The following is a 140,827-nucleotide window of genomic DNA, read 5'->3' as shown; positions in this document are numbered from 1 at the left end:
TCCTGAGATAATGAGACAAATGTGGTCCTTGGCTCCGGAGAGACAGAACCTGAATCTTGCCTCTGAGGGTCAAAAATAAAAAAATAGAGAGACTTTGGGCAAATTACTTAACCTCGCTGATCCTCAGGTTCTGCAAACCCAGGTCACAGAATGAACGTAAAGGTGAAACGGTCCGCGTGAGTCTCCAGCCGGTCACGAGTGGTCAATGAATATCAGCTTTCCTCCCGATAAGTTCCTTGTTTTCCTAAAGATGGCAACAGGTAAGGCTGAACAGAGTCTGGATCTGCATTTGCCCAAAGTCTGAGTCGGTGGGCCTGGGCCGATGAGGATTTACTTGGAAGACACGGCGGCAGTGAGGCGGTTTTGGAACAGGCAGCTCACACGTGCAGGTGTGCCTTCTTTAGAGGACCCAGGCACCTCGCTGAGCTGAGATGTGCTTTCCCAAGGTCAGAGACTGAAGAAGCAGAGCGTGGGCTGGAGGAGCCGAAACCCCCATGGTCTCCATCCGCGGCCACGGTTACTTACACACCCTCCCCTGCTTGAGCGAAACCTCTAACGACAGGAGCTTCAGCGAGCGTCAGGGAACTTGAACGTGCCAGGCGTAGGGCTTGGGAGGAGGGTGAGTTGCAGGCATCTTGTGATGGCGCTAGGACTCTGCCGGTCAGGTCAGCACCCCAGAACTGAGAGAACACAAGTAATTCTAGAAGGCAGGTCTTCAAGGTCGCAGAGACTGCCAGCCAGCCGCGCGGAGAACCCGGAGCCCGCTTTCCCTTCCTGGAGAGGGTCCTCGCCACTCACCTCAAGTCACGCCCACTCCTCCTGGTCTGATCCCTGTTGGTTCCTCACTGCTGCCTATTCCCACCTCCCCCCCCACCAGCCCCTGCTATCCTCCTTCACCTCTAAGAGGCTTTTCTCTGTGCCGCGGTGGGGTGGGGTGGGGTGGGGGGTGCAGGGACATCACCTGAGTTTCCTTGCTGTTTGGTTCAAGTTGTGAAGCGCCAGCGGGAACCCTCTAGGTGCGATGGGGGGGCATGTCCCCCCCCCCCCCCCGGCCCTTTCCCCAGCACCTGTCCCCTTCCATCCCTACAGCTCTCCCTGTGCTCCCCCTGGCCCTGGTACCCACTGGTTCTAGTCATCACCTCTCCTCCAGCTATCTGGGTGCTAATGGCCTCCCTGTCTAGTAATCTCTGGTACCCCACCACCCCCCAGTCAGTTCCCTCAGCCCCATCCACACTGCCCTGAGGGGCTCTGACCCTCCGATCTTCTTCTAAATGGCCTGAGCTGAATTGTGATTTCCACCAGGACTCTGATGGATATACCATCCCTTCCAAAAGCTGTATTTACTTATGTATTATTTGAGAAAGGAGCTTATCAGGATATATAAGATATGAAATCACCAAAGTTAAAGGTGGCATTAAACAACGTGGGCAAAGGAACATGCATTGGAACCAAAGATAAAACTGCCCACCCCATAACCTCTCGCCTTGATCACTGACTGGCAGGCCACACCTGCAGCCTCTTGCTTTCCAAATGCCCACAAAGGATCACATCTATTAAGGTCCGAGTCTGTAAAACACAAAGAAGGCAATTACCCTGCACAAACCCAAATGCGTGGAGATGGGGGTTTTAGCAGGTTCTCTCGGCTGTGATGAAAAGATTGCTGTGCAAGACTCCACGGGAAAGAGAAGGAGTGGGGGAGGGTGTCACCATGAGGATGGCCTCGGTGGCGAGGGAGGGGAGGCGATCCTGGGAATCTAAGGGCAGGAACCAGAGTGTGGCCAGGCCACCTAGTCGCAGCCTGGATGCAGACCCTCCGTGGAGGGGCTGGCTGGATCTCCGTTCTCTGCTCTGCAGCTCGCACAGTTGAGCTGTGTTTAAGGACTGGCTTCCCTCTGCTTCTCTTTCTGCCAACAACTGGCTCCTCCCTTATCTTCGGTCTTCCTTGGAGCTTCTGTTTATTCTGGTTTCCGCACCATCATGACTTTTGTTCCCACATCACGTCAGTTTATTCAGGGTCTCTGCTCTACCCAGTAGCCCTTCTCTGGGCAGCCAACCAGACCTGGTTTCTGCAACTCATACTGGATTCTTCTTACATCTTTCTTTCTCTTTTTTTTTTTTCTTTCTTTTTTAGGGCTTCACCTGTGGCATATGGAAATTCCCAGGCTAGGGGTCGAATCAGAGCCACATCTGTGACCTATGCTGCAGCAACAGCAATACCGGATCCTTAACCCACTGAGCGAAGCCAGGCATCCAACACACATCCTCATGGATACTGATCAGGTTGTAACCCACTGAACCACAACGAGATCTCTTCAATTCAGTTTCCCTAGGGTAAAAATCTGATGGGCTAGCTGGCCTCTCTCTGGGTGGAGCTTTCCATGTTTGGCTACATCACAGCCAGCCTTAGGTCAGGCGTCCACTCTTGGGGTACTCACATGCTCCCAGGGGGTCACATGCCGAACATGGCAGCTCAGGGGCTATAGTGTGGGTGATGGACAAGGGCAAGACTGTAAATCATTGTTGGTCTTTGTAAAGAGACTGGAGGAATTGTAAGCATCTGTTGATTCTGGCCCTTGAGGCTCCTGGAGTCTCTGCTATGGCCCCATCCTCTGTGAGAGGTTCTTCTGCTGATCTACTTCAGCCTAGAGAGCAGGGTCCAGGCATCAGAGGGAATAGAGCGTGGTCCCAACAGCAGGCACTGGGGTTTGGTGAGATCAATGGTCCCCAAGTTAGAGGCTGCAAGACCAGTCCTGGACACCATCTGCTGGTGAGGACAGAGCAGGAATCTGTCCTGCTCCAGACTGAACAGGACATAGAGAAGATGAGCTGTGAATAGAGACCCTGAGGGACCCTGGCTGAGCCCAGGGAAGGCAAAACAAGCACTGTCACTTAACCAGTCTGGACTGCAAATTCCTCTTTAGTGTGGACAGTGGTCTGAGGAGGACTTTCCCCAGAGAGTTTAGCAATGTCAGCAATGGCAGAATGACAAGACATGGAAGCAACCTAAATGTCCACTGACAGATGAATGGATAAGAAAGATGTGGTACATATATACAATGGAATATTATTCAGCCATAAAAAAGAATGAATGAAATCACGCCATTTGCAGCAACATGGACCAACCTAGAGATTATCATACTAAGCGAAGTAAGTCAGACAGAGGAAGACAAATACCATATGATTTTGCTTATATTCAGAACCTTCAAAAAATGACACAAATGAATGTAGTTACAAAATAGAAATAGACCCACAGATATAGAAAACAAACTTACAGTTACAAAAGGGGAAGGGGTGGATGAAGGATAAATTATGAGTTTGGGATGCACATACACTACTATATATAAAATAAATAACCAACAAGAACCTACTGTATAACATAGGGAACTATATCCAATTTTTATAATCAACCTATAAGGGAAAAGAATCTGAAAAAGAATATACGTGTGTGTGTGAATATATATATACATGCATAGTGTGTATGCATGTGTGTGTGTGTGTAATTTAATCTCTGTGCTGGTCACCTGAAACCAACACAACATTGTAAATCAACTATACTTCAATTAAAAAGAAAGAATTTTTTTTAAATGATGGCAGAATGGAAATCCTAACTCTGCACATAATAGCTGTGTGACCTTGAACAAATGACTTGATTATTGAACCTCTTTCTGCATATATGAAATGCAGACAATAAGACTTACCTTTTGGAGCGGAAGCAAGAAATCCATGATAGAGTGGTTATTAGGTCCTTGGAGACCAAGCAGAAATGGAGAGTAATTTTTATTATTATGCATATTGGTGGAGCTGCTGACCTGTTTTCTAATATTTGCCCTCAAATATTAGATTGGACTTGGGCTCCCAAAGACGTGGGAGGGAAATCATCTTTCCAACCAGCACAGGGAGCTATGCCATCGATGACCTGGCGGGCACAGCCTCTTGAGTTACACAAGGTTAGTCGTGGACTTCACGCAGCCCAGCTGGCTGTGGGCTGTATAATCTATTGGTGAGGCTGAGATTTGGAAATAAATTTTTTAAAAAGGCAGTCCAAGAAAAGATAACAGTTCTCCCCAGAGGCACAGCAGGCTAGAAAGCATATTCTTGCCTGGGGTCACAACGGTGGCTGGGTCCATCAGAGCATCTCCGTGCCTCTGAAATCCAGGAGGTTGTGAGGGAAAGCGCAGGCAACCTTGACCTCATATTCTAGACACCATCTCTCAAGACAGCCCTCCCCACTAGTGTCAGAGATCCTTTGTTCAAGTGAGAATGTGAGCCATGAGTCCCTGAATTCCACCTGTGCTGTCTGGGGAGGGCTGCAGGAGGCAGGCGGCTCACAGAGAAAGGGAAGGGACTGTTCCCCTGCAGCCCAGGGGGCCATTTCTCTAGTGAGAAGGGAAGGAGCCCCTCAATCCAGCTGCTGGCATGGGGTGGGGGTCGGGGGTGGGATGCAGCTGAATTATCTCACAAGAGCAATTGGAATCTCTACCTTGGCTGAAGTCAGCGAGGTTGTAAAATCACTTCCCCGAGGCACTCCAGCACCCAATTTGGAGATGAGTGGGGATTTACATGATTCAACGGAATGTGTCTTTCCGGTATCAGGGCTCAGTCAGTCGTGAAGGAGGAATTTGTGAGCAAAGCTCACTGGCTGTGGCTTATGCTTCCTTCTTGTCCAGAGGGGCTGCAGGAGTGCAGGCATAAAGGGCTCAGTCTTTGAGGGTAAAATAAATGATGCTCAGGGTTGGGCTGCATCTCTTTCATTGTGACCCTGGAGAGTCTGTCTCTGGGGTCAGGAGTTATACGTAAAGAAAACGCTTCTGACTTTAAGACCTCAAGGTCAGAGACACTCGATGTGTTAAATACTTATTTGGGGCCAGGTACTATGTGAAGTCATTTACCTAGTATGTCCTCATTAGACTCTGATAACAACTCTATGTTCTTCTCTTAAGGATGAGGAAACTGAGGCTCAGAGAAGGTAAGTGATGAGCCCAAGGTGAAACAGCCAGAAAGTTGCTCAGCAGACCCCTGATCCCTGGAGTTGTGCCTGGAATTCAAACCCAAAGAAACACCATGCAGTCTAAAAGCAGTGAGCTGATCCATTTGTCTCACATCAACAATCCATACAGGACCGTGCTAGAAAAAAGTTAACCAGTAGCACGGAGCTGTAGAGTCTCGGTCTCTGTTTCACTGCCTTGCAGTTTAGTGGATTGGAGATCTCACTTGGATTGAATCCAAATCCATGCTGGTACACTTACCAGGTCTGGCATCCCAAGCAAGTCATCCATCCTTTCTGAGCCTCAGTTTCTTCATCTGTTTAGGTGGATGTCTGTAAGAATTCAAAATGGTCATCAATGTCATGGCCTTGACATATAGTACAGGCTCCACAGGCGTCAGGTTCGCCTCGCTTTCCAATTACCTCTTGCTTTGTAACTATCCTCCCCCTCCACCCCCCAAAAAAAACCCCACAAAACACCATGGCGTAAAACTGCTCATCCTCTCTGTTGCTCATGAATCTGCAATGTGGCCGCGGCTCTGCAGAGACACCTCATCCCTGCTCCATGCAGCACTGGCTGGGGATGGTCACCCACGTGGCTGGCAGAGCTGCTGTCTGGTGCCTCCCTGCATGGGTCTCTCTGCCACATGGCTTATGTCTCCTCACAGTATGATGGCTGGGATTGAAGAGTAGGTGTCCCAAGAGATAGGAAGCGAAAGCTGTTGATTTATGAAGTCCTGGACTTGGAACTGGCACAGTGCCACCTCTGTCACATTTTGTTGTCAAAGCCATCCCAGAGTCCAGATTCAAGGGGAAGGGACATAGGATCCCCCCTTTTCATTTTTTAAGTTATAGTTGATTTACAGTGTTGTGCCAATTTCTGCTGTACAGCAAAGTGACCCAGTCATACAGTTATACATTCTTTTTCTCATACTATCTTCCATCATAGTCTATCTCAAGAGATTGGATATAGTTCCCTTGCTGTACAGTACGACCTCATTGCTTAGCTGTAGACTCCCCTCTTAATGAGAAGAGCATCAGTGACTTTCAGGATGTTGTAAAATGTTGTGTCCTCTGGCCACAAATTATTTACATTTATCCGAAGTACTAACTGCACTCAGCACCTCCCAGTAGGGCCCCGAAAGTCAGTCTCCTCTCCTTATGGTGTTAGGTTAAGGCTTGAGGGTCTGGCTTTTCTCATCTAATCAAGTTGGGGGATCAGTTAGGCTCCTTGGATGCAGATGCTGAGACAGAGCGCCTTCTTGATCAGAAGTCCTGTCAGCTGAAGGGACAAGACAACTACTTCCTCTTACAACACTGAGACAGACTGTCGTGAGCCATCAGAGCAGCAGTGCTCAGCAGAGGCCAGGCTGCTGTCAGTGTAGCAGGGAGGTTTCTTGTAGCTATGATGACAGGTGCCCTGGGTTCAAATCTAGACTCTAGCACTGGTTTGATGGGTGGTATTGAATTTGTCACTTCATTGCTCATGACCTTCATTCCCATTTCATAGAGACTTTGTGAGATGTCAATGAGGTGTTGTCCTGGAAACCACCCAGAAAAGTTCCTGACTTATACTCAGACTTCAATAAAGCAGGGCTGAATTTGAAACCTGAGATGTGCAAATAAACGGGGCATAATGATATTTATTTTGGAGAGTGAATGCACAACTCAAAATATATGAAAGGGATCTGTGAGCTGTAACGTTTTGTGACGGAATAATGTTTGTTTCTTTTGTTAATGCCCTCTGGCTTCTCCCCAGCATCTGCAGGGTGGGGTCCTCTCTGCCCTGGGGCTGGCGACCTTGATCTCTGGGGCAGAGGCTAGGAAAGGGAGATGCTAGTTGGATGTTAGCTAAAAGTCACTGGACTTTTCCTTTCCTTTTGGGCTTGCCTTACCCCTGAAGTCACCAGATTTCATCTACGCAGGATTACACTCAAATCTCATAATTTAGTATTTTTGGTACTGGGGAGAATTTTTGGAGCAAATGAGCACAGCAATCTAGATGGAGGCCGAGAGGTCAGAGTAGCAGAGTAGGTAACATGGTCTCTGTTTCTGAAAGAGAATCAGGGAGCAGATTGAGATCATCATGGAACAGGGAGACCAGGGTTCAACTCCTGGCACTGCCTCTTCTTGACTGTACACTGTGGGCGAGTCTTCACCCTGGGGATTTTTTAGCTTTCCCATCTGACAAATGGGGACATAATCGTGCCAGTTGACAGGGTTGTGTGAGAAAACAGTGAGGCAACTCAGGCAAAGGGCTCACCTCAATGCCGGGTGCAGAGGCAGCAGTGCCAAACAGATGTTGCTTTATTATTATTATTATTATTAGAATGCCATAATAATATCCATCAAATCAACTGGTGGGAAAATGGAATAAATTGCGTGCGAAACACCTGGGCATGTAAAAAGCGCTCAGGAAATGGGAGTCGCTGCTACTGCTGCTATTAATAATTTTAATTTTAGCAACAGCCGTGTTGATCACACTTGACTAAATTCCTAATATTCCTTGAAAACTTCTAGAAGCTTGGAGACAAGGCTTAGATTATGTACACATTCAAATGCCATTTGAAAGATTTCTCCTGCAAAAGCCAGACACAGAAGTAATATATTGGCACAAAGTGAGAAAATGAAATACAAAGATAAATAAAAAGGGGGCTATGTTGAAAGCAGTGCCCACAAGTTCACCGATGGCCCGGGTGAAGGCGTGCATGGTGAGATTTCCACGTTGAAGGGGACACTGTATTTTTAGGCAGGGAGAAGTACTAAGTGGAGCAGATTTATTGAATAATCACATGGAGAGGTATAAACCAGATAGAGTTTCACTTCTTTTCCAGTCGTGGCCTTTAGCTAAGCTCTGTTTAAATCCACTTTCTCATATTTCTTTCTTTCTTTCTTTCTTTTTTGGTCTCTTTTAGGGCCACACCCATGGCATATGGAGGTTCCTGGGCTAGGGGTCGAATTGGAACTATAGCTGCTGGCCTACACCACAGTCACAGCAACAAGAGATCCAAGCCATGTTTGCAACCTACACCACAGCTCACGGCAACACTGGATCCTTAACCCAGTGAGCAAGGCCAGGGATCCAACCCACAACCTCATGGTTCCTAGTTGGATTCATTTCCACTGTGCCATGATGGGAACTCTGACATGTTCTCATGTTTCATTTGCAAATACATAGCGTTTTGGTTGTTCTCTGCAATTAGGATAGACTCAACCCAGTATTTTAACTTGCTTGTCCCAACCATTCTATCCCTTGGTCCTTACTTAACCTTGCTTGTGTGGGCTACATCAGCAAGTCTAGGGGCCTTCTAAAAGTTGGAGAGAAGGAGGCACCCATCTCTATGTTTTTCTAAACTCCAAAGGCATCTCTCTCAAGAACCTTCTTACTCTACTCCCCCCATTTCAGGATGGTACTGCACTGAGACCTTGGGTTCTGCAGCCTAGTTGACAGTAGCCTGGGGAATAAGGTGCTATACGGGCTAGCTACGGTCACATAATGCCACATACCAACTAGCCCCAAACTCAGTGGCTTAAATCATATTTTTTTTTTTCACAGATCTATCTATCTATGGCCAGCTAAGCAGCTCTGCCTCAGGCTGTGGCAGCTAGATTGAGTTAGATCTGGGTGAGCCACTCTCAGGTTGAAGGCCTACAGGCTTGCTGAGTTGTTCTGTTTCCTGTGTCTTTTCCCTCTTGGACCAGAGGACTGCCCAGAGCATATTCTTCTCATGGTGATAAAAAAGGCCATCTCTAATTATCATACCCTCATACAACTATGTCCAAAAGCAGCAAGGAAAAGAAGGGTTCTTCTTGTACACCTTTTTCTTTGCATCAGGGTAGACGGTCTTCCTCAGAAATTCCTCAACAGATATCTCTCTGCATCTGGTCTGCTAGATCTGCATCCCCTGTCCCTCTCCGAATAAAGCTCCAGAAAAGGCGAAGACACACCATGATGCCCTTAGACGAATGCTTGGTGAGTGAATGGGTTCTTACAGAAGTGAGTAATCCTCCTGTAGGTTCCAACATCACTTCCAGGAATAGGCAAAAAGCATACCCAGATTCAGGGAAACCATGTAAAAAGAAATGAGTAGGCGGAGAGGGGAAAGAAGGATTCTACTTCACAATTTTTTTGCTGATACAGATACTCAAACACACTTGTGTCATTTCAATAATACGGAGGGATATTATGCTCAGATTTTGAAGGATATACCAGAGTGTCCCTAGCATGGGGGGCTCTTATTTCATAGTCAGTAAAAATAAAAGCAATTGCAGTGATTACCTTACTTATAGTACACTATTATAATACACTCTAATTAGCTGTCAATAATAATTAGCTATTACTAATACTGAAGTAGTATAAACGAAGCGCCAGACACAGTTCTGACCACTGACATGTATAAATTCATTATAACGTGCTGCTCGTGAAGACTGATGGGATAAATGGGCCTCACTGACCCAGACATCCTGATATTCCCACCTTTGGGATCCCTCCACAGGGATCCCAGGCTTGGCCACGTGACTTGCTTTGCCAGTGGGACATTAGGCTACGTGACGTTCTTTGCCTGATATGCACAGAGCATTCTCTCTTGGACGTCAGCTGCTCTGCTGGAAAGAAGCCTAGGCTAGACTACAGCATGATAAGAGGCCTTGCAGAGAAAAATCCTGAAGGCAGAGAGGCCATGATGCACGTTCCAGCTCCGAGTGAGCTCTCAGTGGAATGCGGCCCCATGAGTAGCCTTCCTCGCAATCTAAAGACGTAATAAATCAACGTTGTTTCCCGCTGCTGCATTTTGGGGTGATTTGCTCTACGGCAATAGAAACTGAAACAACTGGAACAACGAAGCTGTGTAAATTCCTTGGACCATTTATGTGAAGGACTTTCTTTTCCTTTCTATTTGTGATCAGCCAGAAGAAGCTAAGAGGGTGACTATGAGCCCATGGAGTTGGTTTATTCATTCAGCCAATATTTAGCCTCCTCTGTCCTAGGCGGTGTTCTGTGTCCTGGGGATATGGCAATGAATGCAGCCCCTGCCCTCATGACACTTACAGTTTATGACATGAATTCATCCTCCCTGCTGCTCTGGGGAAAGGGAGTAGTTCTCCACCAAATACATCCTTTGTTTCTTTCATAACCTATTACGATCTGTCCCCCCTCTAAACCTGACTTTCGTCTGCTTTTAATTCCAAAGACAGGGAGCAGAGACAGACTTTAAATTCGGATAACCCGGCCCTAAATCCGCTCTCCCTCCCACCTCCTTCTTCTGGTCTCAGTTTCCCCATCTCTGGATTGGGTGTAAGCATTCTCATCTAGGAGTTCCTGTGGTGGCACAATGGAAATGAATCCAACTAGTACCCATGAGGACGTGGGTCCCCTGGTGAGTCGAGGACCTGGCATTGCCATGAGCTGTGGCTGGCAGCTGCAGCTCCAGTTTGATCCCTAGCCTGGCAACTTCCATGTGCTGCAGATGTGGCCCTAACCTAAAAAAAAAAAAAAAAAAAAAAAAGAATTCTCATCTAAAGCTACTTACTGTAAAGATTATAAGAAGAACACATTCATTAAGCATTAGTACTTTTCTCTTGTAGATTAAAAACCTACATCCAATTCAGTCAGAGGGCAGTTCATGGGACATGTGGTCTGTGCCCCTTCTGTTTTCTAGGCCCCTGGTGCTGATGAGAATTTTGAGCCTAGCTCTCCTGCGGGCTCTGCCCCTGCCCCAACTCCCCAATCCTTTGAACAGGGAAGCTGAGCCAGTGATCCCTGACGCTGGCCTCTCGCCCACAAAGCTTTACCAAAGGCTCTCACGTCCATTACCTCAATTACCGTTTCCAGCAGGTCTGCCAGGCAGGTGTTCTCAGCCTCATTTTACAGTTGAGATACCTGAGGCTCAGGGAGCTGAAGTGACTTTTGCAAGTTTACAAAGAAAATGAGTAGCTGAGCTTGCCTTGAAACCCAGGTGCCCTATGTCCTCCTTAGGCTCTTTCTAGCTTCTCTGCCCTGTCTCCCTGCCCGCCCCTCTCCCTCCACCCCCCACCCCGTGCTGTGTCACAGAGATGCTGAAGAAGCCATACCCACAGTATCTCAAGCAAAGAAGGCACACGTGATTATTTTCTTGCAACCGTGTATGTAGGAGGCATTAACATTCACCCAGGAGCTGCTGAAATCCGCTCGACTGGAACCGAGGCTGGCGAGGAGGGGACTGACCAAATTTGTTTACAGTGGGTTAATCCAGCTTCAGCTCCGGCTCCTGGGCTGCACAGCCTGGCTGTGCGAGAGGGAGAGAGTCTAATTACAGACTGACAGCCCCGAGCGTCTCCTGGGAAGACAGGTCCTGAATAAAAGCATTAAGAGACACTCGAGGGTTTGTAATAGATATAGATTTGTTTCCTAGTCCTGCAGCTCTGAGGGGAAGGTCTCAGATCAGGATCATAGATGCCTAAGATTTCAGACTGGAGACTTTAGAGAGGAACCAGCCCGCAGGTGTGGACACTGAGGTGACTGTCCCAAGGTCACTCAATGCCATCCTGCAGAGATGGGCACATGCATCCTGAGGCCTGGCTCCTGAGCTTCTGAGCTCCCCATCCCTTCTCACCCCCAGGCATCTCCCTTGCGTGTCAGGTGTGCAGAGCTCCAGCCCCTGCGGGTCCGTCTCTAAAGTGGCTTCTCTGCCTGGTCTCAGTCCTCCCCAGTGCATCTTCCTGGTGTCCCCAGAGCACAAAGGACAAGTCTGATCACAGAGCTCTGCTGCTTCAGTTTATTCAGTAGCCCCTCCATGTCCTTAGGGGCGAAATCTAGGTCTTAGCCCTGCCAATAAATAAATAAATAAATAAATAAATAAATAAAAGGCCAGTGCTTCTGCCTATCCCACCAGGTAGCTCTTAATCCCCAACCTGGTCAGGTCCCTTTGCATCTTCATGGTTCTGCTCGTGCTGCTTCCTCCATCTGGAGCACCCTTTCTTCCCCTATCTGTCTAAAGAAACTTCTACCTTCCTGCCCCCACTGCCTCCTTCAAAGCCCAAATCGCACAGAAGCAGCCATTCCTGATGCTCCCAGCTTGGCCCCTGCAGGTCCCCATGGCACACTTGGTGGAGGCAAGGCACGGTGATGGCCGGGGCTGCCTTCTCTTCCCCCACCCCTGAGTATTTAGTGCCCCCACAGTACCCCACCCCGACCCTTCCAGAATGAACCTAGTAACTGACTGGTTATGACATGGAGCTACTTCGTGGTACAGTGCTGATCAAAACATGCTTGGGCAGCCTTCCCAGAGCCTGTGGTCTGACTGAGCAATCCACTGGGTCACTGTTGGCTTGAGGCTTAAAGGCGCTAATTTTTTTTTTTTTTTTTGTCATATGTCTTTTTTAGGGCCTCACCCACAGCATATGGAGGTTTCCAGGCTAGGAGTCAAATTAGAGCTACAGCTGCTGGCCTATACCACAGCCACAGCAGTGCGGGATCTGAGCTAATATCTTTAAGAAGCCCTGCTTAAGTAGTAAATACCTATGGCTAAGAATATAGGGATGCCTAACATACAGAAAAACGGCACACGTACAGGTCTACTGCATCCGTTTCTCAGTGACCCTACCTCCACTACTGATCCCACAGATGGCATGTGACACCAGCTGAGAGCAAGCCCCACCCCACCCCTGAGTGGTCTCAGGAAGGCGTTTGGAGCAGAGGGTCATGACAGAGTAGGAAGTGAGAAGATTACAAAGAATAACATTCTCCATCATGATTTTGCCTTGGAACACCTGCTGATTTAGGTCAATTCAACAAATATTTATGAGGTATTCTATGTGTGCCATATATATACATATGTGTGTGTCTATATAAATACATACGTGTGTGTGTGTGTGTGTGTGTGTGTGTGTGTGTGTATGCCATCAAACCCATCATGCCGGAGGGGCAGTTAAGGCATAGCTTGTCCAAAGTTGCACGGATGGTTCATGATGGTGCTGGGATTTCAATCCAGGTATGTTGGACTTGAAAACTGCAATCTTCCTACTGTGCTACATAAAACATACCTACTACATGCCAGCACTGGGGACATAAAGGTGATTTAAACATGGCCCCTGCCCTCGAGACGCTCCCAGTGGACTGGGGAGGGGGAGATAGAAAGGAACCAGCTCTCTCAAAATCCTACAAAAAGCTGAGCAACTTCCAGTGAGCTTTGGCATTGTTTTAGTATCTGTGGTCCCTTTTTGCCTACCCCTGAAGCTCAGCAAGTCAGCCTGGCTATGGAAGGCTAGTTGCAGGGAGACTCTGGGCCAGCATGGGCCTTGTCTTCCAAGAGCCACAGAATCACAAGTGGGCAGTCTTTCAGAAAAGGGGTGTGACCAGGGTGCTGTGGGAGCAGCGGAGAGGGTGCCAGTGCATCATGCTGTGAGTGAAGGCATCACAGACACAGAGACAACTGATCAACCCATGACACCCAGAGAACTTGCTCAGATGTCAGATGGACTCTGATTTTTATGGCAGCCAAAGTCTGAGAGGAATTTCCCAAAGGACCACCCGGATTTGGCCAGAGCTGCTTACACTACTCCTTGCCTTCTTTAGTCTTTCATTTCTACACTTATGAGCCAGACACTGACTCCCTCCCATCCCACCCCTTAAATGCAAATGCAGAGCTTCGCCAGGAAGTGAGAGCAGTAGGCATGCTCTAGCCCACCCATTGTAAAGCCTCTGCTTGAGCCCAATTACTCAAACCAGCCCCACTTCATTTGCAGCCCAACACCTACCACTGACACCTGTTGGCCACAGCCTGGAACCGATGAAGCACTCAGGAGGAAAAGCCTATCTCAGAGATGCGCAGCCTTACAAAAGGTCGAGAAAGGAGGGTAGGGAAGGCAAGGCAGTGGCCATGGACCAGGGCAGCTCATTTACTGGCTGCAGACTTTATACTAGGTCTTGTATTGAATATTTTGCCAGTTTCTTCAGGAAACAGAAAGGCATCACCCAGCCCTAAGACACACACACACACACACACACACACACACACACACACACACACACACACAAGCACACACACCCTGGAGAGATACCTCAAACAAACTACAAAAACTGCTGTGGCATCCACATGGCCTGGCAGCCAGGAAACTGCCTCGAGTGAAACTGGGCACAGCCCTGAGGGGCTCCTGGGTACAAGAACTTTTCTGTGTCCCCCATTTCTTGTTCTTAGGAAATGGGCCTCATTCAGCCACCATGACCTTCTCTGGGTTCCTAAGGACAGGTTCAGGCAGTTGCTGATCTGGGAAGGTAGGAACAGTTAAGCAACAATAGTACAGCCTTAGGGCAGGATCCTGGGTCCCTCTCAAGGAATCCACATAATAACATGGGCATCTTATACACTTACGAGAAAAGCTATATTTGTTATGCTTCTTTTAGAAACGAATACTTTAAAACTGAACAGCTTAGAGTCCTTCCTTGTCCTTCTCCCTGGCTTAATTGCACCCTTTAGCTTAATTGTAAGCTAAAGATTAGGCACCCCACGCATAATTGCCTGTGGGTTAAAATTATTAGCACATGATGTTTTTCAGGAACTTTCCCAGTTCGTTCTAATCTCTGATCAACATGCCCTTTTCGCAAGCACTCTTGTTCTAGGCAATAACCCAGAAGATTACCGTCATGATCATACTGAGACTCCCTGACTCCAGCTTTGGTGGCTAAGAGTCCACCAAAGAAAAAGGAACGCATGTTTATTCCAATCCTGATTCCTATCTGAAAACCTGCTTTTCTCCTTTGTACTGTAAAACTCCTTGCAATTCTTTCCAACATTGGTGCGGGGGGCGGGGGGGAGGCACAGTTTTTAAGGCATTCACCTGCTGTGGCCCCCCTTTGCCTGGCAAAGCAATAAAGCTATTTTTTCTCCTTTACCCAAAACTCTGTCTCTGCATTTCAATTTGGCACCTGCAGACAGAGGCCAAATTCTGGCAACAGCAGAAACTTCATTTGCTTCTGGCTATGGCCATGGGGATTGGCCATGCCCTAGCTGACTTGACTACTTTGAGTTGCTCTCCAAGTTTTCAACACTTGCCAGGCTAGAAGGGTCCTGGGCAGAGATAGAGAAGCAGGCCCTCTGCCATTTTGTCACCTGGGCCCCAAGGCTAAAGGCATCCTATCAGCTTCTGCTGGTAGCATCCACCTTCCAGGTGGCCTTAAAATCAGCCCAGGACACCTGGACATGAACCTTCTGCACTTCATCCTCCTTCATGATTCTCTTTGCCAGGCTTTGCCTTTCTTCCACTCTCCCCTTCATTGGTACTTAGATGCAAGCATCCATGCTTATGAAAGAGACAAACAGGTAGGGAAGGAGGTACAGAGAGAAGAGTAAGGATTGTCTCAAAAAACAAGCAACTGCTGTTCAGAATTCCTAGTTGAGGATATATTTCCTAGTTTCCTCTACAGTTCTCTAATCCTATCCTGACAGGTATTATTTCATCAATTTTACAGACGAAGAAACTGAGGCTAGGAAAAATGACTGGTCAATGGTGTTCTTTCCATTCTAGCAAAATGCCTCCATTTGCCTTGGATGTGCAGAATTTTTATCTGTCTGCACTGAGCAACCTGCAGGCCCAGCATAGGGGGAATGTGGTCTAGAGCTTCTGAAGCTTTTCAGAGAGCACAGATAGGGCTGTCACAGTCTGGGCCAACACAGGCTATTTTCCACTCTGAGGCCATAACTCACAGGCTGATTTAGATAGTGGAAAGTGTTTCCCAGAGACAAGCTATGTGTTTGCAAAATGAATTGCCCTCTCACTCTCTATTCTACATGGTATTTTATGACTATCTATCTTTGATAACAGAATGCTACAATTAAGGTGAAATCCGCATATGCAAACTTAACAATTTTTTGGCGTTTCCCATTCATCTTAGAACATTTTGGCTGAAAGCAGATGAGTGCCCTGCCCCCATCTCTCTCTCTCTCTCTCTCTCTCTCACACACACACACACACACACACACAAACACACATGCACACATTCCCTCCCTGTCTCTCATGTGCTCACTCACTTAGTCATAGAGGCAGGGAATGATCCCATTTGACTTGCCTTCTCTATTGATTCTATGCTGTTACTCTCTCTCCATTCATTTTATTTTGCTATCTTTGTCCCCCAGAAGTGATAGTCATTCTCTGAGCTAAGGTGTAATAAACAGAGAACCAAACTTGGAGCTAGAAGACTCAGGCATTAGTCCTGATAACACTGCTTAATAGTTGTTTGACAAACCAAAAACAATCTCAGGGAGTTTCCGTCATGGCTCAGTGCAAACTAATCTGACTAGCATCCATGAGGATGCAGGTTTGATCCTTGGCCTCAGTCAGTGTGTTAAGGATCTGGCATTGCCATGAGCTATGGTGTAGGTTGCAGATGTGGCTTGGATCCTGTGTTGCTGTGGCTATAGCTATAGCCTCAACTGTAGCTCTGATTTGACCCCTGGCCTGGGAACTTCCATATGCTGCAGGTGTGGCCCTAAAAAAAAGAAAAGAAAAGAAAAAAAAACAAGGAAATCTAGAAACAAACTTACACATTTAAAAATAAATAAAGCTATGACTCTGAAATTCACCAGCTGTGTAACTGCAAACAAATTACTCAACTACTCTGAAACTCAATATCCTCATTTTCAAAACAGCACTATTATTTCTGGTCTTGTAGGATCACCATGATGATTAAATATATTAAAAAAATATTTTTTAAAAACATGAAAAGTGGCAGGCGTAGGGCCTGGTACTCTCTATATATTCTTCCATTTTCGATCTTAATCAGTCTCTCTGACCCTCAGGATTCCCTTCAGAACAATGATATTTATCTCACAAGGTTATTTTGAGAATTAAATGAGAAATAAACCTGAAACTATTATGACATTGTAAAGTATTTTTAGTCCTTTGCTCATTCACTCTATCAACCAATATTTCATAGTGAAGTCAGGGTCAAGGGATAGAAGTGAGCATAAAGAAGAAGCAGACATTGAATTTACCCTCAAGAAACTTTCATTCTGAAAACCTGCCTACTCCGTTGGAAGAATATAACATGAAGCAAAAATGAAAATTGCTGGGGATGTGCTCATAAGGTTCAAAGATAAAAAAGAGACATCTCCCCAATGGGGCCATCAAGCCAAGGCTCCAAGATGGACCTGCTCTTTGAGAGGAGGGTAGCAGCTCGTGGATAAAAGTAGTTCATGTTCAGCATGAACAAGATCCCAGCAGTGAGAAAGTGTGAGCAAGGTAAGTGGAATCTAGCCTATAAGGTGGGGAATAATTAGAGGAGTGTGGCTGATAAGCTTGCAAAGATGGGGCGGGACCCATTTCTGGTGGAATTTGGACTTCTAATCTTACAGGAAATGGGGGAACTGAGGAAGGTTTCTGCACTGGAGAGTGATGTTTTCATAGCCAGCTTTCCTGAAGACAAATCTCCAGAGAGGTTTGGAGTGGGGATAAATAGAAGCCCCCTAGGAGTCTGTTATAAAAGTTTCAGAGAGAGAGTTGAGGCCCTGAAAGTGATCCAAGGGTGAGAATGAAGGAGAGAAGCTTGAAGAAAAAACATTACAGAAGAAAAATGATAGCATTTAAATGACCAAGTTGGGGAGAGGTGAGTGAGAGAGGTGAGCAGAGGTTAAGGAGGAGTCCTGCCTGCCACTGACATCTTGGATGAGAAGAGGCACCTCAAGAAGAGATGGTCTCAGAGTTCCCATCGTGGCTCAGTGGTTAACGAATCCGACTAGGAACCATGAGGTTGCAGGTTTGATCCCTGGCCTCGCTCAGTGGGTTAAGGATCCAGCATTGACATGAGCTGTGGTGTAGGTCGCAGATGCGGCTTGGACCCACATTGCTGTGGCTGTGGCGTAGGCTGGTGACTACAGCTCCAATTAGACCCCGTAGCCTGGGAACCTCCATATGCCACAGGTGCCATCCTAGAAAAGACAAAAAGACAAGAGAAAAAAAGAAGAGATGGTCTAAGGAAGGCTGCCTATACATAAAAAGAAGAAGAAAAATAATTCACCAGAATTCCAGGGGGCAGGGAAGACAGACCAGTCTTTCTGTGATCTTTCCCAGTCTTGGCACTACTACACTTGGGGCCAGGTAAGTCTTTGTTGGGAGAGCTGTCCTATGCATTTCAGGTTGTTTAGCATCCACTGGATGCCAGCAACCCAACCTCCCAAGTTGTCTCTGGACATTTCCAAATGTCCCCTGAGGGGCAAAGTCATCCCCCGTTGAGACCCCTGTTGTAGGGAGAGGCCTGGTCCCCATAAGAAGAACCACGGAAATGCCAAAGGAAAATCTGAGCTATACTCCCTTTGCAGGAGGCGGGGGGCAATGGACCTGTGTCGGAAACTTGGACTTTGGATGAAACAAGGAGGGAGCTGGCTAAGGAGCTTGTGGAAAGAAGTGGGTTCCAGTTGTGCCACCCTGAGCTTCCTCAAAGGTGTCCCGATATCACCCCCATCACATCCGTATCTTCAGTAAAAGCATTAGGAGGGATCAGTCATGACTGGATTACTTGTGGCGAAAGGAAAAAAGAGAGTTTTTCAAATGGGTCAGACAGAATGTAAAACTGCAGCCACGAGAGAACCCAGACATCAAAAGCCAAAGCAAAAGGGAGGAAGAGAGACTCAGCAATCCGGGGCTGAAGGGGCTTTCCAGGACCTGGAATGGGTATTGACTTCTGTCGACTCTCCCCTCACTCTAGAAGAAATGAAGACCACAATGACTGGCTGCCACGTTTGCATTTGTACACATTTCTAGCGTGCACAAGTTATCCAGTACCTTTTTTTCATAACTTTGAGATTGATAAGGCCAATCCTGCTAATGAGAGAATCTAACTACTGACAAAGGCATCAAGATGGCTCCATTCTCGGGCAAGTTAGCTGACCTCTCTGGATCTTCATTTCTTCAACTGCAAAATGAAACGAATCCTTTCCATTTCATAGACTTGTTGTGAGGAGTAAATAAAACAAGACATGTGAAACGTCTGCCACATGTGCAGTGATTGTCTAGCCACCTCTCCTTATTTAATTAATTTGTGGCCATGTCCGGAACAGTAAGAGAATGGATGTAGATATGGTTTCATTGGTCCCATGATTGGTTGTTATTAAAGCTCTAGAGAATGCTTCTGGAGGTGTTCATTTAAGGCATCTGGTTTCCTGAAGACACAAATATTCTAGATGGTAATGATACTGCAAGTCTGGATGAGAAGTAGAAAGTCCATTTCAATTACCCACACTTCTCAGGCTCCAGGTGTTTGGCAATAAATTGCAGAACTTCTCCATTTGATGGTTAGTGTTTTCGATATTTTGCTGGAAGTTTATGGTTGAGTCAGTATTAGCTTTGTTTCAGCCAAGCAAAACAAACTCATCTGAGCTCAGAAGTCCCACGAGCCTGTAAAAAGGGCCACAAACTCTGGAGATATATGTTGGTTTGTCTTTTGCCTCATTCTGAAAATAAGATCCCTTTGCTTAGCTGAAATAAGTTAAATATCCTCCTCTCCTCAACCCTATGGATATTGCTTTTCAAAAGGTCTGAAGGACAGTGGCCTTTGGTGTCTAGAATTTTAGGGTGTTTGGCTAATCAATATCCTAGTAAGTAATTAACCACATCTGAATGAGAATCAAACAAGTTCTGTTAGTTTCAAACATTAGATAGATCTTCTAGGTCCTGGTCTGTAGACACCTCTTACTTCAACTCCCTAAGTAGTTTTAGTCCTTCTTTGTAATATAGGGTAGTGGCTTCTGGATGAGATGTTGGCTGTTGCTTTTTTCATCTTGTCTTTGATGACTTGTCAGCCTGGGGTAACCATACAGGAGAAGGTGAACCGGTGAGTTGGCCAAAAGACTCTGAAAAATGTGCACTTAGGGATTACCTGGTGGGGAACTAAGATACTCTCATGTTTGATACAGGCTATTTTAGGATGGAATGTGGCCTCTTTCCGTGTTATTACTAGTCCAGGGAAGCAGTCCAGACCAGTGAAAAGAGCATCCACTTAGAGTCAGATGGGCCTGTGTGCAAATCATAGCTCTAATACTTAGGAGCTGGGTCATCTGGAGGAAATTGGTCTCTTGGAGCCTTAGTGTCTCAATATGTAAAATGAGAATAAAAATGCCTCTTCCATAAGAGTTAATGAACCTGAAAAAAGACCCTAGGTATAAAATATACTCAAAAAATAATAGTTCTCTTGAATGATATTAGACAATTAACCTCTGCTTATTTATTTGTGAATTATAAGAATACTCATCTCATGTTTTGGGAAGATACAATTAGATAATACATGTAAAATCATCTTGGGAAAGGCAAGATGCTGGGTCATTTCCTTCTAGAAATGAATTTTACCTTTTGTTATGGAGTAATGAATGAAAGTTATATTTTCATATGTACAGTGCATTTTACCCATTCCGTTTCCTTGAATATCCCAAACTGCCTTCATGCTTTTTTTTGTTTTTTTTTTTAATCTTAACATCAAGTATTTTGTGGTACTTATATAGCCCCTTATTTTGCCTTAGGGATAGTTTTAAAGTACTCCTTCTCTCCCAAACATTGCCAATTTTAAGTAGAGTTATTTCATTCAAATTCCTGTTGGATGATTCAATTTTGAATCATTATTGCCTTTTTTTTTTTTTTTTGACTTTTTAGGGCTACACCAGCAGCATGTGGAGGTTTCTAGGCTAGGGTCAAATTGGAGCCACAGCTGCAAGCCTATGCCATAGCAATGCAGGATCTGAGCCGTGTCTGTAACCTACATCATAGCTCACAGCAACGCCAGATCCTTAACCCACTGATTGAGGCCAGGGATGGAACCTGCAACCTCATGGTTCCTAGTCAGATTCGTTTCCGCTGTGCCACGAAGGGAACTCCCATTATTGCTTTTGAATGCTGGAGCAAGAGATGTTTCCTCTAAGCAACAGTTCAGAAGGGGGGAAAGGCATTTTTACAAGCAGTTAATTTTCAACTTGTATTTAAAGCAAATACAATTTTGAAAAATCAGAAAAGTCATCTCTAATAATTAGAACTGTGGTAAAGGAAATCTCTGCTGAGATACTCTTAATTATAAAAGCTTATCATTGTAATCCTTTTTGAAAATGAACAAAGAGTCTTGATGTTTGATGAACTTATCAAATAAGACAGACCAGTGAAGAGGCAAATTTGAAGTCAAGGCAAAAGAGAACCAATTAAATAGGTTACAAAGTGCTGAAGTAGGCAATCACGAGATCTTTGTGTCTAATGCCTGTGTGTCTGACCCTGGCTTTGCAAATGCAACGCTACATGGTGAAGTAATATTACTGGGCTCAAGTTCTGGCACTAGCATTTATTATTTGTGTGATCTTAGGCATGTTAGGTTTTCTGAGCTGTAAAACAGGAGGCAAGTAAGAGGAAGAATTAAATGCACAAAAAAGTGTGTAGAACAATGCCTGATACTTAGTAAGCATTCACTGAAAGCTGTTGCCAGTGGTGTCATGTGAGTGTTGTCATTTTTGGATACTCGTGTTTTCTCTGATGGTTGACAAAAATTAGAATAAACTTGCAATGCGCCAAATAGTTTGGATCTTTTGGATTAGTCTTTAATTTCAAACTTTAAAAAATTTAACAATGGTACTTATTTTTCCCAAATAAAACCTTGTATAAACTCTAACAGATGAAAACAGATGATATACATTTACATTTTAATGGTATACATTTAGTTTTATAAGCTTATGTTTACTATTATGATAAAGTATATTGTCGGCGTGTTATTATACCATTAGTATAAAATCTTAGAAAAACGGGGTTGTTTGAGAAAAATATTTTAAAACAATGTTGAAGAGGAGAAGTTATATTATTCAGCCTCCAAAGTCAATGGATCTCTCTTATGTGCCTTATAGAAATAATACATTTTAGTATGTGCGTTGCTTTAAAAAGTTTAAAACATTTTCCCAACCTTCACATTTACTGAGATTGGTTTTATGGCAAAGACTATGATGTGTCTTAGTGAATAGTTCACATGCACTTCAAGGTGGGTATTCATCTGTTGTTGGGTGTAGCTCTAAAACATTAAGTCAAGTTGGTTGTCAGTGTGGCACAAGTTTTCACCTCCTTGTTCTATCAGTTATGGAGGGAGGGATGTTGCAATCCCCAACTATATTTGTGGATTTGTCTATTTCTCCTATTAGTCCGATCAGTTTTTGCTCCATGTATTTTGAAGCTCTGTTATTATCTATCCATCTATCTATCAATCTATCCACCTATCTATCATCTATCTATCAATCTATCCACTTATCTATCTATCTACCTCTATTATAGAGGTTTGTTGCCCCTCTATGAAAGGCTTTCATTATCCCTGGTATGTGCATGGTGAGTTTTTTTTCCAAGATTTTATTTTGGAAATAAAATCTGACTCCATATTTTAAACATGCTTCATGTAGATGGCATATAGATGAGTCTTACTTCATTATCTAGTCTAAAAATCTCTGTCTTTCAATCACAGAATTTATACTACTTATATAAGGTATTATTACCGATACATGTGGGTTTGGATCTATTTGTTTACTACTTGTCTAGTATTCATTTTTCTATTTGTTTACTATTTATCCCATTTATTCTTTGTTTCCGTTTTTCTTTTTTGTCATCTTTTGGGTTTCATGTTCTTTTCTAATTCTAAATAATGTGTTAGCAATTTTACTTTGTTTACTCATTTATTTTGGTTGTCACCCTAAGATTTGCAACATTCATAATTAATTCATCATAGCCTACTTTCACATAATATCATAATGCTTCTGATATCATTTAGATTCTTCTTGAATAAATATGGTGCAGAATGAATTTTGGTGAGGGAATTATCCATTTTTGTTAGTCTGAAAAATTCTTTATTTTACCTTTATTTTGAAGGATAGCTTTGAAAAATACAAAATTCTAAGTGAATAGTTTTCTCTTTTTTTCCCACATCACTTTGAAGATGCCCTTCCATTATCCTCAGCCTGCACAATCTTTGAGGATAAATCTATTTTGTTATTCTCTGTGTGTTATATTTTTAAAAAATCGACTGCCTTTAATTTCCAGCCGTTTGATTATGATGCGCCTTGGTGTGGTTGGTTCTATGGATTTATAGTCCTCATCAAATTTGGTTAAAATTTTTGCCATTATTAATTCAAATATGCTTTCTGCCCCTATTCTCTCCTTTCCTTCTGATAGTCCAGTTGCAGAGACATTAGATCACTGATGTTATCCCCACAGATCATTGCAGCTCTGGTTTTTGTTTGTTTACTTGTTTTTGGCAGAATTTTTCTGTTTCATTTGCTAAAGCTTCTATCACTATACCTTCAAGTTTACTATTTTTTTCTTCTGCAATGTTTAATCTGTTTTTTAGCCCAGCCAATGAATCTTTCATTTTGGTTCTTATAATTTTTCAGCTTCAAAATTTCATTTGGTGCTTTTTATATCTTTCACTTCTCATCATGGTCACAGTTTCTCTTATTTTAATATACTTTAAAAAACTCTTTTAAAATCCTTGTTTGCTACTTCTGCTACTTTTATTTCCTAGGTCTTTAGAATTACAAAGGATTCTGGTATCTACTTTAATCCACTCATGTTACAGATAAGGAAACTGAGTCCCAGAAAGACAAGGGAGTATTAAATAGCAAACAGGCCACTCCTCTAGGTATTTTATGAATATTGATCAATTTAATCTTCATTCTATCCCTCTAAGATTATTGCAATTATTATCCTTCCAGTTGAGGACCTGAGAGGAAGCAAAGCATTTTGATACGTAAATCACTCAGCGACCTAGAGGCACAGTCAGGTCTTCTAATTCCCACATCTGTATTATTACCACCATGACTGCTACTCACACATACCAGAAAAACCATCTTCCAAACAGAGCACCCATTTGAGTAAGCAAAACAAATATTTAACTTGGAATTAGGATACCTACACATTTTTCAAATAACGTTTCCAACCAAACATTTCCACTGATGAAGGACAAACAAAACTCAGGGGAATTAAAGAAATATGAGTGAAGACCTCAAATGTAGAGGAAAACCACAGGGTCTGTTTGTTTGTTTCTTTAAATAGGCCATATAGGCAGTGGCTCCTAATGAAATTTAAATCACAATCCTTTTTTTATTTTCTTGTTTTCATGGGCATCAGAGTGTATCCTGGGCCAAGGCCATGTGAATATTTTCTATAGTTGTCTACATGACTGTAAATCAATATGCATTCAGGCCACATGAAATTTTAGCTAATATAAACAACTGAATTAGTGGATGTGACTCAAAGTGAATCCTGTAAATACAGGCACTTATATTTGGGGTAATTAATCTTTAGCTATACTTCAGGCAATTCTGGGTGTGGACTTTGGTGTGAGATCAACCAGGGCTTAAGTCCTGGCTTCACCACTTGTGCCTGTGGAACTTGGGTAAGTTACTTAAAATCTCCAAGACTCAACTTTCTCATTTATAAAACAGAAATAATTCATATTTCATAGAGTTCCTGTCAGGAGTTAAAAGAGTTATTATATAGCACTGAGCACAGAACCTGGCACATAATAAGCTTTTTAGAAAATTATAGATTCAGTGCAATTCCTATCAAATTACCAATGACATTCTTCACAGAGCTAGATCAAAATATTTTAAAATTTGTGTGGAAACACAAAAGATTCTGAATAGCCAAAGCAATATTGCAAAATAAAAATGGAACTGGCAGAATCAGGCTCTTGGACTTCAGCCTATACTACAAAGCTACAATCATCAAAACAGTATGGTACTGACACAAAAACAGAAATATAGATAAATGGAAAAGGATACAAAGCCCATAAGTAAACCCAAGCACCTATGGTCAATTAATCTATGACAGAGGAGGCAAGAACATACAGTGGAAGAAAGACAGTCTCTTCAATAAGCAGTGCTGGGAAAACTGGACAGCTACATGTAAAAGAATGAAATTATAACATTCTGTAACACCATGTACAAAAATAAACTCAAAAGGAATTAAAAACCAAATGTAAGGCCTGATACTATAAAACTCCTAGAAGAAAACATAGGCAGAATGGTCTTTGACATAAATCACAGCAACACAGCAACATCTTGTTTGATCCACCTCTTAGGATAATGACAATAAAAACAAACTAATGGGAGCTAATTAAACTCAAAGTTTTTTGTGCAGAAAAGGAAACATTAAAAAAACGAAAAGACAACACACAGAGTGGGAGAAAATCTTTGCAAACAATGCAACTGATAAGGGCCTAGTCTCCAAAATATACACACAACTCTTACAACTTAACAACCAAAAAACCAAACAACCCAATCAAAAAATGGGCCAAAGACCTAAACAGACATTTCTCCAAAGAAGATACAGAGATTGCCAGTAGGCACAGGAAAAAAATGTTCAACATCACTAATTATTAGGGAAACTCAAGTCAAAACCACCTCACACCAGTCAGAATGGCCATCATTAACTTGTCTACAAGTAACAAATGCTGGAGAGGATGTGGAGAAAAGGAAACTTTCCCACAATGTTGGTGGGAATGTAATTGGTACAAGTACTGTGGAAAACACAGTATGGAGGTTCCTCAGAAAAGTAAATATAGAACTACCACATGATACAGCAATCCCACTCCTGGGCATATATCTGGACAAAACTTTCATTCAAAAAGTTCATAGAAGCACTATTCACACTATCCAAGGCATGGAAACAACCTAAATGTCCATCAACAGATGAGTGGATTAAGAAGATGTGGTATATATATACAATGGAATACTACTCAGTCATAAAAAAGAACAAAATAATGCCATTTGCAGCAACATGGATGCAACTAGAAATTCTCATGCTGTGTGAAGTAAGTCAGAAAGAGGAAGACAAATACCATATAATATCCATATAATATGTGGAATATAAAATATGGGACAGATGAACCTATCTACAAAACAAAAATATACTTGCAGTCATAGAGAACAGACTTATGGTTGCCAAGGATGGGGGAGGAAGTGGGATGGATGGGGCACTTGGGGATAGTAGATGCAAACTATTACATTTAGAATGGATAAGCAATGAGGTCCTGCTGTACAGCACAGGGAACTATATCCATGATGGAAGATATTATAAGAAAAAGAATCTATATGTATGTATTGCTGGATCACTATGCTGTACAGCAGAAGTGCCACAACACTGTAAAATCAAGTATAATCTAATAAAAATAAAATTAATGAAAACAAATAAAAGGGTGGAAAAAATTACTTTTATTACTCTATTTCCCTTCTGTCTGATATCCTTTATAGTATATCGTGGAATGCTTTTAAAAATGCATAGATTTTGGACTCAAAAGAGCTGTGGTTTGAATTCTTGCTTTACTACTAACTAACTATGTAACTTTAAGTGCATTATTTTACCTTCCTATGAATATATTTTACCAATCCATAAAATAGGTATAACAATTTCTACCTCACAGGGGTCTAGTGAAATTTAAATTATATAACATAAGATTAAACGAGATAATATATTCATGCAAAAGTTTTTTTTTGGGGGGGGGTTCCCACTCTATGCCAGGTACTGTGCGTAGCACTAGGGGACCATGGTAATAAATATAGTTATGACTTCTGCCCTGAAGAACTTGCAGTCTAGGAGTGGAAATAAAGTGGGAGAGGCTCTACAGATGTGGGGTTATATTAATACAGGGCAGGTAGGTCAAGGAAATCCCTTTGGAGGAAATGACACTTAACTGAACTGAGAAGGTTTGGCCAGATGAATGAGATGTGATTACTCGGTGTGGAGGAGACAGCACTATGCATACACTTCAGGAGAGCCTGGCACATGTTCAAAACTAGAATTTCAGTGTGGAATTCTATGTGTACTTGGAACAGAGCAAATAATTCTTTTCATTCATTCCTTCATTCATTCCTCTTCATTCATTCATTCAATGCATATTTCATGTATGATAGATGCTAGGTGGTGAACAAAACAGATAATGTCGCGACTCTCATGGAACTTACCATGTAGTGATGGAATAGTCAAGAAACATGTGAACCAAATGTTTCACTCAAAATTGTGATAATAGTATGAATGAAACAAATTGGGTCCTCGGATAAAGAATATCAGAGCAATCTAAAGATACATAGTTTGGAAGAAGGTTCTCTGTGGAGGTGAATTTAAGCTGAAATACGAAGGATAGTGAGGAGAAACCCTAGGAAGAGCAAAGGCCTGGACAGGATCATACTAAGTAAGCCAGACAGAGAAAGACAAATATTATATGCTATCACCCGTATGTGGAATCTAAAAAAAAAAAAAAAAAAAAAGTGATACCAATTATTTTATTTACAAAACAGAAATAGACCCACAGACATGGAAAGCAAACTCAAGGTCACCAAAGTGAAAGGTGGAGGGGAGGGATAAATTAGGAGTTTGAACGTGCACCCGCATGTTCATTGCAGCACTATTCACAATAGCCAGGACATGGAAACAATCCAAATGTCCATCGACAGATGATTGGATTCGGAAGATGTGGTATATATACGCAATGGAATACTACTCAGCCATAAAAAAGAATGACATAATGCCATTTGCAGCAACATGGATGGAACTAGAGAATCTCATACTGAGTGAAATGAGCCAGAAAGACAAAGACAAATACCATATGATATCACTTATAACTGGAATCTAATATCCAGCACAAATGAACATCTCCTCAGAAAAGAAAATCATGGACTTGGAGAAGAGACTTGTGGCTGCCTGACGGGAGGGGGAGGGAGTGGGAGGGATCGGGAGCTTGGGCTTATCAGACACAACTTAGAATAGATTTACAAGGAGATCCTGCTGAATAGCATTGAGAACTTTGTCTAGATACTCATGTTGCAACAGAACAAAGGGTGGGGGAAAAACTGTAATTGTAATGTATACATGTAAGGATAACCTGACCCCCTTGCTGTACAGTGGGAAAAAAAAAAATTAGAAGTTTGAGATTGACAGATACCCACTACTATATATAAAATAGATAACCAATAAGGACCTACTGTATAGCACAGGAACTACACTCAATATTTTATAATAACCTATAATGGAAAGTAATCTAAAAAAGATACATATATATAAAGTATGCTACTATGTACAAAAATATATATCATATATATATATGATATATATATACACAAGCATATAACTGAATCACTGCGCTGTACGCCTGAAAAAACACAACATTGTAAATCAACTATACTTCAATAATAATTTCTTTTTTAAAGCAAGGGGGAGTTCCCATTGTGGCTCAGTGGTAATGAACCTGACTAGCATTCATGAGGACATGGGTTTGATTCCTGGCCTTGCTCAGTGGGTTAAGGATCTGATGTTTCTGTGAGCTGTGGTGTAGGTTGCAGATGCAGCACAGATCCCACATCGTCGCTGTGGCTCTGGTAGGCCAGGAGCTGTAGCTCCAATTCAACTCCTGGCCTGGGAATTTCCATAAGCTATGGGTGTGGCCCTAAAAAGCAAAAAAAAAAAAAAAAAAAAAAAAAAAAGCAAGGAAAGTGGAGAGGTGAGCACCTGATAGGACCCTCTTGTGGGAAATGGCTCATCCTATTCATGGACCTGCAGGATGGGAGCAGTATGAGAACAAGGGATTGTGTCCTGAGAAGTCATCAGAAAGGAGGCCAGAGGCCAGATCACAGAGTACCTCAGGTGCCATGATGAGGAGTTTGGATTTTAGCCTATGTGCAGTGAAAAATAATAACAACAACAACAAAATCACTGGAGGGTCTTATAAAGAGGGGTATGATCGGTTTTCTGATTTTAAAAAATCATCCTGGCATTCCCGTCGTGGTGCAGCAGAAATGAATCTGACTAGGAACCATGAGGTTGCAGGTTTGATCCCTGGCCTCACTCAGTGGGTTAAGGATCCGGCGTTGCTGTGAGCTGTGGTGTAGGCTGCAGACGTGGCTCGGTCTGGCGTTGCTGTGGTTGTGGTGTAGGCCAGCAGCCGTAGCTCTGATTAGACCCTTAGACTGGGAACCTCCATAGGCCATGGGTGTGCCCCCCCCAAAAAAAAGAAAAAAAAAACATCCTGGTGTATTTGCTGAGAAGGGGTTGGAAGAAGATGTAGTGGAACATCTTGGGCAATAGGAGCCATAGCAATTATCTGCGTGAGAGATAATGGTGCCTAAAATTGGATGGGGGCAGTTGAGACAGGTAGAAGGGAAGATATTTGAGGTATATCTTGAAAGCAAAATTGAGAGGGATTTCTAAAGGACTGGATATGGAGGCAAGTGGAAAGGAATGAAAGACCACTCTTAGGTATTTGGTTCGATCAACTGTGTTAGGTTGGTTTCACTTGCTGCTGTGGGTAAAATTGAGAGAGGAACAGGTTGAAAGGAGAAAATCAAGAGTTTAGATTTGGAGCCATTAAGTTGCTCATGCCTGAGAGGCACTTAGTGAAGATATCAAATGGGGCAGGTGCATAAACAAGGCAGGATTTCTGGGGAGCGGTCCCAGTTGAAGATCTGGATCTGGGAGGTATGAGCATAGGTGGTATGTGAAGACCAAGAAATGGATCTCACCTCTTAAGAGTGAGAAAAGCAGAAAGACAGAGAGGCAAGACTGTATCCTGAAGAGTTCTAGTTTTCAAAGACGTCAGGAGTTCCCGTCGTGGCGCAGTGGTTAATGAATCCGACTAAGAACCATGAGGTTGCGGGTTCGGTCCCTGCCCTTGCTCAGTGGGTTAACGATCCGGCGTTGCCATGAGCTGTGGTGTAGGTTGCAGACGTGGCTCGGATCCCGTGTTGCTGTGGCTCTGGCGTAGGCTGGTGGCTACCACTCCGATTGGACCCCTAGCCTGGGAACCTCTGTATGCCGCGGGAGCGGCCCAAGAAATAGCAACAACAACAACAATAACAACAACAACAAAAAAGACAAAAAAAAAAAAAAAAAAAAAAAAAGATGTCAAAGAAAACTGGCCATGGAGGTCGGAAGGAAGCAAGAATGTGTGTTGCAGAAGTGTGAGAGAAGGAAGATTTCAAGAAGGAAATAGTGGTTAACAGAGGGCAATTAAGACCAAGCCGGAAAACTTCCTATTGGATTTAGCGACATGGAGGGTCCTTGGAGACTCAGTGCTTTCAAAGTCAAATTTTAAATACCTCCGTTTCATGATATAAAGTCCATGTAACTGAATGGGAGTGGCTCGAGGTTGTGTAATGATGACAATCAGCCTTGAAAATAAGCTGGGCCAATTTATTAGGATCACCCACTTGAAACAGTCAGGGTTGGGCCTTCTGACTCTCTAGTCCAGAATGGGTAGCTAATTAATAAATTGCTGAAGTGGGAGTTCCTGTCGTGGCTCAGAGGTTAATGAATCTGGCTGGCATCCAGGAGGACACAGGTTTGATCCCTGGCCTTGCTCAGTGGGTTAAGGATCGGCGTTGCTGTGAGCTGTGGTGTAGGTCACAGACGCAGCTGGGATCCTGCGTCACTGTGGCTGTGGCTGTGGCTGTGGCTGTAGCCAGCAGCTACAGCTCTGATTTGATGCCCTAGCCTGGGAACCTCCATATGCTGTGGGTGAGGCCCTAAAAAGCATAAATACATGACAGCTAGCTAGCTGAAGTGGCCACATTCTGGGTTCAAGCATTTGATTCACAGATTACATGTTCAACTCCAGGTCCTTTGTCTAAGACGCCACCCTATCTAAACAGGCAGATGGGCAGTGCCTCCCTAGATTGCAGCCCTTTGTGGCACAGGCATTCAACACATTCTTGATGCAGATGGAGAGGTCTGATGCGCATGTCTGGGGTTGAGAAGCCTGGAGGGAAGAAACTGACATGTATGTGAGGCCGTTGCCTGGGGCTTTACATACATAATCTCACTCCATATTCAAAACGGTCTCACAACGTATTATTCTCCTTGTTGTTTGGCTCTACGAAAATGGAAATTCAGTAAGTAGCAGAAACTGGATTTAAATGCATGCTTGGCGGACTCCAGACCCTTTTTCTGTTACATCGGTGTTTCCTCAGCTGTGTTACATAGTCTTACAGATATTATGTGAAAAAAGAAATGTCATGGCTCAGTAGTAATGAACCCGACTAGTATCCATGAGGATGTGGGTTCGATCCCTGGCCTCGCTTCGTGGGTTAAGGATCTAGTGTTGCCATGAGCTGTGGTGTAGGTCGCAGATGTGGCTTGGATTCTGTTTTGCTATAGGCCAGTGATTTGACCCCTAGACTGGGAAATTCCATATGCTACGGGTGTGGCCATTTAAACAAAAAAAAAGAAAAAAATGACCTGTGGTCAAAAAATTGGGTAAATGCTGGGCTAAGTAAATTAAAATGCAAAACTTCTCAGAGCCTCCAATGTGTCGAGCATTTTAAATCTCCAAGAGCAGTATGTTGTATGCAATTTTGTCCAAAAGTATTCAACCAGGTAACTTTACTTCTTTTCCTCCTCCACCTCTGGTGCATATCTCAGGAACTAGTAATCCACAGAGCACATTTTGAGAACCCTGCCCACAGCATGGTATTCCCTTATGGTGATTCTACAGATGAAAAACTTAAAAGCCAGGGAGTTAAAAGAAACTTGCTCAGTGACATAGTGAGGTGGCCACAAACTAAAGACTAGACTCAAAAGAATCCTGAATCCTAACGCTCTACATGAAAGGTCTTACTGCTTGAGTAAATTTTCAGTAGCTGGGAGATGCTTTAAAACTATTTGCTAAGATTTCTGAGGCCAGAGATTTATTACAGGTTCCTTAAGTAACTGAAAAATTGATACAGTTCTTTAGGAAAGCCACTTGGCCATATGTGTCATAAACTTTAAAATCATTTGTATCTTTCAACTTGGACATCCTATTCTACAAGATACATCTTCAGAAAGTAACTTAGAATCGAGAAACCCTGGGCACCCAACATTCTAGCTGTGTGATGTTAGGGGAATGGAACAATGCACAGTCATCACAGATAGTTTACATTTCTGCTCTAGTATTGAATGGAAACATAAGAATATAAAATGCACTATGGGTATGATCTCAATGATGCTGTGAAAATAAAGAGTGAAAGGAAATACAACAAAGTATTAATGGTGGTAGAATTGGGGGCACCTGTTTTCTTTTATAATCTTTCCTGTGTTCTCTTTAGGAGAACGCATGACTTTGACAATCAGCCCAAATCAAACTACATTTAAAAATTCATTGGAATGATAAGAGAAAATGCTGCCCATATTGATATTGGCTAATAGGTTGGAGCCCTGTAATGACTTAATGAATGGGCCCTGTGTACCTTCTGTACTTCTGCTTCAGTGATACCATTACTGTGTGTGCTTCTGTCTAGACATCATGTCACAAAGCTTTTAAAACTACAGCAACACAGAGCTGTTCTGTCGAAGCTTTGCTTCCCTCCATTAATACTGTTTCCTTCCATTTTGACATCATAATGCAGTCTCTGTGGGCTTACAATGACATTATCTTGACAATTCGACAGTGAGATGCAAAGCTAACACTAGAGTCATTTTCTGCTCCCACACTTCGCCCCGTACCTTCTCCCCCACCTTTTGATGATCAGAATCCTTGTTTTTTTCCATGTCCCTGTGCTTCAAACTTTTATTATTAGGACAGTCTATCAGCAGAGTGACACATGGACCAAATCTTGAGCCATTTGAATGTCTAGACACCAGGATTATTTAATAAGATGCTAACTGGAAATTAGGTTCAAATAGATTTCTAAACAATGTCATTCTATTTTGCATAAATTGGTTTCATTCTTTCCATCCCCTTCTGATCCTTCCTTATTCCTTTCTTCATTCCTCCCCCCCCCCACTGTCTTTTCCTCCTTCCTTTCCTTCCCTTATTGTTTTCTTCTTTTCCTAAATATTTACTGCACATCTTCCTTGGGTCTGGCACCAGGATAAATGCTGAGAGTCTAGCAGCAAACATATGAACAGTACGAGTACCTGCCTTTATACAGCTTATGATCTGGTGGACAAGGCAGAAATTATACAAATATTACAAGTGTGATAATTGTTCAGAAATACGTGCCGAGATTGACCAAATCATATGAAAGATGGTATCTAAGTCTGGGTATTAAGGAATATTTCTCTAAGGAAGTGATGTTTATGATGGGACTAAAAGATACCTAGGAGTTAACCAGGTGAAGAGAAAGATAGTGGGATTTTTTCAGGATTGGGTCTTATAGGTAGGAGTGATCAAGAGATCAGTGGGTTCCAAGAATTCAGGATGATGGATCATGAAATCAAAACTGATGATAACAGAAAATGAAGGTAGGAAAGAGGGTTCTTATAGCTAGAGAGAAAGTTCAGGTGTCAGTGGGGGCCCCATAGAGGTCCAACAAACATGCATGGGAATCCTTGAGCTTGTAGAAATAGAAGAGGCTTTGGGGCCCCAAAGAATGATTTGCAGGTGATTCATGAATTAGTGATTTGGAGGAAAAACTCTCTCATAGAGTGAGAAAGTTCAGGATATAACCACAGAAGATAATAGAGTCAAGAAAAAGGTCATTCGAGAGGAGGAAAAGGAGCAAATAACACAGAACATTGGATGGTCCATTCATAGGGATGCTGAAGTCTCCTAGGGTGATGAGAGGAACTGGAGTAGAAGGGAAGATGGTGAGCCGAGCGCTGAAGTTTTCTTTGAAGGGATAACAGGGCTGGTGCTCCATACTAGCATCATTTTATAGATCAGAGTTTTCTAAGGTGTGGAGTGCAGATTCCAAGGAGTCCCAAGATATTTTCAAGGTAGTCTGAAGTTCAGAACAATTTTGTAGTAATACTTAGACATTACCTGCTCTTTTCACAGTGTTTATGTTTGCACTGATAGGATAAAAGAAATGAGGAAGAAAACTACTGTTTTACTTAGCAAAGTCCTTCTCAAAAGAGTAAAAAGTGTTAATTTTATTAAACTTCAATCTTTGCATATATGTTATTTAAATACTATTTGTGGGGAAATGGGAAGAATGCATAAAGAACTTTTACTGTCCCTAGGTATGACTGTTATCTTGAGAAGAAGCAATTGTTTGAACTGCGAGTCAATATTGATGCTTTTTTCCTGGAACATCGTTTTTACTTGACAGAATAACTGCCAGAGAGACTCTGGTTATTCAGGCTAAGATACTTGGCAGACATTGTCGCAAAAAATGAGCAGAGGGCCTGTTACTTCAAGGAAACAAATAGAATTATTTGTTACCAATGACAAAATCTGAGCTTTCAAATGAAAATTAAAATTTTGGAAAACATATTCATTACTGAGAGCTTGAGATCACTGTTAATATTAATGTATTTGACTTTTAAATATTTTATAGTGAAATGTGTGAATATTTTTAAGCTATGCACACTCAGTGAACCATTATTTCCTGAATTACCAATTTCTGATGTTATAAAAGTTATTTATGGGTTCCAAATCCATGGATTTTAATGTAACAATATAAAAAATTTCATTTATAGGCCTTCAGATTGCAATTGCAACTAACTTAAATCACCATTTGTCAAGTTTTGGTAGAGGATGAAAGAATACCCACAGTTATCTCAGAAGACTGCTAAAACACTCCTTAACCAAATATTTTTTCATTTACATAACTGCATGAGGCTGGAGTTTCTTCATAGATTTCAACCAAAGCAACATAAAGCAACACATTGAATAAAGAGGCAGAAACGGCAATCTATCTGCTTTCTACAAAACCAACACCAAAGTGATTTGCAAAAAAATGTAAAACAACAGCACTCTTTTCTATCATTATTTATCTTAGAAATACATTTTTAAATAAACTTATATATGGTAACATGTAATGGTCTTATTGTAATTGTAATCACATAAAATAAGTATTTTTTTCATTTCTCAATTTTGATTTTGGATTCAGTGAATATTAGTAGACCTAGTCCCCTTAAATAAAACTCTTTGGAGTCCTCCATAGTATGTTAAAGTACAAAAGGTTTGCAGGACCAAAGTTTGAGAACCAGGTTAAAGGTAAACAGTCCTTTCCTCCCAATCCCAGGGGGCATCATTCATCTTGAGTAGTAGCTGATGGCATAATTAGCACGAGATCTGAAGCACTCCAGCAGCAGCATCCCTGCCATTCTTGCATATGGTAGAGGCACAATACATGTTTATTCTTCATTTTTAAAACTGTGGTTGAATGTGTGTGTGTGTGTGTATATATATATATATATATATATATAGAGAGAGAGAGAGAGAGAGAGAGAGAGACAAAGAGAGAGAGAGAATAATTAAACATTTATAATTTAAAAACCTATGTGACTGAAGGAGAACATGCACAGATTTTTTTTTTTTTTGCTTAAATTTTATCACTCGAAATTGATGCAGGGAAAGGAAAAGAGTTATGAAAACCAGTGATGGTGGCACAACAATATCAAGGTATTTAATGCCACTGAACTTAAAAATGGTTAAGGTAAAATGTAAATTACATTGTTATGTATATTTTACCACAATAAAATATTGGGAGAAAAGAAAGACCAATAGGGCATATATCTTTTATTTTAAAAATAACTCGTGAAATTCTTAAGGTGAAAAACAGAATCATTCACATATTGAAAGTACTTGTACAGTCAGACATTCCAAGTAAAAGTAACTGTGCATTTAAGAATGTTCCTTTCCTTTCCTGCTCCATCCCCACTCCCCCCTCCAAATAAACTGAAGGTTAAAGGAATTTATATTGTGGTACTGCTTCATATTCTGCAGCCACATGGACCCAGATATCCAAGTCAATGGGGAACCCTTTACAAATTAAAAAATTAAGCACCTATTCAGCCATACAACAGAAGAAAATCCTACCATTTATGACAACAGGAATGCCCCAGAACACTGTGCTAAGTGAAGTAAGCTAGATGAAGACAATACTGCATGGTCTCACTTTGATATGGAATATTAAAAAGTCAAACTAGCAGAACCAGAGTAGAATGATGGTTCCAAGGGGCTGTGGGTGGGAGACAGGGAGAAGGTTGGTCACAGGATGCAAACTTTCAATTGTAAGATGAAAAAGTTCTGAGGTTCTAATGCATGGCATGGTGACTGCAGTTAGGAACTGTGCATTGTACACCTGGAATGTGCTAGAAGCATAAATCTTAGGTGCTGTTAACACACACACACAAAAGGTAACTATGGGAGGCAATGGATATGTTCAGCTCTTGATTGTGATAATCATGTCACACTATGCATATTAAACCATCATGCTGTGCATCTTAAATATACTGTACAATTAATTGTTGGTCAATTAGGGCTCCATAAAACTGGGGAAAATTCAGCATCTGTTTTCATATTACTAAGATACTTTCACGTTAAAAGACCTTTTTGAAGTTATAATTACAAAAATGAAAATGATCACAATAAAAATGTTAAAAATCGAAGCAGGAGTCTTTTCTTTTTTTAGGAGAGTCAGTCGGGCTGTTCTGAGCTCCACCCCCACAGCCGTTTCCTGCCAGCTAAGCAACTGGGCAGAGTGGACAGAATGCTTCCCATGCCAGGACAAAAAGGTGAGACATTTATGACCAGTTCTGGAGCACTGAACATTTGAATTGGGCATGCAGCATTCAACTGGAGATAAGAAATTGGGTCTATAAATCTAGAGTTCTGGGGAGAAAGTGAGTTCAGATATAGGTATTCAGAAGCCAGGTGCTCATGGGCAGCGGAACTTATTTCTGCCTCTTCTGATTTTGTTTATAAGGCATTTAGATGAGGCTGCAAAAGATGTGTATGTCACCATTGAGATGCGGAAAAGTTGCCCACCAGACATGGATGAACCGACCCCCACTGGCCTCTGCAGGTCCTGGCTAATCTATTATCCTCTAGTGAGGGCCATTTGGAGGGAATAATGGCTTTGGAACAAAATGCCAAGCTTTCTGTGATCTATAGGGAGCTGAGATAAACCAAAGCATGCTACCCAGGTTGTTCCTGAGGATTTCACGTCCATGCATAGAGAAGGTGGACACACCCAATGAACAGATATGTGTCTCTCTCACCCATCCAAGTAGTTTTCATCGGTCCAAAATGATCGCTAAACTCAGAGGCATAAGAAGGTTGGGAGCTCTCTGCTCTGGCAGGGAGGAGTATTAAAATTCTCCATGTTCAGAATCACTGGCTCATGGTGAGAACAAAAAGAAGGCTAACTTCTATTCTGCCTTATTATTTTATTTATTTTTTATTTTTTTGTCTTTTTTTTTTTTGCTATTTCTTGGGCCGCCCCTGTGGCATATGGAGGTTCCCAGGCTAGGGGTCAAATCGGAGCTGTAGCCACCAGCCTACGCCAGAGCCACAGCAACACGGGATCCGAGCCGCGTCTGCAACCTACACCACAGCTCACGGCAACGCCGGATCGTTAACCCACTGAGCAAGGGCAGGGACCGAACCCGCAACCTCATGGTTCCTAGTCGGATTCGTTAACCACTGCGCCACGACGGGAACTCCCCTGCCTTACTATTTTAAAATCTCCTCAGACAACACATGCCTTCGCTGGATGCACCCAGGGTGGGATGTCTTGAGGCTCCCGCCTTCCCTACGTGGTCCACCACTGCCTGAACCTTGTCTACAAGCCCATTGCTGTCAAGTCGGTGTTTCGGCTTTGACTCTGCAGTTTAGATTCTGGCTTTGCACCTTCTTTGCTGTATTACTTTGGATATATCTTTTATCCTCTCAGTGCCTCTGATTCCTAATCTCTAAGTGGGAGTAGAAACAGCACTTACATCACAGTTTCTGAGAGCATTAAATGCATAATGCCTGCAAAACGTTTTTCAGGGCATCTGGCACATAGTCAGTATATATTAGCTGTTTCTGTACTTCCTTTTTGTGCCCTGCTCTCCAACTGCACTCCCATTTTCTTGAATCAAGCCCTGTTCTTGTCTCACTGGAGCTGTCGCAGAGTCTGCTGCTGTTCCTTCTGCCTCTAGACCCCTTCCTCAGGGAGACAAGAAAAAGCGCCTTGTGAGAACCACACAGCTTGGACCTAGGTTAGTCAGCTTCCAAGGCAGAAATTCATGATTTTGCCTCTCCCATCTTTGGGATATGCCAAAGAATCTTAGATGTCCTGGTTTAAAAATATCTGGCCCCCCAATTCTCATTCTGCTTTGACATCGTGGATTAGTGTCCTGAATCTGCTGTAACAAATGGCCACACACTGGGTGGCTTAGAGCAGCAGAAATGCATGGAGGCCAGAGGTCTGAAATCAAGGTGTTGGTAGGTTCAGGTGCTCTCTGGAAGCTCTAGGGGAGAATCTTCCAGCTTCTGGTGGCTGCCTTTCCCTAGTCTCTGCTTCTGCACCTGCAAAGCCCCTTCCCCTCTGTGTGACTCCTTGCTGCCTCTATGTGAAGCCTCCCTCTGCTTCCTCCTGCAAGGACATAGTAATGGCATTTAGTGCCCACTGGGGTCATCCAGAGTAATTTCTCAAAATGAATGATGTCTGCAAAGATCCTTTTTCCAAAGAAGGTAACATTTAACAACGTTCTAGGACAAGGACTTTATTTCTTTGCATGGCCCTTATTCCACCTATTATACATTTAAGGTACATCCTAAAGCTACATTTTTTTTTCTCTTGGGTTGCAGTTTAGATAGCAGACACCACAGGTGAATGATTTACAGTTTAAAACAACATCGATGACCTCCTTAGTGACTCGAAAAGACATGTGTCTTTAAAGTAATCTTTAAAATGATTAAATTCTGTTAATTATATAATTGAAAGACCATCTGAGTTTTTTATTAATTTGTTTCTTCCTCTCGAAATTACCCAAACAAAGATGTGCATTTCTGGGAAAGAAACATTATCTACTAGCTAGAAAAGAAAATTATGTCTTAATGATACCAACCACAGGCAATGGCACGGAGAAGTAAGTCCCTAGGGGAGTATCCTTACCAACCTTTCTACAACACAATGTCTTCATTATTTGATAACGACCTAGAAAATAGGGAGCCGGTGGGAATGAACCCCATGTCTGACCTATCATGCCAAGTATAGAAACCGCAGGAAGGATGATAATGGCAATAGCAGTCCCCATTTATTAAATGATTTCTATATACCAAGGACTGTGCTAATGCTTTAAGTAAATCATCTTCTTATTTGATTTCTGTGGCCAGGAGTAAGTGATAGATTCTATGCCTAGGTTTCCCATTAAGAATGTGACTGAGGCTCAGTTTGAAATTCCGTCAGTCTGATTCCAACATGCCCATGAGCCTGACCACTTCACTCTACCGCCTCTCCCTGAACTTTATGGAGAGTAGTAAATGATATGAGCAGTCCTAATCCAATTCCCACCCAGTCATAATCCTTCTAGAGTAGCCCAACAGCTGGCTGCAAGAAGGATGACGATGTTGACAACTGTTATTACTACATGCATGCTGGGACCACGCTGAGTGCGGATGTCTTTATACACATGTTACCACTAACCTTCAGAACACTCTCAGACCTCACTCATCTTAGAGCTGAGAAAGCTGTGGGTCAGAGACGTTAAGTAACTTACCCAGGGACACAAATACCAAAAGGGGCAGAACTGGAACTCTAACCCAGCTTAAAATGGGGTGGTTAACAGTACTTAACGCCCTAGACTTGTAAGGATTCAATGAGATGAAGAGTGTAAGGTGTTTAGCCAATAGTAAGCCCTCAATAGTTGGTAGCTATCATCACCATCACGCTGGTGATAGCAAGTCTTATAACTGATGTAATTTATTAAGGGTGAGAAAGAGAATTGGCTCTACCTTGGCATGAGGAGCTCGCCTTTATTTACTGCATTGTGAGGTGAGAGTGTGGATAGGAAATTAAAATATGCCAGATACTCTCATATTCTCAAATTGATCATTAATTATAATCTCTTCTCACTAAGGTTACAAACCTCTTACTGCCATTATTACCTGAGAGGCAGGGAAGGCAGATGGACAAATTTGATCCTCACCTCTTTTTGCTACCTCTTTGCTAATGAGCAGTTAAGTAATGAGCAGTGAAGTGGGTAGAAGTAGGCAAGAGGAAAGAGAGGGGGCACAACACTGCTCCATGGTTACCCACTGGAAGCATCTGGAAAAGGCCGCATTAATAATGATAATGATGTGGAAACCATTTCTGTTTTTGAAGCACCAACGATAGGCCAGGCACAGGGCTATGTGTGTCCTCATACCTTCTCTCACTTAGTTCTCACAAAACCCTCTCGAGGTAAGGTGTTATCACACCCACTTTACATGTTAGACAACAGATACTCAGAAAAGATAAGTGACTTGCTCATGGGCAGTTGGTACATGAATCTAGGGTTTGGACCCCAGTGGGTCTAATTTTCATGATTGTGCTTGTCCCACTCTAGGACACAGGTGGAGGACTCATTCATAATTGTGATTGAGGAGGTCTATCTGGCCAACCACTTCATTTTACAGGTTTGGAAACCGAGGCACAACCAGGCACTGATACTTTATACAGCAAATATGAGATAGATTCAGGTCAGGAGCTCGATTCTTTGGCTTCTCAAATCATTGCTTTTCTACTTACTTATTAACAGTCTTGAAGGAAGGGCCTGTCAGCTGAGCCAAAGTAAGAGGCAGCCGAAAACATGGCACTGATTGACTCCCTGCATGCAGCTCTTTGCACAGCATGTCCTATTGTCATATATACATATATTTTTATCTCCTCAACTACACTCTAAGCTTTTTGAAGACAGGGATGGAAACTCAATTTCTTGGAATATCTTAGTGTTCAGCTTCCTCCTTATACACTAGGGCCTAACACTGTACGCCCTATAGAAAACAGCATCATAAACATATTGAAACCAAGAATGGGAGGCATTTTTACTCTTTCTTCCTTCAACAAGTATTTATTCATCTGCAGTCAAAGCTGAGCTCAGGGCCTTAGCTGAGGCCTTCAGAGCTCTCTTTGTCTTTCTATCTTTTGGATGGGCTTTTTCTACATAGTAGGAAAATGATCACTTGCTACCTGCAATTTCCTATAACTTCAGCTAAAAAGAAAATATTTTTCCAATAGTTCTGAGAGAAGATTCCCAGCGAAGACTACCGTTGCCCCAGGGTTGAGTCCTGAACCAATCATAGTAACTTGGCAGATGCAGTCTCTGGTTGCCCCGCTTGCTTCATACCCACACATCCCTGTGACTTAAGGGGGGACATCACCCCGCCTAAACTACATGAGATATGTCACAGGGGAAGAGGGGAAGTCATAACCAGAAGAAATTCTGCAAAGGAGAAGCAACAAACATCTAAAACTGCCTTCCATGTATCTGATCACAGATGAAGTGCCAAGTGTAGGAAGCATAATAAGACATGGTCCTCCCCTTGGCAACTCTAACCCCTAGGCAAACTGTTTATAGTGAGAAAGGCAAACAAGTAGACAATCAATCACAACCTTATGTGACAAGTGCTAGGAGAGAAGGTACAGAGGGAATTGGGAATATATTATGTAGGGAAGCTTTTTCCCAAGGAGGTAAACCATGAGTCTTGAAAGATGAATAGGTACTTACTGGTTTCAGAAAAGGGAGATAGATGTCCTTGATAGAAAGTAGGAAGACCCTAGAAATATCTTGTCCAAACCTCTCATTTGATTTTAGAGGCCCTATTCAATATTCCAGCTGGTGATGGTGCCACCTCTGTTTGAGCACTACCATTTATAACACGCATCCCCTCAAAAGACAGCTTTGCAGGCAGCTCTCAATCATCAGACAGTGATTCCTTATGTTGAGCAGAGACCTGATTGCACACATCTTGGTTGATTGATAGACAATGAATGTGTCTGGTTCCAAATCTGATTTAGTACAGATACCGGAGCCTCCTGCAGCCAAACAAGTTTGGGGGAGCCATCTGCAGTGGGAACGTCTGGGACCAAGCCAGCTGTCACAGCCCCACAGAGTGTCTGAGGCAAGCACAGTGTGGACAGGATTTCCAGTGTAAGGAGACAGGTGAGTAGCATTTCAGCAGGATAACAGCTGGGCCTGTCAAACTTAATGTGCAAGACGGTTATCTAGGAATTTAAAATGCAGACTCCTGAGCCCTTTTTCTAGACGCTCTCATTCTGGAGGTTTGAGATGGGGTCCAAGAATCTGAATTTTAAGCCAAGCCAGCAGCCCAAGTAATCCTGACACAAGTTTGTAGAAACATCTGTTGATTTAGAAAAGGTACAATTGACTCATCCATCCATTTGTGGAATAAATACTGAAATAAAAATAAATACATGTTATGACCAGGCAATGTAGTACCTGCTGGTGATGTAGAGATGAAAAACTCATGTGCCTGATCTCAGAGTACTCCTAGCGTCTTTGGGAGACAGATCTACAAGGAATCGGTGACAACATCCTGTGATAGCAAATGTAATGGGTATACGTACAGTGTCCAATGTACAGGCTCTCTGGCAGGGGTGTTCATATCTGCTATGGGGTGTCAGGGCAGGATGCAAAATGGTACTTGAGCTAAGACTTAGAAACTGAAAGAGTCTGCTAGGAGACAGAATGTGCAAAAGCACAGGGATTAAGGGACTTGTAATCAGTCCAGAATAAGTGCTTTGGGAAGAGAGGCAGGGGATGGGCCAAGCAGATGACCAGCGGCCAGACGGTGACATCTGGAAGCAGAGGAATGGGAGGCTCTGAAAGATGCAGAGTGGGGGATGACACAGCCAGGTCAGTATTTTAGAAAGACCCCAAGGGCTGTGATGTGGAAACTGAATTAGAGAGAGGGAACCTGGGGCAGGGTGCAAGTGCAAGCTGTGGAGGTGGGATGGAGACAGCGAGGCTGGGAGGAGGGTGGAGGCAGTGCGGATGGAACAGGATGGAGAGGACCGAGGGGCTGTTTCAGAGGTGGAAGGACTTGGTGACCACAGACGCAGGCCCTAGGGGAGAGGGAGGGGTCTTGAAGGCTCCAGAAACACCTACCACACTTCCTCCCTCAGGGCGCTGCCTGAAACGCCACCTCGTGTGTAACGGAGACAGGGACTGCCTGGATGGCTCTGACGAGGATGACTGTGAAGATGTCAGGATCTTCGAAGATGACTGCAGCCAGTATGACCCGATTCCAGGATCGGAGAGGGCGACCTTGGGGTGAGTCCCTGCCTGCTGGCCGTTTGGGGGCACAGGATGATTTCAATCATGAGTATTAGTTTCAGGGGAAGAAAAGGGTCTTTGGGGGAGCATTCTCTGGAGGGCATCCATCCTGCGAGGCAGCCTTCACCATCCCCCTAAGTGCCACAGTTTGTTTGAGCTACTCTAACAAAATACCATACGCTGGTGGCTTATAAACAACAGAAATTCCTTTCTCACAGTTCTGAGGCTGGATGTCTGACACTAGGGTGCCTACCTGTTCAGGGGAGGATGTTCTTTCAGGTTTCAGACTTCTCGTGTCATCATATGGTAGATGGAGCTAAGGAGCTCTGTGGGGTCTCCTTTATAAGGGCACTAATCCTGTTCCTGAGGGGTCCACCCTCATGACTTAAGCACCTCCCAAAGTTCTCCCTCTAAATACCACTACATCAGGGGTTTCAACATGTGAATTATGGGGGGATATATTCAGCCCATAACAGGTGCCTTGTCCGGTCCTATCTACATGGCATAGCTCACGTTTTCCCCTCTATGCCTCTGCCCAAGTGTCCTTTCACCCCTTCCCTCTCTACTGCTCATTCCTCTTGTCCCAATTCAATTTCCAAATCCCACTGAAGAAGCTACATCTTCCTTGAAGGCTTCCCTGATAGCCCCAAAGACAGCTCTTCTCTGACCCAAGTGCCCCAGTAGCCCTATTCATATTCTGCTTTGCACTGGAGTTGCTGACATAACCAAGGCTGACACTGCGACTCAAGCAAAGAAAATGGCTTGAGCATGAACAGGGTGGGGCTTGACGGTCCACTCTGCCATGGTTGACATACCCTCTCAGGCCACAGTTTCTTTATCTGTTGAGACTCAATTAACCTTGATTGTAACGTTAGCTCATTGTGTACCTTATGTTCAGGTGCAGTCCCTTGTACACAGAACACTCTTTTCTTCTGATCCCTAATAAAGTTAGTTCCGTCTTTCTGGAATATTCTTCCCCATATTCTTAACTAACTTTTTACCTAGTGTTACGTGCTGAATCATATCCCCCCAAAACTTGTATGTTGAAGCTCTAACCCCAAAAGTGACTATATTTGGAGATGGGGCCTTTAGAGGGATAACTAAAGTCAAATGAGGTCATACAGGTGGGGCCCTAATCCAATAGGACTGGCTTCTTCTAAGAAGAGGAAGAGACACCAGAGAGTGCTTACTCACCTCTCACCATGTACACAGAGAAGGGATCATGTGAGGACACAGTGAGAAGATGCCTGTCTGAAACCCAGGAAGAGAGGCCTCATCAGAAACCAAGCCTGGTGGCACCTTGACCTTAAGACTTCCAGCCTCCAGAACTATGAGAACATAAATGTCTATTCTTCGAGTCACCCAGGCGCTGGCATTTTGCTATGATAGCCCAGCTAAGACACCTAGGCATCCCCTCCTCACCTCCTCTCCACAGTGTCTAGCCTCCTCCCACCACCCCCAGCATCCCTGTGTGTCCTCCTCTTCCAGCACTTATCCAAAGGGCATAGACCTCTGTTCCCCAGGCTAAGGGGTCCTCATCATCTCTGCTTCTCCAGCATCCAGCAGAGAGCCAAGCACATCCTCACACATGGTGTTGTTAGTTCCATGACACTTTGTCTTTGCTTTCGGCCTTGTCCTCTAACTTGAATATAAACTCTTAGAGGGCAGAAGCTGCTCTACCTCATCTCTTTCATCTCCTCAGCCCCTAGGTCGGAGCTTTTCCTAGAATAGCCTCTTTCTGAGTATTGGTTGATGCGAAACAAATCAGTATGACCAGGTGGATCTTCAGAGATGAGGAAACAAAGAGAGGTGGCAGCCATCACACAGTAACCAGGCCACATGCAGCCCACTCAAGGTCAGGTGTAGGTTCTGTGAAATGTAGCTTGCATTCATTACGGTTTAATTACATTGATTTCACAGCCCACCTACCACATAGGGCAGAAGCCTATAAGTGCATATGAAAAGATGATCAAAGTTGTATTCTTTTAGACCAAAAATACCAGTTTTCTTAGACCGCCATAACCAAGTGCCACAAATGAGGTGGCTTAAGCAATAGAAATTTATTCTCTCAGGAAGCTAGAAGTCTGAAATGAAAGTGTCACCAAAACACTGTCAAATTCTGAGGTTTTAGGAGTCAGAACTTCAACAGGTAAATATTAGGAGGACAGAAATCAGCCTCTAACACCAATCAAAGGGGAGTCTTGTGGATTTTGAAAGTGACTGTGGGATGAACAGAGTACAAGCATGAAATGCTGACATGTTGGTTTCAAAAAAGTTTCCCTCCTCATTGACAAAAAGATCACAGACCATGACCCTGCTTTCAAGTGATGCAATCAGGAGCATTTCAAATATACTTGTGGGTCGTGTGTTTTGCCCACGCTGACCACTGGAATCAGCAGAATGGACCCACCTGCACTCCCAACAGCGGACATGAGGGTAGTTTTTCCATTCATCTGAAGATCTCAGAAGCCTTTCCTGATATGTTTTTCCTAACTGAGGCATTTCCTAGTTTTTAACTTTTATTTATTGTTACATAAAGAACATATGTTTTAGGTAAAAACTGAAAGTCCTCCTTCACTGTCCCCTCTGCTCCCATCCACTCACCCTCTCTCACTTTCCTCTGTGGAGCTGATCCTTGTTAACAGTTGGGTAGAGGTACTTCCAGATCATGGTAAAATGCATTGATGATCTTCACTGTATGGCAAGATACATATATGTACTGAGCATTATAGATATAAGTATATTTTACATAAATGGAATCATACTATACATATCATCTGTGACTTATTTTTTTTTTTTTGCTTAATACATTTTGGAAACTCCCTCCCCCAATATCTTCTACCATCTTCTTCTAAGCAACACAGTGTTGCATAACAGGGGTTAGCAAACAATGGCCCAAAAGGCAACTTCAGCCTGCTGTCTGTTTTAAAGTAACGTTTCATTGAACACAGCTTTTGCTCTATAATGGAAGAGTTGAACAGTTGCAACAGAAACCTATATAGCCTGCAAGGTCTAAAGCTCTTACTATGTAGCCCTTTGTGAGAAAAATGTATTCCAAATCTTTTTCCTATTGTACAACTATGTGATAATTTATTTACTTACTTCCTACTGAAAGATAATTAGATTCTTTCCCATTTTTTTCCTCTTATAAGGAGTGCTGCAATGACCATTCTTATACATATATTTTTGGACATGTGTGTGAATATTTCTGCATAGCACATTTCCAAAAAGTGGTAGTTCTCTCTTTTTATTGTCTCTGGGGCTTCTGCAATCAGATTTTCCAAATTTATGTAGGTTTTACTTAGGGTTAGAGGTTACAGTATAGTTTTAGGGCTTACTGGTTTTTTCCCCTTTGGCCCATTAGAGAGACTATACTTATAAGCTATAGGCAGAAATACATTCCACAGGGAGAAAGATAGAAGCTGCAGGGTAAAGAGAAAGAACCCAGATTGCAGTGTCGAAAAAATGATCTAGGAAAAAAAATCCAGCTGTGACTATAGGCAAATTACTTAATTTTTCTGAGCTTCAGTTTTTTGCATTTGCAAAATTGTCATGAGGTTGAAAGCTAATGTATGCTAAATGTCTGGTAGAGTGTGTATTTAATTCATCATTGCTATTATTACATCACTTCCACTAATATGAAGAAAGAGATGGAGAAAGAAAGAGCAGAAGGAACTTAACTTACATCGAATTTCGACTATGTGCCAGGTGCTCTATAATTATCCATTTATTCCTTCAAAATAGATTTTATTCACAATTATTCCCCTGCTCATCTGTCTTTGTGCCTTTTCACAGAGGACATAAACAAACATGACAAATGCTATGCCACAGGCAGTCTGAATGTCATGGGAATACAGAGAAGGGACAACTGTCTTTCCAGGATAATCAAAGAAGGCGGTACAGGGGAGGCAACATTTGACTTGGGTCTTAAAGGCTGAACAGGAGTTTGGGAGGCAAAGACATGCAATCATTTATTATCTACAACATCAGAGGCTTGGATTGTTAGGTCTTAGACCTCTTAGCCAACATTAAATGTTTGTGTTCTGTTAACTTTCTCTTTTTAGGAAAGAGAAGTTATCTTTCACCTGTATAACATTCTTTTTACCTAAATACAGTCAAACCATTCATGACCTAAAACAGAGACCTTGGGCAGCTAGATATGAAATACCCCAGAGAGGGACGTATTGGAAAATCTTTCAGGAAAGGTATTGGGCAAAGGGAAGTGAAGTATCATTGCTGAGTGCCTAATACGCAGTATCAACTCTACTTCTGTCTTACTTTAATACTCCCATTTAGACTTCACAAAACCCACCAGAGGTAGCTGTAGGATGTCTGTTCTCCAAATGAGGAAAATGAATTTCAGAACATTTCTAGACTGTGTCCAAAATCATGCAGCTAGTAAAAGAGGGCTGGGAAGGAAGCAGAAGTCACCCTGACTTCACACTGTGCTCCCTCTGACACCCCACACTGTCTAGATGACAATGACTTTTCCAAGGATTAGATCCTCAGCTTAGTGCTATAAACTACACCCAATATTTCAATTTTTTTTTAGCAGCAGAGTCCTTTTCTGAAATAATACTAGCAGAAACAACAACAGCAATATTTCTCTAGTACTTTGTACATGCTAAGCACTGTTATGATTCCCTTACGTGATTTATCTTATGTTTCACTCTGTGAGGGCAGTAGTATTTGATGCTTTTTTTTATACATAACTAAACTGAGGCACAGAGATGTTAAATGGGCTGCCCAAGGTCACACAGTTACATGTGGCAGAGATGGGAAACAGGTCCAGACTGTCTGGTTCCTGTGCTTAGACTCTTGATAATTATGCATATTTTTCTTTAGTTTATTCAACAAATATTTAGGGGTGCCTCCTATATGGGAGAACTCAGATGCTGAATGGAACTGTCTGGCTGATCTGGTTTAAGGGAAACTGGGGGCCCCAGCCCAGTCCACTCAGTCTCCCAGTGTTAGCCAAAGTGATCCTTAAGGTACTTCGAGGAACCCTAGGACTCCACAAACCACAGTTGGAGAAACCACTGCCCAGTCCCCCAGCCATGTCGTCTTCCAGAGGATATTTGGGACATCTTTGCCTTTTCAATGTGCTCTCCCAGAAGCTGCTTGCCTTTTCCACCCAGGTACAATATTCTGACCCAGGAAGAAACGCAGAGTGTGTATGATGCCAGGTATTATGGGGGCCAGTGTGAGACTGTCTACAACGGGGAGTGGAGGGAGCTTCGGTATGACTCTGCCTGTGAGCGTCTCTACTATGGAGATGATGAGAAGTACTTCCGGAAACCCTACAATTTCCTGAAGTACCACTTCGAAGTAAGTCTCAACAGGGGATGTTCCTAGGCTGCTGGGTGATGGCAAGGACGGGGAGCCTGTGGGTGGAGATGGATGCCTCACTCTGGAAGATTTCCCATGAGGCTTGCTGGTGGCTGAAGGTCCCGTTGCACCTGCCCCCACACATGCTCAGTGCAGAAGAGACAAGGATGGGGCCAGAGGGCTGCATACTATACATAGGACCCCCACAATCTGCTAGATCTGGGCCAAAATCAGTAAAAGAGATCAGGGCCCTATTTTCTGGGTTGCTGGTCAGAAGCGCTATTTCCAGGCTGTGGCTCTATTAGAATAGAAATATGTCAGGGAGTTCCCGTCATGGCAAAGTGGAAACGAATCCGACGAGGAGCCATGAGGTTGCGCGTTCAATCCCTGGCCTCACTCAGTGGATTAGAGATCCAGTGTTGCCGTGAGCTATGGTGTAGGTCGCAGACACAGCTCGGATCTGGCACTGCTGTGGCTCTGGCATAGGCCGGCAACTACAGCTCCAGTTAGACCCTAGCCTGGGAACATCCATATGCTGCAGGTGCGGCCCTAAAAGGACAAAAAGACAAAAAAAAAAAAAAAAAAAAAAAAGTATGTCAGACCACGAGCAGCTCACTGCCCCTCCTGGGCGCAGTTTCCTAAGATGTAAAGTGGGGCAGGATAGGAGGGGGCTGAGGGCCCTCAGACCGGTGGCCCTGTGTTCTCAGAGCAGGTGCTCACTGATCACCTTCATCTCTCGGCCTTCTGCACATGATTTTATTTGAAGAAAGGGTTCTGCTCTTGAAAAGGGCTTGCACACTGCTCATGATCCCCAAGATTCTCCCCATCTCTAAAATGTCATGGTCTCTTGGCCACCGAGTAGCTCACGACCAGCTCCAGAGCCTGCTCCTGACCATTCATTTCCTTACCCTTCCCCCTCTGGGTGAGCCGTCCACACAGCAAAGGTCACCAGATGCTTGCCACGCTCCAGATCTTCTATTTTCACAGAAGTTGTCCCACTTGAATCCTCATCACAGGACAATGGGATAGATATTATCATTGGCCCATTGCAGACATTAAAAACCCCCAGAGACTTAGAGGAATAAAGTGTCAGGTCCAAAAGGTGGCAGAGACAACATTCAAATCCAGATCTGTCTGAACTGAGCCTGGCTATGAGTCATTTAGAAGGGAGGATAGATGATGCAAATTATATCTATGTAGCATACACATCCCACCTACATTCTATCTATAGACAGAGATGATAGGATTCCAGGATTCTGAAAAATTATCCAGTTACATCCCTCTCCCCCAAGTTCCGCAAGAGAAAAGTATTGACAGAGGACAAGGCCAGGCTTATAGAGTCTGTTTTTTAAAAGTTGGCTCTCACTATTCACAGTAGCCAAGACATGGAAGCAACCTAAATGCCACTCAGTAGATAAATGGATAAGGAAGATGTGATACACACACACGCACAAACAATGTAATATTAACCATAGAAAAGAATGAAAGAATGCCATTTGCAGCAACATGGATAGACCTAGAGAATATTCTACTTAGTGAAATAAGTCAGAGAGAGATAAATACTGTATGCTATCACTTATATGTGGAATCTAAAAAATAATGCAAAAAACAAAAATTAAAAATAATGCAAATGAATATATATACAAAACAAACTCACAGACATAGAAAACAAACTTATGGTACCAAAGGAAAGGGGAGGAGAGAAGGATAAATTAGGAATATGGGAGTAACAAATACACACCACTCTACAGAAAATAGATCAGCAGCAAGTGTATACTGTATAACACAGGGAACTATATTCAATATCTTGTAATAACTTAGAAAAGACTCTGAAGCTGCACACCTGAAACTAACACAATATTGTAAATCAACTATAGTTAAATTGAAAAAAAAAAAGAAGAAGAAGAAGCTGGATCTCCCTGCCCCCCACCCACTGTCACCTCTGCAATCAGGCCAAGAGTAACCTGAGCTGGAAGATGTAGACGACACCATTTTCCTAACCTCAGAGACAGTCCAGGGCCTACCTGCCAGGCAGGATAGACTAGGCTATGCTGTGGCAACCAAGGATTCTGAAACCTCAGTGCTTTAAAGCAGCAAAGCCCTGCTTATACTACTCGCCTGTCCTAAGGTGGAAAGGAAACTCTCATCATCACAGACACTCAGGACCAAAACTAATGGAGCCTCCATCTCAACACATGCTCCTGTAATGGCAACGCAGACTAACACACCAGGCACAGGCCCCTAACCCTTGCTTCCTCGGCTCAAGCAAGGCCCAAGACCACACCTCAGGTCAAGCTGGTAGAAACATGTAATCCTATGGTGTGCCTGGAATGAAATAACCAAGCATGAGTGGGTAGCATCTGAATTTACCTCTGCCTAGAACCTTCACCACCTGCATGCCTTCCTCTGACCCTTTGCTCCCAGGTCCATGCCCTTTGACCCTTTCCTCCCAGGTCCATGCCTAGACATGGCTTTATGCATCTCTCCACTGCAGAGCCAAGTGACCCTTTCTATAGGAAGGATAAGCCTGCGGGAAAGAAATCCACATTCAGGACAATCCAGCATTTTATCAGAGTCATGTGTGTGTCTCTAAACATTTTTATCAGTACTACTCAACACTAAATATTATGTATTTCTATATATTAATAAGTATCAATTTAGAATAGCCTTTTAAAAGAATTATTTCTAATAGTCTGAAACTTTAGATAGTTTACAGAGCAAAGATTTAAACATTAAATATAGATTGCACTTCTGTGTACACACAGGCTAACATCTGTGTTTCCTTTCAGGCCCTGGCAGACAGTAAATTTTCCTCAGAGTCATACGATGATGCAAATGACCTTCTTAAAAAAGTAAAAAATGAGAAGTCTGTGTCAGCTGGAGTGACCGTTGGTATAGGCCCTACAGGTAGCCCATTTACAGCAAATGTGGGCTTATCAGGGTCACGAGAGTCTGCGTTCTTGAACAAGCTAAGCAAGTATAACGAGAAGGTACTGAAACACAATGCCCATGCATTCCGTAATCTACGCCAAGCACGTATTACCTTAACTGCATTAAAAAGTACAGTAGTAATTGAACCTTTATTTGCTCATGTAATTGGAAATGTCTGATCAGTGGTAATCATGTTTGTTTTTCGTATTACGCTTCTGCGCACAGAATCATCACAAAGGGAATAAAACTGCACGATAAGACTAGTACTCTTATCACTTTCCCCATCCTTTTTCATGGTTACCTGGAGCATATAGGGAAAGACTGAGAATGGTAATGTCTTAAAGAGAAACAGCCGAGCCCTATAAACTAGACTTAGAAAAATTCTATAGCATGCCTTGCTTTTCCAAATAGATTGGCGGGCTGCCCCGCTCAATGAATCTCTCCTTTAGTCATCATACATTTACTGTTAACTGCCTATTGTCTTGACAGGTCAGGCACTGCTTCCTTGAGGAAGTTAGGAAGTCTGTCTAAACTCAGATCTGAAGACTAGTGCAATATGTCTGGATGAAGGGAGGCACAAGCTCACAGAAGGTGGTTCTAGACCTGGGAAACACTTGTGCAAAGGCCTGGAGATGAGATACTTCCTCATTCACATTGGGGATTGAAAGTACTTCTGCTGAAGCACAAGATGGGCAGGGAAAGCAGGGAGTTATGAGGATGGAGAGATAATCAGGAACCAGCGAAATATTTACCAAATTGATCAGAAATTTACCAAAAAGCCTCAATACATTAATATCAGAACTGGGAATTTAGCTAGGGCTCAAAAATTATTTTGGATGAAAAAAAATACAGTTATAAAAATTAACTTACTCAACCAACATAAATTACATTCTGAACCATAAATAAGCTATTGATCTGAAAGTATCGTTCTGAGATCTGGCTATCCCAGATTCAGGTGGACTTTTCTAAAAGGAGGTGGCCTCTTCCATTTTTCACTGTTACCTTGGGTCAAGGTTTACATTCCCTGCAAATAAAGGCTCATACCTGACCTTTTCCTCTTAACTCTCCTCTTAAGTCAACCCAGACTCAACCTGGTCCTGTTTCTTTTTTACTACACCAGGACTCTGCTTTCCTCGGTTACTTAACAGTAAAAGATTACCACTAGAAGGTCAGCTCCATGAGAGCAGAGGCCGATCTCATTCAAGATCATGTCCTCTGCACTTAGTGAAATGCATGTGACGAGAGGCACTGATAGGTACTTGTTCAATAAATCCAATATTGGCATTTTTCCATGTCATCACAAATATTTCTAAGCCTAATTTTGAATGGATACCTAATACTTGTGTAGGAGGGTGCATAATCCAGAGCTTTAATTAGAGCAGGGAGAGATGTGGAGGTGAGAATGGGCTAGGGCTGGGATAGAGGCAAGGAACATGGTGAAACACGTTGTAGCAACGAACCCAGTGAGAGCTGATGAGAACTTACCCTGGACAGGGGCCATGGGAACAGAGGTCAAGGTGTGGGAGAAGAAGCCAGCCACACACAGGTATTTAATATCTGCTTGCAAAATGTAAATGTAATAATACCCCATTATATGTATTTATGTTCACACAGTTATAGGTAAATATAGATACATTTCCCACAGGTACTAAATGCTGACCTTTTGCATTAGCCTATGTGGTAAAATGTATCCTCTCTTTGTTCTTTTCTCTCATTCAATGGCGGTGGTTGATGCTGGCAGAAATACAGCTTCATCAGGATTTTCACAAAGGTACAGACTGCTAGTTTTAAGATGAGGAGGGACAATATTATGCTGGATGAAGTTATGCTGCAGTCATTAATGGAGCTTCCGGAGCAGTACAATTACGGCATGTACGCCAAGTTCATTGATGACTACGGCACCCATTATATCACGTCTGGATCGATGGGTGGTGTTTATGAATATATCCTGGTGCTTAACAAAGAAAATATGACAAAATCTGGTAAGTAGAACAGACCCTTGATGCACACAGGGGTCCATGCATATACCACACATGGTTTTCTATTTTCCAGGCACTGACTGGAAGCCATACCTGATCTCATTCAGTCTCCATGACAACTCAATAAGGTAGCATTAGTATTATTATTTACAGGGACTTGTGGCCCAAAAGGGTGAAAGGACTTGCCAGGAAGCACCACAAAGAGAATTTGAACTCAGACTTACCTGCTTTACAAACCACATTTTGTTTTTTTTTTTTAACCAGTTGCCTCTTTAATAATAAAGGATCTCTGGGGGTTTGCTATTCAAAATGTTAAGGAAATGGAACTGCCATCCAAAGAGTCAGTGTTGGCAGAAACCTGGAGTCACCCCAGATCCCTCCTTCCCCTCCACCCCTGTGGATATCTAAGACCCTTCAGTTCCCTCTCCTGAATAGTCTCATCCACCCCTCCTTCTGCAGTGGTAGGCTGGATTCTCCTCTTTCACTCATTACTGCGTCTGCTCCCTAGTTCTCTCACAGAGAAGACTTACCCCTTCTGATCCATTTTCAACAAGGGCCACCAGAAGGATCTTTCTATTTCACAAATCGAATGATATCACCAATCAGTGAATGGCTAAGAGTAAAGTCTAAACTCCTTAGATTGACATCAAGAGCCATTATGGTCTCACTCCAAAGGGCTAGAGCAGTTCTTAAGGTGTGGACACCAGCATCAGCATAACCTGGGAACCTGTTAGAGATGCAAATCCTCATGCTCCCACCCCAAATCAGCTAAACCAGAAATTCTGGGAGTGAGCCTAGCAGTCTGTGTTTTGTTCTTTTTTGTTTTTGTTTTTTGTCTTTTTTGCCTTTTCTAGGGCCACTCCCTGGGCATATAGAGTTCCCAAGCGAGGGGTTGAATCAGAGCTGTAGCTGCCGGCCTACACCAGAGCCACAGCAACGCGGGATCCAAGCCGTGTCTGCAACCTACACCACAGCTCACGGCAACCCCGGATCCTTAACCCACCGAGCAAGGCCAGGGATCGAACATGCAACCTCATAGTTTCCAATCGGATTTGTTAACCACTGCGCCACGACAGAAATGTCCATAGCAGTCTGTGTTTTGATGAGCACTCCAGGTGATTCCGGCACTCAATACAATCTGCAAACCACTGACCCAGTCAATGAGAAGTATAGTGTAAGAGATGTGTATCCGTATTTCAAAGCCAAGTTCAACTTCCAGGTTTCAGGAAGTTTCTTTGGTTCCACCAGCCCAGACTGGCCACTTCCTCCCTTCAACATATTTATAGAATTGACACTGTTTAGTCTTTCAAAAACGATTTTCCAAATGTTAGTTTTCCTCTTCTCATCTAGATAGCAAGATCCTTGAAAGTAAGCAACGTGTCTGATACTTTTCTGACTCTTCAACACTCAACAGAGAGTTGAGTACATAGTGAATGAGCAAAACAAGACATGGCATTTGAAAGCAAGCATTAATTTAGATTCCTGGCTAGCATCATTCTTTAATTCATCCATCTATCCATATATTCATTATTTCATAGTTCAGATATCTACTGAGTATCTATTATGTGTTCATGCTGGGAACACAAAGGTGAGCCAAGCTAAATAAAGTCTCCATCCTCTTGCAGCACAATACTTTGCAAACTGCATATTGAAACCCAATGATAGGTCTTAAAATCAATGTACAGATCACAAACATTTCAGACAACAACAATACAGACCAGAATGGAAAATACCTTAGTGGGTTGTAGGCAGTGAAGATAAGGCATTGCTTCCAGAAACTTTTTCCAGTTAAAGATATGTAGGTGTAGACAGAGTCAGGATATAAAATAAACAGTTCAGGATGGATAAGTATAAAAAAAGAGTTAGAAAACTTAATTCAAGTGGATCTTTTTAGAGTCATCCAAAACCATGAGGGAGGACAAAGATCTAACATTTGTTAAGTACGTACTAAATTCTAGGTACTCTGCGTATATTCTCATTTAATTTTCTGGACGATATTTGGAGGTTGGTGTTATCAAAGTGTTAGCCCCCGCAATGAGGCTCCTCAGGGAAGTTAATTACTTGGCTGGGGGCTGCAGGAAGCTGGCATCAGAGCCCTGGACCTATGGTCTTTCCACCATGTGGTCATGGTAGAGCCTTTCATTTGGGCTCTGTCTTTGGTGTTGGATTACTAATTAATTGCCTGGGGTATCTGGAGCCCCTCCTCTTTAAAATCTGTGAGGCAGAAATGGGCTTCCAATGTGGTTAATATTCAAAAGGAACCCACCAACGAATTGTCCCAGGAATAATTACCTCAGCTCTGTTTATAGAAAACCATATGTCGATAATAGCACAATTTGCTATTTGTGAAGAGCTGATTTTCTATAAATCTGGAAAGTTAGTGTTGCTTTTCTATAAATATGGAAATGTGCTAATCATCACCTCATCTGCTGGAGACCGCTAATAAATCAGAATGCCATTTACATATTAACCTACAAAGAACAAAAACATCTACCCTCCTCCCCTTTGACAAACAGAATCATGCACCCCCTCACTCCATGTTTGATGTGTGTCTAATTTTCTCTCTGTCTCGTTCTCATCCTCTCTCCCACTCCCTTTCTTTCTAGGTGTTTCTCTCTCTCCTCTTTGTCAGTGTCTTTTTCTCTCTGTGTATCTTTGATCTATATGACTTTAACAATATTTATATTCTATTAAGTGCTTGTTTCTAAGAAACACCCCGTGTGGTACCCTTTCAGGTCCTCAAAGAGCAAAGCTTGGAATGGAATGATTTAAGCACACACACTGGCTGGTTTGCTCTGGGGGAATCTTTTGTCCTTCGGTTCGCCTCAGATCCTCTGTGGGTTTGTCCCAGAGGATGTGTGCAAGGCTGTTTTCTTCTAATGTATCCTTTAGATAAAATGCTTTTCCCCCAAACACGGTGTGAAACCATGCATCAAAAATCAAGGGACATCTTGGATGTTGGGGAGGTGACGCTAGACTTCAGTGGGACCCTAGACTTTCCTCAAGGGCTGCTGCTGACAGCTTTCTACCTCCTACAGGAATCAGTATGGTTTGGGGCTTGAATTTCTAGATTTAGATTTTTTTTTTCCTTCATCCCTTCTTTGGAGCTCCTATTATTCATCTTTGTATAAAGATAGGACAGAGAGAATAGAGCATTCTCCATCTGGCTTCTCTGGAGTCTGGCCCTATTACAGAGCTGATAATTTACCCAGGGCAGGTCAAGTACTTCAGTGATACTGTTCCATTCATGTGTGTTTCCTGCCTTCTTTTGTGTGTGCTGTGCCGTCAGCCTCTGAAGCGCCTTCCTATCTTGCCAACCTGATAGATTTCAAGTTATCTTTCTGATCCCTGCATTCCCACCTCTGTGAAACCTACCCTGATGTCCCTCTGCCCATCCTTCCATCGTTTTGTTCATTCAGACATGCGTTCATCGACCCTGCTTATTGAGTATATACAACATGCCCTGTAAACAAAATTAATGTGGTTCTCATAATGGCGAAGCTTACTAGTGGAGGAAACTAAATAAACAGCCCAAACTCCAGAAATCACCCTTGGTTCCGCCTTTACTTCCTGCCCCTCATCAGCGGGTTCTGTTATCTTTACGTCTAAAGCATCTGTAGCTTCTGTCTTCATCTCCATTACCATCTAACTAGTCCAAATCACTAGCATCTTTCATTTGACCACTGCTAGAGTGTTATGACTTTTCTTTTTTCTTTTCTTTTTTTTTCCTGTTTTCCTTTCCATTCTTTTTTGTTCTTTCTTTCTATTCTTGTCTTATTATTGTCAGCATTGCTCTTCTGCTTACACTCTAACACACCAAGCTTATTTTTCACCTACATTCTCTCTGCCTGGGCTCCCTGTCCTTCTGATGTTTGCACAGATGTATGCTAACCATTCAGATCTCAACTTAAATGCCCCCTTTTCAGAAAGGCCTTTTCGGACCATGTAGCAAATCCCTCTTTGTGATAGCACCCTATTTTAACTCTCAGAATATCACTACCTATTTAGTAATTACTATGTTACCATGCTTGTTTATTGTCTATCTCCTCCTTCTTGTATGCAAGTTCCGTGAGCGTGGGGACCACATATGGTTTGTTCCCTGCTGTATATTCATTTTCTAGAACAGTGTTTGGCACATGGTAGGGCCTTCATAACTTTTGTTGAGTGAGGGAATGAATGGATAAATATATAATTGCAAATTGTGATTAGAGTCATGTGGAAAATGAACAGGTTGCAGAAACAGAATACCTATGGAAGGAGAGGAGACATTCACCAAGTTTAGGATGATCTGGGACACTCTCTTGAAGGGATGAAATTCAAACAGAGATGGGATCCAAAGGAAGGAAGGAGACTCCAAAGATAAGAGGGAAGATGTCCCGGGCAGAGCAGACAGGCTGGCATGTTTGACAACTGAAATAAGGACTGTGTGGCTGTGTGGATAAGGGAGCGTGGCAGGAGGTGAGGTTGGAAGACGACGTGGTAGGTCTTGCTGGCCATGGTAAAAAGCATGGACCGTGTCTGCAGGGACATGGGAAGCCACTGAAGGGTTATTAGCAGGGCAGTGCCATGGTCTAATCTCTGCATCAGTAGATCATTCCACTGCTATGCAGAGCACTGATTACAGGGTGTGAGACTGGGCTCTGGGAATGTAGTTGGAAGACTCTTGCTGATATCCAGGTAAGGAATAAAGAATGGAGATGAAAGATTATGATGGATATGAGATATATTTTGAAAGCAGAGTTTAGATAATTTGCAGCTGGCTTGAGTGTGAGTGAATTTTGAAGTGTAAATACTCCTAAATTATATGTCTACCACACACACACACACATGCACACACACACACACACACACACACACATTAGAGCAAGAAGAACATGATGACTTTGCCTGGGAGGACCAGCTTCCTGGAAGGGATGCCTCCAGGTATTTGGAAAGATGTCAGGGATTCTGGAGCCAAGAGAAGAATCCAGTATATGTGGACTATATGTATAATTCATACACTATACTAATTGTAATTACCCGTGTTTGTCTCATCTACTAGACGATGAACTAGATCCACCCCCTTTTTTTGGCTAATGTAGATAGGTCCTGACATATTTGGCTCAGCTTATGTGAGCTTTGCCTCTTAAAATGCAACATGAAACAGCCTTTCTTATAGGTTAAAGAATCTAAGAAGTCTGAGAGAATATCTCCATCAGGGATGCTGGGATAGAAACCATGCATGGAATAGAAGGTAAACAAATAGTCCTCAATGCTCTAAACACTCCTGATTCTACAGTTTGGGGCAATATTGAAAGGGCTCTGGAAAGACCTTACAGGAAATGACTTCTGTTGACCCTCTGCTTACGAAGAAAGCCAGTAACATTGTGTGGCCCCCATAAGAGCCAGCAGGCAGTGTGGTAGTAGAAAGAGTTCTTTTTACAAAGATATCTTTGCTTTTCAGGTAGGTTCTGCCACTTAAAAGCTAATACTTTGGAAAAAAATAAAATAAAAGCTAATATATCACATCTCTGAGTCTCAGTTTTCCCATAACTAATAGACTACTTCAAAAGGCTGTTGTGAGAATTAACCAAGAATTCTTACAAAAAGCACCGTGATAAATAAAACATAGTCTAAGCAATAGCTACTATTATGGATTACCATTTTAAGTGGGGTCAGCAAGCAGCAAAATCATGTGATCAAAGTCTGTGGAATGAAGAAATATGCTGATGACCTGGTAGCAAGGAATCCACACTTCAGAGTCAGACACATCTGGGTGGGGATCTTGATTCCACCATTTAGTAGTCACATGACCTTGATCAGCACATTCATTTCTCTGAACCTCAGTCTTTTCAAGACCCAAATAGGAATGATAACAAGGATTTGTTTGAGAGTAACTCCAAGTACATCTTGCATGGGAAGTGTTTAAATAGATATGTTTTCCCTTTAACATATTAGGGAAAGGTATTAGTATAAATATAGCTAAGGTATTAATATAGCTTAGGGTTTGGAAACATAGGTTCTGTCACTTATTAGACATGCGATTACTGGCAGATTATTTAAGCATTTTAGGTCTTAATTTCTTCATCTGTTAAGCTGGAAGTATTTTTTTTTTTTACATTTTATTTATTTATTTATTTATTTATTTAGGCTGCACCTGCATCATGTAGAAGTTCCTGGGCCAGGGATCAAACTTGAGCAGTGACAATGCTGGATCCTTAACCTGCTAGGCCACTAGGGAACTCCATGGGATTTACTTTTTTTTTTTTTTTTTAATTTTCCCACTGTACAGCAAGGGAGTCAGGTTATCCTTAGATGTATACATTGCAATTACAGTTTTCCCCCCACCCTTTCTTCTGTTGCGACATGAGTATCTAGACATAGTTCTCAATGCTATTCAGCAGGATCTCCTTGTAAGTCTATTCTAGGTTGTATCTGATAAGCCCAAAGCTGGAAGTATTAATGACATTCAACCCATAGAGTAATTGTGAGGAATAAGTGAATTTATCCACATAAAATATTATAGCGTAATACTCAGATTCTAGTGAGAACTCAGTAAGTATCTATTGCTGAAAGAGGTTCTAATTCAGATTCCTTGGCTTCAAATCTCATCTCCACCACTTATCAACCATGTGACCCTCCGGCAAATTAACCTCTTCACGCCTCAGCTTCCTGTTCCTCAAAATGAGACAATGACAGTAGATCCTTCGTAGAATCGTTATGAATAGTTAATGAAACAATCTATGTGATCAGGTGGCCCAGTGCCTGGTAAGTTTTTAAATGGTACCTATTTTTTTTTTTTTTGTCTTTCTGTCTTTTCTAGGGCCACACCTGAGGCATGTGGAGGTTCCCAGGCTAGGGGGTCTAATCAGAGCTGTAGCCACCAGCTTAAGCCAGAGCCACAGCAACGCCAGATCCGAGCCGTGTCTGCGACCTACACCACTGCTCACGGCAACGCCGGATCCTTAACCCACTGAGCGAGGCCAGGGATCGAACCTGCAACCTCATGGTTCCTAGTCGAATTTGTTAACCACTGAGCCATGACGGGAACTCCTTAAATGGTACCTATTAGTGCTGTACTATGTTGACACTATTATCACCACATGTTTATTATTCCCAGCTTTCAAGTTTTTAACTCTATAATGTTAACTCTCCTCTCATCTGTAAATTGGAGATAATAAGACATCCTATCTCATAGTGCCCTGCAATTACTCAGCTCTGAAACACTGTTTAAATGGAAGAGAAATTATTATCATTGTGTCCAGCCTGCAGTAGCCAGAATTTTTGCTGTAGACGTGGAGTCTCAGCAATCATGCCTCCTCCCCCATCTGCCCATTTTTTAAATCAAGGTCATTCATTTCTGTCCCTAGAACTTCATCCAGTTTTGGAGGGACCATTCCTCCCTTTGGTCAAGGTCACTGTGAATTCTCATCACTGTCTCAAAGTGCCTGTATTCCATCATTCCTCCCTGTGATGGATGCCAGATAACAGTGACCCTTGTAAAGACCCTTCCAGTGAGAAGACAGTACATTCAGCCCATCATTGATCATCACCCTCCAGCTATGGTCCTTGGACCAACTGGTCTACCACCTAAAACAATGGGTAGAAAAGGCCACAGGGATACGACTGATATCTCACAAAAGTTAATGTCAGTTATAGTTCTACATTCTGTTCCTCCATCTTCCTTCCCTCTATTTATTCATCCCTTTAGCTTTTTATTCAACAAATATTAAGTAAGCACACATAACATGGTAAGAACTGTCTAGAGTCTATCATGGGTCCTCTTACCTCATATGGAAGGTAATGGGGTTTCTGTCATTACCAAATTATAATCTCTACATAGATTATATCTATAGTCTATAGATTATAGATTTTACAAATGAGGAAAACTAGTCACTGAAAGATAAAAATGACACATCCAAGGTGACACCACTAGTTAGAAGCAGAAGGAGCTTTGAAATGAGGATTTCTAATTCCCAGTTCAATGCTTCTTGTGGATATTGATTTCATTATTTTTTTAAACTATGAAACTGCTTGTGATAACTTTAAAAGTGATTAAATTAGGTTTTAAAAATAATTACGGAAGTATTATACTCACTATTCACTCTAAAGGACAGTATTGGGTCAGTTTGGCCATTGATTGGGAATTGTAGCAGAGAATTGTTAAAGGTTAAACTGACCAGCTTCCGATGTTCTGTTCTGAAACTCAGGTACATTCCCAGAGCCAGGAACAAACATGGTGTGCTGGCCTTCAGGGCACTTAAGGATGCAAACTCATAGACTAGGAAAAGTATGTAAGTCAGCAATGGCAGGTGGTTTTTTGTTTGTTTGGTCTTTTTGTCTTTTTAGGGCTGCACTCGCAGCATATGGAGGTTCCCAGGCTAGGGGTCCAATTGGAGCTGTAGCTGCTAGCCTACGCCATAGCCACAGCAACCTGGGATGCAAGCCATGTCTGTGACCTACACCACAGCTCACGGCAACACGGGATCCTTAACACACTGAGTGAGGCCAGGGATTGAACCCACATCCTCATGGATGCCAGTTGGTTGGGTTCGATAACTGCTGAGCTACGACAGGAACTCCCAGATGGTTTTAATAGCAAATGCTACCAGGACCGCTGAGCTGAGGATTGTGACACCGGATACAGGTCAGCCAGAAAGTACTGTGGTCAATTAGTGATGTCTGTTAGAGGCAGAGGTTGACCCACAGTAGAACCTCAGTGTCTTTCTAGCTGGGGTAATAAAGAATCCTCAGTCCCAAGCATCCCCTGGAGCTTTTCCTTACACTCTGCAGATCCAGGTGGATTCCTAAAAGGTCTGAGCTGGGATTGAGAGCCCCTGGGCTGCAGCATGCGGAAGTTGCTATAGGGATAGAATTGGAGCTACCAGATGCCTGTCTACACCACAGCCACAGCAATGCAGGATCTGAGCCATGTCTATGACCTACACCACAGCTCATGGCAACACCAGATCCTTTAACCACTGAGCGAGGCCAGGAATTGAACCCGCATCCTCATGAGGACTAGTCGGATTTGTTTCTACTGAGCCACAATGGGAACTCCCTGGGCTATGTCTTTTCTATTCCCTTCCTAGACTGAGACAGAAGCTGCCCAGATGATTAAGCTATGTATAGAGAATAATTGGGGTGAGATAGGTGTATAATTTAAGTCCCTCAATTTTTTTTCATATGTTCCATCACATTTATCTATTATTGCTGTTATTTGCTTAAAATTCTCTTTCAGGAAGATTCTGAGTGGAGCATTTTCCCTTATTAGCCAAAGCTGGAGTCAGAAAACAATCTCCAAGGAAAATCCTGATGATAATCTAATCTCCAACCATTTATCCATCCACCTGGTAAACACAGAGAGTCCATGATTTCCAGGGACACAAGGGTGAAATACATAGATCCCCATGCTGGAGAAATGTGTAGTCAGTTGGGAGCTAAGAATAATACAGTGAGATAAATGCTTGAATAGAAATAAAAACAGTAGATGCACAAAGGAGAGAGCCATCCTCTTTCTGCTTCTCACATTTTCTAGTCTCTAGATACATTCAGACCTGGTCTTCTGAAGTTAGTACTAGCAGGAGCTTGGCCGGTGGAGAATGGACCTGAAGCTTTCTAAGAGGAGAGAGCTGCATGGGAGCAGCTAAAGCAGCAGGTGGGTGAGGACAGGTAGTGGGAGATGAGTGATTCATCCAAAGGCCAAACTCTTTGTGGAAGGCTTGCCCCTGAGCCCGGTGCCTAAATGATAACCATCCGTGGGAGTTCCTGTTGTGGCTCAGTGGTAATGAACCTGACTAGCATCTATGAGGACATGGGTTTGATCCCTGGCCCCGCTCAGTGGGTTAAGGATCCAGTGTTGCTGTGAACCGTGGTAGAGGTCGCAGACACCACTCAGATCCATCATTGCTGTGGCTGTGGCATAGGCCAGCAGCTATGGCTCCAATTTGACCCTAAGCTTGGGAACTTCCATATGCCATGGATGTGGCCCTAAAAGACAAATAGGAGAGAGGGAACCATCCTGTCGCTGGATTATGGCAGAAAGAGTGATGGTCTCACTAAACTGGAAAGGGCATCAGTGTTGGCCTCCTGGGAGCCACAGAGGATGACAAGCTGCAGAATGGCCAGCTGCTAGAGCCATGCAAAGGCGAACACTGAGATAAGAGGGTCTCTGCCACTGAACAAGATGGCCAGCATTCAAGGGAGCATGTGCTGGCCCTGCTCAGCGCCCCCGCTCTGCTTACCATGAGGCTATGTTGTAATGAGCTACTTGCTGGTCCCTTGACTTAATCATACTCACTTTTTTCTTTGTGCTGTTCCTTCTACCTGGAACTCTGCTCCCCTCCCCTCTCCCCTTCTTCTTCACCTGGCTAGTGCTTATTCATCCTTGGTCTCTTCCTAGGTAGATTTTCTAGGCAGTCTTTCTGTTTCTCCAGTTCTGGGCTGGGAGCCTGTCTTAGGTACTTGAGTGTAGCCAGGATGGAGTTCTATGTATCACACTCTTGGAACCATCTGTTTCCATGGTGCCTCTTGGGACTGATATGGTGCTGGCGTTTTTCCCATAGGCTGAGGCTGACTCACAGCACAGGCTCAGTGTCTTTCCAGCAGGGGTGGTTCAGAATCCAAACCCACAGAGACTTGGTATCCTCTGGAGCTTTCTTGACACTCTGCAGAGTCAGGGGTGGATTCCTAAAGAGTCTGAGCTGGACTGAACCACAGTAATGGTGAGGTGGACAGGAACATGATTGTGAAGGGTCTTACATTCAGGGCTGAGTGGTCTGGGCTGGCCCCAAAGGTCTTTTGCTATGTCTGCTACCCAACCAATTATCCTGAACAGACAGGCACTAGACTCTAACAAGCTCCAGGCCTTATCCCCCAGTTACCATGACAACCAGGCTTCACAGTGATGGATGGTATTGATTGACTGACAGACTCCTGGTGTCTTGGCTCTGTCCCCAACCCCCTTTAAGTCATTTGCATACACATGGAACTGAGGCTCTCAGCACCATCCTCCTGATTTTGTCCTGATTCTGACTTTCCACCTCTATCACTGAAAACAGCCTCAGCCTGAAGGGAGAAAAAGGTGTGATGGTGTCAAAATTACTCCCAGGGCCACCCTTAGCTCCCTGTCTCCCAATATATAATTTATAATGTGATAGCACGTGGCAAGGAGAAAATGGTCTTTGGACACAGACCTTGGTTCAATCCCGGTTCTACTCTTTACTTACTGTGTAGCTTTGGACAAGTCACCTAAACTATCTAAGCCTTGATTGGCCCATCTCTAAAATGGGCATAGTTGTATGCATTGTGGAGGGATACGTGAATGTTTAAGAACATGTGGAAAATCTGCCCAGCACATTACGTGGGTGTTTCCTCCATCCTCTGCCTTCACTCCCTCTCAGCTTATAATTCAGCTTACTTATACTGCAGAGACATTAAGAAAACTGGGGCTCATAAATTCCTCATCCTCCCCCATTCTCTGATTTTCTAGTTCAGAATCAGGAACCAACAGCTCAGTCTATGTCTGCGGTGGCTGTTCTGGCAGCAGTAATAATAGTAATGCTGGACAGTCATCGTTAGCTACAAGCCAGGCACTATTCTAAGGGCAATACATGGCACAGGCTAACTCACTTACACTTCACAGAAGCCCTATGAGGTAGCCAGTGTTAAAATCCTCACCTTACAGATGAGATAACCGTGGCACAGATAATAGGTGCACATGGAGATCTCCAGCTCTGCCAGTGTCCTTTTCAGAGCCTGGCCCTCAGCTATACATACTACTGCCTCTTGTCTTGGCCAAAATCATCTGGAAGGGCCAGGATCCCTGCAGGCAGCCCCTTATTGGGGCAGGTGGAGGGTGGGGGAGTGGAACCTGAGACCGTGGTCCCAACATTGCCCATTGGGAGCGTGGATTCCTTTTCTGAGCAGCTTCATAGAATAAGGCAGTCATGGAATGAGGAGCCTGGTGAGGCCACTTATGCCCAATGAAGAAGCTCTTTCTGCAGAGTAAGACTGGTTGGATCAGGTGGAGTGGGCACTAAGTTTGGGGAGAGTGCACCTTGCATCAAAGCCTGATCCTTGGGCTTATTAGTCATGGAACTTTGGGCCAGTTACCTAACATTCATAGCAACAGCTAGCAAGATTTGTTGAATGCTTAATGGTAGCAGTCACTGTTTTCATAGACTCATGTTTAGAAACCACTTTCATCTCCATTGTCAAGTGGGGGAAATGAAGCACAAAGAGGTTCAAAAACTCACCCACAGCCACACTCCAGTGAAGGCTGGAACTCTGACTCCAGAGCTCACATCCTTAACCCCCAAAGTCATTGCCTTTTCCAACCCCAGGGAGCCTATAAAAAAGTAAATTCTTTTATGTGCCATAAGATGAGAAGGCAGGTCTGCTCCCCATTATGCTACCAAAGCATGCTGGTCCCATCAGCTTGTTGTGAGCCTTCAATGAGGTAATGCAGATGTAAGAGCTTTATAAAATATCAACTCTTAATCAAGCATGAGATATTACAAAGATGTGATTTGCATCATTAGCCAAAAATAAGACCTGGGAATCTCAAAATACTTTAGAGGTATTGTCTAGATGGGCTGGACTCAGTCCCTCCCCGAGCCCTTCTTAGGGAGCTGTCACATGCCAGGCTCTGTGCCAAGCCTTGTAAACCCAAGAGATGACTTTGGAAGTTTGCAGGATAATTGGAAGAACAGACTAAAAAATTAACAATTAGTATGATGTGCTAAATCCTATGCTGGGGGAAGGCATGGGGGTACCAGGAGGGACACACGAGAATATCATGAGGACACGGATAAGGGATCCTGGATAGTGAGGGAATGCCTTCTAGAACTGAGTGGGAGAAACTCAGTGAAGGAGCTAAGGGGACTTTCAGAGGGAACAGCATGTGCAAAGGCACGGCTGTGCTTGCACTATTATTCTCAGGTGGTTGGGAAGAAACAGGTATTTTAATAGAGAAACAGAAACTCAGAGGGAGAAGGTGAGCTAGCCAACACTTCCCAGCTCCTACAGCCACAGACCAAACCATCATGTTTTCCAATGTTACGACATGAAATAGACCCTAGGGTTCTTCCTTTCCCTTCTGAGGCTATCTTTGGGGGAAACCAGTGTAGCAAAGCCACACAGCACAGAGATCACAGTAATCTGAATGGCATTTGTTGGTTGCACAGAGATAAATAATGCATTACGCCTACTGTTTTCCACCTGATGATTTTAATCTGAGGATCGACAGAGAATCGCTGATTCTGGCACCTCAGGAGTCAAGCTGCCTGTTTCTGCCTTGGAGCCACACGGATGCAGCACCTCCACGGAGGTGCGAGGCCAGCTCTCACACCTGCACCAGAGCCAAGACTAGGTGTGAAACCAGCAGTAGACATGGTGGTGAGAGGCATGTCCCCTGGGCTTCTGGTCTGACAAGAGGGCACAACCACAGCTCCTCTTGGGACCAGACTAGAGTGGGAAAGAACCCAAGCATCTCCCAGTACTTCTTTGACTGATTTGCATCTTAGCTCCCTCTTTTCTACTCTTGAATTTAGACCGACTCAGCCATTCCTGAGCAGGATCCTGCTGCTGGGGACACAAGCTCTCTGCAGGCTTCTCCCTCTGCTCTCAAGAGCCTCCTTGCTTCGTCTGGCCAATCCCTACTCCTCCTTTTACACCTGCCACTGGTATTTTTCCCCTGACCCCCAAGGAAGACCACCCTGATCCTGCTGCCTTCTTTCAAAGTCTTCATCACACAGAACAAGAATTGTCTGCTTTCCTGTCCATGTCTTCACACTCAACTGTAAACTCACTGACAGCAAACACTCCTCGTGGCCCTCTCTTTCTCAGATGCTCAGCACACAGTAAGAAACCATTCAGTATGTACCCAAGTTATCTTAAATATTCCTCATGTGTTCTAGTGTGTTTTTTTTCTTTTTTAATTGTTTTGTTTTGTTTTGTTTTTAGAGCCGCACCCGCAGCACATGGAGGTTCCCAGCCTAGAGGTCAAATCAGAGCTACGGCTGCCGGCCTACGCCACAGCCACAGCAATGCAGGATCCAAGCCGCATCTGCAACCTACACCACAGCTCACTGCCACGCCAGATCCTTAACCCACTGAGCGAGGTCAGGGATCAAACCTGCAACCTCATGGTTCCTAGTGGGATTGGTTTCCGCTGTGCCACAATGAGAACTCTGTTTTTTGTTGTTGTTGTTGTTGTTTTTAAAGCTCCCCCTGTGGAAGTTTGCAGGCTAGGGGTTGAATCAGACCTACAGTTGCCAGCCTATGCCACAGCCACAGCAATGCTGGATCCGAGCCACATCTGCAACCTTACACCACAGCTTGTGATCCTTAACCCCCTGAGCGAGGCCAGGGATTGAACTCTTATCTTCCCAGGGTTCTTGACTCCTGCTGCATTCTTAACATTTCAAAATCATGACTTTCGAGGACACCTTAAAAGACCACTGGTCAAGTCCTAAACCCTTCTATTCACAGGCCAATGACCAGCTTCTGCATGGCATTCTCCAGGTAGGGGTGCTCACTGCCTCATGAGACAACTCCCATCTCCTTGGCCTCTGAGTGTTGTGGTGATTTATGTCAGGCTGGGCCTACACTTGTCTCCCTGTAGTATCTGCCCTTTTGATCCTAATTCTTGCCCTTGTGACCACACAAACAAGCCTAAGTCTTCTTCCTCAGGACAACCCTCGACAAAGCTGAATCTAGTTCTACTGGTCTCTCTCTCTCTTTTTTTTAGGGCCACACTTGTGGCATATGGAAGTTCCTAGGCCAGGGGCTGAATCAGAGCTATAGCTGCCAGCCTACACCACAGCCACAGCAACACTGGATCCTTAACCCACGGAGTGAGGTCAGGGATCGAACCCACATCCTCATGCATCTAGTTAGATTCATCACCACTGAGCCACAGTGGGAACTTCTCTCCGGGCCTCGTGGAGGTAAACGTCCTATGTCCCCTCAAACATTCCCAGTTTCATCTTTACTGTGGTAAGAACAACATGGGATCTACTCTTGTAATGAACGTTTGTGTATAATACAGAATTCTTAACTACAGCAACAGTGTTGTACAGCAGGTCCCCAGAAATTATTCATCTTGCAGAGTTGAGATTTTATGCCCATCAATGAGCCACTCCTCATTTTCCCAACCCTTCCCCCCAAAGCACAATTCTATGCTCTGCTTCTATAAGTTTCCCTACTTTCCATACCTCAGATTAAGTGGAATCATGCAGTCTTTGTCCTTCCGTGACTGGCTTATCCCACTTAGCATAATGTCCGTTGTTGCAGATGGCAGGATTTCCTCATTTTCAAAGGCTGAATCATGTCCAGTGAATACCCTCTCTTATTACTTCCTTTTACAAGTGTGGCTCCCAGAACGTAGCACCAGGTTCTGGGCTTCTCTGGCGTCAGAGGGGCTGAGCCCAACCCCTCCTTTACTTTATTCATTACAGTTTCCACCTGGTTCCATTGCCCTGCTGAGCTAGAAGTCCTCAAAGACTCTTGGGCCTTTTCTCTCATTCTCCTGCTAAATTGAGTCTATTCTTACTGTGCTCAAGCACGTGGTACACTGTCCCAGGACGAGATGCTACGTACGACTTTCCCAACTGAGTCTCATTCTGCTGTGTCTACCCATCAGCCTTCTGAGGGGCTTTGGGATCCTGATTCTTTTTCTCATTTCTTCCTCTGTGTAGGTTCAGTGAGCCTGGATACTAAGTCCGTGCTCAAGACATTGACAAAGACACTGACTTGGACGGAACAGAGGAAGGACAGGACAGAGCTCTCTGTAGGAGCATAGTATGCAATATCTGAACCTAGATGCACTCCATACGCTTCATCTGGGAGACTTGTTTAAAAAGATTGTTGACATCTTAGAAAGGCAGAATCAGAATGGATAGAGGTGGGGCCCAGGAACCTGTATTTTTAATGAGCATTCCAGATGACCTCCATATGTGGCCGGGTGTGGCAAACATCAACTCCAGTTTACTGAGTTCAAAAGCCTGAAACAAATGCCGGTTTGATTTGGTCCGAAGTGGATACCTAAGGAGGCAGCTTGATGAGATGGGGTGGGGCCTTGGCAGAGTATCACCTGGTTCTATAATCTGTCCCCCATGCTGTGTGCCTACCTGGGCAAGAGCTACACAATTGCTGCAGTCCTTTTTCTGCTCCTTCCCTCACCCCCGCCTCTGCTCTTTGCAGCTGTCTCTCTGGTTCTCTGTCTTGGCTTCTAATACCAGCTTCAACACCTGGATTTTGCTACCACCTTTGATCTCTTCCATCCCCACCCCAGCTGGCTGGTCTTGGCTCCCCATGGATGCTTTGTAGAGAGCTCTGATTTGGCAATTCCCACCACTTCTGGTGAGTGAGTCCTAGCCTTGGCGTGCTGAAACAAGCAACTCTAGGATCCAAATGAGCTTTCATTTAATGTATTGCCCCACACCTGCTGGCTTCTCAGGGCCCAGACCTTACTTATTCAGATTTGCATCTCATTCATTTATTTTTCTATTTTGGCTACCCTCACAACATACGGAAGTTCAAAGGGGTCGAATCCAAGCCAGAGCTGCGATCTACACCAGAGCTGCACCAAACCCAGATCTAAGGCACTGCACTGGGCTGGCGATCAAACCGGCACCTCCACAGGGTCAAGTCAGGTCATTAACTCACTTCACCAGAGTGGGAACTCCTTATTCATGTTATTTCTATTTTCACGGTGTCCACCTTGTCCACCACACAGGGTGCTGGGGGTGGTACATAGTAGGTGCTTACTAAATTTTTCAGCAGAATTTTTTTCTGATGTAATAACTTGAATTAGTGAAAGTACCACTAATTCTTCTAAGCAAGACAGACTTGTGTTTGAATCTCAGCGCCACTGGTCTTTTCAGCTGTGGCCTCAGACATAATGATCGACCTCTAAGAACCAAGGGCATCTCAATTAAACAGGAGAAGAGTGAGGTAGGCATCTAAGGACACTTTTAGCCCTCAAGTTGTATGGTTTTTAAGTCACCACACCCACCTTGCTGGCTGGTACCCTCCTTCAGGGTCCTTGGGAGGCAATTCTTTGCAGCCAAGTCGTGCTGCTCATATCAAGCTGGAATTATCTGCTCCCAGCAGCACATGGCAGGCTGTCAGCAGACCCTTCATGAGCCTAATCACTCCACAGGCATCCTTCGCCCCCACAAATCAGCCCATCCCATCACTGATTCAGCAGCGCTCCACCACTCACCTAAGTGATCGCTCTGGCTTCTGCCTGTGAATTCCTTTCATCCACTTTTGTTTATCACTGTTGAAGCATTTTTTAATCAAAACAATTAAATATGCTAAATCTTCCTCAATTAGTAATGCATTACAAATTAAAAGTGCTTGAACGGAAACAGCAGAAGCAGCCCCGTGCTTGGTGCTGAGTGCTGGGGGTTCCCAGGCACTGTCGGCTTGGAGTTATTCTGAAACTGCGGGGCAGAGTCACGGAGGGCTGTGGGCAGGAGGGCCTTGGGATGAACAGCCAGTCCAAACCTTTCTCTCCGTAAGTGGGAAATTGAGGACCAGTGAGATTATAGGCCCTTTCTAAGTTCACACAGGATGTCAGGGACTGAGATTGTTTTAACTTTACCTATCTATCTATCTATTTATTTTAGGGCCACACCCGAGGCATATGGAGGTCCCCAGGCTAGGTGTTGAACTGGAGCTTCAGCTGCTGCCCTACACCATAGCCACAGCAACGCCAGATCCTTAATCCACTGAGTGACGCCAGGGATCGAACCTGTGTCCTCATGGATGCTAGTCAGATTCGTTTCCACTGAGCCATAATGGGAACTCCTATTTTGTTTTACTTTAAAAAATGTTGTATATATTTAAGATAATTTGCTATCTATAGATATATAGAGATAGATATCAGATATATACACACAGTGAAAATGACTATTATAGTCAAGCTAATTAACATAACTTCTCACACAGATATGTGTGTGATGAGAGCACCTGCAATCTACTCTCTTTGCAAATTTGCAATATTCAACACAATATTATTAAGGAGAGTTGTCAGGCTGTACATTAGATTTTTTTCTTTCTTTTTTTTTTTGGGGGGGGGAGCTTTTAGGGCCTCACTTGCAGCATATGGAAGTTCCTGGGCTAGGGGTCTGATCAGAACTACAGCTGCTGGCCAATACCAAAGCCATGGCAATGTGGGATCTGAGATGCATCTGTGACCTACACCACAGCTCACAGCAACGCCAGATCCTTAACTCACCGAGAAAGGCCAGGGATTGAACCCACGTCTTCATGGATACTAGTCAGATTCATCTCTGCTGAGCCACAAGGGGAACTCCCATGTACATTAGATTTTTATGCTGATTCATCCTACATAACAGCAACTTTATGCCCTCTGACCAGCACCTCCCCATTTCCCTCACCTCCCCACCCCAGCAACCCCCTCTCTACTTCTGCTTCCATGTATTTGACTTTTTCAGTGTTCACATGTAAGTAAGATCACAAAGTTTTTTTTTTTTTTCTTTTTAGGTATGGCTTATTTCACTTAGCATAATGTCCTCTAATTTCATCCACATTGTTGCAAATGGCAAGATCTCTTTATGTTTTAAGGCTAAATAATTATTTTAAAATATATATATGGGATATATATAGCATATAGACATATACACACACATATAATATACAATAATTATATACTGTTATTATAGATTTATTTTATATATTTAGATAATAATTATTTATATATAATTATAATTGCATATATTTAATAACTTATCCATTCACCTGAGTGACTGGGATTTGAAGTCAGGACTTCTGACTTCTACAATTTCCATCAGAAGCCCTTACAAAAGGACTCGTGGCATTCATTTAAGCACTCATTTTTTTTCATTCATCAATTATTTATTCTGAAAATAGTTACTGAACTCCTCCTCCATGGAAGACATCATGCTGCGAGGCTGAGGAGAGTGTGAATGAGATGCCAGTCCTTGACCTCAAAGAGTCTGCAGCTTAATGCAAATGCAGGCGAGTAAACTTGCTGCTCGATACTCCCTTGAAAATATTGACTCTAATCCTTTGCTCAATTGAATTACAACCTAAATTATTTTTCCTTTGTGCTTGCCAGAATAATACACTGATTGGTAATAATTATTGTATACATGCAGTTAAAAGTAATGACATTGGAGTTCCCGTCGTGGCGCAGTGGTTAACGAATCTGACTAGGAACCATAAGGTTGCGGGTTCGGTCCCTGCCCTTGCTCAGTGGGTTAACGATCCAGCGTTGCTGTGAGCTGTGGTGTAGGTTGCAGACGCAGCTCGGATCCCGTGTTGCTGTGGCTCTGGTGTAGGCCGGTGGCTACAGCTCCGATTCGACCCCAGCCTGGGAATCTCCATATGCCGCGGGAGCAGCCCAAAGAAATAGCAAAAAGACAAAAAAAAAAAAAAAAAAAAAAAAGTAATGACATGGTGAAAATGCAAACTCCAGTTTACAACCTTCAGAAGGCTTTGGCTAAAGAGGAACTTGAACTCTGCAGCAATGGTCACTAACTTGCTCCAGTCTACTTTTCTAGCCTTATCTTGCCAGCTGACCAAGGGTTAGAAAATCAGCTCTGTTTACCTACAGATTATGGGATCAAGGCAAAATGACATCACGGCTTTGAGCATTATGTTCCTCAGCTGCAAAATGCAGATTCCACAGTGACTTCTTAGATATAGGCAAATGCAGAGACAGCTAATGTGCAACTCACAGTTCTCAAAGGGTCAGAAGTCAGGCAGCTTCTCCATGGAGATCCATCCATCTTCTGACAGCACTCTGGCCCCTCTGGGGTGCAAAGAGGACCTGGGCAAAAATAACTGGGGACAAATATGATCACTCAGGCAAACAAAGCATATGAGTAGCTCTGAAGAAAGAAATGTTCTGATCCAAAAATGCTTCATGGAACTAGAGACTCTCACACTAAGTAAAGTAAGGCAGAAAGAGAAAGACAAATACCATGTGATAGCATTTACATCTGGAGTCTAATATACGGCACAAATGAAACTTTCCACAGAAAAGAAACTTATGGACCAGGAGAACAGACTTGTGGTTGCCAAGGGGGAAGGGGAGGGGGAGGGAGTGGGTTGGACTGGGAGTCTGCGGTTAATAGATGCAAACTATGGCATTTAGAGTGGATAAGCAATGAGATCCTGCTGTGTAGCACAGGGAACTATATCTAGTCACTCCTGATGGAGCATGATGGAGGATAATGTGAGCCAAAGAATGTATATATATGTGTGTGTGTGTGTGTGTGTGTGTGTGTGTGTGTGTGTGTGTGACTGGTTCACTTTGCTATACAGTAAAACCAGCCATTGTAAACCAACCATAATGGAAAAAATAAAAATCATTTAAAAATTAAAGAAAAACCAATGGAGTTCCTGTTATGGCTCAGGGGAAACGAATCTGAGTAGCATCCATGAGGACGCAGGTTTGATCCCTGGACTTGCTTAATGGGTTAAGGATCCGGTGTTGCCGTGAACTGTGGTGTAGGTTGCAGATGTGGCTCGGATCCTGTGGAGCCGTGGCTGTGGCATAGGTCAGAAGCTACAGCTCTGATTGGACCCCTAGCCTGGGAACCTCCATATACCGTGGGTGTGGCCCTAAAAAGACAAAAAATAAAAAAAGAAACACACACAAAAATGCTTTGTGGAATAAATGGTATTTGAATTGGAACTTAAAGAGACTTTAGAAAGACAGTGGAAAAGGAGCGAGGAAGGGGCAACATGTGCAAAAGTGGTGCTGGTCATGGGCCAGGCACTATGCCAGGCACAGGGGTACATGGAGATGCATGAGGTAGAATCACTGTCTCGGAGTTCCCATCATGGCTCAGTGGTTAATGAATCCGATTAGGAACCATGAGGTTGCAGGTTCAATCCCTGGCCTTGCTCAGTGGGTTAAAGATCCGGCGTTACCATGAGTTGTGGTGTAGGTTGAAGATGCAGCTTGAATCTAGCTTTGCTGTGGCTATGGTGTAAGCCGGTGGCTACAGCTCCAATTTGACCCCTAGCCTGGGAACCTCCATATGCTGCGGAAGTAGCCCAAGACATGGCAAAAAGATAAAAAAAAAAAAGAATCACTGTCTCAAGGAGGGTCAGTGGAGAACATGCAAAGGAGAGGGGATTAGCACTTTTGACCAGCTAAGTGTGTGCAATACATATTTCTTCTCATTTCAAGACTCTGTGCCCTGGAATAATACAGAAGAGAACAATGAATTTGGGTTAAAGAATTGGGATTTCAATCCAGATCTCTTAGACTGCAAAATCAAAGCTGGCTCACACTACTGTAAACTAGCGAGCTATGAGCTACCACCACGAACTGGTTGCCTATAGTCACTGTCTTTCAGCGTCTCAGTGTTCTGTGTTTCTCTGCTTCCTGATGCAGGTGTTACCAGCGATGATGTCACATCATGCTTTGGAGGGTCTTTTGGCATCGACTATGACTATACAGATAACTTACAAATTACAGGAAGTTTATCAGGAAAACATTGTAAAAAACTTGGAGGTGGCCACAGAGGCAAGTACTGCATAATGTGTTTCCCAAAAAGAGAAGCCAGATTTTCCCTTGGACACATGATCCGGGCATGTCCACTATCCCCTCCTCCCTCAATTGATTCCACTTTGGTCAATGGTCATACTGCATATCTGCTGAATACCCCTATCCACTGACCTTCAGCGGTCCAATTTTGAATTCTCCATGGGCTGAGATCACCTTAGAAATGCATGACTTCATATGGTGCAACCCTCCTAAATTTCAAACTAGACTAAGTAAGAACTGGGATGAAAGGAAGGTGCAGATGGCACTGGGAAAGTCAACTGCTGAGATGAAGGCCCATCAGGTACAGTCCAGAGGGAGGAGATGAGTTTGCCAAGAGAGAAGAACGTGGTTACCAAGGCCAAGCTCCAAGAATAGTCATTAGAGAAAGATTGTACAAAAACATTTTGTGGTATATAAACAGGTCATGATGAGTGTTCATGCATTCATTCATTCATTCATTCATGCAACATGTATTGAGTATTTTTTCCCAGGTGGGAGACACAGAGGATGCAGGGATGATGAAATAGTTTATAGTATAGTGGAAGAGCAGATGAGGTTCAAGTTATCCCCCTTGCATTAGGCTGCTCATGCATGAGGTCCTTAAGTCAAATCCTTCTTCTCTCTAATGCCCTTCCCTCCTAGCTCCATTTACCTGCCACAATGTATCCACTCTTCCAGACAGCACATCTTTTTTCCTTACCACTTCCCCACCCATGCTATAGATCTGACCACATATTTCTCTGGACCACTACTGAGTCCCATAGAGAAATCTGTCATAGCACCCACAAGATTTGATTGAAACTATTTGGCATAGAGCAGGCACTGAATAAACATTTGACATGTGAATGAATGAATAAATGTATGAGTGAACCTTCATGTATTTTTTAATTACTTAATGAATTTTTTTACATTTATCGGCGTACAACAATCATCACAACCAAATTTTTACAGCATTTCCATCCCAAACACTCAGTGCATCCCCTCATCCCCCAACCTGTCTCATTTGGAAACCACAAGTTTTTCAAAGTCTGTGCAACAGTATCCGTTCTGCAAAGAAGTTCATTGTATCCCTTTTTTAGATTCCACAAGTCAGTGATAGCATTTGATGTTGGTGCCTCATTGTCTAACTGACTTCACTTAGCATGATAATTTCTAGGTCCATCCATGTTGCCAAAAATGCCGATATTTTGTTCCTTTCATGAACCATCATGTATTTTCCCATCTTCTCCCTCTTCCCTGTTGGGCTGGATGGTCTTCCGTTGTCTCCTCTAATCCAGAGAATGGTCTGTTTCCCAGTCTTGGTGCTTCTTTTCTGCCTTGTCCTGTTAGTTAACTGAAAGGTACAAGAATGGGAGACAACTCTAAGGAGAGCACTTGAACTTTGCTTCAAATCTCAGTAGTGGGGCTTGTCAGCCAGTCCTTTGGCTTTTGAGAAAATGAGCTAATGTGGTTATTCTCTCAATGGCAGAAGACGAAGAGAGCAACATGGCTGTGGAAGACATCATTTCTCGGGTGCGAGGTGGCAGTTCTGGCTGGGGCGGTGGCTTGACGCAAAACGGCAGCATCATTACATACCGTGCCTGGGGGAGGTCATTAAAGTATAATCCTGCTGTTATTGATTTTGAGGTAAGTCTTTTCGCAGTTGAAGAAACTCTACGTCCACGAGGAATGAAAGTGAAGCAGACCAGATCATTTCATATTTCTTATTATGAGCCCATCAAAGAACAAGATTAAATGTAACGGCACACTGAACTGGTGGCCTTCCCCATGCTTGCCTGGAGGTGGGACTCGAGACCCGGGCCTCAGGAAAGCTGGGGTCACATGCTTACTATCTGGTCAGTGCCTAGTTTTTCACTAGTACTCCCAGAATTTCTGCAGGATTAGGCTACCTTATAAAAATAGGAGCTTACCTTTATGTACAGAAGGCTCTTAAAAATCACCTCTGTTAAGTTGGAGGTTGGCAAACTTTTTCTGTAAAGGAGCAGAGAGTAAATGTTTTAGGCCTTGTGGGCTACGTTCAGTCTCCATCATATAAGTTCTCCTACCTTTTTTTTTTTTTTTTTGCAACATTCTAAAAATGTAAAAATCATTCTTAGTTCAAAGGCCATACAAAAACAAGCTGTGCGCTGAATGTGATCCCAAATTAAATTGGCTGCTCAAAATGATCTCATTACAATGAACCTCTAGCACAGACTGATTTCCCCATTGAAAAGATTAAGAAACTGAGGTGCCAAGTAATCAAATGAACAGTTTCAGGTCACAGAGCTTAGATGTGGCAGTACCTGGATCCAAGACCTTTGGCCTTCAGGTCTGGTTCTCACGACCCTTTGTCTTCCACTTCCTTAAAGCCATGGTTCTCAGCCACTGGGGGCCATGTCTGGAGACACTTGGGGTTGTAACACTCAGGAAAGTGCTACTGGCATCTAGTGGGCAGAGGTCAGGGATGCTGCTAAATATCCCACCTCACACAGGACAGCCCCACAGCACAGACACATCTGGTCTCAGATGTCAATAGTGACAAAGTTAAGAGAGCTTGCCTTAAATCTCTAACCCCAGCAAAAGAAGTCAAGTTGTATTCAAACTGCAAAGAAAGTGGATTGTTCTATCAGTACTAACACACTATCCTAGTCATATGCAAGCATAGTTCATTAGAAGAAAAGAGTTGAATTTTGGACTTTTAAATATTATTGTTTTCCTTGCCCGTTTTCCCAACTCTTGCTCATTTTCTACATCTTGTTAAAATTCCAGGTGTGCATACATTCCTTCTCTTAAAATATATACCAATACTTAAACCCAAAAATCTATTATAACAGCCTCTTCTCTACGAAGAAAGAGGTCAGATGGATTAACTCTGATTTCATCTCTTCTCCAATAAGTAAGGGACCATTTTCACGCACCTGTAATTCACACAGGGTCTGAAAATTGCTATCACCAAGCTATTAGTGATTTGGGCAAAACTGTAAAATTGATATCAGGAGCAATATATAAACTTTCATGGGCAAGAGGTGAACTCTTTGTTTGCTTGGAGCAAAACGTCCAAGGCGACAGAATGACATACATGATTTGAAGAAGACCCAATACTGTCTTCTGGGAAAGAGAATCTGGGTTTGGGGTGAGAAAGGTATTGTTTGGCTTGGGTCAGTCACCTTCTTGATGTGTGACCTTGAACGAATGCCTTCATTTTCTGAGCCATGGTTTTCTGCTTTATAGCTCGGGAATAATAAAATGCTACATCCCAAGGTTAGGGAGAGAGGATTGAGTACTTAGTAAATGTCAGTTGAGGAAACAGGTTTGTGGAGGTTAAGTAAGCTGTGCTGGTGAATGGCACAGCCCAGCTGGGGCCAAGATGGACTGACTCTAATAATCATGATCTCTTCACAACCCTGATGCTCCCTGAGAAATCTGGATTTGCTGCATGAATCTATCAGCAGGTCACAGAGCAGGAGACCGACACAGCTAGAGCTGCACTTTGAAAAGAAAATGCTGGGAGTTCCCATAGTGGCTCAGCAGGTTACAAACCCAGCTAGAATACAGGAGGATGGCTTCTATCCGTGCGTTAAGGATCCAGCATTGCCGTGAGCTGGATCCAGATGTGGCTCAGATACTGCATTGCTGTGGCTGTGGTATATAGGCTGGCAGCTGCAGCTCTAATTCAACCGCCAGCCTGGGAATGTCCATACGCTGCAGGTGTGGCCCTGAAAAGAAAAAATAAAAGAATAAAAAAGAAAAAGAGAAAGAAAATGTTCACAGAGGTATGAAGGATGAAAGAAAGAGAGAGATAGAGACGGACTTGAGCATGGAGAAGAGGCCATTCAGGTGTTATCTGGAACCTGATGCTCAGATTTGAAAGAGTGTCTTATTCACCTGTATATTCCCAGAGCTTAGCCCTGCTTATTTATGGCAGGTCCTGGATTGAGTGAACCTAGGAATCACGCTCTGAGGCTGCATATATTATTACACAATAGGTTATGTTAGAGTGTGCTGATATGTCACACTACCTGCCTTCTCTGACTGTTCTCTCATTTGTAAAGTGGAAACAAGATTATTGCCAGTATCATTTCAAGCTCTAACATCCTAAGAATCTTTTTCTCCATCCCTCTTCCCTTCGTAAGCCCTACCACCCCTTCCCGAAGAGAGCTCCCTTTCTTCCTGCTGAGGGTCTGGGTGCTGAGCCCCATTGGAAGGTCAAAGGCAAGGTGCCCGATGGTCCTGGCCTTCTCTGGAACTAAGAGTTGGCTTTAACTAGGGCAGCTTCATGCTGCACTGATTTCCTAATCATGGGGCCAAATTCCCTGAACGGTCAGGAATGGTTTTTTCCCCCTGGCTGGGGGCCCAGCCAGTCCTGACATGGCCAGCCTGGTGACCTCAGCCACAGCCCCTGATCACAGATCAAGGTTTGTTTGCCACAGGTCCCTGTGTACGCATTTCCAGGAAGGCACTGCACGTGTCCTTGCTGACTTCTGATTCTCAAGAAGTGGGTTTGCTGTCGTGGGGCTCAGTCCCATCTCTGAATGGCTCTGTGACCTTCACAGACCTCCCTTCTCAGAGACCCCTGTAAAATGAAAGCTCTGGAAAAGAGTTTTCATTTTGTGATTATGTGTTAAAACATATAGCTTTATAAGCATGCTAAAGATAATCATATATAGATGCAATTTTAAAAATATAGGCTTTTCGCTTTCACTACCATCACATCTCATAAAAATGGTGCCTTATTTTACACTGTTCTTCCTCTTTGCAGCTGTATTTCACATTCATTGCTTCCTTAGATTCTCATATGAATTTTGAGAAGAATTTTCTATCTTATAGAAAACAGGGCTCAGGCTTAGAGAGGGGCAGTTATGAGTTCTGGCCATACAGCTGGGAAGTGAGCAGCATTTATTTAGCTTTGACTATGTGACGGGCCTTCTGCATCTCAACTTTAATTCTCAGAAGAAACCTGGAGTGTAGGACTGTAATTCTCAGTTTACAGGTGAGGAAGGCAGGCTCCATGTGTGATGTGACAGAGATCACACAGCTAGAAGAAGCAGAGCTGGGTTTGAAACCAGATTTTCCAGTTCCAGATTCAGTGTTCTCTGCTTATATCTACAACCTCCCAACCAGAGGTCAACTTTGCCTGGGGACTTTTGGCAATGTCGGGAGATAGTTTTGGTTGTCATGTATAGAAGGTACTACTGGCCTCCAGTGGTTGGAGGCCAGCAATGCCGCTAGACAGCTTGCAATGCACACCCCTGCCCACAAAGAACCGTCCAGCTGGAAATGCAATAGTGCTGAGGCTGAGAAGCCCTGGACTAGTCCTGCCTAGAATGGGTTGCCACAAATGTAAATGACTCCACTGATATCCCCCCCCCATACACACACTCAGGCAAACACCATACTCACATCATTAGGGGTGGTGCTCAGCAATGCAACACAACTGTCTATCAAGGACTTTATCAATTCCTGGAGTTCCTGTTGTGGCTCAGCAGTAAGGAACCCGAGTAGGATTCATGAGGATGTGGGTTCAATCCCTGGCCTCGCTCAATGGGTTAAGGATCCAGCATTGCTGTGAGCTATGGTGTAGGTCACAGACATAGCTCAGATCTGGCATTGCTGTGGCTGTGGTATAGGTCAGCAGCTGTAGCTCCAATTCAACCCCTAGCCCAGGAACTTCCATAAACTGACGGTGCAGCCCTAAAAAGCCAAAAAAAAAAAGACCTTATCAATTCCTGCATTAAAAAAAAAACCAAAAAACCATAAACACAAACACACATACCTACAAATACTTCATACTCTTCCCACTTCCTAACAGTGCTGGAAGGGGCAGATGAGTTGGCACAGCTTCTGCGCTCTCATATTCCTCTGGGGTGTGGGAACCACAGGTTTCCAAGTTAAGTAGGTCCATGTTCAGTGTGATCTGTTGTGTGGTCCTGAGCTGGTCACTCAAACACTCTGAGCCTCCACCTCTTCATCCATGGACTGGGGAGTTTAGTGCCTGCTTCACAGAGAGGCGGTGAGGATCCAGTGTGGTGGTGGGTAAAGCTGAGTGTCTGGCTCTCTGCCTGGCATGTAGCAGGACTTCCAGAAGCTTGATGGCCAGTCCTAGGGCCTTGGGAAGCTGGACAGAGCCCAGGGAGGGGCCCTATGCTCTTTCTGTGTCCACAGATGAAGCCCATTTACGAGATACTGCGCCACACAAACCTGGGGCCCCTGGAGGCCAAGCGCCAGAACCTGCGACGGGCCTTGGATCAGTACCTGATGGAATTCAACGCCTGCCGCTGTGGGCCCTGCTTCAACAATGGCGAGCCCATCCTCGTGGGTACCAGCTGCCGGTGTCAGTGCCCTGTGGGTTACCAGGGCCTTGCCTGTGAGCAAATGAAGTCAGAGGGTAAGGCCCGTGCATCTTCCCACGAAGGTTCAAGCCTATCCCGGTTTGGAGGGGCCAGCACAGAAGGGACCACTGGGGTCCCCAGCTTCTCTGTTCTGTGCCCTCTTGTCCACCACTCTAAGAACCCACATTCTGAGCTTTACGGTTGACACTTCCCCCCACATTTAATGGCTTTTATGCTTTCTCCCTGCCATGAGGATCCTCTCTCAGAGCACTGGTTTTTACCACGGTGTATATGGACACCGGACTCATTTCTGGAGGGATATATTAGTGTCCTTGCACGGCCACAACAGATTATCCAAAGCTGGGGGGGCTGAAAGCAATGGGAATGTGTCGTCTCCCACTGGGAAATTAGAAATCCCAAATTCAGATGTCTCGGCGAGGTTGATTTCTTCTGGAGTTTCCGCTGGGGAATCTGCTTTGTTCTTCCCTTCCAGCAACCCCTGGCCTTCCTTGGCCTCTGGCTTCACCATTCCTGCCTCTGCCTCTGTCTTCATATGGTGTTGTCCACCCTACATCTGTTTTCTCTTCTTATGAAAACACTAGTCACTGAATTAGGACCTACCTTCATCCAACATGACATCATCTTAACCTGATTTCATCTGCAAAGTCACTATTTCCAAATAAGGTCACCTTCACAGATAATGAGGTTGGGCCTTGAACATATCTTTGGGCAGAGGGGGAGGAGGCACACAATTCAGACCACTGCAAGGATAAGTAAGTTGTCATTATAGTACAAGGAATTACAACTAAAAACAATGTTGGACAAGTAACATAACATTTAACATTTAAACCGTTAAACATATATGGCTGCAGCACAAACCATCTGGCACCAGAAAAGAAAGTTCTCAAACAAGGGTTAGAAATCCATATCTCTTGAAGAAGAAGAAGTCTAGAGACCTGACTGACTTACTGAGAGACACGGGTCAATTGTTTCTTCTTTCTGGGGCCCCTCTTTCTCATCTATGTTTCCTCTGAGCTCCAAGAATCTCTCTGCATGTGCCAGTCCTTCAGTTTCCAATATTCCTTACACATTCGGTACATGGAATGATGGCAAAAAATAAGGGCTACCAAATCACTGCAAAAATCAATCTCAATGGGCAACTGCAATGAAGAAAATGTAAAAGAAGCCTAGATGGGAATAGCTAAGGGACTACATAGAACAACCTGTTGAAGCACAGAGTGGATGGGATGGGAGCCTCGTTTTAAAATGAGATGATGGTGGATTGCAATTTTCTCATTGGGAAAGTCATTCTAAATGGGAAGCAAGGTAGCATAACTTTGGTGTCCAATAGGCCTTTGCATCCCCGTGCTGCCAGCTCTCAGGTGGGTGAGCATCCTCTGCAAAATGGGGATGATAGCGGTCCCCACCTCACAGGTTGTACTGAAGATTAAACTAGCTACCTCATGCGGCAAGCCTAGTCTAGTAAGTAAGAAGGGAGCACACCATCGGTAGAAGATCTGTCCTACCCTGGTGCCATGTCCAAATCCCTCTCTTGGTGGCTGAAAGGAATACACATTGGGTCCCAACAAGCTTCCAGGTGTCCTGTGAGAGGGATTCTGAGAGGGGTGAGCCAAGGTGGTGAGTGCATTCCAGCATCCTTGGGAAGGAGGATGCAGAAAGTAAAAACCAAGCAGAACAACTACCAGGGCCAAGCCTATAACAGTTTGCTCACATGAATTGAAGAAAAGGACCACCTGTTAGGTGGGGAAATTGGGGGAAACAAAGAAAACCACTCAGGATGGATTCTGCCCACCTCCAGGGCCCAAGGAGTTTTTGGGCTTTCCAGAAGCATTTGGGCAGGGTTTCAGCCCCTATTTGCCTCATTGGCCAGGGCACCCTCTCAGAGGGTTCCGAGGGTCAGTGAACAGAAGAAGAATGCGTTCTGTACCAGGCACTTAGTGCAACCCCTCTTGTGCATGAACTCCTTTATTCCCCCGAGAATATTATGAGGTGAATGCTATTACTGCCCCGATTCACAGATGAGGACAGTGGAGGCAGGAAGAAGGTGAGATAACTTGCTGACTTACCTAGCTGGGGAGCATCGGAGTCAGAATTTGGACTCAGGTGGTCTGATGCTAGGACCCAATCTCTCAAGTTTACATTCTACTAATTTGTATCCAAAGAGACAGGAAATGGGAGAAGAGGCCAGAGAATCTGAGAGTATTGTACTGACTATCCTTTTGGGGAGTGGAGAGGGAGGGTATGGCCCAGGTCATGGTTATCAGGCTGAGCTGGCAGACATGAGCCCCACCTGGGTAAGTGTAACATGTAAGGAAGGGCCCTCAGAGCCAGGGACTTGCTTGGACCCCTGTCCATATAGCACCGAGCAAAGTGAACTAGATATGCCTCTTCAGTGATCCAGTGCCAGGCTTGGTTGTGGCCGTGCTGAGTCACATATAAGCATGATGGGCACTGGCGAAGAAGGACATGATGCCAGTGATCTGGGGGGGTGGCAGGGCGCAGAGGGCTGGGTCCTCCCTCAAGCCCACTCCTCCTGCAAGCTTACAATCAGTTGCAGGCAGTTCCCAGCTGTGCCATTAACCTTGCTCCAGGCACGGTTTAGATGACAGGTGGCCTTGAGGCCATCAAACTGAACTTTCAGCTGGACAGAGATCGATCTGGCAAGGAAATCTAAGGCTGGGGACTCGGCCACCATGGAGCCCCATTGACGTAGGTCCCCAGGGATTTTCCCAGCAAATTTTTGCCTGTGGGGACCCAGGAGGAGAGGTGGGAGGAAATAGAGAACCCTGCTGTGGCCGCCCCACGAGGGAGTGTAATTACAGAGCTGGAAGGGACTTGAAGATAATCTAATCCAATGACATTCACACTGGGATCTGAGGAAACTTGGGGTCTTACAGGGGCTGCCCCAGGGGAGCAGGGCAAACCTGATAGACACCCCAGCTTCAAACAGAACAGCTCCACTTTCATTTGCTTCCATGTTGAGGCCCATATAAGATTTCATTTAAGCAAAAAAAAAAAAAAAAAAAAAGTAATGAAAAAAAAATAGTGATTGAAAAACCCTACTGGATTAGTCCATCCTTCTCCTCTACAGAGGTGAAAACTAGGCCGAGAGAGGAGATGGGCTGGCTCAAAGGCACAGGACCAGCATGAGGCAGCAGCCCCAGGCTAGATGGATTGCAAGTGCTGGATGTCCAGAGACAGCCCATGGTCAGTGCACATGTTCTGATGCTCTGGGCAGAGAATCTGTCACCCACCGTGGCCCTATCGTCGGAGTCTGAGGGTGCTTGGTATGCAAACCCTCATTTAAAAGCCCAGCAATCCTTGCCATGGGGTTGACTGGCTGGCCTGTGTCTGTGAAGCCCTGCTGGGGTGTGTTGCCTGTTTTTGATACCCTCCACTGGCTTGGCGTCATTCTTCCAGAAAAGCATGCCTTCCTGACTAGCTCTGCCATCCATCTTTCATGGAACTGTGGGTTCCAATTTCATGAAATGGGCTCCCAGTGGCCTCTTCTCACTCCATCTAGAGTTTCAAATTAAGTGCAAGGCGGCGAGCACAGAGGTCTTGGTTGGCTACACCGAGGCATTCTCCCCATGGAGAGACTGCAGACCAGTCTAGGGCAGTGGGACAGGCCTCCCTCCTAACCCAGCTGCTGCTTAGATGCTAACCGCCTGCTCCTCTGGGAATTTATCTGTGCAGGAGCCAAGGCTGATGGTCGCTGGAGCTGCTGGAGCTCCTGGTCTGCTTGCAGATTGGGCACCCAGGAAAGGAGGAGAGAGTGTAACAACCCTGCACCCCAGAATGGAGGTGCCTCGTGTTCAGGCCACAAAGTGCAGACCCAGGCATGCTGAGGGCCTCTGGGCACAGGCTGGAACCCACCCAGCAGACGTCACCGCCGGCACCGACCACTGGATACAGACCTCACTCCGCTGAGAGAAGATGCCAATCAACGTGGACTTTTTCTCTGTCCTGCCAGCTTCCAGGCTGAAGACTGGGGGTTGAGAGTTAACTAGTGCTAACTGCTCGCGACACTTTGGATCATTAAAGAAAAGAAAAGAGAAAAAGGAAAAATCTCAGTCCATGTGTTAGAGGAACTTATAGGATGTTACAAGCACAAGGCAGGCAGATGATCTTGAAACCATCAACGGCCAATAAAACAAAGTATGATGAGAATGATCTCAGTTCTTTGCTAACAATATTTGCTCATTTGTAGAACCACCATTAGTTGGTAAGACAAGCAGACATACTCACTGCTCTGGCTCTGGTTACAGCTGTGGTACGGATTCGATCCCTGCCTCCCTGGCTGCAAACTTCTGCACGCAGGGCACAGCCAAAAAAATATATATATATATACACACACACACATATATATATATGTGTGTGTGTGTATATATATATGCAGACAAACTGAAATGAGGAGAGAAAACTTGACTTCAGTTTCTTCAGGACAGAAAAGATTAAGTTCAATTCTTTCAACTTCCCTTCAGTGGGACTCAGCATTTTCTTGTATTCCTTCAATTGGTCTCTCTTGTTTGCTTGAGTTCCCTTCCACAAACCTGATCTTTCTCACAGTTATTTTCTCACAGCATGCTATTCTTTTCCTCCACTGCATGTTCACATTAGTAATTATATATTGGGTCCCATACCTCCCATGACTTTATAACCTGCATCCCAGGGACGGTAATCTTGAAAGCAGGATTCAGGGTTGTCTGGTTCAGAACTGCATCCCCAGAGGTCGGGGCTGTGCCATGGATTGGCGGAACTTAACAAGCCTCTGCGGATGAAGTGAGAGGATGAACTCAAGAGTCAGTTCAAAAATGTGGTCCCTCAGTCAACCTCCCAGAGTGGACAGCAGATCTGGAGGGACCAATGAGTGCACCTGCTCTGACTCACCCGTGGGAGACCCAGTCACACCAGCCTGCCCAGCGTCCCCACAGCACTCCAGCCAGGCCTCAGAGAATGTGTGTGTTACACAGGATTTTCTATTGACCCATAAGTTTCCTGTATAGACTGTGAGGTCCCTGAAGGTGGAATCTGCACTACCAGTTGGTACAGGAAACATCTGTTGACTAACATATATATTGGTGCTCCCAACCCTTCCAGAATCCTCAGTCTTTTTAGGATGAAAATAAGATATCTATATCTATACACATAAAGACACACATACACACATACACACATACATGTATATAAGCATATGCGCGCGCACGTGTGGGTGTATAAATAAATGTATACACACAAGAAACAACTAGAAGCAGCTTTAGGGCCACAGGAAATGAACTGCTGAGTTAATGCAAAATGTATGACACGTAAAATAAGCGCCAAAGGAGGCCAGGTGGGAGAGAGTTACTTTTACTTGTGTGTATTTTATATATAAAATGGGGGTTGACCCAGACCTTGAGGGGGTTTTGAGCTAAGAGGAGATGTTTAAGACAGAAAGTCAGCATGCCACAAAGTTTGAACTTGAGAAAGAATATTAGGGGTGTGTGGAAGTGTTTATGTTTTGGAAATGGGGCATGGGGAATAAAATAAGTTATCTAAAATACCTAGCACAATGCCTGTCACACACAAAATTATTAGATTCACTCTTATGGCTATTGTTGTTATTATTAATTAAGCTTATAGCTTAGAAGTTTATTTCTGAACTCTTTAGCTCTATCTAAGAGAAGGAAAAAAAAAGTCTCCCATCTTGCTTCCCATCTTGTCATTAATTTACCTTTTACTTTTTAAATTAATTTCCATTAATAATTAACTTCTATTCATTATTTACTGTGGAGCAGTAGCTACATGTTAGAAAGTAACAAGAGACTGAACTGGCCAGGCCAAGTGGGCAATTTACAGAGGACACTCAAGCTTGATATAAAGTGGCAGTTCTTAGGGCTTAATCTCCAAAATATAAAAACAACTCATACAATTCAACAATAAAAAACAAACAACCCAATCAAAAAATGGGCAGAAGACCTAAACAGACATTTCTCCAAAAAAAGACATATCGATGTCCAGCAGGTACATGAAAAAATGCTCAATATCACTAATTATTAGAAAAATGAAAATCAAAACTACAATGAGGTGCCACCTCACAGCAGTCAGAATGGCCACCATGAATTAGTAAGTCTACGAATAACAAATGCTGGAGAGGGTGTGGAGAAAAGGGAACCCTCCTGCACTGTTGGTGGGAATGTAAATTGGTACAACCACTCTGGAAAACAGTATGGAGATTCCTTAGGAAACTAAATATTGAACTACCACGTGATACAGCAATCCCACTCCTAGGCATATCTAGACAAAACTTTCATTCGAGAAGATACATGCACCCCAATGTTCATAGCAGCACAATTCACAATAATCAAGGCATGGATATAAACTAAATGTCCATTGACAAAAGAACGGATCAAGAAGATGTGGTACACCTACACAATGGAATACTACTCAGCCATAAAAAGAACAAAATAATGCCATTTGCAGCAACCTGGATGCAACTAGAGATTCTCATACTAAGTGAAGGAACTCAGACAGAAAAGGACAAATACCATAGGTACCACTCATATGTGGAATCTAAAATATGTCACAAATAAACCTATCTACAGAACAAAAACAGACTCACAGACATGGAGAACAGACTTGTGGCTGCTGGGGTGGGGAGAGTTGGATGGACTGGAAGTTTGGGGTTAGTAGATTCAAACTATGACATTTAGAATGGGTAAGCCGTGAGGTTCTGCTGTACAGCACAGGGAACTATATCCAATTACTTGTGACAGAACATGATGGAAGATAGTATGAGAAAAAGAATGTATAACTCTGTATGACTGGGTCACTTTGCTGTAGAGCAGGAATTGACAGAGCATTGTTAATCAACTATGCTTTAATAAAAAAAAAATTTTGTTTAAAGCACCCATTCTCAGCCGAGATTGTCCCTGAGAATCACCTGGGGAGTTTTAAAATCCCTGAATTCCAGAAGCTATTCCTCAAACCCATTTAATCTGGACTTCTGGAGATGAGAGCCAGAGATGAGTAGTTTCCTATACTCAGAACCCGGTCATAACTTACAATGGAAAAGGATCTGCAGAAGAAGTTATATATACAAATACGTGTGTATACGTGTGTGTGTATCAATCACGTTGCTGTACACCTGAAACTAACACATTGGACATTGACTACACTTTAATTAAAAAATAAAATCAAAATTAAAAAATAAAAACTAAAAAAATAAAATAAACGCTTCCCAGGTGATTCTGACGCAGCCAAGGCTGAGAATCCAAGAGCGGAGGTATCATTACACGTTCACAGAACCAAAGGGCCCCACAGCAACGTTGACCTGTGCACTGTATCTAGTCTTAACACGTGTCTATTAGGTTTTCTGAGTCCCATTTTACAGCTAAGGAAACTGAGTCTTGGAGAGGCCGACCCGGGTTCGAATGCTGTCCATCAAGCACATGCCCCACCCCCACCTTTGCTCTGTGCTGTCAGCCAGTGAGGGGTTTGGTATGAGGGGCACAGGAGGGAGAGGGAAGAAGCCAGAGGCCAGGAAGCTCATTAGGAAGTTAAGTGTAGTCACCTAGGTGAGAGGTAAGAGCATTGGGGTTAAACAAGTGCCTGGATCACCTGTGAGCCAGACCCAGCAGCTGAGCAATGGCATCCTCCTGTCGTCTGAGTCCCAGAACCAAGGCGAGGTCTGTCCGGCTGCGCTGAAGATCCTGCTCCCCCAGCAGTTTTAGAAATATAGCACAGGAGTTCCTGCTGTGACTCAGCAGGTTAAGGACTGGATGTTGTCTCTCTGAGGATGTGGGTTTGATTCCTGGCCTGTCTCAGTGGGTTAAGGATGGGGCGATGCCACAAGCTGCAGCACAGTTCACGGATGCGGCTCAGATAGGGCGTTGCTGTGGCTGTGGTGCAGGCTGGCAGCTGCAGTTCCACTTCAACCCCTAGCCTATGGGAACTTCCATATGCCCAGGTGTGGCCTTTAGAAAGAAAAAAAGAAAGAAAGAAAGAAGAAAAAAAAAAAAAGAAAGAAAGAAAAAAGAAATTACGGCACAGCAGCAGTGGCAGACTCAGCCTCAGCCACAGCCTCCTTTCACCAGATCGGCCCCTCTCTCTCCTAAGCACGGCGGGCTCTCACCACGCAAAAGGCATCAAACTCATCAAATGCATTCTCCCTCAGGTCCTTTCAGGAGATCTATAATCTACGGTTTTATAGGTAGTGGATGTAAAAACACGGTTTAAAGATATAATCTTCAGCTTGACAAGGTGTCTTTTGAAAAGTAAATTAATGACAGAATGAGAAGCAATAAGGGGAGGCTTTTCTCTTTTTTTCTGCTTTGAGACAGAGGAAGATCTAAAGAGTTCAGCACTCAATGAATCTCTTCTGAACTACATGCCTTCAGGGTGAAGAAAATGGAAGGAGAGAAAGGGTAGGCTTAAAAAACCACAGTGCAGAAGAGAGAGATGGCAGAGGGGAGCCGTCAGGTGCCACCAGAGGAAGGGTGCGTGACACAGATTAGCAGAGGGATGCTTCTCTCATGAAATCGGTGAGCGCTCTGGGCTGGGTGCTGGGGAGCCAGAAATGGATCAGACACAAGTCTGCTCTGTGAAGGAGGCCCTAGGTCCCAAATTAGCAGGAAGGCCAACCTGGGGAGCAGGAGGCATCCCGGATAGGATAGGAGGTGATGGCCTCTAGGAAATAAGCAGAGGTGGGGTATGGGCTGGACATGGCACAGGAAACTGCCTGTGCAGAGTTGCAGAGCTGGGAAACCACGACAGAAGGGGGAGGAGGGCAGTTAAGCGTTCGGCTCCCGGCGGGGATGGGGGGCGATGCTGGTCCCCCTCAGGCTGGGGACAGCTGGGTTTGGCCCTTTGATTTGACCATCGCCTTTCCTGAGAGCAGAAGTCCCTTCCCAGCCACATCCCTGCGCTCCCGGGGAGCTCCCAGTGGTTCAGCATTCCACAGCCCTTGCTATAAAGCTCAACTTTTAACTTGGATTCACAAAGTTCACTCTGGTCTGACGTCAAGGTACGCCTCCATTTTTATTTCCCTTTGCAGACTTTACGAACCAACATACTAAAAATCTGTTGTCCCTAACAGGACAACAAAGCCTTATATGCCCAGCCCTCAGCTCTCTCTGATGTCATTTCCTTCCATCTGCTCCCCCATAGCCACACTGCTCCAGCCATGGAAGTCTTTTTGCTGTTTCTCACACATGCCAGGCTCCCCCATGCCTCAGGACCTTTGCACCTGCTTTCTTCTCCACCTGAAATTCTCATCCTCTAAATGAGCTCAGCCAAGACTTACACCCTTGCTTTACTCATATCTCTGCTCAAACCATACCCCTCCAACAACCTTACCATCATTTATTTTTCTCATAGGCATTTATTTTTCTCATATAATCACTATCTGAGGTTATAGAATTTTTTTCTTGGTGTACCTCCCCTCATTTATATGCATGTTTTTTCATGGCTGGAGCTCCAGTACCCAGAACAGTATTTGACCTTAGTAGAAGATTCAATAAATATTTGTTGTATGAATGAGCTATTTCCAACTTCATTCCTCAAATAGGTGAGGCAATGTGTCCCCTCCAGGCCTTTGTACCTAGTCCCCTAAGAAGTATCCCCACCTGCCAGCCCCCATCCCACCCAGCTTTTCACCAGCAACCTGGAGGGTATAGATTAAGTGTCCATTCACCCAGAAAGCCAACTCTGACCCCTTCTGCTACCCCATACCTCCTCAGATGCCACTCCCTCCTTATTCCAGCACTTTCCATATCATCTCACTGTAGCCAACTCACTCTGTCACTGAAGTCTGCCCCAGCCAGTGACACCTTGCAGGGCAAATGGGGACTTTCGAAGCCTCAGTACCCAGCATTGTGCTCAGGCACCTAGGAGCTTCCCAGCAAAAGACTGGAAGCTATTCTCTCTCCTGGTCTGTGCTAGAGGCAAAGGCTCTGACACAGCCTGGGCAGGTAGCAGGTAGGAGTGGGTGAGAGAAATCCACATGGAAGACATTTGCACAGCACTCCCAGGTCCTGCAACCTTCCTGGTACATCAGAGGGGAGTCCACGCCCCTTTAGAGGCTGCCTACATTAAAAGAGAGCCCACCTTTTCCACCTTAGCGAAGGAAAGCCCATCAAATCGAGTTAAAAAATCCTGCATTCCCCACCTCCCCTCAGGAGAGATAAAGGAAAATGTGTTTCCCTTCTATATTAACAGCTTAAAATGTGAGATAAATCCTCCCATCCTAACCTGTTTTTAACAAATGGACTTTGCTGTCCAGTGGCAGGATACATGTCTGATGGATCTATTTATCCATTCTATTTCTTTAGAGATAGCTGCGAAGAAGTTTTATCTATTATTTGCCTCCCTCCCCCATGCCCATTTTCCTAACCAGGCAGGTGGAGCAAGCAGTTGATGGATGGATGGTGTTTGGGATAAAAGGGGCCAGAATCAGATAGTTTTCAGGATCAGAACAAACTGGCTTATTAACAAGGAAGCCCCTCGGGCAGGAGGGGATGGGGGAAGGAGGAGTGGGTACCAGACAATGGCCAGTGATGGATGAAGGAGCACCTGGGGTTGCAAGGTGTAGACGCAAGATAACTGGTGGCCACGGCCTCTGATAACAGCAGTGCTGGGGCTCCGGAGCAGCCTCCTGAACAGAGGTGAATGTCAGACCAGCCACTTGACTTCTTTTGACAATCCTCCAAGAATTCCCGGCTGCAAAGGCAAGTCCTGATTCCTCTCCTCTTCCTTTCTGTAAAATGCAATCTCCATGCTCAACAAGAGACAGCTGCCAGGCAGGGCTGGTCCAGCATCCAAGAAGAGGAAGGCACCTGAGTGTCGCCAAGTGCCAGGCACGCTGGGGTGAGAGCAGTCCCTCTGCATATACCGCATCATTCCAGCTTCACACTTGTGCTATTGGGACTAATCTATATTCTGATGAGGACACTGAGGCACAGAGAGGATTTAGGGACAAGATCAAGGTTGCTGAACTAGGAAGTGGGGCATGGGGTCTGACCCCTTGTCTGTCTGCCTCAAAGCCTTCTAAACGGCTTTGCTTCTCCGCTTCTGAGATGCCAGACCAGGGACCTTTCTGTGCTTTCTATGCAAGCGGGCACGTGGGCAGGCACCTGCCAGATGGTGAAAGTGCATTCGCTTTGGTTGCAATGGGAAGTTGGGGGGCCCAGTGGCTGCATACCCGGACTGAGACAGTTCTGCCACTTTCGAGCTGTGTGGTCTTAGGCAAATCGCTCAGTCTCTCCGAGGCTCCGTCTCATCACCTGTCAACGGCAGATAATAAATCCTTCCTCTTGTAGGCATTGAGAGGATTAAGCTGGATTAGGTATGTGAAAGTTCTTTGTAACTGGTAATGCCCTCTGCAAATATTAGTTATTATGCCAGTACATTTTCTCCTAATAACCCAGAGCTTGGGATATAAAAGCCTTCCATGTCCTTTATTAAGACATCTCCTAGGAGCTAAGCTGTTTTATGTCTTTCTTGTTCTCCTGTGTTATAATGGGGTTTAGTACCAAAATGTATTCAACCAGTTTAAAGCAGTTTTAAACAACTTAAAAAATAAACAAATAACATACAAACCATCATTCTTTTCGATGTTTTGAGAATCCCCAGAAGCAATGATGCCAAGGATACCATGAAGTGCAGACTGTCCCGGGCACTCCTCTGAGTACGGTCAATTCGCATCCTCCCACACCCCAAGAGGACGCTGCTGTCACCATCCCCATCTGGAAGATGAGGAAACAGGCACGGAGGGTATAAGGCATGTGGAAGGCAGGCAAAGCCACAGTGCCAGGCAGGGCCACAGCTGCAGCAGCATGGCACCAGGGCACACACTCCCAAGCATGGTGCCACTTCACTGCTTGTCACCTGTGTTTCCCACTTTGCTGGAGAGCCTGAGCTCCTCCCCTCACCCCAAGGAACTATAGCAAGCCCACCTGAGTTTCTGAATCCCTCACCCCTCAATGCTGGAATGAACAGTCCAGAAAGACCACTCAAAGAGGAAGACACCATACAGAAAAATCTGATTTCCTGACAGTAGTCAATAAACAAAGCCGTTCTAAGATGTAAAGTGTGCTATTCCAGTGTGTGCTGCTGTCAGGGGTTCCTTGGGCATACTAGGTTTAAAGGGAACCTACAAATGAGAAAATGAGATGAAGGCAGAACGTTAGAAGACATTTTTTTCCTAAGTTTTTTCCTTTATTTGTATCCTATTTCTGCCATACACTGGGCAGGCTTTTTGTCTTTTTTTTTTTTTTTTGGTCTTTTTAGCTCCGCATCTGTGGCATGTGGAGGTTCCCAGGCTAGGGGTCTAATCAGAGCTGTAGCTACTCGTCTATGCCAGAGCCACAGCAATGCAGGATCTAAGCTGCATCTTCGAGCTACACCACAGCTCACAGCAACGCCGGATCCTTGACTCACTGAGCGAGGCCAGGGATCAAACCCACAACTTCATGGTTCCTAGTCGGATTCGTTTCTGCTGAGCCACAACGGGAACTCCTGGGCAGGCTTTTTTTTTTGGCCTCCCCAAGGCATATGGAGTTCCCGGACCAGGGATCAGATCTGAGCCACATTTATAAGCTACACCACGGCTGCACCAATGCTTTCACTCACTGTGCCAGACCAGGGATCGAACCAGCGTCCTGGAGCTGCAGAGACGCCCATGATTACCAACCCTCTGCACCACAGCAGGAACTCCTGGGCAGGCTGTTTAATCCTCTTGAGTCTTGGCTTCTTCCTCAACCTGGAAATGTACTCCTCGGCTTTACCTCATCAACAATGAGTTTTCTCTTCCGATCCTCTGAGCGTTTCCTTGGAGATTTCCGGTGGTCCCTAGGGGGTGTCGGCAACTTCCCTAACAAGTACTTTCAGCCCCTACCTGCCATCAGCTATTTTTCTGCCTCTTTTGCTTCACTCTTCTTTTGCACACTGCCCACCCAGCTGGCTCAAGGCATCACCCCGGGTCAGTGCTGTGTGTTTGTCCCATCTCAGGGTTACCCCAAATTTCATGATGCTCCCATCCTGTATTCCTAATTCTCTGAAGTTTCTCTCTGGCCTGGGATGGGTCTGCCCTCGGCCCCCTTCACATTCCTTGTCATTAGCTCATTAATTCAGGCAACAATGATTTACTGTTGCCTCTTTGTACTGGGTACCTGGGATATGTGAGGGCAGTAGACAGACACTATATTTGCCTTCAGGGATACGATATTTGAGAAGGAATAGGAGACGATAAACAAGTAAATAGTAATTCAGTAGACCCTGGAAACATTGGTAAATAGACACACCGTCCCGAAGGACATCTTCAAAAAGTATCTGTAAAACAAAATATTTGCCCATCAAGATGCTAATCACGAAGGTCCCCAAGGAGACCTGGCCAGTGTCCCAAGGGCTTTCTGCTCCAGCCCCATTCTCTCCAGAGGGCTTTTTATCCAAGCACCTGGGAAGAGGCCAGAGGTCTCGCCTTTAAAACAAAGATGGCATTTCTCTCCGGATTCTCTGCCAGCCGATACTCCTCCTCCCGGCATCCCCTCTTGATTTTCACGGCCATCACATCCTTAGTAAAAATCACGTTTCCCTTTGAAGCTTTCCTTACATGTCACCTGATAATTGTATTAATATCTCCCTCATCAAATTCAAATAAGATTAAGTGAGATAATGCAGGTTGAATGACTTCATAAACCGAGAAGCAGTCTATAATTGGCAGCTATTATTATTGTTACTATTGTTAAAACAGTTATAATGCTGATCATTCCCACAGAAGTCAAGTTATTACCCCAAGGTCACTCAGGGAGGAAGTACAGACACAGAGCTCCCGGCTCAGACATCAAGTGCATGGCGGAGCTCCCAGCTCTTGGATGCAAAAGCCTCCCCCATCCAGGTATCCTGTCCTATGTTCAAGCTTCCAGGATCACCGCCAAGCTGCACTGCCTGTCCCGTGCCCCATGGATAGTGCAGCTCCTTCACCAGTACACCAGTGCAAGTTACACTTGCCAAGGTTTTCCAAAAGCACAGTTTGCATTTATTTCGTCTAATTCTTACATTATGTCTCAGACTCCTCCTAAATGCATTTATTTGCAAAAAGAGCCACGAGGGGAAGTTCAGCCCACAAATAAGAATATAATTATTACACAGTTTAGCAGTGCCTGGGCGTCACCCGGGTATTCACCGGTGCTCTGCAATTCAATTGTCTCTCCTTCAAGACCGTATTTAATAGGATAAACAATTTCTGCTAAATGCAATAAACGTGAACCTGGACTGTCATCTCCATAATCAACTCAAATTTCCCATTAGAAGTAGTGGCTGTGATTGAGAATCAGAATTTAATTTGGCGGCGCTGGCTTTGACGTGCCCGTGTCGGCTGCACAGGAGCCTCCCATCAACCGAAGATAGAGCTGCTCTTCCCCATCTCTGGGGAAACTTAAAAGAAGACAGATTATAACGCAAGAAAATTATACGGCCTCGGTATAATGAAAGAGATAAAACATGATTGGATTAGCCTGTTGAAATAACAGCAGACAGCAAAGCAATAATATTAAGCCAAACAAGGGCCTGGACCCATCAGCTCAACTGCAGAGACCTGGGGGTGCAGGAAGACAGTCAGAGTCGCCACGCTTGCCGCAGCAACCCCTGAGCAAGAAGCATCGGCTCCTTCTGTGGTTGCTCTAGTAGCTCAATTCCAAAGACCTGGGTGGCCAGACTGGTGGGTATTGGTGACCCATGCTTCCATGTCATGGATGGTTCTGGGTCTGGGGTCCTAGCACCTAGCCCAGCAGCAAACTTAAAGCAGATGATGTGGCTGAAAACAAATTGGTTGAAAATGAATAGGATGGGGTTCCTGTCATGGCTCAGTGGAAATGAATCTGACTAGTACCCATGAGGATGCAGGTTCGATCCCTGGCCTCACTTAGTGGGTTAAGGATCTGGTGTTGCTGTGAGCTGTGGTGTAAGCAGGCAGCTACAGCTCCGATTGTACCCCTAGACGGAGAATCTCCATATGCTGCGGATGCGGCCCTAAAAAGACAAATGACAAAAAGAAAAAGAAATAGAATGAACCAATATGCCTTCAACTGTTTTTCTCCCCCACCAATGTGATTTCAACATATCCATGTGAAGTTATGCAACCAGACAAGAAGTGCTTAAAAGCAAAGAAAATATTGAGGGATGTTTTGAGGAGATGGAAGGAATGAAAATAAAGCTTAAACCATCACCTGACTCAGTCTAAAAATAAAAATGTTTTGGTGTTTAGTAACATAAAGACCAACTGCCTTCCTGTCTCTTCTTTAAGCACCTCCCTCCCCCAAAGGAGATTTACACAAAAGCATGAGAGCAAAGTAGGATGTACAGAGGTAGGGAAGATTTGCCCATTGCCCCACGGACACCAGCTTGAATGTCTCCTGATACGTTTCCTCTTCCAGCCACTACAACGTCTCCTCTTTTTTTTTCTTTCTTTTTAAACTATCTCTCATTCAGTGATCAGTTTCCATGGCTCTTTTCTCCACCTCGGTGTCTTTTCTGGGCACCCACTCATGTCATAACAATTCAGCTCTGCCCCAGAACTGTTTCTGACACACATGACCACTCCCTCCCTGTGCTCAGTATCAAAAGGAGTTGAGGAACCAGGACTCGCTCTCTTCAGCATGCAGTGGGTGGAGACTGTCAATCACACACACACAACACACACCCATACACATGCAGCACCTACTTCGACATTTTATTTCATAAAAAATTCTTTGTTGGAGTTTCCGTTGTGGCTCAGCAGAAATGAGCCTGACTAGTATCCATGAGGATGCCGGTTTGGTCCCTGGCCCCATTCAGTGGGTTAAGGATCTGGCCTTGCTGTGAGCTGTGGCGTAGGCTGCAGATAGGGCTTGGATCCTGCATTGCTGTGGCTGTGGTGTAGGCTGGCAGCTGCAGCTCTGATTCAACCCCTAGCTTGGGAACTTCCATATGCTGCACCTGCACTCCTAAAAAATAAAAAATAATAATAAAATAAATTGTTAATCAAGTGCCCATTTATTAAGAGGAAGGGATTATCCTAATTAAGCGTTTAAAACTCTGGAGTCCAAGTGCCCAAGTTCACAGCCCCGCTCCCCAACTCCCTAACTGCATCACCTTAGACAAGTCACTTAACTGTCCTAAGCTGGTTCCCCTGCTGTTTCATGGGGCTAAGACAGCATCCACCTTATAAGACTGTCATGAGGATGGAATGAATTCATGCACTGAACACTGTAGCTGGCATGTACTAATCATTCAACAAATATGAACTACCACGGACACTGAATGAGACAGTGTGCCCCTCCAGAGAGAAACAGAAATAAAATTGGAGAGGTAAGCAAAGTGAATATTACTAAGAGGCTTAAGCCCTTCAGGAGACTATAATGAGTATTTAACTTGCTATTTGTTCAAATCCATGTGCATTTTACAAATACCATCTTTATTTCAAATCTGAATGGCACAGCCCTCCCACCCCTGGGCCAGGCCCAGGTGGGAGCTGGTGTGGAGGTGAGCTGGCCTGGGTTCCTAAGGGCTCAGAGCTCTCACTGTGTGCAGCCCACAGTAGCATCACCCGCTAGAAGCTCTCCCTTCCTTAACAGTTAAGTGTTTCTGAAGCAGGACCCAAGCAGGGGCTGCCCCCATTTTGAGGAGGTGGATTGTTGCACTGCCTTCGTCTTGTTTTACGTCCTCCAGAACACGGAGACCAGTCTGACCAGCAATTCCACTTCCCATCAATGGGGACATCTATAAGAAAGAAGGTCAGTGAATATAAATTAGCCCTTATTACACTCCAGTGCCCTGCAGGAGGGGTGAGGTGTATAAACCTTAAGGCTTTGGGAGTTTGAATCACTTATCTCCCAATTCCAATCAATTGTCCTTCTTTCAGGCCACTGGCTCACCATGCTCCCTTCTACCACAGGGCCTTTGCACACACTGTTCTCCTGGCCCGAAAGACTCTTCCCTCGTCTATTCATCTGGTCGAGCCTCGTCACCCTTCAGATCTCAGTTGAAGTGTTCTTCCAGAAGGGAAACCCTTCCTGACCCCTAACTACCTATCAATACTTCATATTTTAAGCTCTCAGAGCTTTTTGTAGTAATTACCGCTAAAACTTGAAATGCATTTCTGGGATCTCTGCCTGAGAAAGGCAACCATTTCACCCAATTGTGACTTTCTCTGTGTTACTTGATAAATACCCATTAGAGCAAAAAAGAAAAAAAAATGTATTTCTGGGACAATTCAAATGATGTTGATCTGTCTTTCTAACAGCAATCTCCGCAACAGGAATTCTATTTGATTGGCTCACCCCTGAACCCCAGCCCCCAAACTGACCCGCAGGAGTCCCTGAGTCAGTATTAGTTGAATTGATGAATAGTTTCCAGGCCAGACTTCCCAGCAATGGGAACGCTGATGCATTTCCTTCTTCTCCATGTGTAAAGTGGGAGCGATGTTATCTACTGTGATTGTTGTGTGTTTTAAATGAGGTAATAACACTAGGCTCTCTCCTCCCTGACATTTGCCTTTCCCTTGAGGATTTATGGCTGTTGATGAACCTGGCAAATAATCAATCACACCCACCATGAGAGCTCATGTGTCTGGCTGAGCCTCTAACTTGCAGTGTCGCTCTGGGCACATTACTTAATATCTTTGGGCCTCCTTATATTAACGTCAGTCATCTGGCGTGGGAGGCTGACAAGGGCTCCTCCAGCCAGTGGAAACCCTGTGACTGTGCCATTATGCTCTTACAGGGCAGGTCCCTTTGGGGGCCTGGTTGGGATGCAAGAGGAAGTGAAGGCATCCCTGAGCACTTCTCTGAGGAGGGGAGAGGTGCAGGCATCCAGAGCAAAGGCTATAGATTCAGGCCCACTTGGACCTGAACCTGCGGCCCTGTACCTACTCACTGTGTGACCACTGGGCAAGTTAGTTAGCCACCCACTGAACCTCAGTTTCTTCATCTATAAAATGGGGGTGTCCACAGCATCTACTGCAGGATGTTGTGGTGAGGATTAAAGGATTTAATATATGTAAAATATAAAAGAGTTCCATTTATTTTTCTCTAAAATAAATGAACTGATATTTATTTTGCTCTTATAATGCATTAGGCATCTTCCTAAATGCTTCATGTGTCTCAGGAGAAACTCAAGACAATTCTATGAGGTAGTGAATATCATCACCTCCATTTTACAGATGAGAAAACTGAGGCACAAAGAGGTCAAGTAATTTGCTCAAGATCACAGTTATGAAATGATGGAGATGGAATCTGAACCCCTGCTGAGTCCAAGCCCACAGCAAGTTGCCTAGGACACAGTACATAGCAGAATACTTAATAGATGTTTGGTGTTTTTACTGGGTATGCCATTTCCTTTTTTAATGGTATCCCCAGGAAAGTCACAGAAAGGAAAAGAAAGGGGAGGAGTGTGGGGATATTAAGAATTCTTAGATAATAAATTGGCTAAAGAATCTGAGAGCTGGCAGAAATCTTTATGATATAATCTAGTCTTTCAGTGATTATTCCAACAGCAGCAACTGGGTGGGACCCTGAGGACCCAGAGGGAAATGGGACATGAGCCCTACTCACAGACACAGGGACACAGACACACACAACCCAGAACAGAGTGTGCCAAGAGCTACAATGGATACATGTTCAAAGACTATGGGGTCCTACAGGAGAAATGGAGTGGAGTTTGAAGAATTTTTATAGAAGAAGGGGCGTCTGTGTTGGATTTTGAGGGATGAATAGGAGTTCACTAAATAAGAAAAAGAAGATCAACATTCCAGAATGAGCCAAAGAAATGACTCACAGATGCTATGCATTAGTCATCCTGTAACATGAAGCAATCACAATTGGGAAAATAATAAAATATAAAATTAGAAGTCAGGATAGATCTCAAGTTTCATAGTGTCCAGCTCCCTTACCCCACACCCCCGACTTTGCCCTTGCTCTTTTGAATTATTCTCTGGACTACCCTAGACTCCCCTTTGCCAACCAACTCTCAAAGTCTCCTTACTTTTCCGATTGGTGACCTCACAGGCTGAGCCTTGGAATCCAGCAGGACAGATGCAGTCACAGCGTGATTCTGGGAAGACAATATAAAAAGAATATGAATCATACCATGTGACACAAAGAGCTCCTGGAGTTTAGCCCTCCTTTCACATCACTGTTTTTCCATGAGGTTAAATAGGGCATTCATTTGAGTGGTTTGAAATAAGAAGGTTCGGTGCCAAGAATACCCACTCCTGTTGTAAGAGTCCTTTGCTCATAAAGGAATGTTTATTCTACTGCAGGGAATGAGGTGGCGTTGAGGAAAATTAATCATTAATTGACCTTTGACCTAGACTTATATGTTTTTATATGTTTTACTGAGGTCATGGGGGTCAATGGTCACTGATACTCAATTTCATCACAAGTAATTGTCTAGCTTCTGCTTGGATACCTCTAGTGATGGGGAACTCATGACCCTCCAATGTCTCATCTTACCTTTGGCCAGTTCTGACACTTTGAAAGTTATTCCTTAGGTTAATTGGTCACATGTCACCCTGAAGCTTCTCTCACCTGGATTCATGAAATCTCTTCACATGACAGTCCTTTACAGACCAGGCCCCGTGAGTATCCTGGTCTCTGGCTTCATTTACTCCCTCGCCTCCAGTGGGTCTCAGTCTCTAGGCCCAAATTTCACATGAGGCGAGGGGGATTTCAGCAACCCTAAATCAAAACCTGGAGTCAGGAGTTCCTGTCATGGCACAGCAGAAATGAATTCAACTAGGAACCATGAAGATGCGGGTTCAATCCCTGGCCTCACTCAGTGGGTTAAGGATCTAGCGCTGCTATGAGCTGTGGTATACTTTGCAGACTACGCTTGGATCTGGCATTGCTGTGGCTGGTTGCTGCAGCTCCAATTTGACCCCTAGCCTGGGAACCTCCATATGCCACAGGTGTGGCCCTAAAAAACAAAACAAAACAAAACAAAAACTGAAAACCGAAAAAAAAACCTGGAGCCAGTGAACTGACCCACTTCATGCTGGACAGACCCTCACTGATGGGTTCTGGTTCTGAAGGCAGTACTTCCCATCCTTAGGCTGTCACTTGCTTTGCTCTTCTTCATCCCACCTGAGAAGCCACCCCCCGACCCCCTCTGTCTCAGCTGGGCAGCTGGACTCTTTCTCCCAGAGAACAGGTCTTTACTCATGTCTTCTCTGGTGAGCTCGCTTCATCCACATGGGTCCTGCTATGGGTCCTGCTTGCTCCCTGGGCCAACAACTGCTGTACCAATGTTCCTGATGCCCTGTATTGGCCTCCTGCTGGACTGAACTCTTCCTCAACCCATCACAACAAGAGCAGAAGATCCCAGGCCTCAGCCTCCCCTAACTTTTCCCTGCCCACTGTGGTGATCCTGGATGTGAGCCTGGAAGTTAGCAATCAAGTTCTACTGGCCCATCCATGCTGCCAACCCATCCCCCAATCTTTTCGCCATTCAAGCTCTGCCCAAGGCATTTCCTTGTGCTCAGCCCAGGGTGGGCCCCTTCTTTGCCCAGGAGAGAGCCTCTGCGTCTACCCTCCTCCCTGTTACAGACCGCACAGTCGCAGCCTGCTCCTGCCTTCAGCTTAACGCCACTCACCCACGTGTTCCCTATAGTTGGAACCTAGGTATCCTGACAGCCAGAGCAGCCTGTTCTGGTTGTCTGCATTCTGACCTGCTGGGAGACAGACTAACTACCACTGGTACCTTTTGATGCAACTCTTTGGTCAAGCCTACCTCTCCCGCCAGTCTGAAAAGCTCAGCAAAAGCATGGATCCTGTCTGCCAGTGAATTGAGCTATGGAATGGCTGCCCAGATCTCCCTTACAACAGCCGATAGGCTTTTTCCAAAGGCCAGTCTCCACGATTCCCTTCAACTCTTTTAGGCTGAGGCCCCAGGCTTAGTGTTTGTGAAAAGCTCCATGGTGGATGCAGGAGCTTTGCCATAATCAGCCGCTGAGCATGGGGCTGGGGGCAGGGTAGCATGGGGGTAGCATTTCCTGGGTCTAACCCCATGTCACTGTGCTCCAGGGAGGTGGGGACCTCAGCAGTAGTGAGTCATAATCCCGCTGCAGATTTGAACTAGCCAGAGAGGAGTGACTTTAGCCGACCTGCGGAGGGCCTCTTTTCTATAGTGTCACGTAATCCTCCAGGTTGGGGCAAAAGCATCAATAGCTCTAAAGATCCCAAGTGATTCTCATGCCCAATCTGGGTGAAGAAGCTCATTTTTTAAGAGGGTCCAAATGGCCAGGGGGCCCATATTTTTTCACCTGAGAAAAAGAAGGGAGTTTTATGATAGTCCCTAGAGCCTGCGGCAGAGGACTGGGGATTGACCTAGAAACTCCCCTGGAGATACACTCCCTGACCCTGACCCTGACCTAGAGACACACCTCTGAGGGTGTGTGGATTTGATAACGTGTTCCGGTCTGGAACCAGCCCCTCCAGGGACACCAGCTGCCCAGAAATGGTACCTTTCAGGACAGGGACTCCATTCCCCTGGCAGGGAGCACAGTGGCAGGAGCTGATTTCCTTCTCGAACTCCTCCAGGGCTCGCTTCATGTTCTGCTTCACTGTGCTGGAATAGGCAAAGTCCGCGGCTGTCACCAGTTCATAGAGAGGCTCTGCCTGGGAAGGGATCAAAGGCGTTTACGTCGGCAGAAAACACTCATCCCACAGAAGCAAAAAGAGAGGCCCCACAGGCACGGGCAGGGTCAGGGCATACAGACCACAGTGGATCCGTATGGAATTGGATGGAGGCCACGGCATGCAGATGGATGCCCCCTCCTCTCTCTTTCCTGCCCACCCAATATCCACAAGCAAGCTCATTCAAGTTCAGATTGCTGAACACCATCTAAGTGCCAGGCATGAAGCATTAAGGAATGAGTAGGATAAAATCCCCACCCTCAAGAAACTTAGAATCTGGAGACAGAGACAAACATACTAACAAATACTTATAGCACAGTGGCTACAGGTCACAGCGGGTAACTGTAATGGGCAGAGAGGAGGAGCTGGTTAATCTGTCTTTGGTTGGGGAAGGGAGGTGACTGGTAAGCAGCTCTTTGAAAGAATTACAGGAACACTGTCGCCATATCACTCCCTCCTTCAAAGCCTGTGTGAATCCTTCATGTCACGCAAGAGCCACCATTAGGGAGCCTTCCCCAACCTCCAGTGTGTTCCCTGAACACCTTTCCACCATGAAAGGCTCAGAAAATTGTCTACACCACTCATCCGATGCAAATTCTACCTCTCTGCTCCTTGGTGGTTAACCAATGTTTTGTGTTGAAGTCCCTTTTTCTTCTTCCCTAATTAGATGGTAAACTCCTGGAGCTTAGATCCATATCCTGCCCTGCTGCTGCGTCTCCTGGGTCCAGCCCCAAGCTTATGGAGAACTGCTAATAACAGTGGATGAAAGAATGAAAGGGGGATGGGAGGCCTCATTAGGGCAATAGCAGCTGGCCTGGAGGCAAAGGTGCGGGGAGCAGAGAGAGCCACATGGGTGGGAAAGGTGGTGTTTCAGAGCAGGAAGCTGCAGATGAATGTGGTGGTGCTCGTGGGCTGGGAAAAACCAGAGGCAAAGTCCAAAGAGGTAGTTAAATAAACGCGGTCAGAGCCTCTTGGCTCTAGTCTCAGCTCCAGGGCCAGGTTCCTCTCCGGATTTTGTTTGTGATCCTGCCCTAATCCAGCCCTGGAGAGTTTAGGGTCTGTCTAAATGCAGGCAATCATGCCTAATAGATGCCTCCAGTGGGAAGAAAATTGCTTCCATTTCTTAATGCATCTGATGCTGACCTTCACTCCAGTGGGCAAAGCATGGCTCCTTGGTGGTCCCATTGTCTAACCGTTTTGTGGTCAATGAATTGATCCAGAGACTGTTTGCAGAACAGTCCGGCCTGCTGGCCACACGTGGGGGGAGGGGGGTGGGGGGGGGGTTGCTGTACACCTAGGATGAGCTCCTCCAGTGGCCTCCTCTCCCTGCCAGAGTAACTTGAAAGGCTGCCTGTAACTTCCCAGGCATTTTTCCAGCAGTACTGAGATCTGCTCCAGCACATAAAGTCAGTGGCAGAACCGGAGTAAACCATATATATATATATTCTGTGTGCCAGGAGCGGTGCTGGCGGTTACACATACAATCCCACTTCATCCTCGCAAGGGCGCAATCAATAGCCCCATGTCAGGTGAGGTTAAGTAACCCGAACAGTCAAAGAACTCATAAAACAGCATTGTCAGGATTTTAACCCCAAATCGATGTTTTTCCTACTCGTTCATGATGACTGTTGGGAAAAATGGCTTGATTATTCCCATTTCCAACCCCTATCCTCTGTTCCATGACGGTCTGCCTTGGAACTTAGCAGCAACCCCTCAGGATTCCTTCCATAGCTCCCTTTTTAACTGAATATGCCTCATTTGTCCTTGTATTGATTCACTGGTCCTTTTTTTCCCCATCTTTTTCTCTTTTGTCTTCTTCCCTCCCTCCCCCCTCCCCTCCTTTCCTTCCTCCCTCTTTTTTCCTCCTCATCTCTCCCCCAAATACACAATCGAAATGACTCGCATTGATCACTGGGTCCTTACCACACCCGCCCTTGTGAAAATTTTATTTATCAAATTGCTGCACAGAGATGGTGGCTGCTGTCTAATAAACTCCATGCAGTTCTCTGTAAGGGACCCTGGTGATGCCCATTCTTAATGATACAAAGTACTTATTGCCACAGCTAGCATTTATTAGGTGCCAGCCTAAATTCATAGTTATCTAACTTAATCTGCATGACAACAAGTCAAGTAAACATCTGTATCCCCACTTTATAGATGGTAAAGCTGAGGCACAGAAAAGTTAAGTAGACTGGCCAGAGTCAGAGTCAGTAAATGGCAGAGGAAGAAGATTTGAATTGTTGCCATCATGGCTTGTGTCCTTTCTGTATATATTTTTGGACAGGCAGATGGACAGATGTTTATGCCTGATTGCTGGCATAGGAAAAGAACAATTCTGGAGTTCCTGTTGTGGTGCAGCAGAAACGAATCTGACTAGTAACCATGAGGTTGCAGGTTCGATCCCTGGCCTTGCTCAGTGGGTTAAGGATCCAGCATTGCCATGAGCTGTGGTATAGGTCGTAGACATGGCTTGGATCCCACGTTGCTGTGGCTGTGGCAAAGGCCGACAGCTGCAGCTCCTATTGGACCCCTAGCCTGTGAACCTTCATATGCCGTGGGTGTGGCCCTAAAAGATAAAAAGACCAAAAAAAAAAAAAAAAAGATTTCTTTAGTTGATTCTTGCACGTAGGGTTATTGGATTGAAAGCTATAAATATTCTTAATGTGTTGGATATACACAGTTAAATTCTTTTCCTGTAAGTGTTGTACCAATTAATACTCCTTTTTTATTTTATAAAAGTTCCCATTGCCTCACTCCCAATGGCACTGAGTATTACAGATTTTTAATCACTGTCAACTTGATAGGTAAAAAACTATATTGCCTTGTTACTTTAATTTTCATTTTTATTCCTAGAGAAGTTAAAATTTTAATTTATCATCTGAGTTCTGAGCATTGTCTATTTCCTTCAAGATGTGTTTCTCATAAATTTTATCATTCCTTACACATGAAAGAGTTCATGTGGGGCAAAAGTATTTCGTTGTCGTGATATCTTCCGTTTAATTATATTTATGGTTTCCTTATTTGAAACTTTTTTTTTTTTTTTTTTTTTTTTTTTTTTTTTTTTTTTTTAGTGGGAGCCCACAGTCTAAGTGTGACATTATCTCATCGGAGGATGCTACCACGACATCTGTATTTTAAACCTCCTCTTGATCAGAGCGATTTGCTTTAGGAGACTCTTTGAGCAAGCTGCTGTAGGAAGGCGTGATGGTCGTTATCACTGTTTACCAAATGTATCAGCTTCTTTCCCTCTGGGCACTTGGCAAGGTTGCATTTCCCCTAACCATCCTTAAGGGCAGGTTTGCCATGTGACTTGTTTTGAGCAGCGAAAGGTGAGCAGAGGGAGCATCCCTTCCAGGTTGAAGCTTTCTGAGGAGCAGGGGGATGTGACTTTTCCCATTCCCTTATCACTGCTGTGGCGGTCTTGAGAGCATGTGACAAGTGAAAAGCCTCCCTTGCCTGAATGACACCAAGAAAAGCCTCCTCCCCAATATACTTTGGACAGGTGTGATGAAACAAGAAAATTTTGTTATACTAAGTCACTGAGATCCAGGGGCTGTTTCACTAGGCATAACCTAGGCTCTCCTGACCTCAAGGTAAATGATTCACTACAGTATTTCTTCTACGCTTGGCCACACCAAGCTCTGCACCATGGCTTCTCCATCAGGCTGGATCCCAGATCACAACCTAATCATCCCAACCTATACAGATGTACATCAATGACAGGCTTTGTGACTAGGGTTGCCAATCAAATACAGAATGCCTAGCTAAAATTGAATTTCAAATTTAACAACAAATAATGTTTTAGTATAAGTCCTATGAAACATCTGAAAGATGCTTATATTAAAAAATTATACCTTATTTGAACTTCCCACATTTTCATGTGCTAGATCTGGAAATTCTCTCTATGACTCTTTTAATATCTCAGAATGTCCTGGGGATATTTTCACCCATTGACGATCATCTTACTGGGCCACATATATCTTTGCTTCAAGATTTTGTGACATGATGTTTAGGCATTCAGCATTACAAAGAATTCTAAGACCAGTAAGAGTTTTATTTTTGTAGCATCTATTTGTTCTTTAAAGTCAGAAATTTCACCACAATGTGTTTCAGTACTGGTTTTTTGTTTACTTTTCGGTTTTTGTTTGTTTGTTTGTTTGTTTGTTTTTTTGCTGCACCTGTAGCATATGGAAATTCCCGGGCCAGGGATCAAATCTGAGTTGCAGCTGCAACCTACCCCACAGCAGTAGCAATGCCAGGTCCTTAACTCACTGTGTCACAGCAGAACTCCCAGTATTGTTTTATCTTGAGTACTTTTGCCTCCTTTTCAATGAGCTGTTCATTTTGCATTACCAGCTCAGGGAAGTTTTCTTTTTTAGGTGATAGATAAATACATCTTCACTTTTTTTTTTTTTTTTTTTTTTTTGTCTTTTTGCTATTTCTTTGGGCCGCTCCCTCGGCATATGGAGGTTCCGAGGCTAGGGGTCCAATCGGAGCTGTAGCCTCCAGCCTACGCCAGAGCCACAGCAACGCGGGATCCTAGCCGCGTCTGCAATCTACACCACAGCTCACGGCAACGCCGGATCGTTAACCCACTGAGCAAGGGCAGGGACCGAACCCGCAACCTCATGGTTCCTAGTCGGATTCGTTAACCACTGCGCCACGACGGGAACTCCCATCTTCACTTTTAATTCTATCTTTTTTGTGAGAAGAAGTCTCTGGGTTTTAGATTTCCACTTCCATAATCTCCGTCCATCATATTTCCTTTATATCACTGTTTTATTCTCTTTGTCTTTTGCTTCTGCATTATAGGAACATCTTTATAGCACCTTCCATACCACTGACTCAATTTTCTGCAGTGTCAATTCTGTTCTTTAGAGTTTCCAATGTAGGTTTTGAGTCTACTATTGTGCTTTTGGTTTCCTACATTCAGTCATTTCCCTTTTCACCTGATTAGTGTCTAAACATCTCAGCTTCTATTTTTTATTTCATAAATTCCTTATTTTCTTGGATTTTATTAGAATCACAAAGCAAATATATTCTAAATTTTCCCTCTAGTTTTAGATGTATGCTGTTCTTCTTCATCTTGAATGTGATTTCCATCTTCTGTGTTTAAAATTCTCTTTATGTGTCCATAGCTTTTTCTTACCTCTCCTTTGAACAAAGGGCCCATCTCTCTGTATCTAAAGTTCACCCATTAACAATGTGAACAGGCTCATTTATGGTCTTCTTTCCTGCCTACCCTGCTCCTGTAGGAACTGTGTTTTCAGATCTTGATCTTCAAGACTGGTTTATGGACACAAGCCTTGGCCAACAATCTGTGTCTAGGAATTCCTTATTTAGTGGTTTCTGTTCTCCTGGAAAGCAACTGCTATTCCAAATACCTGACAAACTGACTCTGCAGAGAATTACTTTGAGAGCATGTGAAGTCATGCACAGTTCTCTCTTGCCAGAAGGAGTCCATGCCCACAACAGATGTTTCCAACTCAGTTAGAGATATACAGAGGAAGTACGTAAAAACCAACAAACCCACCTCCTCCACTCCTGAAAACATCTCTGATTCTCTAATCTCTTTCACCGTTAAGCCCCCACAGCCCTTCAGAAGACTGTACTGATAATGGGTATGATACTTTCCATGGCATCACATACATGTTGTGCCTTCAGTAAAGTGCTACACCTCCAGGTTATTGGCAGCCCTGTTTGAGATGCTTAGCAGGGTAACATGAGTGCTCTCCCCACCAGCCCCACAACCCCACACAAACCCCTACATCTCATATCATACCACCTGCTGCTTGACACTTGACATTCCCAATGCTCAGGCTGGCACATCCAGTCTATTTAGGTAAGTAACCAAGGCCAAGGCCATCTATTAATTCTAAGTTTAAAAAATTCACATAAGATATAAGTAAAAAACGAAGACCATGGATCTATTTTCCCATGAACTCTGTGCTCTCCCATGCCTGTCTGTCATACCAACCAATGTCACCAGGCCATCAGCCAATGCAAGATTTCTCTGGAGCTGCCTGCAAGCTAAGGCTGACTTTTTTGCTCCTGTGTGATGCTTGCCCACAAATGTACCCTAAGTGTCACTACTGAATAAATGGCACAGGAAAAGATTTGAATGGCAGCCTTCTTGTTCTTCAGAAACTATGTATTTGACATACAAATAAAGACACTGTGGGGAAATGCCAGGGTCAGGAACTGCAGAGCCTCCCATCAGAGCTCCAGCCCCTTAACTCCTCTCCGTAGAGACAAGAGTGAATCTCTGGAGGGTGGATGCTAGACCATCAATGACTGTACAGACAATGGCAAGAAGAAGACAGTGTAAGACGTGACATGGACACTGTGCTGAAGTCCCCACAGGCAAGGACCTACCACTGCTGATGTGTATGACAGTCCTGTTCTAGCAAATGTCTTTTTAGTTTAAGGTTGCAAAACTGCTGTTGTTTGGGTGACAGGTGGTTGGGATCATTATTTTCTATTTATGAAACCCACAGGAAAGTCTAGAGGAGAGGTAAGAGGTCAGATTCGCAGGTCTGAACCTAATAGATTCCTGAACAGTTATAGATGGATGCCACCTCTGTGACCTTGATTTCTATCCATCATAAAGTGGAGATAAACACACTTAATTTCCAAACTCATGAGGATTAGATGAGTCCTTGGCAGAGTGTCATGAATATAGTAGGTGCCCAAAACATGTTAGTGATTAACCATGATGTATTATGCTGTCCTGTAGGATAGTAATGTATGTGTGTAGCTCATTCTGCAGCATAGACTGTATTTTTCAAAATCTTTGGACTCTCCTCTGTATTCCTCCAGTTCCTTAGATCCATCACAGGAACTTAGTGACTATTTATTTGTTGGTTGCACTAAGAAATGCTTAAACGGACAAATAACTGAATGAGTGATTCTTTGATGAAATGGAAATACTATTAATTCAAGAAGGCTTGAATTAGAAGTTGATGGTTAATTTCCTTTAGCAACCAGGGGGCCGAAGTAAGAGGGAGTCAGGGACTGTAGCTGGTGCAGAACAGTGTATAATAAATGGTTCAATTCAGATATATTTTCCACCATAGTGTATGTGCCTCAAGATTAGGGCTTATGTCTTACTGAACTCTCTATTCCATACCCTTGCTTATATAAGAAACTGTTTTCTGCATAGAGTGAAGGATGGGTAGGACAGTTGCATGTACCTTAATTTTGATGATGTCTGGGTTGTACTGCACTGCATCTCCCCATTCCTGCATCAGGTCCGCTGTTGGCAGATCCTTATATGCCAGGACAGTGATGTGTTCACTTGCACCTCCCCGCACAAGGACCACCAAGTCATTCACCATGCTGCTTCTCTTGTTTCTGTCTGGAATGGACACGGAGACCAGGCATGTCAGGGGATCCATTGTCACACACTGGAATTACTGCAATTCAACTGACAATCTTGTTACCATAACATTTAATCAGCTTGCCCTGGAGATGTGGGTGGACAAGATACATCTCTGCGATGTGAAAGGGGAAAAAAGGAGCTCACCCAACCATATATGATACAAGCTGGGGACAGGACAAGAACGCGACATTTGATTTGAGCATCTGGAAGTGCTAGTCATTAAGTGAGTCCATGAAAGATAGCTGATAGATAAATAGATACATACATACACAGGAACAGATTAATAGATCATAGGTAAACAGATTGGTAGGTAGATAGATTGATAGATTATTAGTCATTTATGTGTCACTCACTAATCTAATGCTGATCATGTATTAACTCACCTAATCTTCATTATGAAATAAGAACTATATAATCCTGATTTGCCAATAAGAAACCTTAGGCACTAGGGGTAAAGGAATATAACCACGTAGTCCTGCCCAATCTCTAAGCTGTGTTTCTTCTTTGTCTTGGATGACAAAGGTGGGAAAATTGGTAAAGAGTAAGCATGGAAACTAACAGTAATAGAAATTAAATAGTATTTCCTATAAAGCAATTATTATTTTGATATTCATGGAGTTTCCCAGAAAGTCCAATCATATCAGTGAGTCATTCTTGTTCTAATTTGTCTATGTGCCCAATGTCAAAGGAGCAGGTCTATAGTGACTACTCTACTCTGAACTTGCAACATCTAAGCATAAGAAAAAGGGAGCCTCGTATACTGCTGGTAGGAGTGCAAATTGGTAAAACCACCTCCGAAAACACTTATCTAGTCTAGCAAAAGGACATACTCTACAATCCAACAATTTTACTCCTGGGTGTATTCCCTGGAGAATCCCTTGGGTACATGTGTACCGGATGATTGTGTAAGAATGTTTACAGGAGAATTGATTTACAATTGCTTGACACAGGAAATAACCCAAATTTAACAGTAGGATGAACAAAGCATTACATTCATACAAAAATGTACTCTGCAGCACTGGAAATGAACTAACTATAATTACACACAAAAACATGATATTGAATAACAAAAAAAAAACAGAACTGAAAAGATTGCACTTCATCCACATAGAGTTCAAAACCAAGCAACTCTAAGCCACACTGGTTAGCAAGACCAGGTGGTAAAACTACCATGAAAACGGAGTTCCCCTTGTGGCTCAGCGGAAAGGAATCTGACTGGTAACCATGAGGTTGCAGGTTCCATCCCTGGCCTTATTCAGTAGGTTAAGGATCCAGCGTTGCTGTGGCTGTGGTGTAGGACGGCAGCTACAGCTCTGATTTGCCCCCTAGCCTGGGAACCTCCATATGCTGTGGGTGCAGCCCTAAAACAAACAAACAAACAACCCCTATCATGAAAAGAGGGACCTGTTTAACACAGAAGTCAGGATGGTGTTAGCCGGCAAAGAGGGAGGAGTTGTAATTGACAAGGGTCTTGGGTTGCTAGGCAATGCTCTAAATAGCAGCCTGGATGGGGGAGGGGCTTACCCTACAAGTCTTCTTTGAAGGGCACCCTCGTTTTCTGCAAGCCTCCCTGTGTAAGATACATCAGCCAACCCTGTCCCACCAAAATGCACAAACAGTATCCACCAACAGTATCAGTGAAAAGTGTAAGAGACTGTTCTAGACCATCAGTTCAGTTCATTCTGCTGTTGTTTTATTTTGGCTGTGAAACTCTTTCTTCACCCATGATCACACATACAGGGACAAGCTTAGTAAGTAGAGCAGATGAAGGAGAGCCTGGGCTGCAGAAGGGGTCAGGGATTGGACCCCTGCCAATTAGTTCTCTTCCAAGTTGCTCTGTTGATTCCCAACCCCCTTGCACAGCCTCCAAGTCCCTGCTCCCATATACCTGGCTTTGTGTCTTGGCTTTAATACCCAGCTCTGGTCTCTCCTGCCATGTGGGCTCTGCTACATGTTTCTGGCTTTGGCTGCTCTTCTAGTCTCCATCTTGCCCATTGTTTCAATTAAGGACTAGCTGCCTCACCTGTCTCCCCTCCTGCCCCCACCTGACTCCTACCCACTTCAGCTTAGAGGCCACCTCCCAGCCCCCAGGGCAAAATTTCATTGTTACATTTTTCTTTTCCTGCCTAAAAACAACTTTGATACTTTACTCCTCAAGTTGCAACTCAAAGGATCCCTGCCCTAGGAAGCTGGTCCTAATGCTCCAGACTGGGTTTGGTGCCTATCACTGCCTTGTCCTTGCTTCTTCAACTTTTTGCCTACTTCAAGTAAATATCACGAAGACAGAAAGACAACCTTAGTCATTTAACAAACCCGGCACCTAGTAGGAGCTAGGTAGATTTTTTACTGGATGAGTTATTATTTTAATTGAAATGCCCTGGAATATCCAGTCTTTAGCTTAAAGAGCACCTGGGTCTGAGTTGCTAGAGAGGGAAGAGTGATAAGCAGAGAAGTCATGTGCCCTTGCACTCACCTTTTATCTCATTGAGAATGTCCTTGCACTTGTGCACCGACACCCCCAACTTGATGTAGACCTCTTCTATGGCGACACCAATTTTAAAACCATGTTGGGCACAGGCATGGACATCCTTTAGAGAATAATCTGAAAGAAGCAAGAAAAGAAGCTCATGACCCAGAAGGTAACTTGCCCTGGGCTTCTTCCTGTGATCCCATGACCTAAGCCTTCCTGGATGTCATGGAGGGCCCCACAGGGATTCAGATGTAAATTAATGGGTGACCAGCCCGATGATAAGAAATTCAGGGAGTTCCCGTTGTGGCGCAGTGGTTAACGAATCTGACTAGGAACCATGAGGTTGCGGGTTCGATCCCTGGCCTTGCTCAGTGGGTTAACGATCCATTGTTGTGCTGTGGTGTAGGTCGCAGATGCAGCTCAGATCCCACGTTGCTGTGGCTCTGGCGTAGGCCAGTGGCTACAGCTCTGATTAGACCCCTAGCCTGGGAACCTCCATATGCCGTGGGAAGTGGCCTCAGAGAAGACAAAAAAAAAAAAAAGGAATTCAGGCAGCTCCTGGCACCAGGGCAGAGACAGCATTAGAAATCAGCATCAACTTCCCTTTCCATCTTCTTCAAAGACTCTGAGGGTTTTTGCTGCTTTCCAGAGAGAGGAAGTGTTCAGACTTGCTTTCAAAAAGTGTGGCTCCTTAGCAAATCTCTAGGGATTGATCCAGTCTGCAGTCTGCGCCCCTGCCCCCTTCCATTGACCTTTCTTTCTCTATTCTTTTATATGGAAGAAAGAGCTTGTTAATTGACAAGTTGAGGTAAGGCTTATGAAGTATCTGGTATAGTGCCTGGCAAAGAGAAGGCACCAATTTCCCTTATTTCTTCTTTTGGGGACCATTTCCTATCTGTTCCTCCCCAAGGCATCTTCCTGTCCTGGTCTTGCTGAAGTCTTTGGTGTGACTTGGAAGCAATTTCTGTAGCACCTTGAGGTCAGGGAAAGGAGAATAGGGCAGCTTTGACATCTGGAAGTGTCAGTGTTGGTACAGATCACTTTTCCCCAAAGCGTGTTCCTTAAACCTTGCATCCCATGATGATATCTCAAAACTCTTATGACAGCAAGTATAGCAAGAAACCAGGCTTCTGTGGTCAAGCCAGTGTGACAAACCTTATGTCAAAAGAGGAGGAGAGGTCACTTGATTTCAGGATGCCTGTGAAACTCTAACAGTGGGATCTATTAAATGTTTTCCCAAATTGACTACAGAACCTTTCTGTAGGAAATAGAGTGAGGAACTATGAAAGGTGCTTTTGAAACTTCTGGCAGGGAGGATGGTACCCCTGATCTTGGCAAGGGTACCTGAGGTCACACTGACCTAAATGTACATTCTATACCATACGTCCTCTTTCAGGTACACTGGACTTACAACCAAGCCCTGTCAACTGCATGACCTTGGGCAGGTCACTTAACCTGACAGGTGCCATGTTGTAGGAAAGAATACTGGACTGGGAAGAAGAAATCACATCTTAGACTTGCAGTTGATCCCAAGTGGAAAGGCATGTACATAGAATGGATTGTCAAAGGGGAACGGGAGCTGAATAGGAGTATGGAGACAAGGACGATAAGCTGGAACACTGCTGTGCAAAGTAAGGACCAGCAGTAATGCTATCACCTTAAATCTTGGGAGACAACCAGAATCTTGGGTCTCACTTCAGATTTACTGAATGAAAACCCACCTCTTCCATGGTTTGCAGATAATTCATATTCATATTAAACTCTGAGAAAGGCTGGTTCTGGGGTGAGCATAAGGTGGCAACAGGAAAGAAAGAAAAGATCATTTGCAGGGTAGAGCTGATAGGACTTGCACACAGAGCAGAAGGAAAGAAAAATAACCAAAGCAGACCCTTAGGTATGTGGCTTGAGCCACTGATTGAATTAAGCCATATTCAGAGATGTGGGTGATAACAGGAAAAAAAAAAAAACATGTGCCCAAGTTCTCTTTGGGGGCATGTTAAGTTTGGGGTGGTCGTGAGACGTTCAAATGGAGAAATCAAGGAGGCATGTCCACATGAGCTCTTGGGTGCACAGAAGAGATGCAGGATAGATCTATACACTGGGAATGATCTGTATGTTGAAGGCATTTAGAGCCGGGGGATTAGATGCTATTGTCTAGAGAAAGTTATAGAAAAGAGGACGGCCCAGACAGGGCTTGCAGAGGGGAAACCAACACCACCAGCAAGTTCCAAAAAGGAGGAGGCATCTGCAAAGGAAACTGTGACAGCACAGCCAGGGAGGGAGAATGGAAAGCCAGGTGCACACACTATCAACCCTCCCCCAACAAGGACAAGCCTCTCCCTGTTAACCCACAGTCCCCATGTGCCCCATCAGTAAAGCCGGGGTCCCTTGGGCAGCGTACCTGCTCTCTCCATGGCCTCTTTGTTCATGATGAGTGTGTACTCATAAACACCCCCGAGCACGGCCTCTGTGATGTAGTGGGTCCCAAAATCTCGGAAGAGATCTCTGTACTCCCCGTAGCTGTACTCCAGAGGCAGCTGCTTGACCCTCTGAAGGAACTCGTAATGCAGCATGAGGTTTCTGGATTTCAGCTTGTAACGCGCTACCTCAAGGTCAGAGCGCGCGTGCAGAAATGTGCTTTTCTACATGAAATACCAACGAGGGAAAACCAGACCTTTAAAGTTAGGAAGCTGGAACGAGAGGATGAACTTTCCAAATACCATCCGACATTCTTAGCCGGGGGTCATCAGTCATGACTCCTTTAGGAGACTCAAGGGAAGACGGCCTCTACGACCAGCCTTCATTTCTCATAAATATCCCCATGTCCTTTTCCACTTGGAAGCAGGTGCTCTTGACTCTCTTCCTTATAGTAGCAAGTAAGGAGCGAGAAGGAAGGAAGCAGAAGCAAACATGGCAGGGTGTAACAGGTGCCCATGGACTGCTCTCAGGGGAGACGGGGTTTGCGACCTTCAAAGGCAACTAAGTACTTGGATGATGCTTTTTTAAAAACTGAAAAAAGGCCACTCGAGGAAGAGTAAAAGGGATGCTTTAGGAAAGCTGGATATTACAGTGCTCAGCAAGGGTCAGCAAACCATAGCCTGCACACAGAAGCCAGCGCCTGGTTTTGTAAATCAAGTGTCACTGCAGTGCAGCCACAGCCACTTGTTAACATGTTGTCCATAGCTGCTGTCACCCTGCAATGGCAGAGCCGAGGGTTTGCTACAGAGACCCTACAGCCTTGAAAAGGCTGACATATTTACTATCCAGCCCTTTATAGAAAAAGTTCAGTGACCTCTAGTGTGTGGAAGAGACTGAGAGATGCTGATGCTGGATGAAGGGCAAGGACCCAGGAATGTTTATGTAAGCTGAGCTGAGAGGTGTCTACAGTGCGATGCAGGTTGAGAAAAAGGTGAAATGGTGGGAAATACACATTCTCCCCTCCCTTCCCCTCCATCTGAAAACTCTCACCAGCTTGACCTGTCAGCTCTCTATGCCCACCTGTCAGCTCTGCCCCTGGTCCTGTGCTCCCTCTTCCTGGTCCTGCCCCTGACTCATGACCTCCTTCCTCATCTTTCCAGCCTCAGCAGTCACCAGGTGCTCTGTTCATGATTTTTCTAAATATTTTAGGGTTCATCTTCTGTTTGAGTTATAATAAAGCTTCTCCACTGATCTCCCTCTAGTTCCCCTCAGTGTTTCAGTCAGAGTTGACATCCTAAAACTCAGATGGCATTATTATGGTGCCTCTCCAGGTTTAAATTAAACCCCTGCACTGGCTCCCTATTGTCCGCAACCTGGAGAAGCATCTCAGGTGATATTCTAGAGAGGGATTTCAGTTGACTATTTGGAACAGAAGTCAAATTGATAAGGTCTGAAAATTCTCCAGAGATGATTTAGTTCTGGTAAAGCTATGCTTTTCAGCTTAACGAAAACCAAGGGGAAAGCTTACTAAAAATTGAGTAAGTAGCTACAGAAGTGGCCTCCCTAAAAAGTACGCTGATGTAAGACCAAGCTTTTCAGAGTTCCTGTTGTGGCGCAGTGGGTTAAGAACCTAACATAATCTCCATGAGGATGCAGGTTCAATCTCTGGCCTTGCTCAGTGGATTAAGGATCCAGCTTTGCTGTAAACTACAGTGTAGGTCGCAGATGTGGCTCAAATGTGGTGTTGCTGTGGCTGTGGTGTAGGCCCCAGCTGCAACTCCAATTCAAACCCCAGCCTGAGAACTTCCATATGCCATGGGTGCAGCCATGAAAAAAAAGAGACTAAGCTTTTCAAGATAGCAAATGTAATAAGTTGCCTGAACTAATAGCCATACAGAATGCAGACACATCTGTGGACATGAAAATTCAAATGAATACAGAGAAATGGAAGAGCAACCAAAGGGTACTTACCGTGTGAGAGAATCGCTTGGTTCTGCTAATAAAACGTTTGCCTTTATCACTTGTGCTACTGATGCCAAATTCAAACATTCCAGATATTTTAAAACCGAAGCTGAAACTAGACTTGCTAATTGCTGCAGTTGTGACATTTTGTTCGAAATCTGAGTATGATTCGTATTCTGTCAGTGCAAAGTCATATTTTCCTTGGGTCTGAAGGAAGAAAAAAGAAAATGTTCCTTATGTCCTTTGACTCACATCCATTCAATTCAGCTCAAGAGATGCTCATCATACTCTTATTACGTTTTCTTTTTTGGCTGCATCTGTGGCATACAGAAGTTCCCAGGCTAAGGGTCGAATTGGAGCTGCAGCTATGACCTACAGCACAGCTACAGCAACACCAGATTCGAGCCACATCTGTGACTTATGCCGCAGCTTGTGGCAAGGATACTTAAGCCACTGAGGGAAACCATGGATTGAACCCCCATCCTCATGGACACTATGTTGGGTTCTTAACTCACTCAGCCACAATGGGAACTCCTATACTCTTGCTATCTTTCAAGCACTGGACTAAATGCTCTGGACTCCAAATCTCAGAGGCAAACAATGTCTCTACGCCCAGCGCTCTTGATCCACTAGAAGAAATGCGTCCAATACCAGGGGGGTGATGCTCAGAGGTGGGTGCTTGATTGGATTTCCACAGGCTGAAATGTAGAAGAAGCTTCTGGGTTGTGGACTTGGTATAGGCAAAAGCGTGGTGGTAAGAAGGGGCAGGGTATGGTCCAGAAACCATGGGGATGCTAGTTCGGTTGTATCAGAAGATACAAAAATAAATCAACTATAAATAGAAAAAAATAAAAATCTTAAAAAGAGAGAAAAGAGAGAGCAGGAAAGATACACGAGTGAGAGGAGGACAAAGGGGCTGCAAGAGAGTGTGTTGGTGTCCAGATGCTGAGGCTTTGGGATGACCTGCTGATGTTGACTTAATCCAAAAATGAGCCAACAGAGGAAGCAGCTGAGGATCAGGAAGTCCATGACAAGTAGTTGGGTTGGAAGGGATGAACTTGGGGTCAGAAAGACAAGCCAATGAGGAGGAGCCCAGTGATGGCGGATGTGGGATTAGTCAAAGGCAGTGCAGGGGGGGATGTGGTGGCAGGGCAGCAAAGTGCCTTTGATAACTTAGAGGAGCTGTTGCTCCAAAATCAGTGCTCATTGTGCTGTGCACACGAACTGACTAGGGGCACTGCCTGGGTGGTCCTGGAGTGACCAGTCTCACATCATCTCCACCCCCATGCCTTCAGCTTCCAATGCTTGCAGTTCCCATAATACTTCAGCTTCCAAGGGAGGAAAGAGATGTGATTCTAGCATGGCCTGTGGGAAGGCACCTGAGGTGGAATGCAGATTTTCTCACTGGGTAACCTTTGGCTTAACCGCCCTGTGCCTCAGTTTCTTCATGTGCAAAATGGACATGATAATGACCTTAAAGGGTATAATGCTTTTCCATTTATATAGAGATAAAAAGTTGCAGCACAGAGAATAACTTTTGTTTTGCTGGAGGTTTACAGGAACATCGTGACCTGACCTATGCGGACAGCTGCGAGAACAAAGGATTCCTAAACCAAGAAGTTTGGAACAAGCAACCAAGCCCCTCCTTCACCTTGCCTGTAAAAGTGCTTTGCTAAAAACCTTCGGGGAGCTCAGGGCTTTGGGGGACTGAGATACCTGTCTCCTTGTGTGGCCCCTCAATAAACCTTTCTCTGCTCCAGACTCCAAAGTTTCAGTATGGTTTGGCCTCATCTTGCCTCAGGCACACAAATTTGTATTGGCTAACAGAACAATGCCTGGTTCTAACAAGCAAGGACTTGGTAATAACAAGATTTAACACTTGCTGAGGACTCCTTGTTAGACCAGGTACTGTGAGAGCTAAGCATTCACACATGTCATCTCATTAATCCTCTCCCTGCAGTAGAACATTTATAAATCCAAATCTAAAGATAGGAAAATGAAGGTTCAGAACATCTAACATGCTATGCAAGGTAAGCTACAGAGGCATCTGTGAGACTTGGAATGCTTAGCTACGCTGTTAGGGCTGGTTCCTGTGTGACAGGCACAGTGAGGCCAAACAAATAGAAACTTAGTAGTTTGAAGTAGAGAAAGGTTTATTGCAGGGCCATGCAAGGAGACAGGTGAATCAGCGCCCCCTCCCCAACCCCAAACTTCCAAAGGGTTTCAGCAAAGCATTTTTAAAATATGATACTACTTATATGTGGAATCTTTCAAAAAAGGGATGCAAATGAACTTATTTGCAAAACAGAAGAGACTCACAGACTTTGAAAACAAACTTATGGTTACCAAAGGGTACAGGTGTTGGGGGGTAAGGGATGGAATGGGGGTTTTGCACACTGAGATATATGGTGATTGGCCAACAGTGACCTGCTGTATAACACAGAGAACTCTACCCCATATTCTGTGATACTCTCCATAGGAAAAGAATCTGAAAGAGATGCATATGTGTGTATGTATAACTGAATCACTTTTTTGTACAGCAGAAATTATTCCAACATTGTAAATCAACTATACTTCAATGAAACTTTTTTTGTTGTTGTCTTTTGTTCTTTCAGGGTCGCACCTGTGGTATATGGAGGTTCCCAGGTTAGGGGTCCAATTGGAGCTGTTGCTGCCAGCCTATGCCATAGCCATAGCTGCGTCTGTGACCTACACCACAGCTCACAGCAACACCAGATCCTTAACCCACTGAGTGAGGCCAGGGATCAAACCCGCAACCTCATGGTTCCTAGTTGGATTCATTCCCACTGTGCCACAATGGGAACACCCAATGAAACTTTAAAAAATGATAGAAAAAGAAAAGAGCCAGATAAGGGAGGGATGTGGCAGGGCATATCATCAGCTTGTGCACAGTTCTCTGGTTGGCTGATGGTGAGGTAACAGGGCAGTGTCGCAGGGGTTGACAGGATCAGCTCTCAGGCTCCAGGAGGCCTGGGGGCTATGTGCTAATGGGCATCACGTAGTTAACATCTTCTATTTGGAGGAGGGTTTTCACATTTGTGAACCAACTCAGGAAATGGGCATGGGCTACTTTACAGATCCTAAAGCAGAGAATATGGGGGAGGGGTCTATCCCAGGAAGGCCCCCTAGGGTCCTGCTTGGGTTACAGTGCTTCTATCTTCATGGTTGCTTTTGATATTATTGTTAGCATAATTATGCTACTGCAACTCTGCATTGCCTTTACTCGGACACATCAGCCTCACCACTGGGTCTGCAGTGGGGAGGGGGAAGGGCCCTCCTGGAACAAAGGGAAGGCAACATGTAGCATCAACACCTGTATGCGCATGCACAGTTCTGTAACAGTGTAACAAAACCTGAATCCATGGGTGCAAGCGTATCTATAACTGTCCACTCAGAAATTACAGAATGTATGTTACCTTATAAGGGGGTCAAAACGGACCAAAGCCTAAAAGAAAAAATAGTGGAAGATATATAGGACAGCGCCCCGCTGCATTTGGGGGCTCAGCCTTTGTATATGAATCCACTGAACCATTGCCGGCACGAATAAATACTGCTTCCTGGCAAAAAGGCCTCGGTGTCCTGTCTCCCTGTATGTAAGTCCTGCAACATGTCCCAAGGGAGGACCGATTTTAGGCATGAAGAACTGAAGCTCAGAGAGAAAAGCAGTGTGTCCTAGCTCTCCCGCAGGCTGCCTGATCCCTGCTATTGACTCCTCAGCCAGTGCTCTTGCCATTGCCCCTCACTGGCTTCCGGGCTGGCACGTACCTGTGGGTTGAAGTTTTCCACATTGTATGGTTTCCGAAACCTCGTGTTGAGTATGTAATGGGGGGAGCATGCACCGGCGTAATACCTGTGATCGAGAACTGGGCCCTCCAAGTTGTTCGTGAACAAATTTATCCTGCAGGGAAGGCACAGAAAAGGGGACGAGGTGAGGGTGTGATCCTGACAGACCGACGAAAGGACACCGAAATTCCTTGGCACATCACCCAAGACCCTTGATATCTGGTTGAAACCACTTTCTTTCTTTCTTTTTTTTGCTTTTGCTTTTTAGGGCTGCACACTCCGCCCCCCTGGCATATGGAGGTTCCCAGGCTTGGGTCTAATCAGAGCTATAGCTGCCGGCCTACGCCAGAGCCACAGCAACGCGGGATCCGAGCCCTGTCTGTAACCTACACCACAGCTCACAGCAATGATGGATCCTTAACCCACTGAGCAAGGCCAGGGATCGAACCCGCAACCTCATGGTTCCTAGTCAGATTCGTTTCTGCTGCGCCATGATGGGAACTCCTGAAAGCAGGTTTCTAGTTTCATCTCTGGCCCTTCCCAGCCACAACCACAAACCCAGTGTCCCCCTACTCAGAGGTGTTCTCACTTCAGTGTGCTTTTCTCCTTCTCTTCTGCGTAAGGGCTGTTCCCTATGCCTACATGTCCTTCCAGCCACTCACTGTTTTACCTCATACTTATCTTCCAAGGCTGGGCTCTGTTGTGGCCTGCTGTGGGAAGCCTTTGCTCACTCTTGCATCACACCCATAATAGACCTTGGGCTTGCCCCATTCATGCATTTATTCTTCTGTACTACTGCAGTTGCCTTACAAGAATGGTCTAGCCTAGCAGGTAAGAAACTGGTCTCTGGAGCCAGACACCTCGGGTCAAAGCCTCGTTCTGCCATGTCCGGATTATGTAACCGTGGACATACCAGTTAACCTCTCAGTATCTCGGTCTCCTCATCTGTAAAATGGGAATAAGGAAAATCTTATTTCATGGAGCAGTGGTGAGAAACACACATGTCCATATCTGTTAATTGCTTAGAACACTGCTTAGTCTGCGATAGAGTCTTGCTGCCATTTATGTATCTGTTGTCTCCCCTAGATTGTATGCTCCTTGGGGATGGTGGGTCTCCTCTGGATTTCTGTGCAATCCTGCTCACAAGATACTAAATTTATTCCCATTTACTGAGGGTCTAACTGGAGACAGACACAGTCACCAGTGGCTCACTGCCTCACCTTACAGAGTGTCCCCAAAGCCCTGCATATAGATATCATTAGTATCACCTAGAAAGGGTGAAAAGCCAGTCTCTAATTTGACGTGATTTCTCAGTGCCTCCTAGGGCAGGCCTTTATTCCTGAGCTGCTTTGATAACTAGACAGTGCTGGGGTTTTTTGGGGTTGTTTTTGTTAAAAGGAGTCTATCTCCTTTCAGCTTCTGCCTGTTGGCCTGTTCTCTTCCTACCAGAATTGTCTTGGGTCCTCTTTCCTGTGACAGAGTTTCGTGTAGCATAATAATGTACATTCATTTATGTTCTTTAACACTGTAGACAGTTGACACACACTGGCTCCTTGAATCCACAGGTATTATGATTATCATGCCCATTTAACAGATGAGGACAGTGAGGCACAGGGAGGGAAACCAATCTGCCAAAGGATTCAGTGCCAGCTGCTGGTGGGGCCGGGAATCAAAGTCTGAGCATCTGACTTAAGAACAGAGTCTCTTTCTTCCCACCACACAGGCTTCCTCGCACATATTAGTTTATTACTTGGCATGAACGCAGTTGGTCCTCACAGAACCGGTGTAAAGGGTATTCCTGACTTCCATCTCAAATGACGACACTGAGTCACTGTATAGGTAAGAGCCTCACTCAGGGTCCCGTGGTCTGTGCACCATCCTTTTGCCCCTCCTGCCTCCGCTGCTGGTTCTGAATGTCCACTCTGTCATCGTCTTCACCGTGTGAACCCTGGGAACTCCCTTAACCTTCCAGGGCTCAGTTTCCTTACAGAAGAGGTAGGGCTTAGCATCACTAACATCTAAAGTGGTCCAGAGAGGAAGTCATCCCCATTCAGGGAGTCTGTGTCCCTCGTGACAGCCTTTCAGGAAGGAGATCTGATTTCTGTGTGGGAAGAAGGGAACCCCATGCAGGCCCACTCTCCTCCCCCATCCCATGTCACACACGTGATTTGTGAGGCAGGCAAGGGGAGGCTCTCACTCTTCCCCTGGAGGCTGAGAGGCTGCCGAGTGTGACAGGAAAGCAGCTGAGCACCAGGCCAATTTGGCCTCTTCTGACTTTGTCCCTTCATCTTGCCAGAGCGTTTAGCCCACTTGGAGACCCCCCAGAAGCTTGACGCACTGACTTGGTGCAGAGCCATGCTGGAAATCCACTCCTTCCCTGCTTTATTACTTACCAGCCTCTCCTGGCCAGCCCCTCTGCTAGGATGTCAGGAGAGAGAAACATAAAACCTCTCTTACTGCTGTCAAAGGTAATGCTTAGAAAGTACCTGACACAGTCACAGAGCTGCTGTCAAAGAAACATCCCCCCCACACACACACAGCTTTGCTCTCTGGGCTCCAGACCCAGCCCTCCCTGCATCTGTGTCCACCCATGGCACCTGTCCCGTGTCTATCCATGGCACATGCTCACGAGCTCCCAGAACTGTCCTCAGAAAAGAGCCATAGAGCTTATCTTCCAGCCCTTTTTCAGAAAGGAAACGCAGAGCCACTCTGCTTCTATCCCTTCCCTCCCTCTCTCTTCTCCAGAATTACCTGCTTTCGTAACCTAGCAGGACCCTACTGGGCCTTCCCCCATATCCTATGCTGAGTTAGCTCCTCTCTGAAGTATATAACATGTATCTTTTGGAGATTTACAGGAACATCCTGACCTGACCTCTGTGGAGAGCTACAGGAACAAAGAACTTCTCCACCAGGAAGTTTGCAACAACCAACCATGCCCCTCTCTCACTTTGCCTTTAAAAATGCTTTGCAATTTTGGTTCAGGGAGTTGGGGATATCTTGGGGGCAAAAGCCACAGGTCTCCTTGCATGGTCCTACAGTAAACCTTTATCTGCTCCAAACTGCGACATTTTGGTTTGTTTTGGCCTCCCTGTGCCCTGGGGACTCCGACTTGAACTAACACCCTTCTAGCTTCACAACAGAAAGAGAGTAACTTACCCACTGGCCAGGCTGCCAATGGCCCAGTACTGGTCCATTTCCTGCTGACACTTTTTATAAATCCTTTTACAGTTTGCCTCATCCGACTGATCTCCACAGTCATTGTCACCATTGCAAAGAAGTCTACGGTTGATGCATCTCCCTGGGATGGAGAAAGGGTGTCACCCATAGTCCTGACGCCAGTAAGAGGGGGATTGGGGGTATGAGACCCACTGTGTGCCTGGCACTTGCTTGGGCCTTTAAGGCTCTGTTTCCATTAGTCCTCATGTATTTCAGGGTGGGTGGGTAATAGAATTCACACTTCCTTTCCCACCAAAGGCCAATGTGTATTTCTGAAAGCACTTGTGGGGTGGGGAAGGGAAAGTGCCTGCTAGCTAGGAGTCACGTGGTCAGACCGGAAGGAAGGTTGGATGCTCCTGCTTGGGGCTGGCAAGAGGAGGTAGGTTTGATGGATTCTGCAAGGAGTATTAGCTGTGGAACCTTCCATGCATTACCTGACCCCCTGCCTCAATCTACTCATCTAAAAAAAGAGACATCATTGTACCTACACCCTAGGGTGGCTGGGGATTTAAGTGACTGAATGAAACAGCACTGACTCATAGTAAGTACTGGGTATGTATTGTTATAACTATTATTGGTGTTTTGATAGCCCAGATGTAAACTGATGGTAAGTATTGGCAGGAGGATTAGAGCCTAAAGCTTTCTCATTATAACTCTCCCACAAACTAAACCACACTGCCTTCAACACCAGAGCCATCTGGACTATTTTTAGGTAGTAAAAATAGGTGGACTATATGTTTAAAATTATTCGCAGCACCTCTGCTTCCTTTTAATCCTTTTCCCCCATTGACCTGACTTCTCTCATTTGTATTTTCTTGGGGAACAAAGCCCGTAAGACAGGTGACTTTCCTTAGATGTGTCTGGTCATTTTGAACCAATGTTCTTAAGGTATTAAAGGCAGAAGAGTATCTGGTCTTCAAATGTTTCTTACAAGGCATTTAAAGTAAAACCTTGCCGAATAATCATTATGGCTTTGGTCAGAATCATGGAACACTGGTCATAATGAGTCCATGGACACACTGTAAAAGTCCTTCAGATTTATTGCATGGAGTTTTGCATTTGCAATAAGCCCTAGAAATTACTCTTAGAATCCCTAATTCTTTCTGGAAAGATCCCGAAGCCCAATCCACATGGTTACAGTGAATGTAGAGAGTTGCAACTCCCATCTAGATAATTTAGATCAAAATACTCTTATTTTTGCTAGAGCCTTGGAGAAACAGAGAGGCATACATGTTTGCCTAAATTAGCTGGAGAATGAGTTGAAAAGACAAGTGTTTACTTAGTTTTGCAGCTGGTGATTGATTATTCATTTGTGTGCACCTTCCTTCCCTCTGTCTGCCCATCCAGCTGTCCTTTTATTCTTTCCTTTAATCAAAAAAATTTTACCTGGAGTTCCCATTGTGGCTCAGCGGGTTACGAATGAGTTTCCATGAGGATGTGGGTTAGCTCCTTGGTCTTGCTCAGTGGGTTAAGTATCTGGCGTTGCTGTGGCTGTGGCATAGGCTGGCAGCTGCAGCTCTGATTCGACCCCTAGCCTGTGAACTTCCATATGCTGCAGGTGCGGCTGTAATAGCAAAAAAAAAAAAAAAAAAAGTTTTACTGAATTAACGGGTTATGCTGAATCTGGTGATACAGAAATGCACAAGACAGAGACTATCTCACCCAAGACATTTCAGAGATAAATGAATACATACTATATTTAACTGTTGTAGGCTTTGCTACATTGTATTTAGCCCCAAACCTGCAAGAAAACCAGCAGAGCTCAAAGTCTGCAAAGATCTTACATATCAAATCAGAATAAGATGTGACTCGGGATTTCTGGTTCTAGTACGTGTACTTTGGTGTCCTTAATGTCAGTGAATGTAATGGGAACCCTCAAATTCTGAACTGTAGCTCCTCTACTTACCCGCTGTATAATCTTAGGCAGATAACTTCTCCAAGTCTCAATTTCTCAATTTGTAAAATGGAGATACTATTAACATCTACTCTATTGGTTTTTTTTTTTTAATGAAATAATACATGCAAACAAAGGTCAAGGAGGACAAGGAGTCCTCCTAGCCTGGCTCTTGACCCTGATCTTGAGCTCTAGGCAATGGCCAGTCTTCCATCATCATGGGTCACCAACATCACTTGACAGCTTTTCCTTCCCACTCCCTTCATACCTGTCTGCGCACACACAAAGCCTTCACATCGCACTTGACTTCGGCATGGTCTGTTGGAAACACAGTCTTCAACTTCCTTGTCAGAGAAGTTGCACGGTTCCCCATGGAACTGAGAGGGCCGGAGCAAGGAGGCATGTCTGTACTGCAACAGAGAGGAGCAAGGTGAGCCAGGAGCAGAGCCTCACGCACGTGGGGAGCTGAGGGAGACACTTAAGGATCTATATTGCAATTGCCTGTTTGCCTATTTCAACTAGACTGAGAGCTCTCTGAGGCCAGGGACTTTATCTTCGATCTCTGCATCCACAGTGATCAGTAAAGATGCACAGAATGTGGGGAAATCATGGGCTTTGGAGTCCTAAGGTAGTAAATGAGTTGATGTAGCTAGTTCAATAACCCAAAACCACAGTCTCTCAGCTTGATTACTCCAATGTGTTGATTCAAGTATTATCATTTACAGAGTTCCCCTTGTGGTCCCTGTGAGGATGCAGGTTCAATCCTTGGCCTTGCTCAGTGGGTTAAGGATCTGGCAGTGCTGGTAAGCTGCAGCATAGGTTGCAGATGTGTCTCGGATCTGGCATTGATGTGGCTGTGGTGTAGGCCAGCAGCTGCAGCTCTGATTCCACCCCTGGCCCCGGGGAACTTCGATATGCTGCGGGTATAGCTCTAAAAAGAAAAAAAAGTATTCTCACATACTAAGTAGCTTATAATGCAAAAGCATGCACTTTGGAGCCACACTTGACTCTAGCACTTTCTAGTTATGTGATATTGAGTAAATTCCTCAGGCACTGTGATTTCAATTTACGAATCTATAAAATGAGGATAGTAAACTACCTAAATGTACAGTTATGGAGTTTCAATTATATGTGTGGTCTCATTATGTGGTCTGGTATACAGTTAAGTACTCGTTTTCTTGTGCTTATCTTTCTTTTTAATTGTGAATAATTTTTAGCAGCCACTATTTCTCTATTTCTACCTTTATGTTTATTCCAGAAATATTGATTGCATTTCCAAAATATTGATTGAGCCACCCAGTGCTGAAGAAGGTAGTGTTCTTTATCCTTGTCTGTGCTGGAGCATAATCACAGCCTCTCGGCTGCTCACAGCGGGGTGGCAGATGGTGGCAGTGGTGATGCTGGTAAACACCAGGCAGTGACAACACAGTGTGAGGGGTACTGGGACAGGGGAAGGACAAAGTGCTTCATCAACTCAGAGGGAAACCCAGTGCAGACTTAGAAGAAAGGGCAGTGACATCTCAACTGAGCCCCTACGGATGAGGAGAAATATCAGGCAAACATGGAGAGCTGGTGTGAGGAGGGGAGAGAAGGGAAATCCGCAGGGAGGGAATTGTTGTGCCAAAGCCAAGCATCTAGAGAGTGTGTGCCTTGCTCCAGGAAAGAAAAAGAAATTCATCACAGGTGGAATAAAGAGTGACAGAGAGGAGTTCCCATGTGGCGCAGTGGAAATGAATCCTACTAGGAACCATGAGGTTGCGGGTTTAATCCCTGGCCTCGCTCAGTGGTCAGGATCCAGCACTGCCCTGAGCTATGGGGTAGGTCACAGACACGGCTTGGATCCCGTGTTGCTGTGCCTATGGCTAGGCTGGCAGCTGTAGTTCCAATTGGACCCCTAGCCTGGGAACCTCCATACGCCGAGGGTGTGGCCCTAAAACACACACACACACACACACACACACACACAAAAGTGAAGGAGAGAGAATGGGGGGATATATAGCTCACAGCTGGTAAGGCAGGGCTTCTTGTGCCTAAGACTGGATTTCTTAGTTCATTATGGGGCAAAGAGAAACCACTGCAAAGGAAGGAAGTGATCAGACTTGGGTGGCTTCCAAATGCTAGTTTGGTGCCCCCCCTCAGGGGGCAAACCACGATAGTGGCACCTTTGCAGATTGACATGTTAACCAGCCACAGCTATTACTTGCATGGTATCTGGAAATCTAGAATAGAAACAGACAAACATCCACTCATGCTCCTTTGCATTTACTGAGAGTCTTTCTTCCTGGAAAGCAGAGGCTGGCAGGACAGGGATACGGTCTGCAAAGAAGACGCTAGACAAGTGGTCCCAGGCACCAGAGACAAGATGGGTTAGAGGAGTGTGGAGATAATGGGAGGAAGACGTCTCCCAATTTCAGTGGAAAGGTTGACAAACTCCCAGCCACTGACCCTGCAGACGGCAGTGATGCCCACTGAGGGAAAGAATGCAGCAAAGTCTGAGTGGGTCCAGCTGGGTGAGTGGGTGGATGGACAGATAACCCATGCTGAGTCTTCCTGGTTTATGGTGCAGATGAAGCAGTTACCCAGATAACTGGATCAATGTTGATAACGTCAGCAATAAATCCTGCTTGGGGACTGAATGGTCCTGCTTGGCTCTCCAGCGTTGATCCAATTAAGCATTAAGCACATAATTGTTCTGGGCCTACTTCCATTGCCTCTTTAGAGTACCTAGCCCATGGTTGGTTTGGTTTCCCAAGGAGCTGGAGAAATGGGAACCATTCTCTTTTTATGACACTTAAAACTGTTCAGCCGTTCGTAGCGCTGGATCCTGGGTCAGCCTTCTCATGACAAGGGAGCACGAAGAACAAATACTGCAGAGATTGCGTATTTTGTTTGGGAGAATGCTAGACAAGAAGCCAGGGGCCTGAGTTCAAGGTCTGCATTTGCTATTAGATGACCCTGAGGAATCACGTACCTGCTCTGGGTTTCTCTTTACCCACCTGCCTAACAGAGGTGCAACCATTATCCTCCCTTCCTTAGATGTCAGGAAATATAATGAGACCAAACAGCATATATTTATGGAGCACCCCTCCCCTTATAAGCCAGGCATTGGCCTATACACTAAAGAAACAGACTTGAAGAAAAGGTGGTTTTTTTTTTTGTTGTTCGTTTTTTTGTTTTGTTTTGTTTTGTTTTTTCATCTTTTTAGGGCTGCACCTGCAGCATATGGAGCTTCCCAGGCTAGGGGTCAAATCAGAGCCACTGGTCTACACCACAGCTCATGGCAACACTGGATCCTTAACCCACTGAGCAAGGCCAGAGATCAAACCTGCATCCTCAGGGATACTAGTCGGGTTCATTTCTGCTGAGCCACAGCAGGAACTCTTATTGTGCCAATTTTAGAGATTAAAATAGTTGGGTCACTGTCTACTCAAGAGCACCTCATACAGTGGCAAAGGTTGGGCACTGCAAAAGTCCAGTGGGGTGTACTCACATACATTACCATCATTTTTTATTATATTATTCTTTTCAGGTGAGATATCACCATTTAAAACTTTTTTTTTTTCCTTTTTAGGGCTACTCCTGTGGTATATGGAAGTTCCCAGGCTAGGGGTCAAATTAGAGCTGCAGCTGCTGGCCTACACCACAGCCACAGCCATAGCCACACCAGATCCAAGCCTCATCTGTAACCTACACTGCAGCTACCAGTAACGCCGGGTCCTTAACCCACTGAGAGAGGCCAGGGATCGAACCCATGTCCTTAGGGATACCACTTGGGTTAATCACTGAGCCACAATGGGCACTCCTGAATAAGTTTTGAAGCACTCACAGTTTAATGGAAAGACACGTAATAAAAGGAAAGCAAGTGATGAATGCTAGGATACAGGAGGAGTAAGGAATAATTGCAGTTCATAAAAGGGTGTCTACCTAAGGACAAGTGAGAAGTCAGGGCAACGTTCTCAAAAGGGCCTCTCAACAAAGTTTCAGATTATGAGTAGGTGTTAGCTGGTGAAAGAGGTGGGAAGGTTACTCCAGCATGAGAAAGAAGCATGAATAAAGGCAGAGCAAGAGTGTGAAATAGAGAAATACATGAGTGTGGGACGTTCTGTGGAGATGTTGGCCAGGTCTGGGGCATGGGGGGCCTTGAATACCAGGACTCTAGACTTGATCCTAAGGATTATGCATTGACTAAATGATTTCAAGTTGGGGAAAGACCAACCACACGTCTGTTTTCAAGAGCTTCCCTGGTTGCACCATGAAAGATGGATTAAAAGAAAAAGGCTGGAAGCAAGAAGCCCAAATAGGAAGCTACTAAAGGGAGCCAGGACAGACAAGCCTCAAAGAAAGAGTCTGATTGCTCTTTGGAAGCACAGAGGAATAGAATCCATTAGCTAAATCAGCCAACATTTATCAAGGTCCTGGTATGATCTAGGCACTGTCAGTAGTGTCGAAGCCAATCTTGCTGAAGATGAGGGCTCCTGGAAGCCCAGAGGTCTCCCAGGTCCTGCGTACCTACCCTTTTCTTCTGACAGGGATCACACGTGGTCCAGGAGGACCAGCTGGACAGTTCACAATCAATAGGCGTCAAGGTGACATCCACACTCCGCGTCTGTCTACTCTTGCCAAGGCTCTCGTTGACTGCATTTGACTCAAGAGAGTGTGGCCTCTCACCTCTAAAAGGTCATCATAGAGAAGAGAGTCAAGTGTTAGAAGGGAATCAGGCATACATCCAACCACCAATCTGCCCATTCAATAAATAACATATTTGCTCACTTATGCAAGGCTATTGGTTTATCATTCAAATGTGGGTTAATTCATCCAACAAATATCTACTGAACACCCAGCAAGTGCCTGACATTATGGTTTTCTATGGTCAAAAGAGTACTGAACTTTGATCAGAAGACAGTCCATCAGCAGCTGGGTAGTGTGGTCTGGTGTCTCAGCTTGGGTGAGCTTCACTTTTCTTACCTAGGATGAGAAGATCCTATCTACCTCATAAGGCTATGTCTAGGATTAAGTAAGAAAATATGTGTGAAAATACTTTATAAACGGTAAAGTGCTTTAGATATGCAGGGATTACAACCACAGCTAGACGTATGACCTCAAGCAATACCCTCGACATCTCGGGGTTTCTGCTTTATCCTCTGGAAAATGAGCGGTTTGAAGCAGGTTGTATTTAAAGTGTCCTTTCACATTATGAGTCTATGAAACTTTTTCGGAGAACACACCGCATTCAGAATACTGTGCTACAGAGAATACAGAGAAATACAAGACACAGGTTTTGCCTTCTGGAACTCAAAAGTTTGTCCTTGGATAGGAAAAGAGAAACATGCCTTATGTTCTTCTGGACTTTATCTAGTAGGCCAGGGTTTTAAGCAGGACCACTGTGGCTGCAAAGTGAAGGCTGGATGGAGGTGGGGAGAACCCAGGGCAGGAAAGGCAGGTAGGAGACTCATGCTGTGGTACTGATAGGGATGGAGTAGGATGGTTACATGGGTGGTTGTGGGGGTCCCAGTGGGGGACCATGGATGGAGAGGGGGGCCTGGGGAGCTTTGGGAGATCACTGTGGGCTAGTGATTGCTCAGAAGGGCCATCAGAATGAGGCAGGCTTGCTTGACTAGTGGAGGCATGAAATATGCTTCAGGTTATTGGGTGGGAGATGGGGTAAGGCCTGCATTCAGGTTCAGATCACGGGCAGGAGTTTAAGAACCACCCATCTGCTGATTTGAATAAGCACCATGACAGTCCTAGTCTGACCTTATAGGGTCAAATACTCTCTTACCAGATACCAAGGAGGAGCTACTACTCAAGAAAGAGGAAGAGGCAGTCTTTTCCCATCCCTATTTCCCCTGGATTATAAAACTGTAGCCCCACCTAATCCTCGGGGCAGAGCCTTTTTGCCTGCCTGCCTGCATCTTCACAAGCATCTTTTTGTGTGTGTATGTCTTTTTTCTTTTTTTAGGGCCACACCCATGGCATATGGAGGTTCCCAGGCTAGGGGTCGAATCAGAACTGTTGCTGCTGGCTTATGCCACAGCCACAGCAACACCAGATCCAAGCCGTGTCTACAACCTACACCACAGCTCATGGCAACGCCAGATCCTTAACCCACTGAGCATGGCCAGGGATCGAACCCCCAACCTCATGGTTACTAGTTGGGTTTTTTAACCACCAAGCCATGATGGGAACTCCACAAGCATCTTAATAAATCTATTTGTTGCCTATCATTTTGTCTCTCACTGAATTCCTTCTCTGATAAGGCACCAAGAACCTAAGCCTCAGTAAGTTCAGACATTGGCTGAGTGATTCTCATTTTAAAAACCGTGGGTTCAAGTTCCAGTCTGGGTTTTGGCTGAGTTCAAGTCCTGACCTGTGGGTTAAAGTCCCAGTCTGGGTTCTGGTTGGGTTCAAGTCCTAAGTGCTGTCAGTTTCAGTACCAATGAGTGATGTGAGCCTGAGCTACTGCAGTGTTTAGGGGCAAGAGAATGGGGAAAACAGGCTTACGAGACCTTTCTCAGGTGGAATGGGTAGACAGTGATGAGTAATTGGATGGGGTGTGGCTTAGAGAGAGGAAAGGAGTTAGGTTGTTGCTGGTTTCTAGTTTGAGTGTGTGGGTGAGTGGGGGACACAGGAGCGAAGAAACTTGTCCAGGAAGATGTAGTTGGGGCATGTTGAGTTCCAGGTGCCTGTGGAACACTTCTGCAAAGACATTCAATAAATAGTTCCTAGGTGGTTTGGGAACTACAGGAGAGAGATACGAACGGGAGATACACATCTGATTGTGAAAAGCTATGGGAGAGGATAGGATTGGTCTTGAGGGGGGCTGGCCAAGGATAAGCCCCTGGGGAACATCAGCACCACCAGCAGACCAGGAGTGCCTGGCGCCTGCCAGGCCAGGGCCAGGAATATTTAGAGGTAAGTGGGAGATGGGGTGAGGCCAGTGCAGGGGGATGGGCGAGCAGATGATAGCACAACAGCAATCCAGCAACGTGAGACCTGAATTCTGTCTACAAGATAGGGCAACAATTTTTGTTGAGTTCCTGGCACTCGCGGGACATTGAATAAAAGAGGGACTAAATGGGCATGTTATTGAATCTGCCTATGCCTCTGGTTACCCCATGTGTAATATGATGGCATATTATAATTTCTATTTTTCTTCCATCTGAGAGTATAGCTGTAAGGGTCTTTGTAATTTGTGTTTCTTTTAAAGGCTAAAAAGGGAGAAGAAAAGAGAAAGAGAATGACGATTTGTTGAGTGCCCAGGGCGTGTCAGACCCTGTGTGAGATGTTTAACTCCTGCCATCTCATCTGATCCTGCCAGCAATGCTAGAAGACAGCGATGGAGCAATGCCACCTGGACAGACGAGGCAAATGACCAACAGTCATGCAGCTGGTATTTGGTGAGCCGGGGTCTCTTCGACTTTAGTGTCTGTATCGTGTCCATTGTGCCATGCTGCCTGGCAGGGAACCAGGACAGCCTCCAGTCCCCCATCTCCTTGCAGGAACTCCTGCATCTTTGTGTCCAAGATTGAGTCATTAGGGAGAGCGGGCACATTGTTTCCATCGTCTCCCATATATACTACCTCACTCCAGACAAGGTCATTACCAATACATTCTCACTTGGCAAGAGTCCTAAAAAGAGGATAATATTAACTACAGTGAAATCCATCTCCAGGACCACCCCAGAGACCAGCAAAAATCAATTGCCTAGTAAAGTTGGATCTTTAACAAAAGGTCAGAGACTCTACTGGAAACCACCGGTGGATACTTTAAAGTAGTTACTTGAGGGGGGATGCTGCACACTGGTAGGGGGGCGTCAGAATGTGCTCTTATCTACTCATTTGCCCAGGTTTGACAAAACAATACTGTCTGTGATTTGGCTTCTCCTGAGTATGTATTTGACAGCTCTGCAGGGTATCCTCTTCTTGCTTCCACTAAAAAACTGTTACATTGTGTTCTTAGCAACTACCCACCCAATGCACCGGCAGACTGAGTAGATAAGTAATGTGCACACACGCTATATTAAGGGTTGCAATTATTTTCTTCTCCAAGATTGGAGAGCCTGTTAATGGGCAAGATGGTCGCTTGTAGAAGGAACTTGGTAAAAAGTAGTTATAACCACCAGATCTCTCATTTTTGCACCCAATTTTCATTAGGTGGCAATATAATGAAGTCATCAGCTGAATAAATAGTATGTTTGTAAATTACATTGGCTAAGATGTGTGTGGTTTATTAGTACTGTAAAATGCAAATCTGGAAGCAAGGCTAGCATTAAATCGCATCTTTAATTCCTGGGACTAAAACGGACCCGACAGAGAACAGGGGCGGTCGGGCCTCTGTGTATGGTTATTATGATATGTGCCTTCATGCTGTGAATTTACAGAAATAAACCCAATAGATGTTCTAACTAAGTGACTTGACTTCTATCATTCAAAATCCTCGGTATGTTTTTAATGTTGAAAAACTAAACATGTCCAGGGAAGTACAGAAAACAAAATAATAAATACTCATATACACACAACTCAGGACTGGCAATTGTTCGTTAACATTTTGGAATACTTCCTTCAAGTTTTTTTAAGTAAAAAATAACCTTATAAATTTGACATCTATGTTTTTCTTACCAGCTCCAGTTCCATTTTCCTCTCCTTTGTTTTTTTGCTTTTTTTTTTTTGTCTTTTTTGGGGCATATGGAGGTTCCCAGGCTAGGGGTCAAATCGCAGCTGTGGCCGCCAGCCTTACACCATAGCCACAACCACAAAAACGCCAGATCCGAGCCACATCTGTGACCTACACCATGGCTCACGGCAATGCCAGATCCTTAACCCGCTGAGCAAAGCCAGGGATTGAACCTGCGTCCTGATGGATGCTACAGATTCCTTTCCACTGAGCCATGATGGGAACTCCTTCCTCTCCTCTTCTTCAGAGGATACTGTCATGAATTTTGTGTATATCCTTCCAGTCTTTTAAATGTTTTACATACTTTCATACAGACACACTAGTTAGCATTGCCTTTGTGTGCTTCACTCATACTGGACATAGTATTCTGTAACTTGCTTTTGTCAATCTACATTGTTTTCCTGGCCTATCTCTTTTGATTCATAAAGAGATCTTGGAGTTCCCGGGTGGCTTAGTGGATTAAGGATCCAGCGTGGTCACATAAAGAGATCTTGTTCCTTCCTTTCATCTAGATGTTGCATTCTAAGACACACATTGCATGTGATTTATTCTTTTTCTTTTTGAAGGACATTTATATTTTCTCAGTATTTTGCCACTGCAAATAATGCTACAGCAAACACCCTTCCACAAGTCCTTGGCACGTATCCTGCTATGTAAGGACAGGCATGGATGTACCTGCCATTCCTTGAGTTGCATGGAATGCTGTTGCCAGCGTAAGGACATATTTCACTGGGGCCCTGGCTCCCACTCTTTCTAACAGGAGTCTCTGATCAAAATAAAGATGGATCCATTGTGGACAGCAGGATTAGGTCAGCAGTAAATTGCAAGCCATCCGCTTAGAGAGACCGGGTGCATCAATATATTTTGGCTTTCTGTAGAAATGCCCTGTCACGACAACTTTCTTGTTACACACTATTTGTTAGGTAGCTGCATCCTCTTTGCAAATAGCATCCTTCCTCTTTGCTGGAAGGGGCAGCTTCTGGGTAGCGGATTTTCAATTTCTCTTCTCTCTGCCATTCACTGTTGTGGATGTAAAATTTAAAGCAACATCTCAAGGCAACAAAGGCAGAGATAGAGAAATGGCCCAGGAATCTAGCAAGGCAGATCCACAATGCAGATGGAGAGGGGAAAATGCATTAGAGAGAGGCGGAAAGATGCAGAGACATACAGGGGCTCTGGAACCAGGGGGGAAAAAAACTGGATTTGAATCCATATTCTGTTATGTATTATTAAATGAAGAGACTTGGGATAGTTACATTTTCTCTCCAAATCTCAGTTTCTCTCTCTGTAAACTATAAACAATAGCACTTAACCTCAAAGAGCTGTGAGGACTGGACCTAGTATATCTAAGTGCCTGGCACAGAGTGGCAATAAACAAACATAGGTCTTATGATGAGATGGGTATTTCATCTGACTTGGTCAAAAGCTCAACTAAAAATGGAAATCTTACTTAGCTTACACGAAGGGAGTTTCAGCAGTTTTCTGTTGCAGAAGTGAAGGCTAGTCTTCCACTTCTGCAATCCATTTGGATGAAATTCAAATGCATGCCATGTTCAGCACTGCCCCATGGGAATCCAGGGTAGAGGCCAGAGCATTAACCTTGATTCAGATAAGGGTTTGAGCCTCACAAAATGTGAATGAATCTCTTCTCCTCTCTGAGGACCCGTATGCCCTTTCACATCGTATGAGTAGGGATAACACCCATATCCTGACATTGGATTGAGAATTAAGCAAGGTTTCCCAACCTGTTGTCTACACTCACCCACCGACACCTCCACTCCCTACCTCGGAGTGAAATTCCTAATTATAAAAGTGACCGTGTCCATCCTTTGCTTAAAACCCTTCAATGTCTCCTCATTGCCTAGAGGATAAGGTTCAAGCTCCTCAGCAGGTGTATCAGTGCCCTCTCGGCTCCTCCCACAATCTGATTCCTACTTCTACTCTCTCCTGTCTCTGGAAGTTCCCCATCTTGACCTAGATATGCAGCTTCAGGAACAAGCGAGGCTCTCTCATTTCCATGTCCCTGTCTCTGCTGCTTCCTCAGCCAGAATACCCTTCACCCTTTGGCCATTTGGCAAACACCAGTTCCTATGTAAAGATTCAGCTTGACCATCGTCTCTTCCGGAAGCCTTTCCAGACACCATCCCTGGTAAAGCTGATCACCTCCTCTCCTGTTTCCTGCCCGTTCCTGTATCATCTCTTACAACAGTACACAGTCTGTGCTCACGTGTTGCTTTTCTCCAGGAGAACAGGCACCTCTTGTGTCCTATTCACCTCTGTATCCTCAGAGCCTGACCAGGGGCCTCACACAGGGGTCCACGTGCGGGTAGGATTGCTACGATCCCTTTAAACCCTCCTTTCAGACACATTTCCTTGGATTCTAATGGTCACAGAGCACGCACAAGGAAAGTCTTGGCAGCTTTGTTCTTCTCAGGGCCAGGTGGAGATTCTTGATAATTGTAATTAGTCATTGAGTTCCCAGTGGGTAGGGAATACTCATTTCCCTGGTCCAGGGGTGGTGCCCAATGGGGTGGAGGGCTCAGCAAAGCCCAATGGGTACAATGAGTACTAGATGCTCCTCCCATCAGAGGCAGTGCTCACCCAGCTTTTATGGAATGAGTAAGAAACAGCCTCAACTAGTCTTTCTTCCCACTAGGAGCTTAGGACAGATGATAGCACCATCCTCTCATGGCAGCAGCTTTTCCCAATTGCTGTGTCACTAGTGCATCTTTCATTGGATCCCAAGTTTGAACTTTTACTCAAATTAATTTTGAGTTTTCAACTCCGATATTTTCTTTAGCTTTTTGCCTCCGATTAACACCAATACCAAAATAATGATGAAATATATCAGTAAGCTTAACTGCCAGGAACATCTGGAATACCTGTGTGTGTGTGTGTGTGTGTGTGTGAGAGAGAGAGAGAGAGAGAGAGAGAGAGAGAGAGAGAGAGCGAGAGAGAGCTTGAGAACAAAGAGTTTAGGCTGATGAACAGGTAAAGTGGGTCATTCTCATATTAATATCATTGCTATGAATTGGCTTTTTTTCTACATACATAACAAATCATTTGCATAAAGAATCACACCGAGGCTTTGTTCAGAATACAGAACAAGTATCCTATTCTTCTCAGCATGACAGAATACATTTAAACATGTCAGTGTCCTATAGGAACTTTTGTTGAAGTCAGTCGCTGGGTGCCACAATAACCTGAGGAGTTGGTGATATCATTTTATCAGATGCATGCAAATTGCATCAAGAGATGCTCGTTATTCAAAAGGCATGTGACAAGGAGAGGGCCAGAATTATGTGGCTTCATATTGCCTGTCCTATTATTGATGAGGAGATCACTTGTTACTGCCACCTACCTGGAGCCAGGTAAACTGAGACACCCCAGGGCAGCACAGAGAAGAAACAGCTTTACTGGAATCCTCCAAGCCCACGTCCCACAGGTCTTCATTTTTTCTATGCGACAGGAGATCTGACTGAGGCTCATGGATCCATGAAGAACCTGCACAGGGAATGCTACCGTCAGTTTCTGTCCCCAGAGAGCAAACAGTTTGGCAGAGTAAACAAAACCACCAGTGATCAGAAATGCCTTATTAGACTTTGCACAGACAGAAAACTTATCAGTGACTCCAGAAAGCAATGAGAATGACGGAAAGCTCTATCACAAATTTTTTGTTTTTGTTTTCTAAAAATAACATTTTCTTCTCTTTTCCTTTTTTTTTTTTGATGGAAAGCTCTGTCATAATAATTTTTTTAATTTTTGTCTTTTAAAGATAATGTTTTCTTTTCTTTCTTTTTTTTTTTCCCCCCACCCTGCAGCATATGGAAGTTCCCTGGCCAGGGATGGGATTCCAGGATGGGACCTATGCCACAGCTGCAGCAACTCCAGATCCTTAATCCAGTGCAACAGGCTGGGGATCCAGCCTCTGTCCCAGCACTCCAGAGAGGCGTTTCCCCACGTCAGGAACTCTGCAGCTTATCTTGCATTCGTGTGTAACAGAGTTTTGAGTGAGCAGCTGAAAGGATGGGCAGTTAGTGAGGTAATAAGGATTGTGGGCTCCAGGTCCAGACTGCCTAGGTTCAAATCCTTTCTCGACCACTTGCCAGCTTTGGGACCTCAGGCAAGTCACTTTACCTCTATGCCTCAGTTTCCTCACTTGGTAAGTGCTGACCATCAAATGATGCACATAAGCAGAATGCTTAGAACAGGCTCCTTTGGGCACTGAGACATGTACTATTATTACTAAGCAGAATGCAGGGTCTGGAGTCAGACAGGCCAGGCTCTGAATAACAGTTTGCTCCTTCTAGCTCTGTGATTTTGAGTAAGTCAGTTAGATGCTAAGAGTTCTAGAGCCTGTTGACCTGAGATCGAATTCTCTCTGTATCTTTAACCAGCTGTGTAATCCAGGGCAAATTATTAACCTCTCTGGGCCTGAGTTTCTTTGTCTACAAAATAGAGATAATAAAAGTACCACCCCACCTCAGAGGGCTGTCATGAAAATTAGATAAATCTAAATATTTGAAACACTTTGAACAGTACCTGCCATATACTATGTGGTCTTTCTGTAAGTGAGCTATATTTTATTGACTGTTTCTGATTCTGTTTCCTCCTATGTAAAATCGAGAGGGCTATGCCTCCCTAATTCTCAGGGTCAGGAAGGTCAGATAAGATAGTTAAGTGTGAAAATGTTTCACAAATAGGCATCATAAAAATGATAACTGTAAGAGATCACTTTACCAAAATGTGTTGTTATTATTATATACCTTATGTAGGACTTTATTATATTTAGGGAGCAATAGATGGCTGCCCTGACCTTGTTGAGAAGTGAAATATAATAGATGATTGGTACCAGATAGACGTAACATTTGTATCCAGTATTTGCTGATAAATCCTGAGAGCCACAGTGATAGCAGCACATGAAAAATAGCTCAATAAATACCTTTGCCCTTCACCTTTCACCTCTCCCATGTTAAAGGTTATAGGACTTTCCTCTGGGGCTGAGCATAGCAAAGGCAGGAGCACTCACGTAGGGTGAGCCAACATTGTTTTAGTTGAGCTTGGAAGAGTGATTCCCCTTCATCTTTTCATTATTCTGAAGAGCATGCCAATTGCTATCTTGTTTCTGTGTGGCTGCACCATGGAACTGCAAGAAAGAAAAATGTGATTCTAGGGTCTCTTGAAGTGGTAAATCCCAGCAGATGTTCACCCTGATAACTCTAGAAACGATTCCCAGATTGCCTATGACCAGATGTGGGGTGGCTGTCTTCACATTTTTCAGTTCCATCGTGGACACAGAGTGTCAGCCCCCACTCCCAGCCTGGAGATGTTATCCACCCTGCCTGTGGTGAGAAGCACAGGAGTTTGGTGGGAAAGAGGCATGGTGCCAACTCACAGACAAATGCCCCAGGCTCTCAAATGCACCCTCATCACTGACTCCTTAGAATCAACAAGGTAAAGTACAAATTGCACGAATCTGGCATTTACAAAACCAATCTGCAGCCCATAAAGAGCTGGAGGAACATGGCCAATGACTTCCCGGTCTCTGTTGATCTTGCAGGTGTAGGTGAGGGCTCTTGGAGGGGAGAGGCAGCTGGTGACTTGAGGGTGGGCTGGTAGGAAGACCACTGACTGGATCTGATTTCCTTGAACAAGCCGCCTAATTACCCTGAGACTATTTTTCATCTGCAAAGTGGGGACCATAATTCATGAATCTACAGCATAAGGTTGTTTTGAAGTTTGACTATATAAAATATTAAGCCCTTCCCTTACCTCCTGACACAGGTTGCAAGTGCCAGTCTCCTTCCCATCCTGCCCTGTCTGCAGAAGAAGCTGGGCTGGAGGTGAGAGTGCAAATGAGGAAGAGTAGCAAGGAGATTGGATGAAAAGCCACATAGGGCACAAGACCCTTCACATTAATTGTGCCCAGAACACAGAACACAGCTCTGCTCTCAGACTATTCTATGCGCGCTCCAGTTATCACTATCCTAAGCTCAAGGCACCATCTCATCGTTGTCCCAAAGGATGCAGTGACCTGAACTTTGACACAATTGATTGTGGTAGTTAATCATTTGTAAACAAGCAGAAAATTGCTTTTCAAGAAAGATCCACGTCCTCTCATGCATGCCTGCATTTAAGAGAAGCCACATCCTTACAAGATCGGGTTCTTTTTCTACCTCCTAAACCTGAAGGATTCATGGAGGAAGCCACAAATTTCAGCGAGGAGAGATACATGAATGAACTGTATGCTCACTCACCTCTTCATTTTTTGTGCACGCTGTTCCCTCTGCCCAGAATATGTACCATGTGGCTCAATATGACTCATTACTTACATT

At 44.4% G+C, this 140,827-nt stretch overlaps 2 protein-coding genes and 1 long non-coding RNA gene across 4 annotated transcripts; 1 reads left to right on the top strand and 2 right to left on the bottom strand.

Moving 5' to 3' along the window:
* Positions 1-19,599: 19,599 nt before the first annotated feature.
* Positions 19,600-85,197, top strand: C8A (complement C8 alpha chain). Of its 2 annotated transcripts, NM_001097450.2 has the most exon segments (11): positions 19,605-19,784; positions 36,289-36,391; positions 41,644-41,788; positions 42,772-42,919; positions 48,061-48,250; positions 51,040-51,240; positions 52,923-53,163; positions 74,546-74,677; positions 76,167-76,324; positions 80,840-81,062; positions 84,724-85,197. In NM_001097450.2, coding segments are annotated over 11 exon segments (1,770 nt in total). In that variant the 5' UTR covers positions 19,605-19,707; the 3' UTR covers positions 84,876-85,197.
* LOC146402943 (uncharacterized) lies at positions 75,101-85,199 on the bottom strand. Its single transcript, XR_014808203.1, has 3 exons — positions 80,451-85,199; positions 76,609-76,669; positions 75,101-76,351 (listed from the first exon to the last, which is right to left on the bottom strand). It is a non-coding gene; the product is annotated as an uncharacterized LOC146402943 (long non-coding RNA).
* An 11,813-nt stretch (positions 85,200-97,012) lies between these two features.
* Positions 97,013-138,080, bottom strand: C8B (complement C8 beta chain). Its single transcript, NM_001097451.2, is given in 12 exon segments — positions 97,013-97,761; positions 100,024-100,092; positions 102,503-102,656; positions 109,868-110,031; positions 112,529-112,657; positions 114,927-115,167; positions 116,915-117,112; positions 120,692-120,824; positions 123,866-124,007; positions 126,088-126,229; positions 130,333-130,489; positions 137,854-138,080. Coding segments are annotated over 12 exon segments (1,773 nt in total). The 5' UTR covers positions 137,946-138,080; the 3' UTR covers positions 97,013-97,609.
* Between the last annotated feature and the right edge of the window lie 2,747 nt (positions 138,081-140,827).

The sequence above is a fragment of the Sus scrofa genome, chromosome 6, assembly GCF_054392235.1.
Source record: "Sus scrofa isolate SSC_HxYL_T2T_F1_AM1 chromosome 6, Sscrofa_HxYL_maternal_Yorkshire_Landrace_v2.0, whole genome shotgun sequence".
In the NCBI taxonomy this organism is placed as follows: Eukaryota; Metazoa; Chordata; class Mammalia; order Artiodactyla; family Suidae; genus Sus; species Sus scrofa.
The sequence above is the reverse complement of the archived record's forward strand: the minus strand, read 5'-3'. Positions and strand labels throughout refer to the sequence as shown.

What these genes read in the sequence shown, in the direction of transcription:
- C8A (XM_084957917.1), top strand. Translation starts at nt 19,708, where the DNA reads ATGTTGGCTGTTGCTTTTTTCATCTTGTCTTTGATGACTTGTCAGCCT. An exon ending in TCGGAGAGGGCGACCTTGGG is followed by an intron (nt 42,920 to 48,060) that starts GTGAGTCCCTGC and finishes TTTTCCACCCAG; the next exon opens with GTACAATATTCTGACCCAGG. An exon ending in TAAGCAAGTATAACGAGAAG is followed by an intron (nt 51,241 to 52,922) that starts GTACTGAAACAC and finishes TGATGCTGGCAG; the next exon opens with AAATACAGCTTCATCAGGAT.